This window comes from Pristis pectinata, chromosome 5 (genome assembly GCF_009764475.1).
Source record: "Pristis pectinata isolate sPriPec2 chromosome 5, sPriPec2.1.pri, whole genome shotgun sequence".
NCBI classification, from domain to species: Eukaryota; Metazoa; Chordata; class Chondrichthyes; order Rhinopristiformes; family Pristidae; genus Pristis; species Pristis pectinata.
This window is the reverse complement of record NC_067409.1, coordinates 43,744,006-43,888,184: the sequence shown is the minus strand read 5'-3', so window position 1 is coordinate 43,888,184 and position 144,179 is coordinate 43,744,006. Positions and strand designations below refer to the sequence as shown.

The window sequence follows — 144,179 nt, the reverse complement described above, 5'->3', positions numbered from 1 at the left end:
TTCCCTCCCCCACTTGACTGCTGATGCTTATGGTCCACACCACCTAATTGATGCCCTTCTCTATTTTGAGGACTCTCCAGTGATGCCTCATACAAAGTTGGAATGGACAGAAGTGTCTGCAACAAGTAGGTTGTTAGGGATGAAATCAGGCATGCGTATCCCTCTTCTTGGTGTGTTTGTCACTTGTTGTCAATCCAGTCCTCCAGCTATGTCCTTCAGGACTCGCACAACTTGATCTGTGATGCTGCTACCAAGCCACTTCTGGCAAATTGAAATCCACAGTACATTCTCTGCCCCTGCTACCTTTAGTGCTTTTTCATCTTTTCAACATGCATTTATCAATTGTGGAGAACAGTAAGTAGTAATCAGCAGGGATTTTCATTACCCGTGTTTGACCTGATGTCATGACACCTCATGGAACCTGGTGTCAGTGATGAGAACTCTCAGGGACAATCCTGCTAAAGCTGCAACACAGGACCTATGTGTGCTGAGCAGCAAAAGCCGCATGAACTAGACGGAGATAAGTGAGCCAACAGCCAATGAATAGATCAAAGTTCTGTGCCATCAACTCTCCAGTGGGACAGAAGTACCTGAAGATTGTGATGGAAGCACCTTTTGATGTGGGTTGTAAGAATGATTCTGGGAGTCTACTATTCCCAGGCTGTTGTTTGGCTAGTCTTTGGAGCAGCTTTCCTATTTAGATACCAGTTCTGCAAGAGCGATAGGGTGGTGACAGACTTTGCTGCGTCCATATCCAGGGCTTTGGACAATATCAGGTGTGATAACCAGTTTTAATCTAATTACATTTTAACATAGTTGTTTTGAATGGCTTCCTAAGCCATTTTAGAGGGCAGTTAAGAGTCAACCAAATTACAATGGGTCTGAAGACACATGTAAGCAGTTAAGGGCATTAAATTTCCTTCTCTGAAGAGCATTAGTGAACAGATAGGTTTTTACAACAATCCAAAGCAATTTTATAAAGAAAGTTACAGATTACTTTAAGTTCCCTTGCTGCCATGGTGGGATGAAAAGTTAGTATCTTGGAATTATTAGCACCATAACCTGATCACTGTGCCACCATTCCCCATAAGGGAAAAACTTAAAAAAAACTAATTGAAGGTTTTCTACTGAGTGATTAAAGGGAAAAGAATGAAGAAAAGTCTGGCTAAGGCTAAAATGGTGTTTCCTATAATAAGCTTTTACTCCTCCATTTCCTGTGGGAACTATTAGTCGTTTCTTCCACATCAGCAATCAGCAGCCAATTACCACTTAAGGAATTTATCACTGTGTTTTCTAACAGTGTTAGCATTTGGGGAATTTGTATGGAAATCCATACTTATGTAGATTGAGTATGAAATAAATAGCTTCCTGTGGGTGAAAACAGAGAGAAATTAGTATTTTGTGCATTGGAATGGAAAACAGATGCTTGCTGATCAAGAACCAACAGGTGATGACAGGAGCTACATACAAGGCAGCTGTTTCCCAATTACTATTTTTGAGCTCCCTTGAAAGTGCGAGAAAAACACATCTTTTATTTTAAAGTCCTAATTTCAAATGGGGACAGCAGTCGTGCAGCTGGGCTGAGGCAGATGGTAAACCAGCCAACCATCAGCAACAGGAGGCTAACCCTAGGGACTTTTCGGGTTGTGGTGGGAGGGGGGTGGAGTGGGAGTGGGAGTGAGAGTGGGCCAATGTTTGGAATACCATAGCATGGAAAAGATGATCTAAAGTTTCCCCTCTTGGGGAGTAGGGTTGTTCCTCTGGAACTCACAAGATAGGTTAAAACATAGAAAAAAAACTGTACTTTATCATCTCTCCTGGTTTAGCCCTCTTTCTATGGAATAACCTGGCTAGGAAGCCACAATGGCTTCTTTGAGTTAATCTCTGGTTAAAAATAGCATTTGGTTCCTTATGACGTTATCAAAGCCCAATCTGCAAATTAAAGAAAGAAAGCTACTAGCATCAAAAGGTAACCATTTTGTCTGCTTACAATTAGAAACTACAGGAAAACAAAAAGAATTTAGTGGTTAGTCCCATAGATTATCTTAAATTCTTCCCTCATGCAGTTCTTGGCAAGCAAGCAGGAGTAACTTCACCCCATACATTTCTAGTAATGTGATTATTCTAAATATGGTTATGTATTGCACAATTAACAACATACATCAACTCTCATGTTTTCTGATTGCCATAATAAGGTTGGGTCCTTTTGGAACTGTGTCATCAAAACATTAAGGTCCTACGGCAAGAACTAAAATGTTTGTTTCAAATAGCTAAAGTAAATTCTGATGTGAATTCCCAGAAGATATGCCCTTTGCCCAAGGTCTCATTCAAAGTTAAAAATAGGATCATATCACTAAATACAATACCAACCTGCTTCTGTAGAATGAAAAATCTGCATCATGCCAACTGAAGTAGTCTCAGTTACATATCTTTGATTGCAACTATTGTTGCATCAGTTTCATGGCACAGTCCCTTTCAATATTTGTGTATTTGGCCTACGTGGTCTGAACCTGAAAACTAAACTGTTCATTAATTGGATTTCACACAACGTAGATTGAAAGCATTGTCATTAGACACCAAGATAAAGTATTAAACCTGCTTTGGAAGACTGCTAACATTGTGGAGCAGGAGGTGATGGCGTAATGGTATTATTTATCATTGGATTAATAATCTCGATACCCAGGGCAAAGTCCTGGGGACCTGGGTTTGAATCCCACCACAGCCGATGGTGATAAATCCGAATTCAAATTCTGGAATTCAGAAGTCTAATGATGACCGCAAATAGTCGATTGTTGTAAAGACTCATCTGGTTCACTAATGTCCTGCCGGGGAGAAAATCTGCTATTCTTACCTGGTTTAGCCTACACACGACTCCAGACCCACAGCAATGTGGTTGACTCTTAACTGCCCTCTGAAATGGCTTAGCAAGCTAATAAACTGCTAGAAAGCCGCAAAGAAACAAAACCAGATGGATCACCCAGAATCGACTAAGGCATGGGAAACAACAGTGGCAAGAACTATCCTGTCATGTAGAACTACATCGCTGTTCCTTCACCATCACTGTGTCAAAATCCTGGGACTGTCTCCCTACCAGCATTGTGGGCATTCCAATCTATCAAGGACTGCAGCAGTTCAAGAAGGCAGCTCACCAGCACCTTCTCAAGGACAATTAGGGATGGGTAATTAAATGCCAGCTTAGCCTGTCCCTTGAATCAATATAAAAAAGAAAAAGAAAATAAAATATTAAAATAGCTCAAACAACAAGCCATTTCTTAAACTCGGGGGGGGGTTCTGCAGAGGGGAAATTACAGTGCTTTCATAATTCTTTGGATTTTAAAAGTGCTACGTCATCCCACACATCAGGGTGGGAGGAAGCACAATGTTGGCTTAAGCTGTTATGATGACAGGATCAGCTCATTAAAATCAGAAAAGTTAGTGGAAATGTGGGTCTGTTGGGATTTACTATAAAGAACTGGAGATTTTAGAGAAAAAATATTTTTGTTTTAAAAATAATGGACTCAGATTTGCTTTTAAAAGGAATCTGTATATTGAAGTGTTAGAGTTACTGCTAAGCCAGAGAAGAAGCATGTTTGCACAGATTTTGACATTCTCAGTGAGTAGTTGGGCAGCAGCTGCATATACAGTACAGTTGCACGAATCAACGGTTGGCAAACTTCCCTGGTCTCCCAATCAATCCATCACATGTTCCAGAATTAAATAAACTAATCAATTACAAACAATGCTTAGTTCCATTGTAAAGTACATCTTATTTCCAATGTACCCAAGCAGATATTGGTGGCGAAACATTCCTAGCACACCTCCTTTCTCTCTCTTTGAAATCTACATTTGATGATCTGAAGTTGTAGGGAATACTGTGTTCTAGTTGCCACACTATATGATTACACTGAAGAGGGTGCAGTGGAGATGCACCAGATGTTGCCTGGGATGGAGAATTTCTAATATGAGGAGAGACCAGATAGGCTAAGTTCGTTTTCTTATCTTTTGCAGTGTCCTTTTATGAGGCAACTTTCCGAATGCCCTCTAAATATCCACATAAACCAGGTTCCCCTTTATCTATCCTTCTTGTCACATCTTCAAAGAACTCTCATAAATTTGTCAGTTATGATTTCCCTTTCGTAAAACCGTGTTAGGATTGCTGGATTATATTTTGATTTTCTAAACGTCTTGCCACTACTTCCTCAATAATTCAGCATAGCATTTCCTCAGTTACAGATGTCAGACTTTCTTCCTTATTCTACTTTCTGCCTCCCTTCTTTTTTGAATAGGGGTGGTGCATTTGTGGTTTTGCAATTTGCTTGAAGCTATCTAGAATATCAGGGATTTTGGATGGTCACAGCCAATGCATCCACTATTTCAGCAGTCACTTCTTTTGCCACTCCAGTATTGGTAAATTGGTTTATTATTGTCACATGTACTAAAGTACAGTGAAAAACTTTGTTTTGCATGCCATCCAGACAAATAATTTCATCACATCAGTGCACTGAAGTAGTACAACGGAAAACAATAACAGAACGCAGAATGAAGTGTTACAATTACAGAGAAAGTGCAGTGCAGGCAGACAATAATGTATAAGGCCATGACAAGGAAGATTGTGAGGTCAAAAGTCTGTCTTATCATACTAGAGGATCGTACAATAGTTTTATGACAGTGGGATAGAAGCTGTCCTTGAGCCTGGTCGTACTTGCTTTCAGGCTTTTGTATCTTCTGCCTGATGGGAGGAGGGAAAAGAGAGAATATCCGGGATGGGTGGGGTTTTTGATTATGTTGGCTGCTTTACCAAGGCAGCGAGAAGTGTAGACAGTGTCCAGAACCAAGGGAGTAGTCAGCCTTTAACCTCAATAGTTTTTACTAGTACCCTTTCTCTGATGATTATGATTGTTTTAAGTTTCTCCTTCCCTTTGGCCCCCAGATTTTTATTATTATTAAGATGATTTTAGAGTTCTCTATCATGAAGACAGATACAAACTATTTGTTCAAAGTCTCTGCCATTTCCATATATCATTTTAGTAACTCCCCATTCCCATCCTGTCATGGATCTCAGCTGATCTCTTCCTTTTTTAGAGTACCCACTGTAGAAGCTAACCAAGTTTTCTTCCAGCTCTTCATGTCCTACTTTGAGAAGGGCAAGCGCACCACCAGGTAAAAATAAAAGCATCTTTCATTGCTTGTGCTGTATTTACACTCAGCATCCAAAATTCAATCCCCTTTGCATCACAGAACCAAATGTACAGCTGTTACTTTATTGCCTACTTTGCAGAAGTGACCAAGGAGGGTAACCTTAAGCTGCTCTAGGCTCAGGAGGATCTGTTTTGGGCTTCACCTTCACACATAACATTTTCTACCTGCAGCTGCCAGTGATCACCATAAAATATTTCTGCCACTAGCTGTGAAGTTTGGGCATCTTTTCAGCTTCAGAATTTTAATGGGAGAGAGGGGACCAAGACTGAGCGCCATAATATGAAGAGTTTAGTTTTCCTTGGTTAATAAATCATACTTAACTTCTATTAAAGTATAAATACATAGTGCAAATTCATGTGAGAATCCCTATTTGCAGATGCTCAAATTAAATAAAGATGTATTGGAATCTGTGGGTGCCTTATTCCTGGTTAATTTTCTCTTATAATCTTCATAATACATGGGAGCATGGGGCAAGGGGAAATTTCATCAATACTATTTGTTCACTTTGAAATAAAAGCAGAAAATATTATGAATATTCAGCAGGGCAGGCATTTTCAGTAGAAAGAAAAATAGAGTTATAATAGCCAGATTTTCCTCTGGGAGTGACAGTGAAATTATTCTCATTAGTCTGTAAAACTAAAAGCAATTTTGGGATTGGCACTTTAATGTAGAGTTGTTGTCAGTGATTCAGCCTTTCTATTTGCACTTTCTGCAACAGAATCAAAGGAAAATACAAATTAATCTTATACTTTATTGAATGAGGTTGAAGGGAACTTTTTAAGTCACTAAGCCATTATAACAACAGAAAGTTACAGCAAGTGACAATTGATATTTTGCACTGACAGTTTATACACATTCATCTTCTTTACTGTTCTTGAGATCAAAGAGACTCACTTCCACTCCTGGTTCTGCAGCTACTGAGATAACTGATGAGGCCAGTGTGGGAACCAGAGATGGGGCAGGAGGTGCCTGGCAGTGCAGGTGGGTGGGTAGTTTGTGAGGTGCTGTGTTCCCTCTGCTGATTTTGCTGGGTCTCTGTGTGCTCCTGATGCCATCCTGAATTCTCCTTCTCCCCATCAAGCAGTCATTAGCCAGGGATTCCCGAAAATGGGTGGCTATGTGGCAATTTTACAAGGAGGTTTTTTAGCCTATCCTTGAACCTTTTGCTTTGTCTCTTGTTAATCTCTTTTTGCAACAGAGATCAAAATAACATGTCTGTTTTGGGCATGTGAACAACATGACCCATCCAGATGAGCTGACTGTGTGTTGTGGACTCAGCATTGGGGATGTTGACCTTGGAGAGGAAGTTGATGTTGGTTTCAAGTAGATTTGGAGGATTCTGTAGAGAAAATGTTGGTGATACCTTATGGTGCCTTTTGCAAGTAGCTTAGGTCACAGAAGCATTTGGAGAGCAGGGTTCACTGCTGCCCAGTAGGCCTCAAGTAATGTGCCAGGTTGGAAGTCTTTATCCTCAAGCATTCTTCACCTTAATTATCTAAAGGCTGTGCTGGCACCTTGAAGATGGTGGTGAATTTCATCATCAATGTCTGCCTTCATTGAGAGGTGGCTCCCGAGATAAGGGAAATGGTTCGCTTTCAGGCTCTTGCCATGATCCTTTATTGTTGGAGGGTGATACAAAGGAGAGCTTGGTAGAGCACCTTGGTTCTGGAGTATGGGTGTCATGCAATGAAGAATTTCCCATCGGTACTGTAGATTAACTGTACTTCATTCAGACAGAGAAATTAGGAGCAGGAATGTAGGAAGGATGTTATTAAGCTGAAGAGGGTGCATAAAAGATTCACAAGGATGTTGCCTGGACTGGGTTTGAATTATAAAGAGAGATGGGAGAGGCTGGGACTATATTCCCTGGAGTGAAGGAGGCTAAAGGATGACCTTATAGAGGTTCATAAAATCACGAGGGGCATAGATAGGGTAGATAGTCAGTCTTCATACTAAGGAGGTCTAAAACTAAAGGGCATAGGTTTAAGGTGAGAGGGGAAAGGTTTAAAGGGGATCTGAGGAACGTTTTTCAGAAAGATGGTGTGGATATGGAATGAGCTGCCAAAGGAAGTGGTACAAACAGGAACAATTACAACATTTAAAAGACATTTGGACAGGTACATGGATGGGAAAGGTTTAGAGGCATTTGGGTCAAACGCAAGCAAATGGGACTAGCTTAGATAGCCATCTTGGGCAGCATGGATGAATTGGGCCGAAGGGCCTGTTTCCATGCTATATAACTCTATGACTCTATGAATAGGCCATTTCGCCTTTTAAACATGCTCTGCCAGTCAATACAAACATGGCTAATCATCAGTCTCAATATCATATTCCTGTTTTCTCCCCACACCTCTTGATGAATTTTGCATCTAAAAATGTACCTATCTCCTTCTTAAATATATTCAGCGATTTGGCTTCTCCAATCTGTGGCAGAGAATTCTGAGTGAAGACATTTCTCCTCATCTCACTCCTGTATTGAGACCTCACATTCAAAACATCCCAGCCAATGGGAACAACTTCCCGGCAACCAATCTGTCTGGTCCTGCCAGAATCTTGTCAGCTTCAATTAAATTCCCTCTTATTCTTCTAAACCCTAATGAGCAACCTGATCTCTCTTCATAAGGCAGTGCCACCATACCAGTCTGGTGAGCCTTCAATGCCTTCCCTCCAAGCTTGTGGGAGGTGAGGTGTAGCACTGCAGCAAGAAAGATTGAAAGAAGTATCAGGAGAATGACACCAGCTTGCTTGATACCACTTGTCACTGAGATTGGCTTGGAGACGTTGGCTTTGAGAGGAAGCTGACATTAGTTTGCATATCCTCCCAAAAGATTTGGAGAATTTTGTTGGTATTGGTTTATTATTGTCACTTGTACCGAGGTACAGTGAAAAGCTTGTCTTACAAACCTATCGTACAGGTCAATTCATTACACGGAGCAGTTACATTGAGTTAGTACAGAGTGCATTGATGTAGTACAGGTAAAAACAATAACAGTACAGAGTAAAGTGTCACAGCTACAGGGAAAGTGCAGTATAATAAGGTGCAAGGTCATAACAAGGTAGATCGTGAGGTCATAGTCCACCTTATTGTATAAAGGAACCATTCAATAGTCTTATCACAGTGGGGTAGAAGCTGTCCTTAAGTCTGGTGGTACGTGCCCTCAGGCTCCTGTATATTCTACCCGATGGAAGAGCAGAGAAGAGAGAAGAGAGAATGTCCCGGGTGGGTGGGGTCTTTGATTATGCTGGCTGCTACACCAAGACAACGAGAGGTAAAGACAGAGTCCAAGGAGGGGAGGCTGGTGTCCATGATGCGCTGGGCTGTGTCCACAACTCTCTGCAGCTTCTTGCCGTCTTGGGCAGAGCAGTTGCTGTAGCAAGCCATGATACATCCAGATAGGATGCTTTCTATGGTGCATCGGTAAAAGTTGGTGAGAGTCAAAGGGGGCAAACCAAATTTCTTTAGCTTCCTGAGGAAGTAGAGGCACTGGTGAGCTTTCTTGGCTGTGGCGTCTACGTGATTTGACCAGGACAGGCTGTTGGTGATGTTCACTCCCAGAAACTTGAAGCTCTCAGCCCTCTCGACCTCAGCACCATTGATGTAGACAGTTGCGTGTACACCGCCCCCTTTCCTGAAGTCAATGACCAGCTCTTTAGTTTTGTTGACATTGAGGGAAAGGTTGTTGCCATGACACCATTCCACTAAGCTCTCTATCTCCTTCCTGTACTCTGACTCATCGCTGTTTGAGATACGGCCTACAATGGTGGTATCATATACAATCTTGTAGATGGAGTTAGAGCAGAATCTGGCCGCACTGTCGTGAGTGTATCTTTCCAGTGCCTTGTAGGAAGTGCAAGTCAGAGAAACATATTGGAAGGCAAGTATTCCATAACAACTGTAACAAATTAAACTGGGACATGTTTCTCTTCATGGTTGCTTTTAATCCTTCACATACGGGAAAGAATTAAGAAGATGAATGACACAGTACAGTTTGGACAAACAGCTTTACTTTTGTCATTGCAGTGAATAGACAATAGAAGCTGTGCATATTACAAATTCCGCTTAAGCAACCAAGCACTGCCAAACTCAGTAACTCCTCAAAAGTTGTTCACAAATTTGAAGTTTAAAAATAAATCAAAAATAAGTGATAAACAGCAAAAGAAAGCAACAGACTGAAACGGATATTGGAAAGGGGAAAATCTTCACCACAGAGATTATTAGATATTTGTGGGGAACTTTCTGTGATGGCAGTAGCAAGTGCTGTTGCTTCACCACTGATCATAAAAGATGATGACTAAGAAAATTAGACATGCATCAGGTTTTAAACAAACGTCAAAGCAGATGAAGGAGTGGCTGAACGATGCTTAGATGCATAAGAGAGAGAAGGCAATTGGGGGTGGTAGGAGGGTGAGGTAAAGTCAAATGAGGGCTGTAAATTGCACAATCAAAAGATCAGGTAGAGTCATGGAGTCATACGGCACCGAGATGCATCATAGGATATGTGGGAATGGGCCAGAGAATTAAAAACATTTTTTGTAGATACTGGATCAAACCAAGTGGAAACAAAGGTGAAAAAGATAACAAAAATTCAGGTAGATATTCAGGTGGAGAGAAGAACTTTTATCAAGGCAAGTGTTCCTGCTATGGAAGTGGCACTGAATTAATGCTTCTCTGACACTGGATAGGAAAGTCATGTTTTCAGAATTTAAATATGTTAATGTCTTATTGCCAAGATTTGCTAATGCCCAGAATATATAAAAAAAGATATCTCAAGGCTGATGAGAAGTTGGTTCCACTCTTCTGCATTTGCTGTAAAAATACTAAGATCCATACCACCCACAGTTTACACATTCTGGTGTCTCATAAAGGGATGTAGCCACCATCATTCACTTATATGAATACAATATAAACTTTATTTCCCACCATGTGTGGAACACATCTAGCACAATGCAGGCTCATGTTCATATTCCTGTGAACTAAAACCACAGATTCAATCCCGTTCAATCTGTCTTGGTTTTGTTCAACGTGGAATCTTTTCAACTTCAGTCATAATGAAATATGCATTATTGAAAAGGGATTAAAGCAAAGCTGTGGTCAACTAGTCTTAGTCAAACGTTTCTTTTCCCTGATCTCGAACACAGCTGCTTTCTCTGGATTCTGTGCAAAATTCACAAAATTAATGTGCTGAACTTAATGAGAAGAATGTTGAAATATCTTTAACACCACACTTTGCAGTGAAAGTATTTGCATACAGGAGGAAGGATTACTCCAATTATACAGGGCCTTGGTAATTAATGTGTGTAGTTTTGGTCACTTTATCGAAGGAAGAATGTTCTGTGATGGAAGGAGTGCAGTGAAGGTTCATCAAACTGATTCTCAGGATGGCAAGACTGAGTTAATTAGGCTTATATTAGCTAAAGTTTAGAAGAATAAGAGGGGACCTCAATAAAACTTATAAAATCCCGATGGTTTGAGATAGACTAGATGCAGGAAAGATGTTCCTGATTGTGGGGAAATCCAGAACCAGGAATCACACCCTTAGGAATATGGGGTAGGTCTGAGGTGATGAGAAATTTCTTCACCCAGTGGGAGGTGAACCTATAGAATTCTCAGCAACAGAATGCGGTTGAGGCCAAATCATTAAATATATTCAAGAAGATGTAGGATATAACTCTAAAAGCTAAAGAGATCAAAGGATATAGGGAGAAAGCTGGAACAGGGTACTGAATTTGGATTATCAAAGAGTGGAATGGCCTACTCTTACTATTAACTTCTAGGTTTCTATGTTTCAATTGTGCATTTCAACTGAAAACGATGGATATTAGGAACATGTAAGTAATAAATATATTGATGCAGTACATTATCAACATGATTGTTTTGGGCAAAAGCAACAATTACAATTAACATAATTTCTTTTACTATCTTTTTTTTTCCAAAGTTGGGAACCAGCTTGAAGAAATTAGTGAGCTTTGCAGTGTGGAGTAGCTAAGTCAGAATTTATGATGTTATTTTATTTCCATAGCACTCCTGGTAATTTTGCAATATATCTGGCTAGCTTTTACAGTTAATGCCAACTGTTGTCTAGGTGTTCACAGCTTTTACGAATATGGGGCAGTATTTTCCTAGACATAGTATTTGACTTTTATTCCATCCATAGAAATAGGTTCCATTTTAATTTAATACAGTTCTTATTGAATACTTAAATAATGACTGAACTCGAATCACTGAAACCCACCAGGGCCCCAGTTCTCATGCTTCCTTGAAGCTTACTTGTTTCATTGGAAAAAAATATTATAATTCCTGTGTGGCATCTTTAAAAAAAAAGTGAATTAAAATTGTATTGGGGTATTATTAGGTGTAGCATCCAGAAAATCTGCCAAGTCTGGTGCCACCAATTCCTGAGCATGCCAGATTATCAGAGTTTTATTGTACCAGTCAGTTATAAACACACAGTCAGCTACATTTTTGATCTGTATACTTATTTCAAATGGCAGAATCTAGAATTTAGCAGGACTGAAAATATATGGCATAAAATTTCCAATCAACCTAATGTCAGTTATCTAAAAGGGAAAATCTATTAATTTAGTTCTCCTATTCTCTTACTAGATGCTTTAAAAGTTTCATTAAAATCTATTTCCTTTTATAATAATGATCATGGAATCTGTTCTTATTGTTGTTTCTGGGAGATACTTGCTTTTTAGAAAATGTTTTTCTTAATAACATTTCTTTATGAACTATTTTATTTTTTTAATGATGATCCCAAATTCTTATTCTCTTTTTGTCAACTCACCATCCATTGGAAAATATCTCCTGCCTGACATAATTTTGAATACCACAGTTTGGCTGCCTTTTTGTCTTCTTTGTTCTGTCTGAATACTCAAAAAGAGTCAGACATATCTTCTGTGATTAATAAAAAAAACACTGGCTAAGGATATTACATAGATCATGACAAAGGCATTAAAGTTACAGAATTCACTGAAATATAAGTAAATGCACTTGTTAAGTATGAGCTTTTTATTTATTTGAAATGTCTCTGGCAATGTTCTCCAACAGAAGCCTGTCTGTTTCTGATAAGTCTGGAGCTAAGTTCATGGGGCTGTTGGGAGGAGTGGGTGGGGAGTGAGCAGGCAGGATTTAAGAGAAGCCCAGCCACTAAAGTTGTCAAGGATTCATTCTGCTGTGGGTGGGCAGTTAGTTAGATTGCTGGTCGTTGTATTGGGTAACAGGATACTAAGCGCTCCAGCAAGGAATTAACTGTAATAGCTAGCTAGACAGATCGTCAGAATTACCAGAGTGCTATGGTAATAAAATAACTTGGTCAATTGATTCCAAAATGATGGAATATTTAAACATTTGAGAGGAATGGAGGTGATAATGGAGATACCAGCTTTTTAGAATTGACCAGAATTCAGCAGAATAGAAGCCGGCTCTTATTTTGACCTGTGAAACTCCTCTTGTATCAACCAAGAGAAGGGAACACAACCAAAATGTCACAATCAGTCTGTTCTCCTTAAAGATTATTGTTGAACTTTCTGTGTGGATTAAAGGGTTTTGTTTTTATTTTGAATCTCAATCATTTGCAGTTTTTTAAATTTTTATTTTATTCCTTTAATATGTTCAAAAGTGTTGAAATAAGTTAATTATTGCAAGGTCTGTACACAGGCAAACTTCTATTTACTGGAATAAATCCAAGCACAATGGCCCAGAATTTCCTCAAGGCATGTTAAATGATTACTGCATGGTGCACCCATGACTGGTCAGGCAACGACCTACCACTTAGAAATTCAATAGCACCAGAGGATAACCAAATATTAATTAATCAAATTATTCCTACTTTACAGCAGAATTGCTCTGATAATTACAAGGATTGAGAAGAACTAATTAAAGAGGATAAGAACATAATAAAACTCAGCACAAAAGAAACACAATGGTGAACAGGCTAAATATGAGAGGATGGTTCAGTAATCCAAATGTTGACAATTATGAAGAACATAAGAATATTACTTAGAAGAACTGCAGGGAAAGTTGGAAGATTTTATTTTTCAGTTATTAGGACAAAGATAATTTACCAGAAGTGACTTTTGAAGTAGAAATTAATGTTACCTGAAAAGGATTCCCTTCTCTACTTAGAGTTCCTCCTTCAGGGATTGCATTTTAAATGTTTGTGCAAATATTGCCAAAGATTTTCAACCTCACCCACCCAGTAAGGTGTAGTTCAGCTTAAGTGAACAATGCTCTGGTGAGACCAAGGACACTGGCAAGAAAATAGAACATAGAACAGTACAGCACAGGAACACTTGCAAGAGGCACAGGGATAAGAGGAGCTAGGTCTTCAAAAATAACTGCAGTTAATTACATCTTAATGTCATATGGTTACGTCACCAGACTTCAATGCTGACCACCTCTCTTTGTCATACTGTTGTCAATAATTAAAATATTCTAACCTAACCAAAGATCTCTGAGATAATTCAGAACTTAACTCTGCAAAATGAACTCAAATTTTGATAAGGGAAGGTACTCTAAAACAGAAGCTATAGTGATGCCATGCTGCCATCAGAAATGCAGCCAAGTGTAACATCTGCCCACAGATTTGTTCCCATTTTGCTTCCATCCTAAATCCTGGGAACAGAGTAATTTATGTATCAGTGCTTAGCAGATTCACAACATGCAGTCCACCTCACAAATCTCCTGGAACATCAGTGCAGCACCCTCCCTCTCTGAAGAACTTGGGTATGTTTTTAAGGGATGATGAAGTGACAACATAATAAAATTTGTCAACAGAAGGTATTTTGACTCAGAATACCAACACAATGTACAACCAACTCTCTCATAAAGTTTATCTAATTCCTTTAATCTCATAAAAGACATTTTTAGCACAGATGCTGACTAAATCACAGGGATAATAATTCATCCCCAGTTCTCAACTAGCTGGTAAAACTCCCAATACAGTTGCAAAGCTTTTGCATCATAGAAATCATCATGTCTCAAGAAAAGTTTGATAATTTCAGTCTATACCTACTGCAAATCCATCAACCCCTTTCAGAACTAATCAGCTGCCAGTTCCTTTTTGATAAGATTACGTGACACATATCAGCTGCTTTTTATGCCATGTTGCATCAGATGTGAAAGGAATATATCTTTTTTGAAAGGTAACAGTTCCACTAAGACAGCACTCTCTGGAATGTACCTCATATTATGAAACTGTTTATTTAAAGTAACAATTATTGACTGATTTATGGGAAAAGCAATTCTTCTGATCACCAATTTTAATTATGACAGTAGAATATCATGAAAGCGATCTTGCATGATACTAAAAATCATACTTCTCTTAATGTCTTCTAACCAAGCTAAGATAAAAATATAAAAGCAGTTCTTTCTACATTGCAATTTAACAGACAATGTCATCTAATGCACAAATATCACTTTGAGAAGGCATTTTTCTAGGAAGTGGTAACAATTTGCAAATTCAATTCTCTTTCCACAGCTACATTGAAGCTTTTTAAATTATCAATATGTGTTCTTTCTAACATTAAAAATCAGTTTGCGTGGATATACACAGGGAAATCTTGAAAGGTGAAAATTCTGAGGGGAATTATTATAATTGTTATGCTATTTCAAAACATCAGAATAATTAGATTTTAAAAAAATGATTATTTAAACCTCTGTGATCATTCTTCATAGCTTTTCATTTAATTCAGAAAAAAAAGCAGTGAATGTTCATGCTGATATCGTCAAAGGTATCCCCATCCCCGATCCAAGGAGAATGTAGAAAGTATGTGAATATACAAAGGAAGGATAGCAAAAGACCATCAGGTTCATTAGAATGTTCCATCCAGACAAAGAGCAACTATGTACACCACTGACTCATCTTTCTAACCACATAGTTTCCATTGCAGGCACTCTGAATACCAAGGGATTAGAAGTTCTTAAGTGTGAAAAAATGTGTCAGTTTGTGCACAGCCCCTTTACAGAAAGATTCTTTCACATACAAGGTCCCAGACATAGGTAGCAGGTCATGCTGTCAGAGAAGTCTGGGCAAGTAACTGCGGTACATTTTGTAGATGGTACACATTGCTGATAATCTGCGACAGCGGTGGAGGGAATGAATGCTTACAGGATTAATGAGATGCCAGTCAAAAAGGCTGCTTTCTTCTGGATTGTGTTAAGCTCCTTCTAAGTTGTTGATACTGCACTCATCCAGACCGGTGCAGAGTATTCCATTACTCTCCTGATTTGTGCCTTGTAGATGATGAAATGATCTTGGGGTGACAGGACATGAGTCACTTGTGACAGGATACTCAACTTCTCATTATGGTTTCCTTGCCCATGTTTGAGCTGATGTCATGGACTCTGGAGTCAATGTTGATGATTCCAAAGGGCTACTCCATACTACTGTAATAACTGATAGCCAACAACTGTCTTTTGATTATATGATTTCGACCAAAGCAAAATTTCTGTCCAGTGATTGCACAGGAGACATCACCTCAGCAGAGCTGATCACAATCCAGTGAAGGATGTGCAGCAGAACTGGTTTATGCACATAGGAAGTGACTGCCCTCATACTTCTGGTGATGAGAAAGCTGCAGAAGATCTTTATCACATGCTTTATTTCAGTCAGCTTCTCAAATAACTAAATCTGTTTACAAAGATGGTATTTATCTTTTGTATAGTTTTAGTGAAATCCTAAGTATAATTCTTTACAACAATTTCCCAATACTCGTGTCAGACTAACAGGTCCATAAAACCTGGTGGCTGATTCCTTCTGCTTTGTGTTAATTGGTTATAAGAACTCAGTGAAAGCTGATTGTCGGTAATGAGGTCAATGCTAAGAGCCATGTTTGAATCCATTTTGAACTGAATGGAAAAGCATTGCTTGCCCATGAAGGCCTTTCTGAAATGAGTTTGAGTGGCAATTGAATTCCTAATGGGTCCAACACAAACTTATTCATAATTATATGGTAATTGTTCCTAAATTGCCAGATTCAGTCTGATGAGTCAGATGAAGCAGACATGGGAAATGAGGAGAACTATATGATTATGATAATTGGAATTCTTCTAAGAATGAGGCTGAGCCACATTGGCTTAGGTCTTACATTTTTCACCATCGAGACAACACTCGCAGCTGACCTCAAGAGCTGCCCACAGGGATGCAGCAGCTCTAGATTGTCGATTTCCCCTATTCTAATGTGAATTTGAATCTGGCACCATCTATAGGGGATCCACATATTTAGTGACTGATCAGATTGAAGAATTTTCACAGTCATCAGAATCTGGATTATAATTGACCTTTTAACAATATTTTTTATAAAAACAAATAAAGATGGGAAAATACTCATGGAATTAAGATGGAAGCTAAAATATCTTACACCTTAAAAATGAAAGTTAATTTTCATTATTTTAACATTCGTAGAATATTCAGAAGGAATCCCACTCTGCATTTATAAAACTATTTTTCCAGAAAGATTCAGCAGAAATTATGATTTAATATAGATTGATAGAAATAATAGAATCATACACCATGGAAACAGGCCATACAGCCCAACTTGTCCCTGCTGAGCAGTGGGCACCCTTCTGCAGTAATCCCGTCTCCCAGCCCTTGGTCCATAGCCTTCCATGCCTAGGCAATTCAAGTGCTCATCGAGACACTTCTTAAATGCTGTCAGTGACCCAGCTTCAACCATTCTCTCATGCAGTGCATTTCTGGTACTTACCACTCTCTGGGTGAAGTAAGACCCTCCTTATATCCCTTCTAAACCTCTTCCCCCTTACCCTAAATCTATGTCTTCCAGTTTTATATCCATAAAAAATCATTTATGCCTCATTCAATAAGGCTTCTATAATTTGTAACATCAAGGATAGAATACAAAAAGTTGATGCTTTTGTCAAATCACCAGAACATATCTCCAAAGGTTTTATATTTTAAATCCCTCTTACATCCTGGCCATCCCCTCCATGGATTGGCCAGGATGTAATTGCTCTTGAGAAGGTCATGGTGAGCCACGTCTTTGAAAGTCTGGATTGCTTGTGGTGAAGGTTTGGCCACAATGTTGCTGGGTAGCAAGTCATGATGATTTAGTACAAACGAATGGCTCATCAGGCCAGTTCAGAGGTCAGTTAAGAGTTAAACAAAATGCTGTGTATCTGCAGTCACATGGAGGTCATAACAAATTAGGATGGTAAAATTTCCTTGCCTAATGGACATTAGCAAAATTAATGTTTTTTTATATATCTATCCTGTAGCTTCCTGGTAACAATTACTGATTCTAACTTTTTCTTCCAAATGTATTTAATAAACTTAAATGTTTCAAATTGCATGGTGGGATTTGAACTCACATCCCCAGATCTTTAATTCAGATTACAGTGTTTCTGTTTGCATAACAGAACCAGTCACAAAGCGGTTAGTTATAAATGACAGAAAGTATGGGATTTCCATGTTTAATTGTACATATATGGACACACAAGAGATTGCTGTCAATTTATGCAGCAATGCTGAAGAATGCAGACACATTCATCATCACAATGGCAAATTGCCATTAGCTGGAGGAAGTGTCCAACACATTGTAACTGATAACCTCATTTAATGCTACCACAGGATTGTACGGTGAGGAAGTGGGGGAAAAGAAACAGCACTGGTCTCTCCAGTGGAAATCGTTGTATCATAGAATAATAGAAAATGTATTACAAAGTAGGTCACTCAGCATACTACATCGGTGATTGTCAAAAAAGAGCTATCCAGCTTAGTCCATTCTTCTTCGACTTGGTCTGTAACCCTACAGATCACGGTGCTTAAAGTCCAAGTCATTTTTAAATGTGTTGAGGATGTCTGCCTCTACTGGCCTTTCAGGCAGGATATCCAGACCCCTATCACCGACTGGGTGATTTTTTTTCCTCATCTGCCCTCTAATTCTACCACCAGTTACTTTAACTCTACGACCCCAGATATTGACTCTCTGTTAAGGGAAACAGATTACTTTATCTAGCCCCTTCCCCCTTCATTTACAATTGCCTTCAGCCTCCACTGTTCCAAAGAAAACAACTAGTTTATCCAATCTTCCCACACAACTTCCTTCAAAATTCCAGTCCTGGCAATATCCTTGTAAATCTCCTCTGCACTCGCAATCACATCTTTCCTGTAACAACTGTGTGTAATACTTACATTGTTTTCCAACTAGTCTCATATACTATTCTGACATGATCTCCTTACTCTTATATTCCATTCTCAGCTAATAAGAGTAAGCTTGCTGTATGTCCTTTTAATCTCCATATTGACCTCCCACCTTTAAGGATCTGTGGATGTTCATTCCAAGATTCCTTTGTTCTTCCACACCACCCAATATCCTGCCATTAATCAAATCCCTTGCCTGTGGCACCTCCCCAAATACATTACCTCAGCCTCTTCTGGAGTAAGTTCCAGGGCAGACTACAACCAGCCCACTCATATCTTTTGATTCTGAAGGATCAAGGCCTGAAACATTCATACTGTCTCTCTTTCCAGGTGCTGCCTGACCTGCTGAGTACTTCCAGCACTTTCTGTGTTTATTTCAAATTTTTGATTTTTTACCAAAACCTTCCTGCAGTCCAAAGCTTTTCTCCTTGCTGTCAAATCATTCATATATTGCAAAAAGCAAGGGATCTGAGCCCTACCTAACTCCACAGCCTTCCAGTCACAAAAATACCTCACTGCTACTGAGCCAATGTTTGATCGAGTTTGCCTCTCTGCCATGTATCCCATGGGCCTTTACTTTATTGACCAGTCTGTCACATGGAACCTTGTCAAAATCTTTATTAAAATCCTTTTAAACTGCCTCAAATATGCTGCCATCATTGACCCTCCTTGCTACCTCTTCAAAGAACTTAATTGTTAGTCAGGCAAGACTTCCCTTTAGCAAATTCATGCCGATTGTCTCTGATTAATCTGTGCCTTTCTAAATAAAGGTTTATATTGACGCTTAGAATGGATTCCAATAATTTGCCCACCACTAAGGCTAAACTTGCTAGCCTGAACTTAATTGGTTTATCCCTTTCTTCTTTTTTAAATAACAGTACAGCAGCAGCAGTCCTCTGCTCCTCTGGCACCACTTCTGCAATAACTGTAGTCAGAGCTTCTTATCACCATCTAGGATACATTTCATCTGGGTCTGGTGATTTATCCAATTTCAAAGATTATAATCTCCTTAATTCTTCATCTTTTACTGATGTTTATCTCATCCAATATTCCACATTCATCCTCCTTAATCACACCATTGGCATCACCCCTCCATTTTACAAAGTATTCATTAAGAACCCAACCCAAATCATCCACCTCCACACATGGGTTACTTTTTTGGTCCTGAATAACCCCTACCATTTCTTTAATTATCATATTGCTCTTTATGTACTTAAAAAACATATTTGGATTTTCATTGATTTTACTTGTCAATATTTCTTCAGACCTTCACTTTGCTTTCTTAATTTTACTTTTAATTTCACTCCTACATTTTCTATACTTTCTCAGACTTTTTTCAGTATTAAGCTCTTGGTGTCTGATACAAGCTTCCCTTTTTTGCTTATCCTCTATACAGTTTGTTATCTGCAGGACTCTAGAATTAGCAGACCTGTCCTTTTACTTTGTGGGAATATGTTTACCCTGAAGCCTTTGAACCTCCTTTTTAAATGCTCCAAGAGTGACTTACCTCAAACAGCTATTTCCATTCCACTGTTGTTTAATCACTTCTCAGTCCAGTAGAATTACCCTTACTAAAATTTACAGCCCTTATTTCTATTTTATCCTTGTACTTTTCCATAACTATCTTACATCTAACAGAATTATGATCACTGTCACAAAAAAATGCTCTCCCACTGATACTTCTTCCAACTGTCCAGCTTCATTCCTTAAAACTAAATCCAGGATTGTCATCACCACCACTCTCCACCACCCCCAACAACCTCCCCCCCTCCACCCCCACTCCACCCTCTTGTTGGATTTGCTACATACTGTCTAAAAAATTTCTCCTGACAGCAATTTAGGAATTCTACGTCTATATCTCTTGTAAATATGAGGGTAATCCAGATGCCTGGACTAACATCTAGAAAACCACTAATGGTCCACTAATGCTCTCCAGGGAAGGAAATTGCCATCTTTACCTTGTCTGGCCTATATATTAGTCCAAACCCATCCTGTGTGGCTTACTCTTAAATGTCCTCTGAAATGCCTCAGCAAGCCACTCAGTTGTACCATTACTGCTTCGTTCAAACAGAGAAAATATAAGCCTTGGCAGACTACCTGGTATCAACCTAGGCACTAAATGTACTGGCAGCAAAGTCACTCCCAGACCAGCTGATCTGGTAAAGTCCTCCTCACAAGCATCTGAGGACTGGTGTCTAAATTTCGAGAGTTATCCCAGACTAGTCGAGTAACAGCCTGACAGTCATACTCACAGAATCATACCTTGCAGACAATGTGCCAGATTCTTCCATCACTGTCCATGGATCTGTCCTGTCCCACCAGCAAGACAGACATGCCGGAGGTGGCGGCAGAGCAGTGTACAGACAGAAGGGAGTAAACCTTCAAGTCCTTGGCAATGAATCTAGGAGCAATGAAGTCCCATCGCATCAGGTCAAATATAGGCAAGGAAATCTCCTGACAGCCACCTACTACCTGTTTAGCAACTCTTCCATGCTGAGCAATGGCTATTAGAAGCACTGAAAGTAACAAGGGCACAGAATGTATTCTGGGTGGGAAACTTCAATGTCCATCAACAAGAGTGGCTCAGTAGCACCAGACCCAACTGAGCCATCTGTGTTCTGAAGGACACAGCTGCCAGAGTGGGCCTGCGGCTGGCAGTGAGTAAACCAACAGAAACGAAAAACCTACATGACATCGATCTCACCAATCCCTAAGTGCCAAATGCATGCATCCATGATAGCACTGGTGGAAGTAACCAGCGCATAGTCCTTACAGAGATCCAAGTGCCATTTTCACGCTGAGGACACCCTCCTCCATCAGGTTTTGGCACTATGTAAGGACTAAATGGGATATATTAAGATCAGATCTGCCAGTTCAAAAGTGGACACTAGCAGATGCTGTGCACCATCAGCAAAAGCAGAAATATACCTCACCACAATGTGTTACATATGTCCCAGCATATCCCTCCCTCTACCATTACAATGTAGCTAGAGGACCAACCCTGGTTCAATGAGGAATGGGGAAGAGCATGCTGGGTTGCAATACAGGACTACTCACATGTGAAGCAATAAAATAACATGCAATAGACAGGGCTAAATGATCCCACAAACAATAGATCAGATTGTGGCTCTGCAATTCTGTAATCCTACCACATCCAGTCACGAATGGCAATGGACAATTAAACAACTACAGGAGGAGGAAGCTACAAGAAATCTCCATCTTCAATGATAGCAGGGCCCTGCAGGTGAGGGCTAGAGGCAAAGCTATAGCATTCATAACCATGCTCCACCTTAGCTTCCTCCTGAGACCCCACCATCACAGAAGCCAGTCTCCAGCCAATTTGATTCATTCCATGTGATATATAAAAATTCAGCTGAAAGCACTGGATATAGCAAAGGCAATGGAACCAGGCAACACCCCAGCTATAATGCTGAAGACCTGCACTCCAGAATTCGTTGCATTCCTCATCAAACTGTTCCAGTAGAGTTACAACTCTGCCTAACATATTGAAAATTGCTCAGATATGTCCTCTTCACAAAAAGGAGAACTATCCAACAAATTACTGCTCTATCAGTTTACTCTCAATGCAATGGAAGGTTTTATCAGCAGGGCCATCAAGTGGCACTCACTCACCAATAATCTGCTCACTGATGCACCACGTGGCTCCAGACCTTATCACAGCTTGGTCCAAGTACACATCAAAGAGCTGAATTCCAGAGGTGAGGTGAAAGTGAGAGCCCTTGAGATCAAGGTGACATTTGAACAAGTGTGGCATCAAGGAGCCCTGGTAAATTGAAGTCAATGGGCATCAACAGGAAAAAAAAGTTGGTTGGAGACATAACTTACACAAAGGAAGATGGTAATACATGTTGACACCTCAAAACCTTTCCGCTATTTACAAGGCACAAGTTAGGACCATAATGGAATATACTCCTCTTGCTTCGATGAGTGTGTCTCCAACAACTCACAAGAAGCTCAGCACCATCAGGGATAAATTAGCCCTAATCAACCACCACTTATTCCCTGTACCACAGGTACACAGTGGCTATAGTGTTTACCAAATATTACTACGGTTATGTGCCCACGTTACTCCAACAGCACCACCCAAACCCGTGACCTTTATCACCAAGGAGGACGAGGGCAGCTGGTGCACGTGAACACAGCAGGTTCATCTTCAAGTCACATGCAACGCTGATTTGGAAATATTTTACCAACCCTTCTTCATCATTGTGTTTAAATCCTGGAACACCCCCACAACAGCACTGCAGAAATACCTTTACCAGAAGCACTGCAGCAGTTCAAGAAGGCAGCTCACCACCACCTTCCCAAGGACAATTAGGGAGGAGCAACAAATGCTGCCCATGAGAGTGATGCCTAGATTCTGAAAAATAAATAAAATGACCGTCCCCTGATTCTGCCTCAGTGCTTTTGCATTGTCAGAAATATGCCTACAAATGTGCTACTCTGTCTCCCTTGGACCGTTTGCGGGTCTATGCTACATTCCCACAAGGTGATTGCTCCCCCCCCCCCACTTTCGTTCTTTAGTTCAATCCATACATCCTGGTCGGCAGGCACGAATTGGACCGAAGGGCCTGCTTCCGTGCTGTTTGACTCAATGACTCCATGCAGTTTCATTTGACAATCATAAGAATGGATTCAAAGAGGAGTGGAGTAAGCTTTGTTCTGGACCTAACTTGTACTACACCCAGCCTGTGAATACTTGCACTGACGAAATACGGTGGAAAAAATGTTCCATCCCTGAACTCCGAGATCTTAGCTGAGGCATCTCTCGTCAGCATATCGAGTCATTGCAGCGATCAAATAAAACGTGGTTAGTCAACGCTGATCATAACCGCCCAGGCATTCCGCACATCACCGCTTTAGATGACAACGAATGCAGCATGATTTAAACTGAGCCACTTATTGTCACGAATAGACTACATCTTTAAATAAAACTTGCCGATGTTTCACTTTCAACGTGCCAATCGTTATCGTTAAGATACTGCACAAGCCCCTAGTCCAGCAGGTGACGCCCGGGCGCTAGGACCCGGTGTGCTGCCTTGTCGGAGGGCAGGGACGGCGGGAGTCCGAGCATCTGCTGCTCCGATCAGCGAGGACATGAGGAGCCGCGCTGACATGGGCTGCGGGCGGGTGATGGGTGACGCCCGGGCGCTAGGACCCGGCATGCTGCCTTGTCGGAGGGCGGGGACGGCGGGAGTCCGTGCATCTGCTGCTCCGATCAGCGAGGACATGAGCCGCGCTGACACGGGCTGCGGGCGGGAGGGGTGTGACGCCCGGGCGTTAGGACCCAGCGTGCTGCCTTGTTGGAGGGTGGTGGGAGTCCATGCATCTGCTGCTCCGATCAGCGAGGACATGAGGAGCCGCGCTGACACGGGCTGCGGGCGGGAGGGGGGTGACGCCCGGGCGCGAGCCCTGCTCTGCCTGGCAACGGGCGCGTCCGCGAGAGCCCCCGCCGCCGATGGGTCGCGCGCACCTGTGCCGCCCCCGGGCCCGGGCAGAGCGAGCGGGGCAGCCCAGGATGAGGTGATGTCCCCGGGGAGATGCGGCTGGTGGAGGCGAGCGGGCTGGCAACCACCTCGCCACCTGTGCTGCAAGCGGCGGGGTTGCCGCCCGGTCCTCGCCCTGCTCTGGCTGCCGCCGGCCTTGCTGCTGCTGTTCGCCGCGGTGTTGCACGACCCGCCGCCTGGACACCCCCGCCAGGAGGGCACGGCGGCGGTGGCGGCGGCCGAGCGGGCGGTGGAGGGCAGCCGGCCGCCGGCTCGGGCACTGCCTCCCCCGGAGCCTTTCGCCGAGGACCAGTTGATAGTGGCGGCGGAGGGTCCGGCGAGCTCCCGCACCGGGGAGAGGAGGAGTGGGAGGAGGAAGAGGGTGTACCGGCTGGTGAGGGCAGGTAAACGGGGGCGGTGGGGGGCGGCCGCCTCGCTGCCCGAACAACACGCAGGGACGGTCCCGACACTCGAGCGGCACCTGAGAGGCTTCGACGAGGTTGTCAGCGAGCGGATCTCCCTGCACCGGAGACCACCTGAGGTACGCGACCCTTTGTAAGTACAGGAGCGCCGAAGCTGCTTCTCTTTCCACTCGAATACCCCGCTGCCGTCCCCCGGCTGGTGGGTGCAGATGTGCCCTCAGTAGTGTGCCCGATTGGAGGGACCTAACCAGCTCACACCAAGGTGGAGCGGGCACCTTGTGTGTCAACCCCATGCTTGAGCAACTCTAGAAATAAGCCGCAGTCAGAATTGTGAAACCCTTCCCAATCAGTGGGAGCGCGGTTGCATTTTATTGCTACCAGATTAATCCATCTTTTGCATTCGGCATTAAAAGGAAATAGGTAAAAATATTTTGCATTTAAATTTAGTACGTTTACTGTGTGATGGCTTAATTTTGCCCGCAATCCTTGCAAAGCAGGGGTTACTTTTCTCCAGCCAGAGAACTTTTTTCCTGCAATGTCGAGGGTGCAATATTTTTGGGAGACTGAGATGTTGATTTCAGCAGAAACGGAGCTGGGAAAAACTTTTAGTAGTGCTGCAAAATCCAGATTTTACAGTGCGGCGGGTGGGGGTTGGGGGTGCGGAATCTCAATTCCTGAACGGTGGAGGAGTCGTTACCATGCAACCAAGCCATGTAGACAGGAATGAAATAAAACGGAAATGCTGGAAATATTCAGCACGTCAGGCAGCAACAGTGGAAAGAGAAATAATTTTTTTCAGATCGAAGATCCGTTATCGGAACGGATCAGTCCCGAAACTCGAACGACAAGGAGAGTCATTCTCGATGGAGAAGAAAAATCCTCCCTGGCAGAAGAGCCCCTTGGTGGAACTCTCCCCTGCATCACTAAACTAAAGAACACAACCAATGTCGGGAGTTCGTTCGTTTGGTGTTGCAGCAGGAGGCTCCCATCCCCAATACATGATCTCTTATAAGAGAACAGCGTTAGTTGAAAATTGGAAGAGAAAATAGAAACTGAATTTTAAAAAATAACACAGTGAAACATCTTCAGGCTCTTTGTCAAGGTTACACGTGTGCATTTCATCGTGGAACAATATTTACATTTCAATACTGTTTTTAAAGGTTTCGGTATCAGTATTAACATTTTTAATGAATATAACAATAAAACTGACACCTTTTGATTGAAAAATTCGTTCATTTGGAATTTGCGTAAATATAGCTGGAAAGAACAAATTGATGGCTGCGGGGAAAGTTGATTAAAAGTGTATTTACTCATGACACAACTAATGTTGGCTATGAACTATATATTTTATTTCATTGCTTGTGTTGACAAACCACACAATGCTGTAAATGCATTTGGAATTATCCTCAATGTGCAACACATTCAAATTAATCATGCCACAAATAAAAGCATATTTGGCATTCCTGATTGTTTCATAAATAAATACTATTATACAATCGTTCTTGTTCTTCATTTCATTTTCTGTTCTGGTTCTGATCCAAAATTTAAATGGAATTGTATTATTTGTGTGAATTTTATTCTTGAGATAATCAGATCCCTGTTAATCCATAACATCATTGGGCAGCTTTACTCTCAGCTCTATGTTCAACCAGTCAATTTTCATAGGGTAATATCAACCGAAGACTAATTGAAATAATACAAAATGAAGAATGAGGGATTCATCTTTCAAGGAATACTAACATTTTCGGAGACATTAAGGAATGATTTATATAATGTGCTAAGATAGAATGCCAGTTTGAACCTGTCATTGTAGGATTCCTTGCACAACACATATTGTCAACTTTGAATTCTAATAATTATAAGGGATAGCTAGTCTGTGGGGAATTATTCTTATTCTAAATGTATTTCATTTTGCCTTAGAAGCACTGGTGCCATTCAAAATGAGAACTATTACCAGCTGGCTAATGCAGATTTCCCATTCTATTACATGGTTTCCTTAGGTGGAGCAGTTCCTCAATGGTTCTCAGGCCAGTCTGAAATTGAGATCTTCCTTGCATTTTCTCTTTGGGACTGCTCTTGGACAAATGGGAGCCCTCTTCAATGGCTTTGTCACCAAAGTGGGTTATTGGAGGAATGTCAAGAACCACCTTGCTGCTAATAAAAAACAATAGTTTAATAATAAATATTTCTCTTCAGTAATAAGCTCTTTTCTCCTGTATGCTGAAGGAGCAGTTTGAATAAAGAAAATACTCATTCAAATGTTCCTCTCTCTAACCCATGAACATTGTGGCACTATTAAATAGCACTAGACATGCAGTCATCTTTCAAACTGGTATAACAAGATTGAGCAGCTAGAGTTGATGATTTTGTTTTACAAGATCTTCAGGTTACTTAGTCATAGAATCTGTCATGAATCTATATGATTTGAGTAGCTCACAAAATAAAACCAAATAATGCAAACCATAACTGAAAGGAAATAAAATATTCTAGAGCAGTTGTGCCCTCAGTTATCTCTTCCTCACTTTTTGGTCCAGTCTGTATATCGTTTTCTGCAATGTGAGTGCAGCCTCACAAAATTTGGTAACAATATGGTTAATGCCCCAACAGAATAATGCAGAACTGTACCCGTTGTCACTATTTTCCAGGAACCCAAATTAATGAAATACAATTTGCAGACTGTAAATCACGTTAGATGAGTTTTCCATATTTTATCAGAAGGATAAAGTGCTCACTACTGAGCTGCTCCTGTTTCTCTGTGCAGCAATATTTTAAAGATCTGCAATTGATGTAATTGCAATGAAAACTCTATGTTATACATGGAAATTAAAACTATGTCATTAATTTCATCAGTTCTTAGTCATCTAAAATGTTCTCAAAGAGAATATTTTTTATGAAATGGTACTGTAGAAATGGTGAAAGCTGTACAGTAACAGCTGTTGTATTATTTGGCTTGCACCTGAGCTTTAAACTTACTCGGTCTGTCAACTCCAAGCACAATCATAAGACAATTAATTAAAAATGGAATGATGCAAAGTAAGTTAATTATGGTAAAGGATGAGTACTTTGGCTTACAAAAATAGACACTTTAATTTACAGTTCGGCTTTGCTATGGACTGTTGCCCATCCAGCTAGATTTAACTGTTCTAAAACAAATACAACAGAGAACAGAAGATCCATGTTCAGCTATTAATCACATATGGTTACAATATGAATACCCAGTCAATGAGTTGTGCTGTGTTGGTGTGTGGTAATTGGACAGAGCTGAGTCTTTCATTACTTTGCATGTAGATGCCTGCAGCAGGAATACAGTCAGAACCTGCCAAGTGCCAGCATCATAATTTGCTTCCACAATGAAGCCTGGTCCACTCTTCTAAGAACAGTGAACAGTGTTATGGACACAGCCCCAAAGAAATTTCTGAAGGAGATCATCTTAGTGGACGACCTCAGTAACCAAGGTAATTCTTTAGAAGGAAAGCGCAATAGATAGCAAAATACATGGTGTTTGTGTCAGAGAAAGAGAGAAGGAAAAATGCAATTACCTTGTAATACTGAGCAGGGGCATAGGCACTAAATTTAAAACTGTGTCCTGTCCAAATGGTCCAGTGGCTCCCTGGTGAGCATTAACACCATTTTCTGGGGGGGGGGGGGGGGTGGTGCTGGAGCAGGGCCATTTTTTCCACCCTTCTCATACCTAAACATTTTTAACTTTTATTACTGAAGTGATTAGTCTGGTATAAACATTTCACAGACTCACACAATGGTCACAGCATAGAAAGGCATGGAAAGAGGCCATTTGGCCCAAGTCCATATCAGCTTTATGTGAGAGCAATCCAGCTAATCCCACTCTTCTGCCTTTCCCTGCTCTGCAGATTTTTCCCTCTAAGATACTTACTAATGCTGGACTTTTTAAAAAAAATAAATCACTGCCAATTTACATGGTCTTTAAAAAACTGAAACCATGATCCAAGTCACAAAACTGCAAGGACATAGTACGTAAATACAAATAATTTATGTTAATTCGAGAACTCCTTAAACTCCTAAAACTCTTTATATTTTAACATATACTTTAATGACAAAATAGAATACATTTTCTCCACCCTTTCATTTCTCTTCTACTTCGCTCACATTCTCAATTCTGTCATGAAAGGGGGAAAATTTTGCTTTATTGTGACTGGAACCACTCTTTGTTATTCAGCATTTCACTGACTTTTTATGACAAAGTAGGTGGAATCAGTCACAGGATATCTGTATGCAATTTAAGAGACCTTGGTTGTTCATGTCTGTCTGATTTTTGAGACTATTTTATAAACTGAAATTATTATCTCAGATTTTACTGCTCTGCAAAGTAATAATTCAAAAGTTCAACAAAGTACAAGTACACATAATGGAGGAATGTGGGTATCAGCACAGTTTTAGCACAATCTATAGCTTTTCTCCACTCATTCAGATTTATAGAGAACGGGGTAAATTCAAAAATCCTGCTTTTAAATATCTGTCTTATTTTGATACTTAAAATCCCTCAAATACCTATTTCCATGAATTCTTCCATATCTTTTGTTTAATGACAAGTATTTAATAACTTTTTAATGTGTTCTTTTGCTTAGGTGTTCAATCATTCTAGCACAATGCTTGGTCACCTTCTTAAAAAATGTGGTGGAGTCACCATGACCTTGTGCTGATTTGAGCCTAAGCATTTGATCTCAAATAACTGTGTTATCACCATGGACAGATATGCTTAAGCAGCGCCTGCCAATCTTTGACAGGATCCTAAGAGTTCTTTTACCTTGGAGATTGTGCAAATCTAACAACAATCTTCACCGCCCCACCCTTTCCCATAATCCATCCCCCATAGGGTGAAACAATTATAATTCAGACTGCCCATTAAAGCAGAGTCTGGGCTACCAGTGCATATGGGCATTTAAGATCTTATGGTGCTATTCAAAGTAGAGCAGTTCTCTTGGCCAACATTTTCTCCTAATCAATACCGCCAAAATATAGATTGGTAATTTCTCTGGTAAGGCAGAGAAGGTGATGAGGGGAACAATTAATCTTTAGGTATATGGTTTTTCATTAGAATTGGTTTCTCTGATTCCCTCTCCACAGATGCTACTTGGCATTATTAGTTTTTATTTTAGATTTCCAGCACCCACAGTATTTTGTTTTTGGTCATTTGTTTAAGATACCGTTGGCATAGAATACCTGTTTTATTTGCATACCTAGCTGCAGTAACTGCACTCACGCATTTAGGTATGTTGAGAGTGCTATGGGACATCTCAACATTTCAAAGTAATGTTTATTGTTGTCAGATGTCAATTGGGAAACAAAAGGAAAAATAAAATAAATGTGTAACAAAACAGTGAATTCTTGATCAGTAAATTTTATGTTGTATCTCATTTGCAAATTACTCTGTAGATGAAATACAAATACATTTTTGTCAAAATAAATATAGTAATGCTGTGAATTGTCCTGTGATATGGAATCCTGTTACCACTTAATTTAGTAATATTTTCACATTTTATATTACTTATAATACAAGTCTTTTACAAATATGCATTCTATTTTTGCATTAATATTCTTTCTTCTGAGTGTCACAACTGTATTACAGAACCACAAATCTGTACAAAGTGCTATTATAGCAGTATGCTTGGGACTCTGGTAACCAAACTGTGCCATGTGTTGTTCTGTCTTTGGAAAACTACACTTCTTGAAGGCAATATTTTTGTTTTGTTTCCCCTTAACACTCTTTTAGATTGCTTTGGTTGACAGAATGAGTCTTTACAGCCTAGAATTCTGCCAACTGACAGGAGACAGGGAGGAACAGTTTAATGACAGAACCCAGCCAAACCTCTAGCCGCAGTTGTTCTTCCATATTGTCAAAAGCTACCCAATTCCTAGAATAGGTCAGGCAGAACTCGTAACAAAACAGATTGTACATAATCTGTGGGAGAAATAAGTTTTGGGGAATGTTGATTGAGTCTTCAATTATTCATTTGGGTAGCTGATCAGGAATAAATTACTCCCATCACAACGGAGGTATAAATTATTCTATATTTAACACTTTGGGGAGAATGAAGAGATGTGGAGTTTTATCAATAACTGAGTAGAACTGTGATTCATTTCTCCTATGCACAGGGCATCTGAAGGCAGCTTTGAGTGAATATATTTCCAGGCTGGATGGTGTCAAGTTGATTCGCAGCAATAAAAGATTGGGAGTGATCGGAGGTCGTATGCTTGGCGCAGCACGGGCAACAGGGGATGTCTTGATTTTCATGGACTCTCATTGCGAGTGTCACAACGGCTGGCTTGAACCACTCTTGGATAGGATAGCTTTCGACAGGTATGGTTGGTGAACTCTCATTTTTAATGTCTGATCAAAGCTGACAAATAAGGCTGGAAATAATGTTTCTTTAATAAGATGTGAAAAATATCCAAAATAAGTAGGGGCTGGATTATCCTGTTCAGTCTGTAGTTTCTTATTACACATTAGTGTGCAATTAATATTGATTAGTATGTCACCAACCATCAGTTTCCAAATTTAAACATAGTTTAGCTGGTGCTGCAATGCCGGTGCTACAATTGGTCTCATTGTCCTGACTTAAGAAGAGGAAAACAATTAAATTGCATTTCCACTCCTCACTACTGTCCCATATGGCTGGCACATATTTGCTTGTCACTTGAGACAAAATTGTACCCGTCTGAGATACCCCAAGGAGTAATTTTTCTTCTCAGTTCCTGTTCCAAAGTTATGGGTAATCCACTCTGCCAATTCTCTACATGAGTGCCAAAGGTGAAAATGAGCCCCATTGCCTGCTAATCTTGCTTACAGAGAATGGTCATTTGGGAATTAGCACAGATCCACTAATACTTTTGCAAAATGTTCTTCACATAAGTCATCGTACATTCGTCAGATGAGGGGTGTGGAAAAGAATTGAGATGAACTTCTTGTGTTACATCAGAAATAGTAATTTGGGGGCAAAAAAATCTGCTTCTCTGCTCCTGAAGCTTTCTGTGAGAGCACATATTGGGAAATTGCCAATTTCAAACATGTGATTTTTCCATCCATTACAATTAATGGATAGGAAATACTGAACTGGAAGTGCACAGTTTTACAATATGTCTTCCTGTCATGCACATGAAAAGCAGAAACTGAACGATTTCTTTGTTGTATTAGGTGCATTATATCTTGCACATAATAGCTTGTAGAAGTTGTTCTCCAAATACACTTATCCCAACACATCTTACAAGCTACAAGCGCATCACACAAGGTCAATTAGCATAAGACAGGATCTAAGGACCATCTGCAATGAGAGTGAAAGGACACTTGGAACTTTTTTTCATTAACTCAATGCTCTGCTGACTCTGCAATCAATACTTCTGGCTAAACCCATGTTTCATAAGCCCATAGTCCAGGGAATTATAGACCAGTGAGCCTTACATCTGTGGTGGGCAAGCTGTTGGAAAGGATTCTTAGAGATAGGATCTATGGGCATTTAAAGAATCATGGTCTGATCAGGGACAGCTGGCATGGCTTTGGGAAGGGCAGATCATGTCTCACAAGCCTGATAGTATTCTTTGAGGAGGTGACCAGACAGATTGATGAGAGTAGTGCAGTAGATGTGGTCTACATGGATTTTAGTAAGGCATTTGACAAGGTTCCACATGGTAGGCTTCTTCAGAAGGTCAGAGGGCATGGGATCCAGGGAAGCTTGGCCATGTGGATTCAGAATTGGCTTGCCTGTAGAAAGCAGAGGGTTGTGGTGGAGGGAGTGCATTCAGATTGGAGGGCTGTGAATAGCGGTGTCCCACAAGATTGGTTCTGGGACTTTTTGTGATTTTTATGAATGACTTGGATGAGGGGGTATAAGGGTGGGTGGGCAAGTTTGCAGACGACACAAAGGTTGGTGGTATTGTGGATAGTGTAGAGGATTGTCAAAGATTGCAAAGGGATATTGATAGGATGCAGAGCTGGGCTGAGAAGTGGCAGATGGAGTTCAATCCAGAGAAGTGTGAGGTGGTACACTTTGGAAGGACAAACTCGAAGGCAGAGTACAAAGTTAATGGCAGGATTCTTGGTAGTGTGGAGGAGCAGAGGGATCTGGGGGTCCTTATCCACAGATCCCTGAAAGTTGCCTCACAGGTGGATAGAGTAGTTAAGAAAGCTTATGGGATGTTAGCTTTCATAAGTCATGGGATCGAATTTAAGAGCCGCGAGGTAATGATGCAGCTCTACAAAACTCTAGTTAGACCACACTTTGAGTACTGTGTCCAGTTCTGGTCGCCTCATTATAGGAAGGATGTGGAAGCGTTGGAAAGGGTGCAGAGGAGATTTACCAGGATGCTGCCTGGATTGGAGAGTATGGATTTTGAAGAGAGACTAAAGGAGTTTAGGGCTTTACTCATTGGAGAGAAGGAGGATGAGGGGAGACATGATAGAGGTATACAAAATATTAAGAGGAATAGATAGAGTAGACAGCCAATGTCTCTTTCCCAGGGCACCAATGCTCAATATAAGAGGGCATGGCTTTAAAGTAATGGGTGGGAAGTTCAAGGGTGATATCAGAGTAAGGTTTTTTAGCCAGAGAGTGGTTGGGGCATAGAATGCGCTGCCTGGGGCAGTGGTGGAGGCAGGTACATTGGTCAAATTCAAGAGATTACTAGATGGCATATGGAGGAATTTAAAATAGAGGGATATGTGGGAGGAAGGGGTTAGATAGTCTTAGGTGAGATTTAAAAGTCGGCACAACATTGTGGGCCAAAGGGCCTATATTGTGCTGAACTGTTGTATGTTCTATGTTCAGGTTAATGTAAATACTGAGTCCACATTGATATTTTTCATCTAAGTAAATGTGAACTAGTTTGACAGTGTCTCACATGTGCATTGATATTTTTAGATGTCATCAATTGTGAAATAATAGCTTCTCGTTGAAATTGTACCATGCATTAAATATATTTGTCTGATACACGTACACTGTCCTCAGTGTTCTGGTTCCTTCAAGGCTTCCATTTTTAAACGATTCTAATAATTGACAATTGGAATGTCACCAAACACTGGACAGTCCTAGGCTGTGCATCCGTCAGATGTATAATATCAGGTTTCTCAAACAATAGTGAAAACCACTTCTAGAGATGACTAACCCTAAAGAATAAAAGTAATAACCACTCTCCTTTGGACATTATTCCATAAAATAGTTAGAAGCTTTAAGAAGGGCATTATTATTACCTTGTTTGGTTTTTAGGACAAAATGGCAAGGCTGTAGGTGCACTTCTTTTCCCAAATGGTAAGTTGCAGTATTCAATTAATATAGTTCTGTGAAATTTAATTGTATGTGTGACATTGCACTTAGAACTGATCCAGTTAATGTGCATGTGATGAAAGATATGTTTGTACTTTCTGACCCTGGGAGTTCCATTATTTTAAATCATAATGATTTGAAACTGGACCTGATCCTCCCTCTGGGTTTTACAGTGAAGACCATCCTGAATCAATTCTTGCACTGGGGGATCTCTTGGACTCCAGCCACAAGAGATCCCTTTTGGCTGTTTTTATTAATGAGTATGATATCCATTACCCAAACAAAACTAATGAGAAATTATGGGGATTTTACCACATGCAATAAGGTTTTAAAAAAACACCCACCACTAATGATCTTCATTGTTCAGTGTTATGCAACCCCTTTTGGGCCACATTTGGTGGTAAATTTTGCTGCAGCAGCATTTGTTGGCTCACCATTAAGTCACATTTGCAGGCGCCATTCAGTTTATAGGTTGACAAAATTTGGCTGAGTTTTAGATTTCTGTATGACCATACTCCTCCCAAGCCCCAGAGATATTCTTTGGTGCATGTCCTGTAGACTGAAGAAGGGGTCTGTTTGGCCTGCATAAATACAGAGGTATGTGGCATCCAGATCAAACTGATATCATTAGATTCTGTTTAAAGGGATTTGTACCTTTATACCTCAATTTCCCAAAGCAATCTCCAAAGTCTAATTCTGGATTCACTCTTCCCCTGCCTGATTTGGTAGGAATTCCAGATTTGCTGACAGTTTTTGTGGACAATATGTTTGGTTCACTTGATTCCTCTGCTTTATTACAGCATTTTAAGGATCTACATAGAAGGTACAACATTTTTTTAATAAACTGTACTTCTTAATCACACTATCACCGTTCTTTCAAGACTACTTAAAACATTTCCATCTGACAAATGGCAGGAGCATGTCCAGCACAAGATGATGAAAGTATAACTTTAACCCTCTTAAGGCAAAATTCTAAGTCACTGAAATTTGGCTTTTGGATCCAATTTGAAATAGAAAGAAAATCATACATTTCTAATCCAATCGGAATTTTTGGCCTGATTTTCAAAGAAAGTTCAGCTGTATACAACTATAAGCCTGCACTGACGTTTTTGAAGGTTTAATAGCATTTGGAGACATTTTCCAGAATTGGAAAGCAGCTAATGTAACTTAGTTATTCAAAGTGGGATCTGGAAACCTGCAATCTTTTGTGTTAACATCTGTTGTTGGGGAAATCTTTGAAACCATCTTGAAGTCTGACTGCTGGGCATTTGGAAAAGATGAATTAGTTAAAGGCACTAAGTATGGGAATGAGAAAGGGAAATAGCCCTAGAATTCTATTGACATCACACATGAAATGGGAACTGAAGCGTCTGTTATGATAGGTGATGTCAGAAATGTGGCACTTGCTACTCTGGTAAAAGCTCCAGAATGAAACTCCAGGATCAGTATCTGAAATAGATCTTAGAGCCCTAATGTAGGCAGTTTTACCAAGGGAAAGTGTTGGTGTAAAAGAGAACAAGTGTACTCTAGCACTGAAAGTTACAGCTTTAAAATCTAATCAGAAAGCCATGAAGGACAGAGGACTATTCTGGCAGTTACCAAGTGAGATTCACTGAATCCTGCTGATGCCCGATTTCTGGATTTCCATATACTTAAATCCTGCTGATGACATCCAGTCTAATAGTAGGAAAAATGACCGTTCTACTTGTGGCTGTATATTCCAGTTTTAAGCTTCCATCAGATGACACACACACCCACAATTGTGTACAGTGCTGGTTACTGCATCTTGCATGAAAGATGTGTTTGCACTGGGAAGGGTATAGAAGAGATTTAATAGGATGTTGCCATTCTATGAAGATTTTAATTATGGGGAAACATTGACTAAGCTAGGGTTGTTTTTGATGGAACAGAGGGAAAGCTTAACTGAGCTAATTGGTAGGTCAAGAGAGAGCAGCACCTATCTATCTTAGCAGAGAGAATGGATTTAAAGTAATGATGGAAGAATTTGAGAGGAAGTGAGCTTTGTTTTTCATTGAGATGATAATCAGGGTCTGGAACTCATGGAAGCTGTATACTGCCAAGTTACAGATTCAGTGCTAGAAGGTGGGATTAGGCTAAATAACTCTGCTTTGTCTCGCATGGGCACAAGGGTCAAATGGCCTCTGTATTTATAAACTTTTTATGATTCTGTAACTTGCGACCTGTTTACCCTTCACGGTGCAGTTACTGAACTGTTCCCCTAACCCCTTTTCCTGTTCTTTAGGTACAAATGGATCGTTTCTTTAAGCTTTTCCAAAGAAAAATCTTACTGTTTCTGACAATTACTACCCATCTAACAATTATCATCAGAGAGAAAAGAAGCAAAGTGATGGGTAAAAACTACGAAATGCAGAGCTATTGCAGGGAACTGAAACCACAATGTTGGAAGTGCTCAGAAGATTAGTCAGTGTCTCATGGAAGAGAAGAAACTGATATTACAGACCTTATAGCAGAATTGGCCAGTTCTAATACAAACAGACAAAGTGAGTTACAGAACAATTTTGAATTCAAATTGAGCCTTAAATGCAGAAACATGCCCAGGCATAAGATGAGTTTCTCAAAAGCTTGCCTTGAGCCTCATTAAAACAGTGCAGGAGACCACAGGCTCATTGGAACAGTACAAAAGGCCCATAGTTTCTGTCTGTCTACTACCATTTATGATTTCTAACAATTCAATCATATCATCTCTTAATTTTCTATATAATTAAGTTTCCTTAATAAACATTCATTGAATTAGCCCACTCATCTGAAGCAAATAAATGAACATATCTAAGTCTTTGGTGATATCAGACAGTAAAATGAAGTAGTTCATCACAGAGGTTTGGATTTAAAATAAAGATGAACTGTCATTTAAGTATTACTTGTTATTAAAGTTAGCTAAAATATTTTATCTTTGGTCTGACCAGGTACTATTTGAGATTGAAAGTCATTCCAAGTTGAAAACCATTAAAAGGGCATGATAATTCCACTATTAGGTATTTTTTCCTTGTAACTGTCTGCATATGGAATAATTGATTTATTGTCTGGCAATATGGTTAATTCAAAAAGAGCATTTAGCTCTAAGTCCACCTTCTCTGTGATAGTTACGTAAGGATCAGTATAAAAGCTTTAATTTTTGGTACTGAATTTCAGGCAAACTTTGTGGGGAAAAGCCTGTTTTGCTTGTCTGTGTTGCAACAAGTAAACTTTGGCGCTGAACTTACTCATTGGCAATGAATGTAAGGGATAATTTTGAATCTGAGTTATTGATGAAAAGCTATTGGAATATTATGGACAGTATACGTTAGAGATATGCCTTCCTAATGAGGCATGGTGTTGACTGTAGATTTGTAGAATTATTGTTTTAAAGTTCACCTGAAGCATTTTTCTGACTTAATTTTGTAAAAAAGTTAACTATTTGGAATAAATAAATAGTTTAACCATTTTAAAACAAACGGGTTAACATTTCCCCACGAGTACTGTCAGGGATGAAATTGCAGATGAATGTAATTAAGCACCTGATGTCGATCCATATGAACTTTCTCTCAGCATGCTTTCAAAACACTGCCTTTTAAAGCCACATATTTGTGCTGAATGTAAAATCATACACACTTAAGTTAATAAAAAAAGGCTTAGAATTACATTCCTACTGTGCCAGTATTATTTTTCCATTTCCTCTCACCAGCTATACTTCTACTTTTGTGAGTAAGCATGTCAATTCTTGTGTCAGTTTTATGCCTGAAAAATTGGGTTGACTTGATCCAAACTCATTTCATACGGGACTCATACAAGGAGAGTAGACTTTTATTCAGTCCAGACAGCAAAACAAAAGTCCAAGCATGTTTCTCTGCTTATGTATGTTACTTTACTGAGATTGACATAGCCAGAACAAATTCAACTGGAATTATTTAGACGTGTTTAGTCACAAGGGGTAGGTTAGGAGGGGTGTGGGGCGAGGGGAGGAGGTGGAGTATAGGTTTGTTTACTTACCAATTTTCATCACAGCTTTATGTATCTAGGCCCAGTACAAAGTGTTATTTTTGTATTTGCCATTAAGCAGAATCAAGAAATAAAATAATTATTAGACTTCAGTCAAGAAAAGAAGCACCTAAACTTGTTTTGGAGTTTGTCAATGATAGTAACTAGTTCAGGAATCCTTTTCTGGTGTAAGTGCTTAATTCTTCAGGTTGCTTCCCACTGGGTTTGACCACAAGATACAAGTTTAGAAAATTATTTCCTCCTAGGCACTCCCTATGACATTAATGTTGCCCAAGGTACCACTAACAGCATTTGTATTTCTCTTACCCACAGCTATTGTACTGCTCTTGACTGTGATTATGTGAGTGATATGTGAAAATTGATGTAAAAGCACTCACATACCCACAGTTCTCACACAAGTGCTCCTTCTTACCCTAATGCAGATTTAAATGAAGGAGTGACCTCTTCAGTAGAGCAAATGGATTAGATCTTACAAGTTATCGCTGGCATTTAGTCATGTAAAAAAGATTAGGTAAGATCAGGTCTTCTTCATATGCAACACCAAAAGCAGAAGACATAGAGCCCAGCATTATTGAGACTCTCCAGCATTCATACTGGGGAATTGCCTCTGAGATTCTGTGCCAGAAGAGACTTGGCACACAATGCAAGACCTGATTGATTTCAATAAAGACTGTTGCTAAGTGGGTAGGAGACAAAGGGAAGGTACTTCTTTTTTAATCGTTTTGGTTTACTATTTTAAATAAAAGTGTCTTGGGTGTTTTTGGTTAACTGTTTTATGTTTTTATAAACATTAAATTTCTCTAAATTTATTGAATCACACACTTAAGGTTCTATTGTTTTTGTCTGAATGAAGAGACATTTTAAGCTATTATGTTGCCCTCACAATTTTTGGGGGGTGAAATTTTGTCATGTGTCAAAACCTTCAGAGGTATTTTGGGGGCAGGACTTCAGAGGAGGCCTGCCACTGCCCAAACCATTGCCACTGGGGTCCAGGATATTTCAGGCCACTGACATTCACCCTCCACATTTGGACCAGGTAATTGCCAGGGTTAAGGATATCAATGAGCAGCAGCAGTACATTCTGTAGGGGGAGGATAAACAACCAGAAATTGTGGTCCATATTGGTACTAATGGCGAAAGTATAAATAAAGATGTAGTTCTTTAGAAATCAAGAAGAATCAGAACCTCAAAGGTGGTAATCTCTGTATAACTCGCTATGTTATGCATCAATGAGTGTAGAGATGGGGCAGCGCAGTTAAGTGTGTGACTGAAGAGATGGTGCAAAAGGGTGGGCTTTAGATTCTTGGGGTACTGGGACCAATTTTGGAAGTGGTGGGACCAATGCAGACCAGTTGGATTTCACCACAACAGAGCAAGGACTAATGTGTTCGTTGGATGGTTTATTAGTGCTATGAAGTTTAAGCTAATTTGGTAGGAGGCACAGGAAAGGTAAGGTTGAAGAGGGAAAAACAAAGATGCAAAAAGGATGGGGAAAGATGAATAATACCGGAACAAGGAATAGAATCTATTAGATTGGACCAAACTGAAAAGGTCTGAAAAACATTATAATGCATTCATGTAAGCTAAGGAGAAGTATCTGAAGCGCTTTCAGGAGAACATCAGTATGTTTCTGACCCAAAGGAAAGGGTGGCTTTGCTGAACCTGGTTCTGGAAAATGAGCTATGCTAAGTGGAGTAAGTATCAGTGGAACGTAAAGGAAACGACAATCACAATATCATGTAGTTTTGAATACCCATGGAAAAGATATTCTGTGGTTCATTCCAAGGAAAAATAATCAAATGATCAAGGGTCAGTTTCAATGGGATGAGAACAGGTTTAGCTGAGTTAAATTAGAGTCAAAGCTTGCTGGGCAAAAATGTAATTGAACCATGGCGACATTTAAGATGGACATGTTTCAGCTACTGTCCAAGTACGTTTCCAAGAGAGGAGAGTAGAGAAGTTAGTACCAAAGCTCTCTGAATGGCCAAAATGATAAAAAAAAACAAAGAGCAGAATAAAAGAACATAAGACAGATGCCAGGTTGTTAATGCAAGGGAGAATCAGTGTGATTACTGAAAATTCACAGAGGAAGTAGAAAAGGAAACAGAACAGGCAAAGACAGAGATGAGAAAAACCACAGCAAACAATAAAGGTTAGAGTAGCACAAACTAACCTCACCTTCACATAATCATTAAGCATGTCATGTACTTGTATGCTTATAAAGTGAGAGTGTTTAATACGAACCCCACTATTCTGCCAAAGTGATCACATTTTATTCCCTGTGCATCCCAGATCACACCATTAGATTAGATGTGAAGTAACTGAGGGAGAATTAATTTGTTAGACAATCATTGCTTTAGTTTCCAAAGCTTCAATAATGTTTATAAAATGGAAAGTTGACAAACCTACCACTTTAAAAGGTTTTTTTTATTGTAGTGTGTGGCCTGAGGAATGTTGTGAGTTGGATGAGATTATCGGTGGTCTGATTAGTAAGTTTGCAGGTGACACAAAAATTGGTGGAATCATATCTTGTGAAGAAGTTGTCTAAGGACACAGGGGGACATATATCAGCTGGAAATTTGGGTGGAGCAGTGGCAGATGGAATTTAATCCAGACAAGTGTGAGGTAATGCATTTTGGGAAGTCAAATTCTGGTAGGACATGTGCAGTAAATAGCAGAGGCCTTTGGAGCATTGATGTACAGAGAAACCTTGGTAGCAATAGAGGATGTTGCCTGGAATAGAGGTCTGTAGTTATAAGGTGGGATTGGATCGGCTGGGTTTATTCTCACTGGAATGTCGGAGGCTGAGGGTTGACCTAATAGAGGTTTATAAAATTATGAGGGGCATAGATGCGATAGATAATCAGAATCTTTTTCCCTGGGAAAAGGAGTCTAGAACTAGAAGGCAGAGGTTTAAGGTGAGGGGAGAAATTTAAAGGAGACCTGAGTTTTTCACACGGGGTGGTGGTTATCTGGAACGTGCTGCCAGAGGAGGTGGTGGAGTCAGATACAGTTACAATGTTTAAAAGGCATTTGGACAGGTATTTGGATAAGAAAGGCATAGAGGGTAGGGTAGGGTAAAGGAGCCATGGTCAAGAGGAAGAAGGAAGCGTACTTGAGCTTTAGGAAGCAAAAATCAGGCAGGGCTCTTGAAAATTATAAGGCAGCCAGGAAGGAGCTTAAGAAGGAACTTAGGAGAGCTAGAAGGGAACATGAGAAGGCCTTAGCGAGTAAAACTAAGGAAAACCCCAAGATGTTCAATACGTATGTGAGGAACAGGAGGATGACTAGAGTGAGGGTGGGACTGCTCAGAGATAAAGGGGGAAACGTGCCTGGAGGCGGAGGAGGTAGGGGAGGTCTTTAGTGAACACTTTGCTTCAGTGTTCACTAGGGAGAGAGACTTTGATGAATGTGAGGTCAGCGTAGAACAGGCTAATGTGCTGGAGCATGTTAAGGTTAAGGAAGAGGTAGTGTTGGAGCTTCTGAAAAACATTAGGATAGATAAGTCCCCGGGACCGGACAGGATATACCCCAGGTTACTACAAGAGGCAAGGGAAGAGATTGCTGGGGCGTTGATGATGATATTTGCATCCTCCCTGGCCACAGGAGTGGTACCAGAGGATTGGAGGATGGCTGATGTTGTTCCCTTGTTCAAGAAAGGTAATTGGGATAATCCTGGGAATTATAGACCAGTGAACCTTACGTCAGTGGTGGGCAAGCTATTGGAGAGGGTTCTTAGGGACAGGATTTACGAGCATTTGGAGAAGCATTGTCTTATTAGGGATAGTCAGCATGGCTTTGTGAGGAGCAGGTCGTGCCTCACAAGCCTAATTGAGTTTTTCGAGGAAATAACAAAACAAATAGGTGAAGGTCGAGCAATAGATGTGGTGTATATGGACTTCAGTAAAGCGTTTGACAAGGTTCCTCATGTAGGCTCATCCAGAAAGTCATGAGGCATGGGATCCATGGAGACTTGGCTGCATGGATTCAGAATTAGCTTGCCCACAGAAGGCAGAGGGTGGTAGTAGATGGAGAATATTCTGCATGGAGGTCAGTGACTAGTGGTGTTTCGCAGGGATCTGCTCTCAGACCCCCACTCTTTGTGATTTTTATAAATGACTTGAATGAGGAAGTGGTGGGATGGGATAGTAAGTTTGTGAATGACACGGAGGTTGGAGGGGTTGTGGATAGTGTAGAAAGTTGTCGTAGGTTACAACAGGATATAGACAGGATGCAGATGGAGTTCAATCCAGAAAAGTGTGAAGTGATACACTGTGGAAGAACGAACATGAAGGCAGAGTACAAGGTTAATGGCAGGATTCTGAGCAGTGTGCAGGAACAGAGGGATCTTGGGGTCCAAGTCCATAGATCCCTCGAAGTTGCCGCGCAAGTTGATATGGTGGTTGGTGTGCTGGCCTTCATTAGTCAGGGGATTGATTTCAAGAGCCGCGAGGTAATGTTGCAGCTCTATAAGACTCTGGTTAGACCACACTTAGAGTCTTGTGTTCAGTTCTGGTCACCTCATTATAGGAAGGATGTGGAAGCTTTAGAGAGGGTACAGAGGAGATTTACCAGGATGCTGCCTGGATTAGAGAACATGTCTTGTGAGGAAAGGTTGAGCGAGCTAGGGCTTTTCTCTTTGGAGTGATGCAAAATGAGAGGCGACTTGATGGAGCTGTATAAGATTATGAGGGGCATAGATAGAGTGGACAGCCAGCACCTTTTCCCCAGGGCCGTAATAGCAAATACCAGAGGACGTCTGTTTAAGGTCAGACGAGGAATGTTCAGGGGAGATGTCAGAGGTAGGTTTTTTACACAGACATGGAAGTAAGAAAGATGGAGGGTTATGGACTGTGCAGGAGGGAAGGGTTGGATTGATTGTGGAGGAGGTGTTCATATAGATTGGCACAACATCGTGGGCCAAAGGGCCTGTACTGTGCTGTACTATTCATGCTCTATGTTCTACAGAGGGATATGGGCCTGATATAGGCAAATGGGATTATAGAGAGGCATAGACAAGGTGGCCGAAAGGACCCATTTCTGTGCTGTAGGTTTCTTTGATTCTGTGAGGTAATTGAAGGGGTAATGACGATGGTTTGTCCATTGTTGGAATGCCTTTTCACAAGGAATGTTTCCTCATTCTATGATATCATGGAACTGACCAAAGGATTGATGTTGAATTTCTTTGCGTTTTCTTTGCTTCATTTAGTTGAATTTGACATGCTCAAGCTTTGTTGTTCCATCACGAAGCATCTTTTGTCACTTTATTTTCTTTCACAAGCATCATTCTTCCAATTGAGATGGCTTGATTTTTAGACATTCACTGTCTTTTCAATTAATCACTCTGAGAATATGTACCAAGTCTCAGCTCACTGATGTAACTTTTTTGGGTAGCATCAATCTTCTAAAATTGGCAACTCAACCTATTCTCATTCCAACTATTAAAAAGCAAAATAGTACAGATATTGAAGATCTGAATTAAACCAGAAAATGTGAAAATTCTCAGCAGGTCAAGCAGCATCTTTGGAGAGGAAAACATAGTCATCAACCTGGAATGTTAACTCTATTTCTTCTTCCATAGATGTAAACGACCTTCTGCATATTTTCAGTACATTTTTCCAGTTTTATTTCTCATTCCATCCATCTCCCTAATTTTTCTGCTACCATTGTCAAGCTAACTGGTGTATGTTGTTCTTCACTTCTCAAGAATAGTTATGATGTTGGTATCCAGCCACTCCTCTGGCACTGTAAACTTCAACGTGATTATTTTTATTTGTCATGAGCTGTCAACATCCCTGAAGGTCTGCATTTATTGCCCACCATTAATTGCCTGAATTGAGGACTCAGTTAAAAATCAACACATTATCTACAAAAGGTCTGGAATCACATACAGCTCAGACCGAGTAAAGATGACGGATTTCCTTCCATGGAGATAATAATGAACTGGTTGGGTTTTTATATCAATCTGGTTGTTTCATGAGCCCCATTACTGACACCGACTCTTCAATTCCAGAATTATACCATCACTTGCTTTCAAAATTATCAGCTTACTGTGGTGGGACTCAATCTCATACAGTATCTCTGAATTAATGATTCAGTCCTCTGGGTGCTGCTGTACCATGTTATTTATAACATTGGCTCTCCTATCATTTTCCAGTGTTATTGTAAAGTGTGTGGATGTCATCCATCTGGAGTGGGAGTCTTACTGTTTCTGAGTTTGGTTGGTGTATTTAATTTTTCTTGGCTTACTTTAAATGTCATAAATTTAAATATTTTAAATATAATTTTTCTGCTCATGATGTCAACTCCTCTATGATGGGGAGAACAAATACAGATTCAGTAACCACCTTGTGGAACACTTTCATTCAGTTTACAACATGACACCAAGTTTCACAGAACATAGACAACATAGAAAACCTACAGCACAATTCAGGCCCTTCAGCCCACAAAGCTGTGCTGAACATGTCCCTACCTTAGAAATTACTAGGCTTATGCATAGCCCTCTATTTTTCTCAGCTCCATGTATCTATCCAAAAGTCTCTTAAAAGACCCTGTCGTATCTGCTTCCACCACCGTTGCTGGCAGCCCATTCCACGCACTCACCACTCTCTGAGTAAAAACCTTACCCCTAACATCTCCTCTGTACCTACTCCCCAGCACCTTAAACCTATGTCCTCTTGTGGCAACCATTTCAGCCCTGGGGAAAAGCTTCTGACTATCTATCCAATCAATGCCTCTCATCATCTTATATACCTCTATCAGGTCCCCCGTCATCCTCCATCACTCCAAGGAGAAAAGGCAGAGTTCCCTCAACCTGCTTTCATCGGGCATGCTCTGCATTCCAGGCAGCATCTTTATAAATCTCCTCTATGGCTTCCACATCCTTCCTGTAGCAAGGTGACCAGAACTGAGCACAGTACTCCAAGTGGGGTCTGACCAGGGTCCTATAAAGCTGCAACAATACCTCTCGGCTCCTGAATTCAATTCCACGATTGATGAAGGACAATACACCATATGCCTTCTTAACTACAGAGTCAACCTGTGCAGCTGCTTTGAGCGTCCTATGGACTCGGACCCCAAGATCCCTCTGATCCTCCAAACTGCCAAGAGTCCTACCATTAATACTATACTCTGCCATCATATTTGACCTACCAAAATGAACCACTTCACATTTATCTGGGTTGAACTGCATCTGCCACTTCTCAGCCCAGCTTTGCATCCTATCTATGTCCTGCTGTAACCTGTGACAGCCCTCTATACTATCCACAACACCTCCAACCTTTGTGTCATCCACAAATTTACTAACCCATCCCTCCACTTCCTCATCCAGGTTGTTTATAAAAATCACAAAGAGTAAGGGTCCCAGAACAGATCCCTGAGGTACACCACTGGTCACTGACCTCCATGCAGAATACGACCCTTCAACAACCACTCTTTGCCTTCTGTGGGCCAGCCAGTTCAGGATCCACATTGCAATGTCTCCTTGGATCCTATGCCTCCTTACTTTCTCAATGAGCCTTGCATGGGGTACCTTATCAAATGCCTTGCTGAAATTCATATCACACTTACTTAAATTCTCTGCCTCATTCCCACTCCGACCTCTTGTCTTTGACCTCCTATACTGCTCCACTGATGCTCAGTATATTCCTGAGGAACACCACCATGGGCTAGAAATTTAACACAACTCCAAAAAAATTGATACTGCACTGTTAATAATCAGGCAATTTTGTGCTCACTTCTGAGAGTTTCAGCGCCCACTGGGAAATTTAACTCACATTTCAGTGGGACTTCTGTTCACCCTGGCACTTTGCTTTCTGTTATAAAACTCCCTCAGACAACATCAACATGGCATAGCATGCAAAACTCATTTTTTCTGAAAAACATCTGCTCTTGTTCTCTTGCAGATCCACCTTTACTATCCCCATTTTGCATGAAACCCTGCTTTTTAAAGGACTAACACTCAACCTGCACAAATTTTTCCTTGTTGAGGTCTAGGACCTCCTATCAGCTCAAATAGAACCTTGCGTGTGGCTGGAATGCTTTGCCCACGAAGGCAGGGTCATGGTCACTCAGCTTCCTGCCTCAGAATTATCTGAGGCTGCTGAAGTTGTCAATCTCTGCTCACCACTGCGTTATGGAGATCACCAAAACCCCACATTCCATTTTTTCCTTCAGCACATAGGATCAGGCAGAGTGAATGAGGGCATTTCGCTGATATAATCTTCTTGGGTGGTATCCGGCATTCCAGTTAAATTGCCAGCCTAACTTTCATTCCATTAATCCAAAAGCAAACTACTGCAAATGCTGGAAATCTGAAATAAACCAGAAGTTGTTGAAAATACTCCAGATGGTCAGGAAGCAGCTTTGGAGAGAGAAAAAGAGTCATCAACCTGAAATGTTAATTCAGTTTCTCTCACCATGCTGCAGGTATTCAGACACTACTTTCATATCCTCATGGAAACCTCTGCAGCAACATCTGGAGGCATTATCTAAATTGGGAGAGTTGTCCACAGGCTAATCAAGTAACAGCTTAATACAGTTGTATTCAAATAATCATACCTTACAGCCAATACACCAGACTCCTCCAACAGGAGACCCACCAGAGATGATGGTACAGGTGGAAGGGGATAGCCCAGGGAGGCCACATCATTGACTTTAAATCAAATGAAATCTTGCAGCTTCAGGTCAAACATGGGCAAGCAAACCCTTCTCCTGATTACCACATACCATACTCACTCAGTTCTCCTCCAGGTTCAAAATCACCTGAATGAAGCACTGAAAATATCAAAGGTGCAGAATGTACTCTGGATTTGAGACTTTATTGATAGCGCACTCACCTTTGAGTTAGGAGAGGATCAAAGTCACACGCCATTGATTTGATTACAAAATATAGGCTGACACTCCAGTGCAGTACTGACTTAATGCCATGTTGTGGGATACGTTTGGGATGCTAAACTGAGGCCATGTCTGCTGCCTAGGGTAAAGTAAAAGATAATCTGCTGTAGTTTTTCAAAGTGCAGCAGAGCTATTCTCACAATCCTGGTTAATATGTATCCTTCGATTACTACCCAAGTTTAGATTGGCCTGAAGTTTGTGCAAAAAAGCTGGTAGTTCCACATGCTTCTATGTTACTGTGAGAAAATTTGGGATCCCTGTGCAGTCATGTACACATGGGCAAATCCTGGACTTCTGCACAGTTGATTGTCCCTGTAATTACACCAGGAAATCTACCCACAGAACATTTATCAGATTAAACCTGATGCCTTCACTCATTTCAATGGAGAGGAATGGCTGTGAGAAGGAGGTAAGCTTCATTTATTTTACATTTTTTTTGGGAATTTAAATGTATTTAATTGCTTTAAAATGTTTTTAATTTTTACATTTAATTAATTTTGAAATAGTTTCAAAACCTTATCTTTTACCAGCCACTTAACAGTTTCAGCAGCTGTTTCAGGTTGGCAGGACCAATAGTTCTTGCGAGGGATCTCTGACCCCAGAGAACCCTCTCCCACCTCCCTCTGATCATTGTAGCATTCAGTATCTGCTCTCCTTCACAATTAGAAGAGTGTTACCTGCAATGTGGTATGTGCCTTTAAGAAATTGTACCTGCTAAGCTACGATGTGATAATTTTGAGAACTTGCAACACAGGAACTCACCAATAAGGATCACTACACTGAAATAAGCAATGTTAGTTCCAGCATGGTGTTACTCAGGGAAACCTCTGCAACAGTAATCTGTGAATCTTGCTGTTGAAGTGTTGGTCTTCATGTGACTAAAAGAACTTGGAACTTGGATCTCACTTATATAAATAAAATATAGCTTGATTCTTCGTTTGTTGCAAGAGAATTTCATAATGAAATTGGATTGACCTTCAAACATAAATTAGCCATGTTCTGATGATTGCTGCAGGCATTTTACGAATAGCATGTTTATTCCAGAAGATGTTTTCTACTTGGCTGGTGAAATCCTTTCTAAGTTGTCATGGATACCTTAAGAAACAGAAACAATGTGGATTGGATTCCAGTGCAGGCATAAGTCTGAATGTGCCCTTTTACGGTGGGGAGGCTAGACATTGTCCCACAATAACATTCTTTGTAAACATTAACTTAATTCAACTGCTTCAGTTATTTATGTCACAGCTGGGCAGCAGTATCTATAGGAACTGAGGTTGCAAAAAAATGCTGATTTCTTCAGCTGGAATAAATATAAAAACTATTAATGTTGATTTATATTTTCATATCAGATACTTGGGTGAAAAATCAAATACTCTTGTGATACATCATTGATGCTTGCTTCTCTCAATGAATCTTGCTTTCAACCAAATGGTTAATGGAATTTGCAGTCAGTGTAATTAATTTCCCTTTGTCTGATGCAAATATTTGTCTATGGCAATGCTGTCTCGGTATATTTGGTGCATCAAGGCCTTTACAGTTATATTTGATTTCTCAGTATTATTCTATTCACTGTAGCCTTAATTAAGCTGTTGTTTAAAACTGATGAGTGTACCACCATGAATAAGATAATGGACATTTGTATTTGTGGTAAGATAAGATAAAATGTCTTTATTAGTCACACGTACATCGAAACACACAGTGAAATACATCTTTGTGTAGTGTGTTCTGGGGACAGCCCGCAAGTATCGCCACACTTCCGGCACCAACATAGCATGCCCACAACTTCCTAACTTGTACGTCAATGGAATGTGGGAGGAAACCGGAGCACCCAGAGGAAACCTATGCAGACACGGGGAGAACGTCCAAACTCCTTACAGACAGCAGCGGGAATTGAACTTGGGTCGCTGGTGCTGTAATGGTGTTATGCTAACCACTACACTACCGTGAACTCTCCACTCTTATATTTCCAGAATAGGAGAGAATGTGTCTTAAAGGGGAACCAGCAGATGATGTTCCCTTGCAGCTGCTGATATTCGTGGTGCGATTTGGTATATATTGCTATATGCAGAATAGCACTGTATGCATCCTGATCTGCTGCTGAGTGTGTACCACAAAAAAAAATTCACTGCAGTTACTGCTCCACGCTCTTCTGTCTTATTTAGCAGTATCGCAAGCTTAGTTGATAGAGGGGGACCTGGAAATGTAGTGTGTTGGCATTTCCAGAGGGCATTTAGTAATTTGTCACATAAAAGGCACAAGAGCTCATGGTACTGGGGAAAATGTGTTTACATGAATCAAGGACTAGTTATCACATAGAAGACAGAGAATTTAAATAAATGGTCCTTTTCACACAGGACGGATGTAACTAGTTTCATACCGCAGCAATCAGTTCTTGGCCCTCAATTATTTACTATGTTAATGATGGAGGAGAGGAGCAGGGTGTAAAGTATCCAGCTTTGCTAATGACACAGAAGTAGGTGGGAAGACATGTTATGATGAGGATATCTGGACTCTGCAATGGAATTTAGATAGAGTGGGTTAGTGGGCAAAAACTTGGTAAATGGAGTTTAGTTTAGGAAAGTGTGGGGTCATATTCTGCTTTAGGAGGAGTCAAAAGACAGATTATTATCTAAATGGAGACTGCAAATGAGTGGATTTCAGAGGGATGCAGGTGTCCTTGTGGAGTACACCAGATTGTAACAAGATTCTACCATCAATACCCTCCCTTTCCCTCCCCTTGCAGCATTTCTAAGGGATTGCTCCTTTCATGACTTCCTCATCCACTCTTCTATCTCAGCTTACCACTCCTGATCATATGGCACTTTCCTGTGCAACCGCAGGAGGTGCATTACCTCGTCCCTTCACCTCTTTCCACCATCCAAGGAACTAAACCATCTTTTCAGGTAAGCTAGTGGTTCACTTGCACTTCTTCCAATTTGGTGTACTGTATTCAGTGTTCACAATGTGGCCTCCCGTACAGTGGAGAAACCAAAAGCAGATTGGGTGATCATTTTGCAGAGCATCTGCAATCAGTCCACAAGAGTGACCCCAAGCTTTCAGTTGCCTGCCACTTTAATTCCCCACCCCACTCCCACTCTGACTTTCTGTCTGTGGCCTCCTGCACTGTTACAATGAGGTCCAATGTAAGCTCGAGGAACATCACATGGGACTAGCTTAGATAGGCACCTTGGTTGGCAGGGAAGAGTTGATTCCATGCTGTATATCTATAACACCTCATCTTCTGGCTGGGCATGTTGCAGCCATAGAGCTCAATTTTGAATTCTCCATCTTCAGATAACTTGCTCTTTCTTTCTGTTTGTCTCGGGGCTGGCCATTTTTGCCTGCCATTCCTCTTTTCCTTTCTTCTTTCATTTGTATATTCTGGCTTGCTGGAATATACATTGGCAACACGTTACACAGACAAGGGAGTTTAACTGCTCATTTAGTGGTTACATTATTTCACTCTATTACAGACATGCTCTTTGTTCCACCCGTTGCCTCACCCCCACCTTTTCTGCTTCCCAAACTAATTTGTTTTCTCTTTTCTCTTTGACCTGAAACCTTAACTCTTTACACCGATGCTGCTTGACCTGCTGAGTTTTTCTAGCATTTTCTGTTATTATTTTAGATACCTTGAAGCAGGTCAATTGACTCCATTTCCTTCAACTCTTCAGAATAGCACAGGTTAAATGGATAACAAAGGATAGAAATTGAACTCGTTCTTGGGATTGTTTCCAGTAATTCCCCTGGATTGTGTCATTGTGTTGCTTGATTAATTTAGTAGTGGGGCAGTAAAGGTTCCCATTATCCCTGTTTGATTGGAGATGTTTCCATTTTTTTTAGCAATTGCTTTTCTGATCCTAAGATACTTCCAAACACTGAAGGACACAAGAAAATAGGAGCAGGAGTAGGCCTTCAAGCCTTTTAAACCTGTCCCTCCGTTTAATATGATTATGGCTGATCTATACTGGCCTCAACTCATACTCTGTGCCATTTCTCCCTACCTCTCTGTCCTTGATCTATCAAATATTTATTCGTCTCCACTTTAAGTACTTCTAATGATTCAGCTTCAACCACCTGCTGTGGCAGAGAATTCCAGAGATTCATCACCCTCTGCGAGACTTTCAGTTATAAATGACCAGCACCTAATTTTACAGTTATGCCACCTTATTTCAAGACTCTCCCAGGTGAAAACATCCCAGCATCTACCCTGTGAAGCCCCCTATGTTTGAATAAGTTCACTTCATTCTTCTAAACTCAGCTATACATATATTTAAACTGCAGTTTAGGGTTTATTGGAGTAATATGTTGATATCTTGCTATGCACCTCTAAAGAAGACATTCTCACATGGGTTTTTAGTTAGATCACCAATTGAATACTGATTAATTACTAATTACTGGAAATATTCAGAAAATTTTCAGTTGTTAATGCTTTGTACTGAAGTGAAATACAGTGCTGGTAAAGTTAGGGAAGGACAATATGATCAGTTCTTAATAAATGATTCCCAATGAAGAGAAGATGGAGGTGGTTTCATGACATTTTTTTCTTCCATTGCAGGACTCGTGTTGTTTCTCCTGTAATAGATGTTATTGACTGGAAGACGTTCCAGTACTATCACTCAATTGATCCACAGCGAGGAGTTTTCAACTGGAAGCTGGACTTTCATTGGGAACCAATACCAGAGTATGAACTGAAGTGGAGGAAGTCTCCCATCAGCCCTATACAGTAGGTGATAAGAAGAGAGACCATTTAACTTTGATAATATTTAAAATACATATGGTAAAAAATTATATAGGAAGATGTACTTTTCCCAATACAACTAAAAATCAGAAGAGTCAAATGCAAAAAATATACCGTGACATAAACTGAAAATTAGGGGGCAATAAATATCCTCGTACTTTACATAATGCTGCATATGGAGTATCCCGAAAGGCATTGTTTCATTTGCCACTGACCCAAACAGCCGTGGAAGGTCCAAGGACCTTTTAAGTTGCAAGAGTAGCATTAACACTTCACAGGCAGCAAGAATAATTGACAAGAAGTGGGAGCAGAATCCCAACTAAGTGCACCACTCTATGAAGCACCTTGAAGCCAGCAACAGCACTGCAGTGTGATCACAGATGAAGTCACATCCATTGCTTATTGGAGTAATTTATTTATATCTTGTCGCAGTCATCAATGTAATAGAAAACAAGTTGAGAAAGTGACCCAAGTAGGATTGAAACACAGACTTTCCTACATATCCCAACAAAAAGACAAGTTCAGCTTAGGCTCATGTGAGTTCCTTCCCTTACTGGAGAAAGTGAGTGGAGTTGAAGGAGAATTTTTCAATGAATGTGTTGGTGGAGAACTGGGTAGGTCTCTGTTCAAAGAACAAGCAGAGGGCTCTCAGATCCTCCTAATGTGGGATGGAGGCATAGAGGGAATGTACATCCATGATGAAGATGAATGGATTATGAACAGGAAATTGGAAACTGTTGAAGTGGCTGAGGATACCAGGGGTATCACAGATATAAGTGGAAAGGAACTGGACGAGGGGAGGGAGGGTGGAGTCATGGTAGGAAGAAATAAGTTCAGTGGCACATGAGCAGGCTGAAAAAATAGGTTGGCTTGGAGATTCCTGCTTGTGGATCTTGAGCAGGAGGTAGAAGCAGACTGTGCAAGGATGAGCACTACAAGGTTGGAAGGAAGATCTCGTAAGGAAATGAGATCCATAACTGCGTGGGAGACAATGGCTTGATGTTCAGAGGGAGGTATTGAGGATGTGACTGAGAGCTGACATCTGGCCTCAGTGAGACAGTCAAATCACAGCAGCACCACCCTTATTGGCAGGTTTGATGGTGATGTCAGGGTTGGTTCTTTGAGTGGATTGCTGCAAGTTCAGAAGAGGGTAGGTTACAGTGAGTGAAGGGAATGGAAAAAGCAAGGCAGCGAAAGTCCTTACAGCAGTTAGCAATGTGCAGATCAAGAGAAGGAATGAGGTCAGACAGAGGGGTCCAGGTGGATTGGGAATTCTGGAGACAGAGGAAAGGGAGGCCACTACTGAAGATACTTGTTTGGAATCAGAGAGGGAAGATTAGAAGGGATGATGAAAAAACAACATAGTGTGGAACTGAAGGTGGGGGGGGGGGAAGAGAGTGGGGAAGAGATGGAGTCAGAGGAAAGAGAAGGGAGAGAAAGGTAAGGAACAGTATTGGAATCCAAGAGCTATTGAATTTTGCAATTCTTGATATCTGAAAGCAAGGAAAATATATAGAAGTCAAACCTATAAATATATGATAATGAAAAAGCTACTCAATGGTCTGCAGCTCTTCTGTTTAGGCTGAAATAGCAAGGAGAATAAGTGAGCAAACAGCAGAAAATTGCCAAAATTGGAAATCTGAAATAAAAACATAAAGTGCCAGCGATATTCAGGCAACATCGGGGTTGAGACAAAGTGAGATAACATTTCAGGTTGATAGGTCTTCATCAGAAAAAATCACAATATATTGATCCTATTGGCCAATGAGAGGTGACCGACTTGAACCTTTAACTTTGTTTCCCTCTCCCCAGATGCTGCCTGACTTGCCAGGTTATCTGTTTCTATGGGTGAGGCTACCCGCATGGGAGGAGGGGGTGGGTGTGGTTTGCGTCAACGTTCCAGGTCAGGACCCTTCTTCAGGACTGAAGATAGGAAAAGGAGAAGCCCAATATATAGAGGGGGAGAAACAGAGTAGTGATAGGTGGACAAAAGAGAGGATGTAGGGTGGGCACAAGGTGGTGATAGGTAGATGCAGGTGAGAGATATTGATAGACAGATGCGGAGGAGGAGGGGAGAGTAGGGGATGAATCAAAGTATTGAGCTAGGCAGCATGGGGGGAGGGGAGGAGAGGAAAAGGAGAGAGAGAAAAAATGACGAGGAGAAAAAAGAGAGATAGACTCAGAAAGGGAAGAAAAGAAGAGGCGGGGGGGGGGGGGTGGTGGGGGGAGGTTGGTTTACTTAAAGTGGGAGAATTCGATGTTCATCCCATTAAGCTGTAAGGTCCCAAGACAGAAAATGAGGTGTTGTTCCTCCAGTTTGCGTTTGGACTTCTCCTGGCAGTGGAGGAGGCCGAGGACTGACATATCAGTGATGGAGTGGGAGAGGGGATTGAAGTGACTGGCAACAGGGAGATGCAGATCTAGGATATGGACGAAACGTAGGTGTTCTATGAGATGGTCACCTCCTCTGCATCTGGTCTCGCCAGTATAGAGGAGGCCACACTTGGAGCACCAAATGTAGTAGATGATATTAGCGGAGGTCGAGGTAAATCTCTGCTTCACCTGAAAGGACTGTTTGGGTCCCTGGATGGCACCACTTCCGCCATCTCCAACAGGACCCCACCACTAAGTATATCTTCCCCTTCCCACCCCTTTCAGCCTTTCGTAGAGACCGCTCTCTCCGCAACTCTCTGGTTCAGTTCTCCTTCCCCACCCATACCACTCTCACCCCGGGGACTTCCCACTGCCACCCTCCTCCTCCTCTTCTCCCCCCCTCCCTATCCCTTTTAAAACACTAAAATCTGGGCATATTCAGTACCCATTCCTGCCCTGGTGACAGCGAAGCCACAATATCATAGTTCCATGTATTTATCCAAGCTCTCAGTTCATCACCCTTATTCCTGATACTTCTTGCATTTAAGTAAATGCACTTTAGCCCATCCACCCTACTACTTTTATACCCTATACTCTGCTTCTCCTTCCTCAAAGCCTCTCTATATGTTAGATCTGACTTTACTCCATGCACTTCTTCCACTGACCTATCCCTCCAGTTCCCATCCCCCTTGCAAACTAGTTTAAACCCTCCTGAACCACGCTAGCAAACCTACCTGCAAAGATATTGGTCCCCCTTGAGTTCAGGTGTAACCCATCCATTCTGTACAGGGCCTACCTTCCCCAGAAGAGATCCCAGTGATCCAAAAATCTAAAACCTTGCCCCCTGCACTAACTCCTCAGCCATGCATTCATCTGCTATTTCCTCCTATTCTTACCTTCACTATCACGTGGCACTGGCAGCAATCCTGAGATTGCTACCCTTAAGGTCCTGTTCTTCAGCCTTCTGCCTAGCTCCCTAAACTCACTTTTCAGGACCTCATCCCCCTTTCTACCTATGTCGTTGGTATCAACATGTACCACGACTTCTAGCTGCTTTCCCTCCCACTCAAGAATGCTGTGGACCTGATCAGAGACATCCTGGACCCTGGCACCTGGGAGGCAACATACCATCTGGGATTCTCACTCACGTCCACAGAACCTCCTGTCTGTTCCCCTGACTATCGAGTCCCCTATCACTGTTGCCCTCCTCTTCTCTTCCCTTCCCTTCTGAGCAGTCCCAGTGCCAGAAACCTGGCTTCTGTTGCTTGATCCCTGTAGGTCATCCCCCTCCACAACATCCAAAGCGGAATACCTGTTACTGAGGGGAACAGCCTCTGGGGTCCTCTGCACTGTCTGCCTTCTCCCTTTCTCTTTCTCTCCCCTGACAGTCACCCATCTGTCTGCCTCCTGGACCCTAGAAGTACCTGCTCTAAGTGGGGTGACTGCCTCCCGATGCACAGCATTTACATATCTCTCTCCCTCCCTGATGCTTTGCAGTGTTTGAAGCTGTGACTCCAGCTCATCAATTCTGAGCTGAAGTTCCTCCAGCCTCAAGCACTTACTGCAGATGTGGTCACCGTGCACCCCAGCAGGGTCCACTAGCTCCCACATCATGCAGCTGCAGCACATTGCCTTGCCCTCCATTTGAACTATGTTTCTTCCTACCTGGCTGTAGTCTGGTTTAATGCTGAAAATGAATGAATGATGGTTAAAATTGGCAAAAATGATGTTGTGAATCGATAATATTCCCCTAAAAATTCTAGAGAGTACTATCTAATTCCTCAAAGTCGAGTTTGTCATATGCACAAGTACATGTATGGTGCAGTGCAAAACTTACCTGCAGCAGCATCACAGCCACATAGCATCTTATCAGCAGCATTCACAAGAAAAACATAAATTAAACACAATTTTTACAAGAAATAACACAATTAGAAAAAAAAATAAAGTTCATTTCAGTGCAAAGTGATCAAAGTGGTCATAGTGTTGCTAAGCTCCAGTGATTAGGGTTGTGCCAGTTGGTTCAAGAACTGAATGGTTGAAGGGAAGTAGCTGTTCTTGAACCTGTTGGTGTGGGACTTCAGGCTTCTGTACCTCCTGCCCGATGGTAGCTGCGAGAAGATGGCATGGTGGGGATCTTTGATGATGGATGTTGTCTTCTTGAGGCAGCGCCTCCTGTAGATACTACCAATGGTGGGGAGGGATGTGCTGGTGATGTATTGGGCTGAGTCCACTATTCTCTGCAGTTTCTTACATTCCTGTGCATTCGAATTGCCGTACCAGACCATGATACAACCAGTCACGACACTTGCAACAGTACATCTGCAGAAGTTTGTTAGAGTGGTGACAAGCCGAACCACCTTAATCTCCTAAGAAAGTAAAGATGTTGGCGTGCTTTCCTTGTGATTGCATCTACGTCGACGGCCCAGGAGAGGTCATCCGATATGTAAACAACCAGGAATTTAAAGTTGCTGACTCTCTCCACCACCGCTCCCCCAATATAGACTGGCACATGTTCACTCTCCTTCCCCTCCTGAAGTCAACAATCAGCTCTTTAGCTTTACTAACATTGAGTGAGAGGTTGTTGCTGTGGCACCACTCAACCAGGTGTCCTTTCTCACTCCGGTAAGCTGACTCATCACTACCTGTGATTCATCAGTGGTGGTCTAACAGTGGTGTCGCTGGAATTTGTATATGACATTTGAGCTGTGCTGAGCCACATAGTCATGTGTGTATAGAGAGTAGAGCAGGGGGCTAAGCATGCAGCCTTGAGGTGCACCCGTGTTGATGGTCAGTGAGGAGGAGATGTTGTTACCAATCCTCACTAATTGAGGTCTGCCGATGAGGAAGTTGAGTATCCAGTTGCAGAGGGAGGTACAGAGGCCCAGGTCTTGAAGCTTGATGATAAGTTTGGATGAGATGATTGTGTTGAATGCCGAGCTATAGTCAATGAACAGCAGCCTGACATACAAGTTCCTGTTGTCCAGATGGTCCAGAGCAGAGTGAAGAGCCAGAGAAATCACATCCTTGGCTTATTTCCATGTGATTACTTTCTATAATTGCTCTTGTTTCAGGAGTCCAGCAATATCTGGAGGTGTGCTGGGGATCAATCGACATTACTTCCAAAATATTGGTGCATATGATCCTGGAATGCTGATGTGGGGAATCGAAAATGTGGAACTCTCTCTTAGGGTAAGGATCTTAGCAATCTGTTAGACCCTCAAAACTGATGCATTGACCTTTCAGCAGACTGATCTGCATACAAACTTTTCTTACAGGAGTAGCTACCAGATTAACTTTTGATTTATGGAGACTCCAGGGAAGTCACCTTGCATCTTCGAGCCACTTTGTACTGAATTATGGGCAACTTTTGTACAACAAGTTCAAGCCTATTTAAAAGAAATAGTCCCAAGGAATTGGACCGATTAGCTTTACTTTTTTTAGGTGCAAATTGCACATGAATACAATTTAACCTGGGTTAGATCGCACCAGTGATCATGTCTGGGTGAAATGGCATCCTTTGGGGAACTAGACTGGGCGCGTCAATGTGCTATTCATGTTAGCATACCTGACCTGATGTTATTCCAGCATCGAATATACTCTTAATAACATCACTTCCTTTGGGAGAGCTTCCTTTTCAGGTGGTCTCCCTAAATGTTGCACATGAAGGACTTTGAGTGATCTCTTTATTCATTGCACTTTTGGAGAGTTGATCACTGTGGGGCACATGGAGGATGCAGAATGTCAACGGTGGGGTGAGATTGAGTTTCACGTTCGGGAGGATAGGCTTTGTGGGGGGGGGGTACACAGACTTTTTTCACTGTACCTCGGTACATGTGACAATAATATACCAATCTACCAATTTAAGCTTATATGTTTAAGTGTCAAAATGAAAATACTGTATTTACGTTGGTCTGGAGCCAAGCCTGATAGATGTCAGTAAGGTCATGATTTTCTTGCAGGATTCCTCCATAGTTCACAGATTCTCACTCCTGGTCAACACCATCCCAATCATCCCTACCAGTCTTTGTTAATGGTTGTCCTGCCAGGTCTCTCACTGCACTACAACTGCCCCACCACTATCCTCTGGTACACAGGAATCTCTCTCTCTCTCTCTCTCTCTCTCTCTCTCTCTATCTATCTATCTCTCTATCCCTCTCTCCCTCTCTCTCTCTCTCCCCCCCCCCCATAAAGTATTTCTTCCATGGCATCTATAACATGTGTTACTGCTGTCTATCTGCCATGTGAAGTGTGCCTTTATGAGCAAACGCCCTTGTGTCATTGGTATACACCAACACGAGGTGCCATTTTAGAACATGTTTTTGGATGTAAACCACCCTAATGCCTTCTTAACCAATGTCACAATTGTTTGCAGGAGATCTGATTGGACATTATCACTATAAACGGTACATGATTGACACACCAAAAAAGGGTGAAATTCAGTTTCTATGTTTTCTTTTAGAAGTCCAACTATAAATCTGATGGGCTCAATATAAAGTTGTAAGTTAGCAATAAAATCTGGCATTTATAAATCCTTATATAAATCCCTGTGGGCAGGAATAAATTCTTCCTGTAGTTTGCCATTATAGATTGAATGTAGTGAAACTTTATGTCCAGTGGGTTGATGTAGTCTCCACATTGAAGGATTCATACAGTCACTTACATGTCTAACTAAGTGGTCAAAACACCATTAAATATTCTTATTCATATTTCTAGCAGCACATACATGGAAATTCTTTAGTGTTGCTAGTGACAGCATCCTTAGTTTTAAAAAAAAACAGGTCAGGTGGCATCTGTACAAAGAGAAACAGAATTCACATTTCAGATCAAAGACTCCTCATTGGAACTGGGAAAGAGAAAAAAAACAAGTTAGTTTGAAGCAGCAGATAAGATTTAGGAGGGATGGATAGGACAAAGGAAATATCACTGATAGGGTGAAGCCAGGATTGCCATGGCAATAAATTGTAGAGGTCTTGTGGTTGATGGAGTAGTGGGGGCAATTATAGAAAGAAAACTTGAACAAAATCTATGGAATGAGGGCAGTTAGAGAGTGAGAATAGAAACAAAGGAGTAAAAATGTTACAAACTGCAGCATTCTACAGCATGCCCAGAAAGTCTTGCTGTGCTAATGGATGAAGAAAAACTGAGCCTATATCACAGATGAATAACTTGCAGCAGAAATGGCCCATTCTGATACAGAGAAAGTGATTTTCTGAAGTTGCAGGATTTGCTATGGAGTCCAGAAGGTTGCAACATGCCCAGATGGAGGATGAAGTGCCCTTCCTTGAGCTTTAAATAGATCTCATTATAACAGTGCAGGGGCTATAATGGGAGAGGGATGGAGAATTAAAGTGGCAGGCAACATGAAGCTGTGTCGTCCCTGTGGACTGAACACAGGTGCTCCTTAAAGTGGTTACCCAACCTGTGTTTTGTGTTTGAAGTGTAGAGGAGACTACATTGTAAACACTCAGTGCAGCACACTCGATTGGAAGAGGTGCAGTTTTGACAGGATGACACTGTGGCAATAAAACCTGATATCCAAATGGAGAAAACTAGCAAAAATTGCTTCAAAACAGCACACATGGTCCAAAAGCCAACAGTTGCTTTGATTATGAGATTATTACACGTGAAATGGGAATGATTATACACAGACTCTGTAACAATCTGTAGATATATGTACATTCCCTCACTTCCATTGGAGTAAATAAAACATTATCAAATGCGAGTTTGAAGGAGAACATCTAAATATGATTGCATTAGGTTTCTTGGTCTTCCCTGGGGTAGGAGGAGAACAGCAGCATTGCCACTTATGATTGCCTTGCCTCTGGACTGAATTTCAAGGGACATCTTGTTGTACAGAAGGTTGTTAAGATTTAGAATTCTATATCTGAAATGGAGGATGGAATCTGATTCTGTATGCACCCTGAAAAGATAACTAAAATGTGATTGAAAAAGAGAGATTTGCTGAGTTAATAGAATTCCATAGGTCTGACTTCTGGACCATAAGGTTTTGTGATTTTACTGTGCCTCAATCAACCATCCACAATCACTGACTGAGAAAGTCATTAATTATACATTGCAAAGTGACCTACCAAAGGATTTTTACTATTTTCTCCAAATGATTAGCCCAGAACTCTGGATTATTCAGCTCTGTGCCACTATATCCAGCATTAATTTGATTTCAATGGAATTGAATACCGGGTTTGCAGAATAATGGATAACAAGTTCAATTTCATTATTTCTCAAACGTCACTCATCTTTTGTTCCCACTTTCTCATATATTTCAGGCATTCTGTTGGATGAAATGTTCTTACAAGAATTTCCACTTACAATACACAGGGGCTTGTGTTGTTTCCATTAGTAACAAAAGACAGCAAGACATAAGTAACAATCCTGAGTTTTTGTCCCCATTGATTTCTTGCCAGTAGTACTGATCTTAGCCACAAAATTCTGAAAATTGAGGCTCTACAAATTGAAAATGATTGCAAATTATATCCATGTTTTAACTGTGTACACAAAAATAAGAGAAAATATTGTGGGTTGTGTTAGACGTTTAAAAATTAAACATGCTGATTTTACCAACTGGTGGAATTAATTTAATTTTGCAATATTTTCTAAGCCTTCTTTCCAGGCTTTGTTCCTATCCAATTCTTTCTTCAAGCCTCTTGGGCTAGGGAAATCAACTTCAGCTCACTTTATCAAAATTGATGAAATCTTTGTTGTCAAACACAACTACATATATTCAGTTACAGTGCCACATTCATTCAACTCACAGCTGGAAGTCACGAGAGCTAAGTAAACACCTGAAAATAATGAGTCACTGTTGTGTTCCCTCTCTATGTATTGCATTGATTTCCAGGGAGTTCTCTGCTGAAACTGACAATCACAGTATTTTACATGTGAATCTCGATCAAACCAGATGTTGTGATTCCAATGATTGCATAAAATATTTTGTGTCACTTAATCCCTGTTTGTGATCTTCCATTATAAAATTATTTCCCACTTCCCATGGTTGTATTATGAATATAATGACAAGGTTATAGGCCAAATCAAGCTGGCTATGTTTGATGGTTCCAAAGGAAACTATCAGCATTTAGCTGCTCCAAGGTAAGCAGGTCCCAAATCTGCATGAAGGCATTCAATGTACGTGCAATCTTTGCCTTGACCAATAATGGCAAGAGCATGGAAATCATGCCAAAACAGTATAAGCCACTAGTCAGGCCTTAGCTGGAGTATCATGTACCACACTCGTCACCACACTACAGGAAGGATATGATCACACTGGAAAGGGTGCAGGGCAGATTTATGAGGATGTTACCAGGGCTGGAGAATTATTTTTATGAAGAGAGACTGATGAGGGAGTACTGTTTTTCTTGGAAGAGAGATTATGGGGATATTGAATTGAGGTGTACAAGATTATCTGAGGCCTAGACAGGGTGAAGAGTAATGACCTTTTTCCCTTGGGTCAATAACAAGGAACATTGATCATGGTGATTGGTAGAAGAGACAGAGGGGTACTTGAGGAAAATTATCTAAAAATGGTGAGAATTTGAAAGGGTATTAGAAGCTTAAACTCTCATCAAATTTAAAAACTTCCTGAGTGAGCACATGAATCACAGTAGCCTGTAAAGCTGCAGACAGAGAGCTGGGAAGCAGTGTTAATCCAAATAGCTTTTCTTTGGTCATCAGGGATATTGGGGGTGGAGGTGAGAGAGGGAGAGGGTTGCTTGGCCTTCTCCTGTTTGTGAGCTTGTGTGATTCATTGCAACTCATATCACTCCTGTATCTAACTTCAATTAGCTTACATGGAAGTAAAATCAGAAAAGCTATAAAACAGGCTTCAGATTCAGTGTCATATGTTTTACTTTATTGGGTAAACTCAATAGTTTGATTTACAGTTTAATAGAGAATTTTAACATTTTGATTGATTGTAATAGGATGAATAAAGTAAGATTATTTCCTCGAGAGGAAAATCAGGAATATGAGAACATCAATTTAAAACTGTCACGAAGAGAATGTGGAGAGAGGTGAGAAGAATTATTTTAATTCTGAAATATGTGATACATTGCCACAGAGTATATTTAAGAGACCAACAAAAATGGAAGAATGTTTAATGTAGGGAAATCTTTAAGCTTTGAAGAGACCGTGAAGCAGTTGGATTAGTTTTCAATTATTCGAAAGAAAGAGCTGACGCGGCCATTTCTCTACTGTAAATGTTCATGATTGAGCATAAGACCCAAAACTTATGTTGAGGAAGTAAAATTTAAGGACTTAACCTGATACATCAAATCAAATGTAAGTGCACGGAAATAATTAGAATATTTTTAATAAGAGAAAATATGGGATATAATTATTAATGTGATACATAAATTATCTACATAGCCTGAATTAAGATATAAATTGCCTCATGTTTCATATCTTTCTATTTATTACTCTGTATTCAGTGATGTCTACTTCATAGATTTATGCTGTTAAACTTGAAATTGTTGCAATAATTTCATTAAAAACTTTTTTTCTGCTGCTCCTTTCTCCCAGACTAGAGAATGTAGGTTTAACTTACTCAGTAGCCACTGTCTTTGTTGTCCTTCCCTTTCCATTCTTTTCCTTGCTCTCTTTTCTCCATAAGGGAACATGGCCAAAGGGACTGGAGCAGCCTCCAGAAAAAATAAGCAAGTTACTTGATCAAAGAGCCTGTCACAGACAAGCCTAAATGTGTGTTTACAGCATGACCATACACCATTTTTCACCAGAAGTTTGTAGGTCATATCCATATTGATATCTTTCCTGCCATTTTCCTAAAAATACTGGTACTTATTCCAACAGTCTAACTATGAATGTTAACTTGTCATTCACAAGTAATTGACCTATAGGTCTGGCAATGAATTTACCCATAACCCTAAGGGGATACTGTAGTGCAACATGCCAATACAGTGTGCTACCCGGCCTAACATATTGTGATGATGTCAGAAAAATAACACTGGCAAGTTAGAATGATTCACTGAACTAATATGCACTTATGAAGAGCTGATAGGAGGTGAATCCAGGCTCAGATGGACATATATTGAAAAAGTTGTAATTGAATTGACGATTTAGTTCGGCATAAATTTTTGAAATTTATGCTGGAATCTCTATTTAATGAGTTTTATTATCACAGTAAAATATTTACCAAACATGGCAGATGTGTTACTGGTGCATTTGAGCCTGCCTCTGGTCTGATGATTCATTTATGAGCAGAAGTTGATTGAAGTGAGCCAGGTTTAATTTTAATGCTTGAAAAGCCAAAACCTTCATATCTGGAAGTCTGAAGTAAAAACTGAAATTGGTGGAGTTATTTGGCAGATTAGGTGGCATCTGTGGAGAGAGGAACAGAGTTAGCATTTCAAGTCAATGACCTTCAAGCAGTACCAGCATTGTATTATTGTTAAGATATTTGCTGTGGTAGGTGGCTGAGTGCAGAGTTTAATATCATATGAGATTGTGTCATGTATATCTGGAAGATAATTAATTTTATTGAAGGTACTCTCCTTGCTACTTAAGTGAACAATTTAATAAAGTAGCAAATGTACTTTTTTGACAATGGATCTGTTCATTTGAAAGTGGCTCCCTGAAAGTGGCTACACAGGTTGATAGGGGTAGCAAAAAAGGCATATGGAATGCTTGCCTTTGTTAGACGAGGAACTGAGTCTGCATGGGTTTCCTCCAAGTGCTCCGGTTTCCTCCCACATTCCAAAGGCGAACAGGTTAGGAAGTTGTGGGCATGTTATGTTGGCGCCGGAAGCGTGGCGACACTTGTGGGCTGCCCCCAGAACACTCTACGCAAAAGATGTATTTCACTGTGTGTTTCAATGTACTTGTGACTAATAAAGATATCTCATCTCATCTGGAGAATTGCATTCCATTCTGGCCGCCCCATTACAGGAAGGATGTGGAGGCTTTGGAGAGGCTGCAGAAGAGTTTTACCAGGATGCTGCCTGGATTAGAGGGCATGTGCTATAAGGAGAGGTTGGACAAACTTGAGTTGTTTTCTCTGGAGCGGCAGAGCCTGAGGGGAGATCTGATAGAGGTTCATAAGATTATGAGAGACATAGATAGAATAAGACAGCCAGTATCTTTTTCCCCAGGGTTGAAGTATCAAAAAGCCAGAGGGCATGCATTTAAGGTGAGAGGGGGTAAGTTCAAAGGAGATATCCAGGGCAAGTTTTTTACACAGAGAGTGGTGGGTGCCTGGAATGCGCTTTCAGGGGTGGAGGCAAATACAATAGAGGCATTCAACAGGCTCTTAAATAGGCACATGAATGTGCAAGAAATGGAGGGATATGGACATTGTGTAGGCAGAAGAGATTAGCAGTTGGGCATTTGATTACTAATTTAATTTGTTCGGCACAAATCTTGGGCAGAAGGGCCTGTTCCTGTGCTGTACTGTTCTATGTTCTATTTCTGTTATTGGAATACTCTCAGCTATAAATACTTGACAAGGAAATGTTTGTGTTTTCTTTGTGATGTACATTCTCATCCTTTTGATTACTTTCCTTAACATGAATGGAGCCAGGATACTGGTTTATCTTAAATCATTGTTACATAAAAGAAAAAGCAAAAACAATATCTTTTCAAATAACCCGTCCTGGGAATTGGGAAATTATCTCTTTTTTGTCCCATACAGCCGATGCATTACAGCATGAATTTGTTTGAAAATTATAGGATGGATGTTCCATGACCTGATTGAATACACACTGGTAAAATGTGAGCTCATAGTCATTGGATAAAATTGCTTTGGTAAACTTTTTAGTTAGATTATTTACATGTTAGGGAACAGAAACTGAGTATACATACATAAAAGTAGACACTTTTTCTTAGGTATAGATATATACACAGAAAGTAGTTACTTGAAGTCCAGGATTTTGCTTAAACAAATTAAGTACATCCTGGCAATAAAACACTGTCCATATTTCATCCTTATCACAATGATTCCACCAACACTTTCATGATGGCACCTTGGCAATAACAGGTGCTCTGTTTAGAAAAGGGAAGACACAGATTTACTGATAGACTACTTTAAAATTTGATAGGTTTTGGTACGTAAGTATGGAAGAAGTTAATCAACTTCAGAGATTCAAACCTAGGGGCCTAAATATCATTTAGTAACTTAGTAGTCCAGTCAGGAATTCAGGAGTTATTTCTTTACTCAAGAGTGGAGAATTTAGAACGTGGAGTGATTGATGTGAATAGCATTGATGGGGATGCCAAATAAGTGCATGAAAAATAATAACTTATGAAATGAAGTAAGGAAGAATAGGGTTCATGTGGAGCATAAAGGCAAGCATAGGTTTATTGAGTCAAGTGGTGTTGTGGTTGCATAATTAGCTTGTTGGTTCCAATTTTCATATCAACTGATTTATCCAAACATTTAATAATGTCTCAATTCATTTTGATCACTTTTTCTACCCTCTGTATCATGAAAAAGTGAAGCATGAGCATCTCATTAATCTCTTACCTGTGGTTGAAATTCAGTTATAACGTCTTGTTATTGCTTTCTGAGTCTCAGTGGAAAGTAACATGTGTCAGAGGGTAAAATGGGATACTAATTTGTTGTCACCCATTTTGTGCTACCACAAAAATAAGATGTAATGGGTGATGTGTCACAGGGATCAATGCTGGGGTCTCAGCATTTTACAACTTATAAAAATAACTTGGATGAAATCACTGAACGTATTTAAGGAAGGATGTAAATGTATTGGAAGCTGTACAGAGAAGGTTTACTGGACCAATAACTGGACTAGCAGATAGGTTGTCCTACGAGGAAAGATTGGACAGTCTAGGCTTGTATCTACTGGAGTTAAAAGTGTAATAGTGCATTAAAATGTAAGATTCTGAGAGATTTTGACACAGGGAAGATGTGGAGAAAATGTTTTCTGTTGTAGGGAATCTTGAAATAAGGGGTCACTATTTAAAAATAAGGGTCATCCATAAAAGATAGAGATAAAGGCAGAATTTTTCAACCTCAAAGGGTAATGGAAGCAGAACATGTGAATATTTTTAAGGCAGAGATAGATAGATACATACATACATACATAGAAACTTACTTGGTAACCAATGTGGGGGTGGGGGTTGATGGATGGTAGGGGAACCGGACGAGTGGTTTTTGCAGATAGTCAAGAATGCCAAGTTGGGGTTGCAATCAGATCACCCACAATTTTATTAAGTGGCAGTGCAGGCTTCATCAAGGTGCCTACTCCTAGTCCTGATTTAAATATTTGTAAACTACACCCAATGTGTGAAATTGAAGAAATTGAAGTGGTGACATTGGAGCGTAGCACAGTGGCAGAGAAGTACTGCTGTGTTAGTTGGATGAGGTATGCAATAACTTGTGAAGAATAAAGCTTTGTTCTCTTTGCATAATGTAAAGCTCACTTGCTCAGTGAGTGTCAGAACCCAGAGCTATTTGGCACCCAGGGCTAGTGAGCTCAGCTTTCACGCACAAGATACAAAGCCAAATGATATAAAGCACAATGGCCTAGAAAATCATTCCTGTTCAGTAGCACTAAACGCAGTCATGTATGTGTGTTATACTCTGAAATGAATTTTATAGGCAAGTAACAATGTACCAACATGATTACATAGCCCATGTAGTCCTATCAACTAGGGATGCATTTCTAAACGGATGTGTTTCTTAGATATCTTCCAGTAAAGATTTTTTACTCTCCATTAGGTTAATCCCAGTATTTTGCTGAACACTGAAAGAAATTTTGTTATTTTTCTTTTGATCAGAAAATCTGATCACACTGAACAATACATTGCTTATGGAATATATGCTGCACAAGTGCATCAGGGGTCTGTTTATTTATAGTACTTGGAAATAATAAGAGGATTATTTGCAGCAAAATGTCTGAAACTTCAAACAAAAATATGAAAATTCATTGTGATGCAATAATATGTTTATTTTGAATGGTGTTTCTTCTTCCAGGTCTGGCTCTGTGGTGGTTCAGTGGAGGTCCTGCCCTGTTCCAGGGTTGGCCATGTATACCAGAAACATGCCCATGGCTCTCTACTTGATGAGGAGACTGTAGTGAAAAACAAGATTCGTGTTGCTGAGGTTTGGCTGGATTCTTTCAAGGAGATCTTCTACAAGAGGGACTCGGCTGCATATTTACTTAGTAAGGTCAGAATAATCCTTACATTGGTCAGTTAGAAACAACACTCATATTTCGAGGCAGCAGCTCTGACAGGCTCTTTGGATTTTCTCAAATAAAAAGATTCAATTAAAAAGTTTTATTTTAGCCAATATGCATAACTATTTTAATGGATAATAACAAAATTCAACACTAAACCTGTGGGTTTCCAGTACAGGACAATTGACATTATTCTGGAAATGTTTTTAACATAAAAGTCTGATGAAGTTCAAGCAGTCATGCTCCTTTATTTCCAGCTGCATGCTGCTCCCAACACCATCTAAAACAGAGCATCGCTTTCCACATTTTTTGACAACAACTAGCTCTACATCATCACCACCCCCTTAAGCCAAATACTCTCTCAATTATCAAAGTGATATATAGCGCTGGATGAGCAGAAATTTCCTCCAGCTAGATATTAGGAAAAGCAAAGATATTGTCTTTGTTCCTCAGTCACGAACCCCAGCCATCTACTTCGTATTGGTCTCAAGTTGAACCACATAGTTTGCAATTCTAAGGTTCTGCTTTACCCTAAAGGGAACTTTAGATCATATATCCAGCCTATTATAAGACCCCTTATTTCAGTAAAGTCACCAGATTCCGCTCTGCCTCAGTTTATACCTACACCCTTGCCTTTATCACCTTGACTTGGCTTGTCCCGACACAAAGTAGGTCAGCCTCCCTTGTTCTATCTTTCTTGAAGTCATCAAAACTCTTGCCATTCATTTTGACACCAATTTCATTTGGCCTTAATCTCTATTCTTGCTGATTTACATTGACTCCTTGTTAAGAATACTTCAATTTTTAGAATTATTACCCCTGCTTTTATATCTCTCCAAGGCCTCACCCTTCCTTATCTCTGTAATCTTCTCCAGACAGAGGTTGGTTGCAATCTGGAATGCACTGCCTGAGAAGGTTGTGGAGGCAGGTACTCTCACAACCATTGTTATTATTCTAGTAAGTATTTAATATAGAATTCTCCTTTTTCCTATTTTAGAGGATGCATTAGCCTTCTGTATTTTTAAATACTGTGCCTTCAGTCACCTTATCTAAGCATTTTTGACATCCTTAAACCCCTCCACCTTACTACCTTCCTCTCCTCTACAAGGCTATCCTTAAAGCTCACCTCTTTAGCTAAGTTTTTTTTTCCACTCAGGGAATGGTTAGGATGTGGAATTCACTATCTGTAAGTTTGGTGGAATCAATGAGTGGCTTTGAACAGGAATTGAATAGGTACTTGAGAGAGAAGTTGATACTGACAGAATCTCTCTGTACTGAGCCAGCACACATTTCATTGGCCAAATGGCCTCCTTCTGTGCCATATGATTTTATAATATTTAATTATTTGAGTTGGCACCAATTCTTTGACTGTAAAGAAGATCATGTAAGATTTGTATAGTTACCTTGGGCTGAATGATCATAATCTTTGCTGGTACTTTTTATATAGTTTTTTCTGCATAAACAGTTTAGGTCTGGATTACAGGGAGATTTTGTGAGGAACATTAGATGGGTGCCATTGGATAGTATATGAGAAACAGAAGAACTGAATAGATTGCTTATATTCATATTTACCTGCTTTGAAATGTATCTGTTTGGATTTTATGCCCATCTGGTCCAGATCTCTATGATAGACATAACTTAATTAGTCAAGAAGCTCACAATAGTTTTTGCAGTAGTCTTAAGCTTCCTATAAGCTAAAAACTTTGAAAGATCATGACTTATTTATAAACTGAATATAATGCATAAACAATGAATGAATACGTTTTATCTTTGCAATGTTATTGAATTACTGATGAAACAGTATTTTTTGAACAAAAGTGAAAGCAAACTAAAGTAAAGCAATATAGTGAAAAATTAAAACATCGTCATCCTAATAACACTAATATGGAAAAGTGTTTTTCTTTTATTCAGTTGGGCATTATTTATATGATAAGGCAGCACTAGGCACCCATGAGGAAAGTGTAGGAATGAGAAAATGTCCATGAATATGTGGTCAGAATACAACTCAAACTTCATAGGAACATGTCAGCAGTTTGGCCATTAACTATCAGCAAGTTTCAGATTCCGACAGGTACGTGGAAGGCCCAGAGACGTAATCAGAATCAGGTTTATTATCACTGACATGTGTCATGAAATTTGTTGTTTTGCGGCAGCAGTACAGTGCAAGACATAAAAATTACTATAATTCACATAAATAAATAAATAAATAATACAGAAAAGGAATAACGAGGTAGTGTTCATGGACTGTTCAGATATGCAAGACAAGTTTTTTACTGCACAGCGGTACAGGTGACAATAATAAACCAATTCCAATTCCAATGGACCATTCAGAAATATGATGGTGGAGGGGAAGAAGTTGTTCCTAAAACATTGAGTTTGGGTCTTCATGTTCCTATACCTCCTCCCTGATGGTAGTAACGTGAAGAAGGCATGAGGTCTTTAATGATGGATGCCGCCTTCTTGAGGCACCACCTCTTGAAGATGTCCTCGATGGTGGACAGGGTTGTGCCCGTGATGGAGCTGGCTGAGTCTACAACCCTCTGCAGCCTCATTTGATCATGCACATTGGAGCCTCGATACTAGGCGTTGATGCAACCAGTCAGAATGATCTCCATCATACATCTTTAGAGATTTGCAAGAGTCTTTGGTGACATACCAACTCTCCTCAAACTCCTAATGAAGTAGAGCCGCTGGTGTGCCTTCTTCGTTGGGCCCAAGATAGATCCTCTGAGATGTTGACGCCCAGGAACTTGAAGCTGCTCACCCTTTCCACTGCTGACCCCTCAATGAATACTGGTGTGTGTTCTCCTGACCTCCCCTTTCTGAAGTCCACAATCAATTCCTTGGTCTTGCTGACATTGAATGCGAGGTTGTTGTTGCAACACCACTCAACCAGCTGATCTATCTCACTCCTGTATGTCTCCTCATAGCCATTGTCAGCTGTTCACTGGTGATTTTGTGGCTGTATTCCAGTGCTGGATTCATTTAAATCAATGTGAAAGTGGAAACTTTGGCATCAACCTATGCACCCACTCCGAATTCACCATGAAAATCTGTTATAGGTTGGATTGGGTGCAGGGACAGTTTCACATTGATTAAAACAAAGGGGAACCACTATGAGGTACTAAGGTTTTAGTTCATTTAAAAATTTCAGAACATTGTGAGTTCATTTAAGTATTTTTACTTTTTATTTGTAATTTAAGCATTTGATAGAATTTAAAAATTTTTTGGTTATTCTCAGTTCCAAGCACTCATAATATTTTGACTGCTTTGACAATCAGCTAAACCAGAAGATGTGGCTTAACCAAATATCAAAGATTTTTTCCGGTATTTTTGTAGACAGGGCTTGTTTTACCTCTCCACCACCCCCCATTCTCTCAATGCCATCTGTCGCCATCATGGCTTTTCCATGAGGGATGAAGTTGGCTGCCATCTGCAAGTTTCTGCTGGGGGATTTATGTAAAGTAAATCCACTCTTTTAGTTAGAGGGATAGGTGACTTGCTACTGGTCACAGGTTCTGGGCTAGAGAAACAGAGTTTAACCTTACCCAAAAGTACAAGCTATAATTAGGTGCACGATTTATCAAAGTTTACAATTTTAAACTAAAATGAGTTTCAACACAAATGATTGGTGTTTGACTCAAAAGATTGATCTTTGTTTCTGTTTTAGGCTTTAAATTACAGAGCTTTGATTATAGACTGAACAAATGACTGAATTAATTTTGCTTATATTTTCTATTATATTACAATATTTTTCACAGCTCTTTGCAATTTAATTTTCTTATATGGACCAGCAATTCTACATTGGGAGTGATAAGCTGGAATCACGTTCAAATTAGAGTTCATGGAATTTTCTGAAAAGGGTCCCAATATCCACTGGCATACCTATTCTGTTGGTCACTTTAGCAAGTTGGACAGTCTGGTCACTCAGCAGCAGTACCCTTGAGTTCAGTGTTGTGCAGTGCTCAGGAATCTGACTCCTAAGCCTGCTACAGAGCATCCAAACTTCCATAACCAGGACTTCCATCTGAGTTCCCTCTGAACCCACGGAGACCTCCTTTCTTCCATCCAAGAATGATAATTGCTATTATTGGGTTATTAGATAGCCAACAAGTGCGATTTGAGCATTTTGGATATCTGGAAGACAATAAATAATCTTTAGAGAAGGCATGATGAGCATAAAATGTGAGAGTCAGTTGTGAATAGCTGGAGATGCAGAGCTTTGGGAGCACCTGCATATCAAAATCAATCATTGCTGTTAACTGCAAAGCAGCATAACCATAAAGATCTTGTAATCTCTACAGCATGGATTTCACCTTAAATAAAAACAGAAATGCTGGAAGTAGCATCTGTGGAGGGAGAAGCAGAAGTAACATATCAGATCAATGACCTATAATTGCAATGGATTCTACCTTTCCTGACACCAGACATCAGCTCTATGGACCTTTGACATACAGGAACAATGAAGTCATCAAGCAAGCTGTTACGGACTCAGTGAAAGTCCCTTTAAGATAGAGAGTGTGTGTGTATGTGTGTGTGGGGCGTGCTTACGTCAATAGAAGATAAAGGACGTAATGACGTTGTTGAAGAGGTTAGAAGAAGGAGAGAGAGAGAGAGAAGGGAGAGAGACACCAGCCTGCTTGTTTTCTCTATCGATGGATGAGAAACAATAACTGTGTCTGCCACTGAAATCCATGTATGGAAAAGTTGGAAGTAATCCGGTGGAGTTCACTTTGTTGCTGACCTGTAGAAGGAAACAGGTATTTGTGTGTGGACGACCATGGTTCAGATGCTTTTCGGGGTGAGGAAGTCACTACCGAGTAAACACTGGAGTGTCGTTTGGGGTCCATCGTGGAACATTTGGATTTCGTATGTACTCTCTCTATGTTTTTCTACATCTACATCTTATCTTCAGACAACGGTGGTTGTTGAAGAAGCCCTTGCTCATGTTTCACCTTATGGCTTGCGGAACTGAACTTTAAGAACCATTCCGGAACTGGGAGTTTTGGACTTTGTCACACACACACACGACGAGTTTAGTTTTGGGGTTAACGTTCAAGGTTTAACATTTTTGAATTCTAACATACTAACATTTTTACTTTTATTTTACGTATTATCATAAGTAGTGATTAATAAAATAGTTTTTAAACACTGAATCATGCACAGTGTGTTTCTTTTGTTGCTGGTTTGTGACAAAACTGAGTGGTCAGAATTCTTACAGGCGGCAACCCAGGAAATAAAATGCAGAATTTTTAACTAACATTTTAAACATGGCAAAAAGTGCAAAATAAAGATTTAAACACACACAAGAGAGTCTAACAAATCATAAACTTAGCATTTTTACCATTTTAAGCAATTATAGGATGAATGACAATTAGTTTTTGGAGCCAGGGAGCTTGTTTAGCAATACTTATAGCTTAGCATGTATTTAAAACTCACTTGCTCTTCAAGCAAGAAAGTGCAATACAGAGAATTTTATTTTAACAAGAATACTACCTGAAGTTCACTGATTTCTGCAGGGTGTACTAGAGAAGCTGCAAAGGAGCATGCCTTGTGGAAGAACACCGAGTCACTGACAGCAGCTTTCGTATTCCCTCATTCAAATGTCTTTGTATAAACCTCAGAAGTTGCTGCCAAATTTCCTCCTTTATAAAAATGGGTGCAGAAAGCCATGCTATTATCACTTAGAGGCTGGCTAATTTTATTTCTTTGTAACCACACTGCACAATGATTATGGAAAATAAACAAATGGAGTAACTCTGGGTTTTCCATTTCATTCCAAAGGAAGCAATTTTGCCATAATTTGTTTAATACGGCACAAAAATAGCTTTATAATTCTTCATGAAGTAAATGATAGGTTGTTTATTATTTAATTAATAGTATTACTGTCAGTTCTTTGCTCAGAAGATGTAAGAGTACACGGGGAACTTGTTCAGGTCAGTGCTTACTCTTTCCTGTAAATGCCATTTATTGGCAGGATTTGTGCACTGACTCCTGTGTGATCACAACTGTTAATTACATTATTGGGATTTGAAAATAATTTGCCCTATTTCCACACAGATATGAATTAGGTTTTCCATGCTTAAGGCATTGCTCTTGGAATTACAGTGAAATTAACAAAGAAGATACAAAGTTTGTCTCCCTGGATATCTTTTACCCTCTGCAATGAGCAGGACGTAAATTGCAATGCCAGTAGCCTATATACGTTGGTGGATAAAAACAACAATCTGCACAGCATTTTACATATTCATCATTTTTCTTTTGGACATTTTTCAAAACTTTGGAGAACTGAAGTATGGTCTCCAAACCAATACATTTTTCATCTGACTGAAACCTGCTTAGTGCAAATTTCAAAACATTTTCTGCATACCAGCATTGTCTTTCTGACCCTAAATAATCTGCCCCAATAATTGCATACATGGGATTTCAAAAAAATTTAGCATTGCAGATTTTTTTCTTTGCCTTGTAGAGTCATACAGCAAAGAATGATGCCCTTGGGCCCACCAAGCCCATGCTAACCATTAAGCACCCGTTTAGAAAGCACCCAAGGTCAAGATCGAACCCCAGAGGTCACAGAAGCTGTGACACAGCAACCCTACTGGCTGTGGCATCCCAAAATCTGCTGCAAATCAGCCTTCAACTATAGTTTGAAAGGATGCACCATGAAAACAATGTTTAGAAAAGCTTCCTTTCGCAACAAGATTCAATGATGTAGAAAAGAAATGAGTGCTCCAATTGCCTCTTGATCATGCATTACAGCACAATTTTATCCTTGCTTTGTTATGGTTTTAAATATACAAAATAAGCCTGTGGGAGACTTCTTCATAAAGTCAAGGTCTATGAGAAATTTCAGTTTAATATTATCCAATTAACCTGTTTGAACGTAATATTTTCAAGATAGAAAGACACCACCATCCATATAATTTGACTTCTACCTTCCTAGTAGACACATAATGCAACAGCAGAGTTGTGAACAATCAACAATGAACGTCCTAGTAATGGAAAACTTGGTAAACCGTAGGTCCTAAGACATCTGTTGCTCCCCAGCTTGCACCTTTAACATAAGACATGTCACAAGTTACTCGGGTACTTTCAATCACTTGTACTAATATGCCAAAATATTATTTCCTGAAGACTTCAAAAACATTGTTAGATATGTTTCTTGAATTAAGAATGGAACGAAAGTTGGAATGGTATAGCTGCCAGTCAGTAAATAAAAGCAAGGAAGAATTCATGTTTCATTTAAAGCAATTTAGCTAAATTCAGATATGTGTTTTTCACCATCATGCTTTTCATTCTTGTTTCGGTAGGCTGAGGTGCCAGACTGTAAGGAACGACTGCAGCTGCGGAAGAGACTAAGCTGTAAGAATTTTCATTGGTTTTTAACTAACATCTACCCAGAACTCTATGTGCCTGAGGACAAGCCAGGATATTCTGGGGAGGCAAGACAAAGGTTTTTGGTATTTTATCTAACTTTACGTTTGCTACTCTGACTATTAAAATAAATTAGAAATAGGAAAGCTTTCTACATGATTAAGTTTCCTTTAGGTATATATCCTAGCCATATTTTTTAAATGAAGGCAGAAAATGCTGGAACATTCAGGAGTTTAGGCAGCTTCTGTGGAAAGAGAAACAGAATTAATGATGACACAAGAGATTCTGCAAATGCTGGAATTTGGAGCAGCACACAAAATGCTGGAGGAACTCAGCAGGTCAGGCAGCATCTATGGAGGGAAGTAAATAGTCGATGTTTCAGGTTGAGACCCTTCATCAGGATTGGAAAGGAAGCCCTCATCCTTTCCATCCTGCAAAGGATTGCAGGACCGCAAACAATGAGGGAAGTTAGAAAGAGCAAGAAACGGGCATGCTAAAGCTGTGAAATGCAGATCACAGCTGTTGCTGAAATTTGGAAGTCATTCCCACTGTCACTCCCAGACATCCCACTCCCACTCTAACCCATATGTTTATGGCTCTACATTCTTCCAATGCATCCCAAAGGGAAAATTAGGTAGGGAAAAGGACTGCTCTGATAACCCTGCATGGAATTGAGAGGCTGAAATGGCTTCCTATCTCACAAGGAAATATGGACGTGAGCTGGAGGAGCAGCACTTTATCTACTGTCAAGGCATATTGTTGTCCCTCAGGACCTGATATTGAATTCAACAATTTCAGATAACATGCTTTTCCTGTTTGTGTCAGAACTGACCAATTCTTCTGTAAGGTTTTCCAACTGTAATATTAACTGAGTTTTTCCCTTTCCACAGTCTCTGCCGATCTGCTGGGTAGTTCACACATTCTCCATTTGGTTTCAGATGTCTGCAGCAGCTTGAAGCTGCATTTCACATCTTTAATATGCCCCTTGATTGTCTATTTGTCCTCATTAATCTATCAACTACACAGTTTCATCAACAATTGTCACAACAGCATCGTGACTTCACTCTACCAGAGTTATTCCATTTGTCTATTCATCACTCCCCATCCTTTTTGCAGCTTAAGACTCATATTTTCTCACTTTTCCAGTTCTTATGAAGGGTCTTCAACCTGTTTCTCTTTCCACAGATGCTGCCCGACCTCGAAGTTTTTCCTGCATTTCGGTTTTAATTTCAAATTTCCAGTATGTTTTTTTTTGATTTTCACTAATTTTCATTCACCTCCCAGTTCTAAACAGATAGAAAGAATATTTTTGCATACATCAGGGTTTGTAATAGTCACAGTACAAACAAAACACTATAAATTGTAGAAGTTTGAAATAACATGCTGCATATAAACAAAATTATCAACTTGTTATAAGCTTCATTGAGCCTTACTCTTTGAAGCATCTTGAATGTCACACTCGATACAAGAAATTGGATGGCATTTTAAATTTAATGAGGAGCTATCTGATTAGAAAAAAGATACTTAAGGAATATTGAATCATTTTCTGTAAATTGTCTCGAAATCTGAGTTGTCCTTTTTCAAAGAGAGGATGCAAAGCATTGAGCAATAAAATGAATAATGATTATAAATGTCATTTAATGCATTTTCTTCTTACTTGCAGCTGTACAATATTGGTACAGGTTTTTGTGCAGATTATGAAACTAAATGGGGTACCAGTGGATACCCCATCATCCTTGCGCCATGCAGTGGCAATGGGAATCAGGTAATATTTTCAGTACATGATGTTCTAAGATAATTTCACTGCTAAATATCCGGTGAACTTAATATTGTGTGTGTGAACAGATATCAATTGTGTTCCTGTTGTGGATTAATTATTGGCATGAATCCTTGACAGAAATGTGAACTATGGAATTGCTGACATTTACCTTCGTAATTGAGTGGGATCTCAGAACTCCTTTGTGAAGGCAGAAGTCCTGAAATTCAGTGCAGCTAATTGCTCTCATGTTTATTACATTGAATATTTGAAATCACACCTTGTGCTCCCATCTCCTGCTTTTAGGGTCTACCCAATTTAGACTCCTGTGGGTTCAGAGGTGCTAGGTTGTTACCGCTTCAAAAAGATGTATTTAATAGAAAAGAAATTGACTATTTAGCCTTTGGCCTGTTCCTCCATTCAATAAGATCATAGTTGATTTCCAGTTCAGCTCCGTACACCTATCTTTGCTCCATGTTTTCTAATTCATTTGATTAACAAAAAGCTTTTACTATCAGATTTAAAACTAACAGTTGTGTAACTGCACTGTGTAATGAATTGACCTGTACGATCGGTTTGTAAGACAAGCTTTTCACTGTACCTCGGTACAAGTGACAATAATAAACCAATACCTAGTAATTTCTAGGGTAGGGACATGTTCAGCACAGCTTTGTGGGCCAAAGGGCCTGAATTGTGCTGTAATTGTTCTATGTTCTACCAATACTATTTGAAGAAAGCTCCAAATTTCCACCACCCTTTGAATAAAATGTTTCCTAATTTTACTCTTGAAAGGCCTGGCTCTAATTTTTAAACTATGCCCTCTTGTCCTATTACTTCCCAGTGGTGGAAATACTTTCTCTCTATCCAGCCCATCATTTCTCAATATCTTAAAAACTTTGACAAAATCACCCTCTTAGCCTTAGCAATGGTTTCCATGTTCTATTCTTCAATTAATAAAGTCAAGAACTTTAAGTTGGGTGAACATGTAAATTGATTTTATTAGATCCCTTGCAAATTGTAGGCTGTCTGTTTTTAAAATTGGACAACAGTGAGTTACAGTTAATTTAGAGAAAACAAATATTCAATATGCTTAATTAATCAATCACCTTAACAGCAACCTTCATTAGGTTGCTCTATCATAGGTTATTTCCAGTCTTAATGAATTACTATACAACAGTTATATTACACATTTATCCTTATATTTTTATATACAGCACTTTGAATATAACAGTGTAAGAGAAATCCGGTTTGGTGCCATTGTGGAACTTTGCATTGATGTCAGAGATGAACAGGTCATATTACAGAATTGTACCAGAAAAAACAGGATGGAATCACAGCAGCAATGGAATGTGCAGAAGGTTTGTCAGTCTCCAATAAATTACTTGACACACATACACAACTACTTAGACAGTCTATAAGTTGGCTCCTCTGAATTAAATGTACTTAATTCAAATCATGAATTCAAAGAAATGTGAGAAAGCTCTTTGTCGAGCTGTCCAGCCTATGTTGATTGTCAGCAAGGAGGAGATCTTATTGCTGATCCGCACTGACTGTGGTCTCCCTATAAGGAAGTGGAGGATCCAGCTGCAGAGGGAGGTAAGAAGGCCAAGGTTTTGAAGCTTGTTGATTAGTACTGAGGGGATGATGGTGTTGAACACTGAGCTGTAATTGATAAACAGCAGCCTGATGTATGTTTTGCTATTACCTAAGTGCTCCAAAGCCAAGTGGAGAGCTAGTATGATTGCATCCACTGTAGACCTGTTGTGGCGGTAGGCAAATTGCAGTGAGTCCAGGTTCTTGCTCGGGCAGGAGTTAATTCTAGCCATGACCAACCTCTCAAAGCACTTCATCACAGTAGAGTGCTACTGGGTGATAGTCATTGAGGCAGCTCACTCTGTTCTTCTTGGGCATCGTTATGATTGATGCCCTTTAGAAGCAGGTAGGAACCTCTGACTGCAGCAGTGAGAGTTGAAGATGTCCTTGAACACTCCAGCCAGTTGGTTATTATTTATTTATATTTGTAACTTATAGTAATTTTTAAGTCTTGCACTGTACTGCTGCCACAAAACAACAAATTTCACAACAGTTGTCAGTGATAATAAACCTGATTCTGATTCCCTTTTTTATCTGGTTTCCTTAAACTCTACTGTTAACCTTTCTGCCACTGAAAACAGTTTCTGCTTCAAAATCATTCATAATTTTGAGTTTCTTTGGTACTTAATCTTCTGATGCTCCAGAGAGCAGTATTCTAGATTCTTTCCTCTTGATGCACAACAATTTCTTATCCTTGGTACCATTCTAGTAAATCTCTTCTGCATCCTCTCAGAGACCTTGGTATACTTCCAAAATGCTTGCACGTTGAATTGTATCCAACTGTGGTCCAACCATTATTTTATAGAGGTCTGGCGACAGCATCCTTGCTTTAGTACTCTATTCCCTGATTAATAGAGCCAAAGATACCATACGATTCTTTTAATTATCTTACCAATCTGCCCTTCCATCTTCAAAGATATTTTTATGTCCATCAGCAAGTCTGTCTGTCCTCACATTATTTTCTATCATTTACTCCATACACAACCTCGCCACTACCACTACTTGTATAACTCCACGTACACAATATCCAGTGTCTTATCCTCCCTAACCATCTCCATTATATGTTTTGGCTATAAGTTTAATTCTACTTCTGCATTTAAAATACAAGAGTATGCTAAGTCATAATTTGTTATAAACTACAAGTTGAACTTGGAGACCTAAGCACGATGTTAAATTTGGAGTGTTCACAGTTCTATAAAATAATGTATTGATGAAGATATCTTGATGGGATCATTAAACACACAAATGAACATAGAACATTGCAGCACAGGACAGGCCCTTCAACTCACGATGTTGTGCTGAACCAATTAAACCATTGACTCCTAATTAACCTAATCCCTCTTCCCCACACACTGACCATATCCCTCCCTCCTCTGCATATTCATATGCCTGTCTTTAGAGCCTCTTAAATGCTCCTACGCTATCTGCCTCTTCCACCTCCCCTGGTAACCCATTCCAGGCGCCTACCACCCTCTGCATAAAAAAACCTGCTTCTCACTTCATCGTTATACTTACCCCCTCTAACCTTAAAAGCATGTCCTCTGGTGTTTGACATCTCTACCCTGAGGAAAAGATTCTGATTGTCCACCCTATCTATGCCTCTCATAATTTTAAAAACCTCTGTCATGTCTCCCGTTAGCCTCCGACATTCTAGGGAGAACAGCCCAAGTTTGTCCAACCTTTCCTTATAGCTCATACCCTCTAATCCAGGCAGCATCCTGGTAAACCTCTTCTGCATCCTTTCCACAGTATCGACATCCTTCCTACAATAGGGCGACCAGAACTGCACACAATACTCCAAGTGTGGTCTGACTGAAGTCTTATATAGCTGCAGCATGACTTCCTTACTCTTATACTCAACAACCCTACCAATGAAGGCAAGCAATCCATACACCTTCTTTACCACCTTATCCACTTGCGTAGCCACTTTCAGTGAACTATGGGCCCAAGATCCCTCTGTACCTCAATGCTTTTAAGGGGCCTACCATTAACTGTATACTTTTTCCTTTCATTTGACCTCCCAAAGTGCAACACCTCACACTTGCCCAGATTAAACTCCATCTGTTACTTCTCCGCTCATATCTGCAACTGATCTATATCCCACTGTAAGCTTTGACAATCTTCTATGCGATCCACGATGCTACCAATCTTTGTGTCGTCTGCAAAGTTACTTACCCACCCTACCACACTTTCATCCAAATCATTCATATATATACTGTTTGACAAACAACAGAGGTCCCAGTACAAATCCCTGTGGAACACCACTAGTCACAGACCTCCAGCTAGAATAAGACCCATCCAACACTACCCTCTGTTTTCTATGGGCAAGCCAATTTTGGATTAATCAGCCAAGTCACCATGGACCCCATGCATCCTAATTTTCTGGATGAGCCTACCATGCGGGACCTTGTTGAATGTCTTACTAAAATTCATGTATACAACATCTAGTGCTCTACCTTCGTCAATCATCTTTGTCACCTCCTTGAAAAACTCAATCAGATTAGTCAGACGTGACTTGCCCTGCACAAAGCCATGCTGACTCTCCCTAATTAGACCATGCTTCTCCAAATGCTCATAAATCCTATCCCTAAGAATCTTCTCCATTAGGATGAATTCTAACATTTTTTACAAGCAAAGTCTCTTTGTGTTGTGCTTTTACTAATATGATGTTTTAATGGAGCTGTTACATTTTAATGTCAGTACATTTCAAAACGTAATTCTTATCCTCACGTGTTTTTGGTGCTGAAACACCTGGAAGAGAAGTCAGATATTATGGAAGAGCATGGGGTTTACACACTTGTAATGTTAGTTATTATTTTTTGTGATATCAGCAGAAAAAACAGTGGAACCCAGGTAAAATGCCCATTTACATCGATCCTCCAAAGTTTCTACCCATCTTCCAACGAAGTTGTGGCAGGAGATCAGGGGAATCAACTGGTTACTTTTCAATTTATTTTTTCCCCTTTATCTGTCCCCTCCCAAATGTCTTCACTTACAATGTAATAAATAAAATACTGAAATTACATTAAAAATGGGCTTCAAGGCATTTCCTCAAACATCACAATCAAAGTCTTTTTGCCCACTTCATTATGTATCTTTCCTTCCCTGTCCATTTGGAGGATGTAAAACCCTTAACAGATCAAATATTCCCAAGTCTTGGCATGCTAATAGATTCATTAGTTAGAGCCACAGGCTATATTTTTCACGTGCTGCCAGATTTAGGATGAAAATCAGACAGCTGAAAGTGTGAATTGGGTGCCCCTGCCCCTTCCCCCACCACCCCCCCAATCAGCTAGAATTCTAGTTTTCAGTACTAGGATAATGACCACTTCCCACATTGAACTAGATTGTGCTGGATCCAGCCACTGCCCTAACTCGCTGCCTACCCATTCTGACCCATCAGGTGCAAGGGATTGGCTGAGCTGATCTGCCATACCCAAGTGTCCTCCTGCCAAATCGGAGCAGGCTGCAAGCGGCAACTAGGTTTCAGATCCTGAGGCTCCGCCCTCCTAAAACTGTTTAAAATAGGGGGTCACCGATTCAAGACATGAGTGAAGCAAAAAAAAAATTGATGGGAACAGAGCAGGACAGATCCACCTCTAGCTCATTAGTGATTTGCCTGTTTCAATGTGCAAGCAAGGGAGTCTGAGCTGACTGCCAGTTAGCAAGCTGGTGTAATTCAGCTTATTATATTGCCTCTTCTCTATATAGGTTGGATACTTAGAGCTGTTCAGATACCTGATCATTAAACTGATGTTGTTAGGACGGGTCTGCTTAGGATTGATAAGTTTAACTCTAGTTTGTTTCAGACTGGTATGTTTCAGTGGTGAGTTTATGACTAGTAAATCTATTGCAGGTGGGCCTGAAATTCTGTGAAGTTTTTCACATGCCACATTGTAACTCTGGCAGGTGGCCAGGAAACCCCAGGTAAATGACATAAACAATAGTTTAACAGTCATTTTAAGTAGTTTTCCTGCAAAAGACAAGGAAAAATACTGTATAATTTCAAGATTGATTATACCCAGCATTGGCCTGCTTAGGATTAGTCTATTAGGGTAGTTTTTGAAACTGGAATATTTGATTTTTTAATATGGTAACAATATCTTGGGTTTATGTTTGTAGTGGAAGTATTTATGCAAATGAATGTATTTTTGTGCAAATATATCAGAAGAAAGAAAGCGGAGGGCAGAAAGTTCCAAAACTCTTTACCATTGGCAGGAGCTCATAGAAAGCAGGCAGTCTAACAGAAAATCATGAGTACTTTGTCCATGATTTTCTGTGCATACCCGTAAATGGGCAGAATCCTGTGAACAATACATCCATAATTTTCCAGTGAGGTACCCTCTGCATTTGGGGCCATGTCCAATGTTTTCTATTAAAGCAATCTGGCTAAAATTAAGAAAATAATTCAAAAGAGAAAAAGCCCAGCAAAATAAATCATTATTTTTTATTTGCTCCTTTGAAGTATACCTCCTGGGAGGGTTGTGAGAGAAAAAAAAATCAGCTAATTAAATTAAACTAAGTAACAGTGATGAATAGAAGCGGTTTAATTTCTGTTGAGAATTATGGGGAGAAAAATGAGTGTAATTTTGACTCAGATTTGCAACTTTCCTACTAGTTATATACCAGGATCATGTGCTTCCTGTGCAACAGGGATCTAAGTGGATATTCTGATCTTGCTTTGCAGAGTGGAGAAATTATCCATGTCTTTTCTGGGAAGTGCATTGAGGGAATAAGGAATGCTACAAGCCAAGACTTGTTTCTGAGACCATGCAACAAGAATGCCACTCAACAGTTGTGGCGATTCGAGCAACTGTCAGTCATAAATGAGAGATGAGCAATCACCCCTGACACCTACTGTGTGATGGCTGCAGTTCATATCCCCCAGTCTGGTCAGGAGCAGTCAAGCATTTCAAGATGTGCAAATCTCAGACTACTGACCACAAAGTGTGCCTTGTACGTTTTTTGTACTGAAGGAAATCCTCACAATAGAAGGGGAGCAAACTTTAAATATTTCTAACAGAGCTGGAAAAGATGATCAAAAATGGTTATGTGGCATAATTGACCCCTCTAAACTCCACTTGTAACTGCGATCACTACAGCAGAAACTAAACTATTAAATATAAAAAGCAGAATCCATTGACAAACATATTGTGCATTTGCATTTTTTATGTTTCCATTTTGTTGGACAGCACTGTGTACTTTAATGACTAAATAAGAAAAAATAAATTTGAACAGCATTCTAGTCAAGTTGTTCCATTTTTCCCATTGTGTTGAACTCTGCCTGTTTTCAAACTAAAATAAGAAAGCAAACACTGAAAAATAGTCAGTGGCTCAAGCTATTAAATCAATTGGAACATCAAAGCCTGGGAATATCTGATGTTTTAAGGTTTTTCCATTGTAGTCTAGGTAAAAATACTATCTGGTCAGTGAAGCTTATGAGTGTAACTTATAAATTTAGTGTACAAACTTGGTATCAAGTACCAACAACATGGAGGGAAAAGGATGTCAGAAGGAATTTGATATGTTATTTGAATGGGTAGTTAATAAATGGAACAGTGAAACAGAAACCGAACAGAGCTAGCTTGCATCTGTGAACTGAGCAAATAATTCCCATGCTGAAATGGGCAAATACAAAGCTGGATTAGAATTCAGCCCGATTTAAATGATCATTTAATATTTTTAAATTGTTTATTATTTTTGTCAGTAAGTTATGAAATCAGAATATGAACAGAAGTATATGCTTTTGGAGATGGGGGATAATTTAACCATAAGCCATTAGGAAGTGTATCATAATGGTATGACCATTCAGCCTTTTGAAGTTAAATGATCAGCTCTTATCAACAGGGCACTATTTAAAGATGACATAAAACCTGGAGGCAAAGTGAACTGATAGTAAGACTTCCGGGAGATACTGTAGAGACACTGTACAAATGGACAGGTGTCTGTTGCAAAATGCTGGTTTATTACAATTCTGATCCAATCAATATGTTTGAGAAAATTGTTTTAATAAACAATTAGTAACAAGGAGAAAACTTTACCCTATTAAAGTAAACACAACTGTCATAGTTCATAACTTGCAGAGATCCCTGGCAAATGTATGAATCATCAATAGTCCTTAATACCACTCGTGACCATGGTTCAAAAAGGAAGTCTCTCAATTGATCCAAGAAACAAATATTTCTCAAGCAAAACAGTATTCTCATGTTCCTTTGTTTGTTCTGGACTCCTGGCAAAAGCAAATGTACAAATGGAGACACAAGAAAGACTGCAGATGCTGAAAATCTGGAGCAACACAAAAAAAATGCAGGAGGAACTCAGCAGGTCAGGCAGCATCTATGGAGGGAAATGAACAGGTTGTCTTGGGCAGAGACCTTTCATCAGGACTGTCTTATGAGGGGTCTCATCCCAAAATGTCAACTGTTCATTTCCCTCCATAGATACTGCCTGAACTGCTGAGTTCCTCCAGCATTTTTTGTTCTGTGTTGCTGTAAATGTACAAGTATCTTCTCTGCTTATAACTCTTGGTACTGTTCACAGTCCCAGTCCAAAGGTGAAGTCCTTGCCATCAGTAGAAAATCTCCTTTTATACATATGATCAAACAACTTCCTTCTTGTCATATGACAAGTCCTTCTGGTCACATGACAAATCAGGTTTAATTATAAGCTGTTTGACACACTAACCATTACGCAAGTTGTTATTTGTCTATTATTAGTTTCGTAATCATTGCTTTCTGTCTGATAACCAATTCTTATTCCATGTCAGTATATTACTTCCAAATCCATGTGCTGTAACCTTGTTAATAGACCTTGTGTGGGAACTTACCAAATTCCTTCCACAATCCAAATAAAGCACATCCACTGGTTCCCCCTTATCTAGTTTATTAGTTACATTCTCAAAAAATTCCAGTTGTTTAGTAAAACATGTTTTTTCTTTCATCAATCCACATTGGCATTATTCAATCCTATTATTCTTTTATAGATTCCAGCATTTTCCATACCACTGATGTTAAGCTAACTGGTCTGTAGTTTTGTTTTCTTTCTCTCTCCTTAAATAGTGGAGTCACATTTGCTACTCTCCAAACCACAGGAAGAATTACAGAATCTATAAACCTTTGGAAGATCATAACCAGAGCAGTTACTAAAGCCACCTCTTTCAAAACTCTGCAATGTAAATCATCAGATCCTTGGGATTTATGAGCTTTCAAGCACACCAATATTTTTTGACCAATAATTAATTATTTCAGTTCCTCAATATTACTAGACCCTTAATTCTCCTAATATACCTTTGATTTTGTGTATCTTTTTACATGAAGATGCAAAGTAACAATTTAATTCCTCTGACATTTCCTATTTCCCATTATAAATTTTCCTCCATAGATGCTGCCTGAACTGCTGAGTTCCTCCATAAATTCTCCTCCCTCAGTCTTTAAATAGTTCCTAATTGCCCTTGCTTTGTCCCCCTTTTTTAGGGACCAATAAATATTCTTGCAGTCTGCTTCTATGTTTCTTATCAACATGCTCTCATATTCTGCTTGCCATTAATTATCAATTTCTTGGTCTTCCTTTGCTGAGTTCTAAAATGCTTCCAATCATCAGGCCTACTACTATTTCTGGCAATTGATTGGCCTCTTCCTTGGATTTAACCCAATTTCTTGTCAGCCACAGATATATCACTTTTCCCTTAGAGTTTCTCATATGTATTATTTCTTTAATGTTTACCATTACCTGGCAATCATCAAAGACCCCCACCATCCCGACCATGCCATCTTTTTGCAGCTACTATTGGATAGGAGGTACAGAAGCCTGAAGTCCCCCACCACCAGTTTCAAGAACAGCTACTTCCCTTCAACTACTTGGTTCTTGAACCAACTGGCAAAACCCTAATCACTACAGTTTAGCAACACTATGACACTTTGATCACTTTGCACTAAAATGGACTTTGGTTTTTTTTGTTCTAATTGTGTTCTTTCTTGTAAAAATTGTGTATAGTTTATTTTTTTTTTCTTGTGAATGCTACTTATGATACTATGTGCCTGTGATGCTGCTGCAAGTAAGTTTTTCATTGCACCTAACCATACATGTACTTGTGCATATGACAATAAACTCGACTTCAACTTTGACCACCATCATATTGTTCAATGTATTCTCTCAATCAACCATAGTCAACTCCATTCTTGTCAGTGTATTTAGATTTGAGACCCTAGTTTTGCATTGAACTATATCACTTTAAAACTCATTGTTAATTTCAATCTTATTATGGTAATTCTTCCCCAAAGGTCCCTTGACAATAATAATATCAATTAATCCTTCCTCATTGCTCAAAACTAGATCAAATAGTCTTTTTCCCCCAGTTTCTACAAAAGGTTAAAATAGATGAAAACTACTCTCATTAGTGGAAGGGTGAAGAACTAGGGGAGATAGAATGAAGGCAATTGGCAAAATAACCAAAAACTAACATGAAGAAGAACTTTCTATGCTGCAAGTGCCTAGGGTCTGGAATGCACTATCAAGGACTGTAGTGGAGACAAGTTGAATTGTGCCATTCAAAAGGAAGCTGGATAAGTATCTGAAGGGAAAGAATTTACAGGGCTGTGGGGAGGGGAGTGGGGAAGTGGGAGTAGCTGGATTGTGTTTATAAGCAGCTAGTGTGAACGTAATAGACTGACTGAATGGCCTCCTTCCATGCTGTAACCATCTTGTGATTATTGAATTGCTGTGGTTTACATGCTGAAGGTACACCCAAATTGGTGTTAGATCATGAATTTACCCCATCACATATTTCCAAGTGAAGATGATGTGTGATTTGGAAAGGAATATATTAGTGGTGGTGTTCTTACAGGATTGTTGCTCTCACCTACCAGATGGGAGAGGTCAATGGTGTAGGAAATGCTAAATGAAAAAGTCAAAATCTTAGCAAGTTGCTACTTATTGACACTACACACTATATATACACTACCGAATGTAATTAAGATTAGTAATGACAATCAAGTTGTGAAAATGTTTTTGTTTCCTGAAAACTAAAACCTTTGAGTTCTATTGATACTATATATCATTGTATTACTTTGTAAGAAATAGACTTAAAATACTTTGGCGGTTGAATCTCTTAAAGTTGTTAAGCATCTTTAACAGTTCTGATGAAGGGTCTTCAACCTGAAACATTAACTGTTTCTCTTCCCACAGATGCAGATTTTATTTTCATTTACTTGTTTAGTTCACTGCCACTTCTCTTCCAAGAATGCCTAACCTGAAAATACTCAAGATTTCCATCCATCTCTCCTGCCCTGTTCATCCTCAGTGGTTTGTTTCCCTTCTTGTCTTGAGTTATGCGATGACCAAAACTCACTTCCACAACCATGGTTTTGACAAAGGGTCTTTGATCCGAAACATTAACTCTCTCTTTCTTCCCACAGATGCAGCCTATTTCCAGTATTTTCAGTTTTTATTTTATTTCAGTATCTTTAGAATTTTGCTTGCATGCCTCTATACATGTTTATCCTGGCACAGTGCAGACATCAGGGAATATATGTGTTGAGGGAAAAGAAATGGACCATTTCCTGTTTCACTTGAAGCCTCCCCCCCCCCCCCCCCCCCCCCATCAAATCCCTAGATATTTGGATGAGCATTTCCTAGGCATTGAGTCACTATGATAGTGTACTTGGATATACATCAGTTAACACTCAGAAAATCAAATTCATGAACAGGAGAAGAAACAGGCACTGAGATTTGGAGTTTCAAGCTTCTGTAAAACATTGCTGAGGGTAAGAGAATTATTATCTACATGATGAGGTCATATATAAGCAGTGACAGGATAGAAACATAGATATTCTCGAACATTTTTAAACATTAAAATTAGTCCTGATGTAGGATTTTGACCTAAATATCAGCAATTCCTTTGTCCCTACAGATTCTGCTTGACCCTTGTTGTTGCTCCAAGTTCCAGTATCTGCAGCCCCTTGTCTCTCCATTAAGCATTATCAGTTTACTTCATTTCTTGAATTATTAAATAATTAGACGAAACCAGATAAAGTTAGACTGGAACAACAATTTAGTGTTTATAAACTGGCAGCAGCTAAAGCGCTTTATAAATCTATTTCTTTATTACTTGTTGCAATTGAATTAGCTATAAAGGAAATTCAACTTAATATAACTGAACCATCAAATGAAGATCAAGTCATAGTCCTTACAGTATTTTCACTTTAGAAAGCTGGATGTAGGGAACTGGTCAGTTCTAGAATTTCTTTGTTATAATTAAACTTCTCTTAACATCTTTGTTTTGGCACAATGTGGTTAACCTTTTTCCCCAATTAAAGATTTCAAATTTTCCATCAAAAGGATCTCACTGCAGTTTTGGCTCATCAGCTGGAGTAAAACAATTGTATTAGACACCTATGATCATGTAATTGCACGTAAATTGCATCCACTCATCAAAACACTCTGTCCTCATCAAAACTACACTCAGATAAAAATAACAGGCGCTTTAAACATATGGAATCCAGAAATATAAAATGCAATCTACAGGAGGCAATTGGCTTTTCAATTTAAGATCTGTCATGATGCTCAAAGTAAGATGTTACAGAGAGACATACATGAATCAGAGACTAGACAGAAGTGAACCATGAGGAACACCAGAGAGCCAGCAAAATCTGTGAGTGATTATTCATTGAAAAAGAGAGTTGCTGGGGGTGGGGGCATGATGATGGTTGTAGGAGAGAGCCAAGGTGGTTACAGGATAGATATCTCAGGACAAGTGTTGTGACCACAATTTATAATCCAGTTTGAAATCACTAGTGTTTACCAGTTCTATTAAAAGCGGTCAAATATTTAGACGAGACTACTGTAGAATGGGTGATGCCAGTGGAGAAGGCAATATTTTGTCCAATGTATTTTATAATTTACAATGATACATGAGATTGACTTGACTTATATAAAGTAGTAATGAATGATGTTGTAATAACTAAAGATAAAACCGAGTATTAAAACTCTTGCAGAATCATTGCAGAGAGCATTCAGCACTGGCAACCACAAGGTCGTAACAATACAAGTTAGAGGTCATGATCGAACTGTACAGTACTTTGGTCAGATCACACCCCAAATACTACCTAGTCTAATTGACAAAAAAATAAGAGAATACAGAGCTGAGAAAATTCACAAGGCAACAATTTGGAAGGCTGAATTATTAACAAGGAATGGAAGAGCCCAGGCACCTGGTTGTTAATTGTACAGAGATATATAGGTTATGCTTGGTGGGCCAAAGGGCTTCCGTGCTGTTCGCCTCCATGACTAATATTTCTTTAACGTGCAGAAGAACCCGGGGTTTTAAAACAGTAAAATACTATTTAACGATTGATATCAGGAAATTCTTCTTCACAGAAAGCGTGAATAAAATGTGGAACAAATGTTCTGTTAGAGTAATCCAGACAAATACCTTCATTTACAAAACAATGGGGTGAATTAAAATGCCCCCAAGTGGCCTTCCTCATCTGCAGTTATTTTATGAGATTAAGGAAAGAGAGCACAAGAGAAGGCCATTTATATTTTAAATAAGTCTATTCTCTTTTAAAACTGCATTCCTATTCACAGAGCAGGCAGTTGGCCTACTGCATATTGTGTTGAAAGTGACTCATAAATTCAAATTATGAGATGGGAAAGGGTAATTAAAAGCAGACAGTTTCCATTTGCTGATCGGAATAGAACAAGCAGTCAGAGACAAAGGTTAAATCAAAGGAATTTGGAACAAAGGCTGAATTAACTAATTTATATTGAGTTCACTTTCAGAGATAATGGGGCAGATAACACATTAATATTCAAGATTAGATTGGCTACAGAAAAGGGTTAAAGAATTATGAGAATAGGGTGTATCAGAACAGTTTGTGTGGAAGGTAAACAGCAACATAGATCATAGACCAATTTGCTGGTTTCTGAGTTGCAATATTTACAGGAACCAGAAGGTTTTATAATTGAGGGTAGTCATCATTCTGGTGCCTAGGTTTTCTCTTGGGTCTTCTAAAAGTTTCAATGATTCATACTCCATCTTAAATTTAGCAAGTGTTCTATTGAAGCTTTATAAAAACGTAATGAAGAAATTGCTCAGGGTGGTCTGGGACACCTCATTACACAAGTTGTAATGAAAAAGCACCATCCCAAGAGCACTATCAAACAAAAATTGACTGCAAGAAAGATGACAAGATAGTGAGTGAAATGAAAATAAGTTTGTTCAGAGGCAAGTTTTAAGGAGCAACTTAAAAGGAGAAAAGAGAGGTAGAGCCAGAGAGGCTCAAGTCTAAAGGCACCTGTTAAATTTGTGGATATTGAAGAAATCAAAACTGGGGGTCAGGGGAGTGGGGGGAAGAAGAGGCAGGAGGGGATTATGAAGTTATGGAGTGCTTTGAAAACCAATAACCAGTAGATGCAGTTGGTGGAGTGGAAGAGTCAGTCATTCACCCTATTAGAGTTTACAATATCACTGTGCATGTTGCAATATCCTGCTACAATAGGTTTTGACCCAAGTTTGAGTCTCCTTTGAGGAATTCTTCTTGCCACACATCTTCATCCCACTGAAATTTTGGCACCACAATTTAAAGAATCCATCCTTTGGGCAACCTGGATGGCATGATAGCTAAAAATAGTGGATTTAAACATCTGATCTGCAGTGTTCATGTAACACAGTGACATCATAAAAGCCCCAGTCCCATCCACTCTACTTCAAAATGGTCCAAGCCACAAGATTACTATTCCAGATTCAAACAAGGTAAAGGCACAATATTGGCCTTGTTCAGTGGTGAGTACTGACTGTGGGCCCCACTCAGCAAAATCTGGATCAAATCATTCTTTAAAACTAATTTTAAGCATAGAGTGACATCTAGTGACTACAAATATAATGGCAATACACAGAAATAAGCACAGTGCAGTAATTTTTCTTTAAAAAATACACAGGCAAACGATGTTGGTTCTATCACAGACAATTCAGACTACAGACAGCAACTGAAATTTACTTAGAATATTTTGAGTTTTGGCTTTAGTTTAGGACACCTCAGTCAGTGTCTATGCTTTTGAGCCATCTAAGAATTTTGTATATTTCAATGAGGTTACTACTCAATTCTAGGGGATGGAGGCCTAGCCCACTCAGCGTCTCTCCGTATGACAGGCCCACCATTCCAAGAACAAGTCTGGTGAATATTTGCCACACTCCTTCTACAGCAAGTATATATTTATTGATAAGAACAAAATTGTACACAACACTCCAAGCATGGTTTCCCCAAAGCCCTATATAATTTTAGTAAAAGCCAGGTGTAAGCAAACCAATTGGTTTACAATAATCCAATAGCTTCCTGTCTCTTTTACATCTATCAGCTTTTAAATTTTAGAGCTTTATTAAACCAAATTTAAATTCTCAGGCTACTATTTCTTGATTACTACTCCAGTAAAATAAGCTATCATATTTCTTGATATTTAGAGACAATGTATGAAAAATTTCAATCAACATTGTCATGGGTGCAAAAGTTGCAGCCAGCACTGAATCAGTGACACACGCTACTGACTGGAAGAAGTTCCCCGCAGAGATCTAGAGGAGAAATGTCTCCTTTTCCAATACCTCCTGTTGCCAGTTTAACAGGATCCCTGGCACATTATTCGTATGTTATTGTCACCTGGCGCATTATTGGTATGTTATTGTCACTTGAACTGAGGTACAGTGAAAAACTTGTCTTGCTTACCGATCGTACAGGTCAATTCATTACACAGTGAGTTACATTGAGTTAGTATAGAGTGCATTGAGGTAGTACGGGTAAAAACATTAACAGTACAGAGTAAAGTGACACAGTTACAGAGGAAGTGCAGTGCAGGTAGACAATAAAGTGCAAGGTTACAACAAGGTAGATTGTGAAGTCAAGAGTCCATCTCATCACAGTGGGATAGAAGCTGTCCTTGAGCCTGGTGGTATGTGCCCTCAGGCTCCTGTGTCTTCTGCCTGATGGGAGAGGAGAGAAGAGAGAGTGACCTGGGTGGGTGGGGTCTTTGATTTATCCTGGCTACTTCACCAAGGCAGCAAGAGGTTAGGGTTAGGGATGGGGTTAAGCTGTGATGCATCCAGATAAGATGCTTTCTATGGTGCATTGATAAAAGTTGGTATGTGTCAAAGGTGACATGCCAAATTTCCTTAGCCTCCTGAGGAAGTAGGGGCGCTGGTGAACTTTCTTGGCCGTGGCATCTACATGATTGGACCAGGACAAGCTATTGGTATTCACTCCCAGGAACTTGAAGCTCTCAACCCTCTTGATCTCAGCACCACTGATGTAGACGGGTGCACGTACACTGCTCCCTTTCCTGAAGTCAATGACCAGCTCTTTTGTTTTGTTGACATTGAGAGAAAGGTTGTTGTCATTGACACCATGTCACTAAGCTCTCTATCTCCTTCCTGTCCCCCATCTCATCATTATTTGAGATACAGCCTACTATGGTGGTATCATCTGCAAACTTGTAGACTTATATATTAACTACAATATATATTTACCAATTGCATAAAATAATTCTCAGAGCAAACTTGGAATTAACTTTAATTGTTTTTTTTAAAATGTGTTAAATTAAGATTGCAACAGGCACATACATTTAGAGTAGGAGGCAATAAGAACCTTCCCAAAGTAAAATGTTATGTTACCTTATTTATAAATATTTGTAAAAATATATTAGTTTGTTGTGCAATACATAGTTTAGTACATCATTTAGACACCTAACACATGCTCATAAGAAGAAGATATAATGGTATTTTACAGCAGGATTGATTCCTAAATTCATGTCAGTTCTAGTGATTTCTACTCATTTGCAAAGGTGATTGTAAATAGCAGTCGGTGGGATTTTCACACTAAAAAATACCAGCCAAACAAACATCAAATTTCTTTATTAACACTGGCTAGGAGTTTCACTGTCAATGCTCACACTTTCTCATGACATAGGATGCCAACTGGCTGTCAATTCTATGCCGGCTCTCAAAACAATCCCATTCCTCCATTATTTCTAGTAGAAATGTTATAGATATCTTTATTAGTCATACGTACATTGAAACACACAGTGAAGTACATCTTTTGCGTAGAGTGTTCTGGGGGCAGCCCGCAAGTGTCGCCACACTTCTGGCGCCAACATAGAATGCCCACAACTTCCCAACCCGTACATCTTTGTAACGTGGGAGGAAACCTACAGACACAGGGAGAACGTACAACCACCTCACAGACAGTGGCCGGAATTGAACCCGGGTCACTGGCGCTGTAGTAGCATTACACTAACCGCTACACCACCGTGTCTGTACTTTCTCACACATGTCCATCAACTCCCATGTTTCTCCTGCCATCTACCTATCCTAGGTACTGTAAAACTCTGATAACCTGCTACTATACTGTTTAGAAATCCCAATTGTTCAGCATCTGCACTCTCTGGACTCAGCCACTTCCATTGCCCGCATTACTGGAAACTCACCCGCTTCCATTTCTCACACTCCTGGAAACTCACAGGGGCCTTGCTCCCTCTGAACTTACCAGGCTCACTGGAAAATGTATTCTATGGTGTGATATCTAAAAATGTGAATTAAAGTGTTGGGATTTTATAGACATAATAAAGTCAAAGTCAAGTTTATTGTCATATGCACATGTACACAGGTGCAATGAAAAACTTACTTGCAGCAGCAGCATCACAGGCGCATAGCATCATACGAGTAGCATTTACTAGAAAAGCATAAATTATACACAATTTTTTTACAAGAAACAACACAATTAGAACAAAAAAAAAGTCCATTTCAGTGCAGTGATCAAAGTGGTCATGGTGTTGTTAAACTATAGTGATTAGGGTTGTGCCAGTTGGTTCAAGAATCGAATGGTTGAAGGGAAGTAGCTTTTCTTAAACCTGGTGGTGTGGGACTTAAGGCTTCTGTGCCTTCTGCCCGACAGTAGCTGTGAGAAACTGGCATGGCTGGGATGGTGGGTATCTTTGATGATGGATGTTGCCTTCTTGAGGCAGCACCTCCTGTAGATACTACTGACGATGGGGAGGAATGTGCCAGTGATGTTCTGGGCTGAGTCCACTACTCTCTGCAGCTTCTTATATTCCTGTACATACGAATTACTGTACCAGACCATGAAGCAACCAGTCAGGATACTTTCAACAGTACATCTGTAGAAGTTTGTTAGAGTGTTCGGTGACAAGCCATTCTTTAGAAAATAAATGTCCAATAGTCTGGAATATTTACCTTTCTGGCACCAAAGTCATAAACCTACTGGATTAAGAGCTTTACTATAATAATTTACGTTAGCCAATTAACCCAACAACCAGAACACACAAGGGAAATCAACAATGATCACAGTGCAAACCTGCAAACTTAATACAAGCAGCATCGAAGAGCAAAATGGAACCCAGGTCACTGGAACTATGAGACAGCTACACTACCTGCAGCACTGTGTTATTATGTAGTTATAATAAAGAACTACAGGTCCCAGTAGGCAATGCAAGGAGTCACATGGGGTAACAGGAAGTGGCTGTAAAAAAAAAGGGGAAAGCAAGCCAGCCTGTTGTTAGTTAATAAAATGTTCAGATGTTAAACCCACGCGAAATTTGTCTCTTGATAAAGAACAAACATAACAAGCACTACTAGGCTACCCACAAATTTGTGATTTTTTTTACAATTTGAATTAGCATCATGGTCAGCACAGACGTCGTGGGCCAAAGGTCCTGTTCCTTTGTTGTACAGATTTCTGCTAATACCTACCTAATGCAATAAAAGCAGGATACGTTGTAAATACTCAGCAGTTCACTTTCTGTAGAGAAAGAGTTAACATTTCAGGCGTTTCATCAGAACCCTTCTCCCAGGGTCGAGCTTTCCTTGAGTTTATTCAAGGTTTGTTGCATTGCCAAGTTCGGGAGATTTCTGAAGTCTACGACACGGGAGGAAGCCAAGTCCTCACCAGCCGAAAGTTGAGCCATTGAAATTCCTCCCTCATCCCAGCTCTGGATCCGCAGCGTTATAGGTGACAGCATTTCAAATGCTACCTTTAAAAATGCGGCGAGCGTTTTATCGATTCGCCCTCACTGAGCTCCTCGGGATCTACCTCTGCGGTGCGACTGTACGGAGTTCAGCGAAGAAGACGGTCACAGTGGCCCGAAGGTGCCCTCGGCCTCCATGTTGCGGGAAACGAAAGTCACGTGACGAGGCCGGGCTCGCACATTGTGACGCGCTTCCCCGCCTCACGGCGGTTGCTCTCTCTCCGATTTAAAGTGGCCGGGGGCCGAGTGCTGGCTGGGAGTAGCCGCCAGTCACCGGTGGCGACTGGCAACACGGGCAGCGTAGATGGCGGCTGCACTTCGGCCCTTGTTTCGGGTGGCTAGTATTGGACCGGCTGCCCGTTCCTCCTTCCTTCTCCAGCAGCAGTTGTTATCCGGGGTCGGCATTCAGTGTCACTGTAAGGTTATGAGGTGAGTGGACGCGGGGTTTGTCGATTGTTTGAAACTCCCACCGGCGCTTAAACGTGTCTCTCATGGAGATGCACCAATCTGACTCCATAGGGTTCAGTTGTATCTCTAGTACAACTGGAGTGTTGCAAGTGTGAAACGGAAGGGTTTTACTTTGCCCAGTGCTATAGTTTAAGAACCTAAAACTGGTATCAAGGAGCCTCTTTCGGCCCTCGAGCTGGTTTACACAACATGTGCATTTTCGGTCGCAGTCACATTGACAGTAGTTGAGGAGGGTAAATTTCATTGTTGAAGTTGAACCAGAAAATGATCTGGTGTAAAGGAGAACAGGTTACATTGCGGCAGAAAATAATCTGGTTTTGATTCACGTTCTCTGTCAGGTGAAGTGCTGAACTGTATGTAATCCATGTCATAATTTGCATTTAAGACAACTTATTTAACAGTGCTGTTGCTCAGTTGGTAGAAGTAAACAAAAAAAATTGCAGATGCTGGCAATCTCAGTTGATAGAACTCTTGTTTCTGAGTGAGAAGGTTGTGGGTTCAAGTTCCTTTCTGGAGACCTAAGCACAAAAATCTTGGCATGGAGGGAGGATTGCATTGTCAGGGATGTTATCTTTCAGAGGAAACTGAACTGATCTCAAGTGGAATGCAACCCTTGAAGCTAGATTGTTTGACGAATGAGGATGGGAACCTGAGAGGAAGGTCAAGAGGGAAAGCACTAAACTGGAAGTGGAAGTTGGAAATGTAATAAGCGCAATAAATAGGCAAGTAAAGCAAAAGCAGGCAACAAATGGGATCAGAGTATGGGAAAATGTTAAGTGACTAAGTTTAAAGACGTTATATCTAAATGCACACTTCATCAAGATGGATGAATTAATGGAAGTGGGTATGCTCCAATTGCTATGACAGCTGGATGAACAAACTGTGAACTAATTATTTGAGTGTATTCAACATTTGGGAAGGACAGGCAAAAAGGGAAAGGAGGTGAGGTAGCACCATTAATAAAAGATAATGTCAGTACAGTAGTTTAAGATCTTGGCTCAGAAGATTGTGGTATAGAATAAGAATTGGTTTGTGTGGAACAAAGAAGGAGCAAGGAGCAGAAAACATGGTACAACTATAAGTTGTTTATAGGCCTCTGAATAGTAGTAATGATGTAAGATGCGGTGTATATAAGGAAATTAGAGTTGCATGTAACAAGGATAAACAGGAATCATGGAGGATTTAAATCAAATTAGTACTAACAATGTAAAAGTGGTGAATCTCTGGAATTGTAGAGACTCTCATTATAAGTATTTGAAAGTGGAGGTAGATACATTTTTGAAAGATCAGGGGATTGAGGGCTATGGGGGTCTGGCACAGAGGAGGAGTTGAGACCTGGGGTAAGATTGGCCATGACCACATTGAAATGATGGGAACCTTTTTCCTGCTCCTATTTTCTTGTGGGAATTCCTGGAATATATGAGATGGATTTATAGATCGGTATACTGAGGAATCAGTATACTGTACAGCACAGGAACACACCCTTCAGCCCATGATGTTGTGCTGAACTGATTAAGCTAATGACACCTAATCCTTTCTGTCTGCACATGGTCCATACCCCTCCATTCTCTGCATATTCATGTGCCTATCTGAGAGACTCTTAAATGCCTCTGTCATTATCTGCTTCCACTACCAACCTTGGCAGTGTATTCCAGGCACCCACTGCTCTCTTTTTTTTAAAAAAATTAAAACTGTCCCACACATCTCCTTTTGAACTTCAGCCTCTCACCTTAAGTGTATGCCCTCTAGTATTAGGTATTTCAACCCTGGGAAAAAGATACCAGCTGTCTATCTATGCATCTCATAATTTTTATAAACTTCTATCGGGTCTCCCCTCAGCCTCCACCTCACCAGAGAAAACAACCCCAGTTTGTCCAACCTGTCCTTGTAGCACTTGCCCTCTAATCCAGGTAGCGTCCTGGTAAACCTCTTGTGCACTCTCTCCAAAGCCTCCACATCCTTCTTCTAATGGGGTGACCAGAATTGAATGCAATACTCCAGATGCAGCCTAACCAGAGTTTTATAAAGCTGTAACATAGTTCCTGACTCTTGAACGCAATGCCTTGATTATTAAAGGCAAGGATGCCATATGTCTTCTTTACTACCCTATCGACTTAAGTGGCAATTTTTGGGGAGCTGTGGACTTGGACCCCAAGATCCCTCTGTACATCATCATTGTTAAGGGCCCTGCCATTAAGTGTGTACTTTCCCTCTTTGTTTGATCGTCCAAAGTGCAACACTTTGCACTTGCCCAAATTAAACTCCATCTGCCATTTCTCCACCCATATCTACAACTGATCTTTATCCCACTGTGTCCTTGGGCAACCTTCTACACTATCCACAATGCCACCAATCTTTGTCATCAGCAAACTTACTAACTCGCCCATCCATGTTTTCATCAATATATACAATAGGGAACAGGCAATGTTAGAACCAGGGCTGTGGAGTGAATTAATTATCCTGTTGTAAAGGGGGCCCTTGAAATATATGTTGTTCAGTTTGAAACTAGGGTTTTCAATATAAACAATGAAATTCTGAAGATGTGAAGGGCTGGTTGGCTGGGGTAGATTGGGAAACTAGGATTGGATGTGTCTTTGAATTTGGCAGAGGATGACCAAACAATTGATTAAGGGATAATAGAATATTGGAGTAAATAAGAGGGAAACACAAAATAGACTGTAAATATTTCTATAGTTATGTAAACAAGAAAAGACTAGGAGAGCAAAAGTAGTTCCCTAACAGAAGGATACAGGAACATTTATAAAGAGGATTGTTGGAAGTGCAGACATTTGAAATACCAAGGCCTTGTCACAGTACTTAAAATATTCCATTATGTAAGGAATAATACTTGGAATATTTTCATCCTGCAAGAGGTGTAGGATCCTAGCTTGCATCTTCCCCTTGATCAAGAGCAACAACAGATAATACTGCCGCCTCACAGCTCAGCTCCAGTGACCTAGTTTGATCTTGGCCTCTGTTACCATGTGCATGGAGTTTGCACATTCTCCTTGTGACCATGTGGGAAACCAGATGCTCTGGTTTCCTCCCACTTTCCAAAGGCATCTATTGTCTACTGTAAATTACCCTTGGTGCAGGTAAGAGAAACAGGGTGGAGTTGACTGACAGAGAATGTGTTACAGGGAATTGAGTGAGGAATTACGATTGGTGTGATTGTTCTGAGAGCTGGCTTGGGCTTGATAGGCTGAATGGCTTCTTTCTGTGTCCAAGAAAATCAATATTTTTTTTATGTTGTGCAGACTGGAATTCATAAATGGACATGTGATACTTCATTTGGGTAGAGCCTTGGTTATGTTCCATCTGGCGTATTGTATTAACCTTTGTGCCCTGGAGGTGGTTGGGCACAGAATAACTTCCTGTTTTTTGGAGAATGATGGCATAATCTTTAAAATTATAAGTAGACCATCAGGAAGCTTTTTTTTTCCGCATATACTAGTCAGATCCAGAAAATGCTCCTCAAGAAAGTGTAAATGCTTTATCAAGTAAATTTTTTGAGACTGTTAGATAAAGGTTTCAAAAGATATAAAGTTAAGGTGCATACAGATTTAGCTAAATGGTGGACGTTTGGCAGGATCTAATTTAACTCCTGTTGATGTTCCTATTCAAGCTAATATTTTCTTATTTAACAAATATTTGTTAGCACCAAAACAATTAAAAAATGTAGAAAGTTAAGAGTTCTGGATTCTGTTTCATGTTCTTACTTTGCTTAAGTACAAAACTGTATTTCAATCTGAAAATGCAGCTGCAGCTTGCAAACTAAGGGAAATCAAAGATTTTATGACAAACTCAAATCTGTACATAAAAAAATTTTACATTTTATGTTTGACCAGTGTATAAAGGTTTTCTACAAAACTACTTTTTTGTACTTATTTGTGGCTCTGCTGTTCTATTTAGGAGTACCATAATACTTTTTAAAAAAAAAACACATTTTTTTAGCACTTTGTCACTACTCCCGAAGTCATTTTCAATCAGTTGGTGCTGTTCCTCCAGTCAGAGGTTAGAGCTAGGTTACATGTGATGATATTGAGTGTACTGTCCAAGAGCTCTAAACTTAAGTCAAGACTTAAAGTCCTATCTGGAATGAGTATCTATGAGTATCCTCATTATGGGGAGATTGCATTGTATCAACCTACACTTCAAAGATGAATTTACTTCACTACTTTAGTCTCTATGGAAAGGTCTAGCTGTCAATAATCGTTATTTCAAGCAGTGGGTCCCTCCTCCCAACCAAGGAGAAGATGCTTCCAGCTAATGAAGCAGTTCAAACGCAGTTTATTTTAGTTTAAGTGAGATACGTTTAATTCTAATAAGTAATTCTTAACAACGACTTGTAACTTACAAAGAATTTCCAAACACAAGTACAATTCTTACGAGCTAAATATGATATCAACAAGTTGTACATGAATAAGTTGTCCGTCGCAAAAACCAAAGGCTGAGGAATGAATTCTAGGTCTTTCTGTAACCCCTTCCCTCTGTCATTTCCCCCTACCCTGATTGCTTTCTAACATTTATACTGTTTTTTTTTTCACTTAGTTGACATCATTGGAATGTGATGATTTTTCAACCACATTTTTAGGCCAGGTGACTGGAGTATTTAAGTAAATATGGATGCCATTGTTCTCTTGTTTATGTTAAGAGATTGCACAGGGAATATTGGTTAGAAGTTTAACTTAGCAAACAACAAATATCTTGAGCCTTGGACAATTTTTGCTGTTTCTGCAAAAGGGATTTTAGCTTAATGAACAACCACTTCTTGACCTTTGGAGAGGTCATGCTGCTGTGCTAAAAAGCTGAGGTTAGCAATAAACCTTTTTGGGGCCTGGAAAGTGCATATCCATCTCACATAGACATTAAAAATGACAAGATCACATTTTGGTTCTGCTATTTGGTTACTTTACTCTTTTAGTATCATGAGTTTATTGCATCCACTTGAGTAACCAACTACTGCCTCAGCTTATACTCATCAAAAGACCATATCTCTCCCCCCGCCCCCCCCCCCCCCCAATCCCCTCCCCGTCATTCTCTCCTCTCCCCTCTCCTGTCGGGCAGAAGATACAAAAGCTTGAGAGCACATACCACCAGCCTCAAGGGCGACAGCTATCCCACTGTTATCAGACACTTGAACAGACCTCTCATACACTAAAAGATGACTCTTGATCTCTCAATCTACCACATCGTGCCTTTGCAGTGCACTTTCTCTGTAACTGTAGTACTATATTCTGTTTTTCTTTGTACTCACCTCGATGAACTTATAAGTGGCATGATCTATCTGAATGGCACGCAAACAAAAGATTTTCACTGTATCTTGGTACATGTAACAATAATAAACCAATGCCAATATCTCGAAAAAAAAATGGAGCCTTCTGTCGGTACCACACCAGAATTTCAGCCATGATTATATACATACAGTAATGGCTTAATTGCAAGGTTTTAATCATTAGACTCAAGATGAATATATAAAAAAAATCTGTTAATATACACTAATTTGCACTGAACAGTATTGCATTTACCTTTGGCAGGAATGTATCATCAAGAAGGAAAACAGATCATCTGGAAAGAACAATCAACAACTTCCGTCAAGAGGTCAGTATAGCCTGCATATTGTAGGAAAGGGGAAGACCTTGTTTATCATAAGGATATGTTGAATGTGAGTTTCAAACTTTTGATTTAGTGTTATGTTTCACAAGGAGTTTGTTCTTGAGGTATTGAAACAAATTCTATTACTTGACATTGTTACAGAGCACACAGTTGAATGATAACTTGTGCATTTAAGTAGTTTAGAAAAATGCATTTCTGTAAGATAACAAAAAAGCACTAATTGCTAAAGATACTATATTGATAATATGCCAAACAATTTTACAGCTAATGTAGTATTGACTGAGACAAACATTGGTCAGGGCACTTTGAATTAGTGCTATAAGGTCTTTTGCATCCACCTGAAAGCAGATAGTCTTAGTTTGATGTTGTATTTTGAAAGGTTGTACTCTGTCAGTACTGCAGTGGAGTATCAGCTTGGAGTTTTGTGCTCTAACTTCTCAGTGGGTGTTCAACCTACAATCATCTGATTCTGTTAATAATGAATAACATCCTATTTTCAGAGCATTCATATATAGAACATATTTCTAGTCTTAATAACAAATTCACACACACACAAGCATGATATGCAATGGCTCTACCAAAACATAGCAGAAAATCTGGATTGATAGTCTCTTAAAGTTAACTATTCAGCTTCCTCATTGCCTTTGGGTAAAAACAACTGTTCTTCCTACACAAAAGCATGTAAAGAGAAAGTACTGGTTTGGGATTCTGATCTGTGCTGAGTTAGCTTCACTGTCAGGCTGTCAATAGGATTGTCACAAATTGCCATAGCACCTTTTGAGCTAGCTAACCAAACAATACTATTCCTGATACTATTCAATAGCTTCTTTTAAAGTGCATTTGTTTGCATGTCTGTTGAGATTTATTGTTGGACTCCCCTCGCTTTCCTCATTCTTGGTTGTTGAAAATCATATTAGCATATAAATAATGACCAGTGCTGAGGCAGCGGTATGGTCGACCTTGTGTCCTAATTGACTGCTACACTTATGAACAACAGAACAACTTGCATTTATGTAGTGGTTTTTGAAAAGAAGCATGAAGCAGAATGCTTCAAATAGATGTTAAGAAACGAGAGCCAAAGAAAGGAAAGATTAGCATGGTGGTAAATAATTTTTAAGAAAAACTGCAGTTGCTGAAAATATTGAAATAAAAACAGAAACTCGTAGCCATATTCGGGTCAGGCAGCATCTGTGGAAAGAGAAGGGTCTTGGACCTGAAATGTTAACTCTGTTGCTCTTTCCAGAGATGCATTTTGTCTGCTGAATGTTTTCAAGATTGGCATGGTTATGGGCCTTGAAAGACTAAAGGCACAGCCATCAATGATTGAATAAAGAGAAGAGGAACTTCAGGAGATTAGAGGAATGAAGAGCTGGGGGATTGTGGTGTTTGACCCGATTAAAGATTGGACACGGAAAGACTCCTGAGATTTTAACTACAGTAATAAAACTTTGGGACCAGGTCAAGTGACAGGATACTGGTAAATGTTTCAGTGACTTGGTTTACATGGAAATGGGAGGCTGGCTTTAGAAAGCATTGGAGCAGGAAGCTTGAATTTGAGATGTAGAAGATGAATTAAGCTAAGGACAAGGATGTAAATGCCTTAGAAGCAGTTCAAAGAAGGTTTACATGACACATACCAGGAATGGGCAAGTTGTCTTAGAAAGAAAGATTGGACAAACTGGGCTTGCATCCTTGAGAGTTTAGAAAAAAGGGGGGGATTTGATTGAAAAATGCAAGATCTTGATGGGTCTTACAGGTGAATGTGAAAAGGCCGTTTCTTCTTGATGTAGAATCCAGAACTAGGAGTCCCTGCTTAAAATTAAGGGGTCATCTATTTAATAAAGATGTGGTGAACATTTCTCTCCAAGGGTCATCAATTTTTGTTGTCCTTTTGTTTGGACTTCTCTTCCTAGGTAGATGGATTCTTGATAAGCAAAGTGGTGAAAGTTTACCAGGCGTACACAGGGATGTGGAGTTGATCTTGTTGAATGGTGGAGCAGGCATGAGGGGCCAGGTGGCCTATACTTGTTTCCATTTCATTTTCTTGTATATCATTCACTGGAGGTTGCCCAGATGTTTAGTCCACGCTTGGTTTTGCCGATGTAGAGGAGGCCGCATCGTGAGCACCAAATGCAGTAGACAAAGTTGGAGGAAGTGCATGTGAATCTTTGCCTAACCTGGAAGACTTGTTTAGGTCCTTGGATGGTGGTGATGGAGTAGGTGTAGGAACAAGTGTTGCATCTCCCACAGTTGCAGGGGAATGTGCTTGGGAAGGGTGGGTAGGGATGAATTAACCAGGGAGTCATGGAGAGAGTGGTCCCTGCGGAAAGGGGTGGGGAGGGGAAGATGTGACTGGTGGTGGGATCCTGTTGCAGCTGACAGAAATGATGAAGAATGATGTGCTGGTGGCTGGCAGGGTGAAAGCTGAGGGGCAAGGGAAAATTATGCCTGTTCTATCTGGGGGGAGGGGTGGTAAGAGCAGAAATCTGGGAAATAGAGGAAATGCAAGTGGGGGCTCCATCAGCCACAGTAGAGGGGAAGCCATGTTTCCTGCAAATGGAAGACATTTCAGAAGTCCTGGAATGAAAAGCTTCATCTTTAGAAAAGATGCGACAGAGACGGAGAAACTGAGAGAATGAGATGTCGTCCTTACAAGAGACTGGGTGGGAGGGAGGAGGTGTTGTCAGGTGGAATCAATTATCCCTCTGCTGTTCAATCCATGGAGTTCCTCCAGCAGTTTGTTCTTTGCTCTGAATGAAATTAATGATTTGCCCAAAAATGCCACTCAAAGACAAGTGTAGGTTATATGGGAACAATGTAAAGGATTACAACAATGTTTAATGTGAAGGAATACTTCTATTGTATAGACTGATTTATAACTGTGAAATGGAATACAATTCTCCACTTATAAATATGGTCAACAATTCTGAACTGAATGAGATGATTTCTTGTGTTGCTGCAAGAATAGAAATGATTTAAAGTGACTTGCATTTCACTATGAGCAAATATTGAATATTCATTGGAAATGTTAAATCTTTTTGGATGGGTGAGAAGTTTCTAAACTGGAATAATTTCAGTATGGCATACGTCACATTTTTAAAAAAAAACTCTCAATATAGAATCTACAAAGTATGAAGAAAGGAGAAAAACTGTCTAGTTTATGTACATAAACAAATGGGCCTGCTAAGTGAAACAAAGAGGAATTACTTTTCCTAATGCAATAATCTTTCTTTAATTTAGATGATTGCTGAAGCAAAAGTCTGTGGGATAGTTTATGAATCTGAAACAGTTAAGAGACTACGCCTTGTCGTGATGAACAAAGATTTTGCCTTCAAAGCAGGACAGTGGTAAATATTGAAGAGCGTTTGTTTTAATTTGTAATTCTCAAATGGAGCATTCGAAGTACTTATTTTGAGTATTGTTATCCCCTAGTACACAGTGTATCAGGCCTATCTCTGTGTATTTGTATGAGAGATCTAGGTACTGACAAGTAATTCAAATAGGAATTTATATATTTGGGGTTTAAAAGAAAAATTACCCAACATCTTGTTAGCCTGAACAATAAGCCTCAATCCACTGTCATGATAACATTTTGGCAAACCTTGTAGTAGACAAGTCAAAATGACAGTTGGAATTTATCATTGTAATGCTTCTGAACTTAACTAGTCCCTGATTGAACAAAGGTTTTAAAAAAAAACTAGAAGCTGTAAATCTGAAATAAAAAAAAACAGAAAATGCTGGAAACACTCAGCAGATCAGGCAGCATCAGTGGAAAATGAAATCGTTGACTTCTTAGGCTGAAGATTGTTAGATCTGGGAATGAGGAAAAACAAGTTAGCTTTAAGTTGTAGAGAAAGTGTGGGAGGGATGACTAGGACCATCTGTGAAGGGGGAAGGCCAGGGTTGCTGTGAGGAAAAGTTGTAGAGGTCCTCTAGTCAAATGGGATAATGGGGACAATTAGAAGGTGACTATACAAAATATATTGTGCTATAAATAGTTGGGCTGTGGTAAGTACCCAGAAGGTTGGGCTGTACTGGTGGAATGAGGAAACACTGAGCAAGTATCACCGATGGATAACTTGCAGCAAAAATGGCCAATTCTGATATAGACAGAGAAAGTTAGTTACATGAAGTTGGAGAATTCAATATTGAATCTGGAAGGCTGCAACTAATGAAACAAAATGTGAGGTGATATTCCTGAAGCATAAGTTAGGCCTCATTAAAATGTGTCACAGATATGTCAATCAGAATGGGAGTTGGGTGCAGAATTAAAGTAGCGGATGACTGCTTAATAGAGCACCTGCATTCAGTCCACAGGAGTGACTTAAGCTTCTTGTGGCTTCCCACTTTAATTCTCCATTCCAGTTCCACTCTGCCCTGTCTTTCAATGGTCTCCTGTGCTGTTATAACAAAGGCCAGAGCAAGCTTGAGGAATACAGGCACCACCTACTTCCATGCTCAATATCAAATTCCCCCACTTCAGGTAACTTGTCTTTTGTGTCTATATCAGAACTGGCCATGGCTTCTGAACTGATGAAGTACCTGTGGTGTCTGCTTCATGGGTCCAAAATCAAATGTGAGCAGTAAAGTAACTCTCAGGAACATTTGCCAGTTTAGCAGTAATGTCAATGGAAAAAGCCAATTTTGTGAAGGGGAAAAAAAAACTCGACAAGAAATAAGCCAAACTGAAGAAAATTGAAGCCACTTTCAGCTTCCATAAATCCCTTTGAAAACTCTGCTTGGTTGCTACCTCTGGCTAAACCCAGGGTTGCATGATCATTCACCGCTGCAGTCTACTGCACCCTACAGCTCTCAGCATCCAGTCTGTGAAGTTATGTTCTTTCACCTCCACTACTTCTACCACTTTTCACCCCTTTCCCCTGGTTGTCCCCCTTTACTGTTGAAATCTTAGTGTATACCTTTCTTAATCTTCTTACTAGTTTATCCATTTTAACTTGAACCACAATTCATCCAGAATATTGTAGCCATGTTTTATGCTTGTTGTGAGGTCCATAATCCCAGTTTTGCAATTTTTGTCTAGTTGAACCAATTCATGTATTTAAGATTCTTTTCCTCCTAAATTCCTCTGTAGTCTTGTTCTTCAACTCCTCCCCAGCAGCACCACAATTACCCCTTCTTTCACCTCTTCTCAAACCTATTTTCCACGATCTTCTTCAGGTATTTTCCCAGTGTATCGCTTCCATTACCAAAGTTTTTTTTTTGCTGCTCTCTTAATTCATAGATGTCTGCTCCACAAATGCCAAGACCCCACCTTGTAGAAATTGTTGCTTCAGTATCTGTTGTGTCAATTCAAACTCCATTTCAAAGATCCTTGTATTTGGCTATGCTTTGCTCTTGCTTAATCACTTCCCTTTCTTCCCCTTGCTAAAGGTTACTTTATAAATTGTTTTGTGTGCCTTTATTGAGCTGTGCTGCATAGCAAGATTATTAAATAAATTTTATTTTCAGTGGTTTTGTAGCAATTCAGTTACAACATCTAAAGTCACGATTTAACCATCAAGTTAGGTCTGAACTGTTTGCAAACATGACCAACATAGAAAGTGAGCAAATATTAACCAATAGTTTCAAAAAGACTGCCTGCCCCTAATGTGATAGTAATGCAGGATAAAGGATATACTGGGCCATGAAGTTATGGATTGTGGTACTGTGCATTTTTTTTGCAGCTTCTGTGGTCCACTATGCCCAGCTTTGACATGTACTAAGTCTATTCCATTTATCATAATTGTAGTGCCTCTCAAAACTTGGAAAGTGTCCTACTTATGAAGAAAGGACTTGGTCTTTAAGAGCCATGCTGTGGTTACTTCCACCAATGGTATGGATACACATACATGTCACAGGTAGTTTTAGTGAGGACAAGGTTTATCATTTGTTTTTTTGACTATGGTATGAAAGTACTTAAAGCTGTGCGTAAACACAAAAAAGAAAGTACTTAAACCCTCTAATCAGTTTTCTTTCTGCTCATTCCATTTTCTTTTTAAGGGTGGGTGAAGGCAGTGTTATGGAAGTAGAAGAAATACAGGTAGTAAGTCTAGGTGAATAAGCAGTATAATTGTAAACTGTTAGGTTTGGCTTTAGTTGCCAATGGGAAAAATAGTCTGTAGGGTCAAAGGCAATGATATTGGTTTCTCCAGTATTCCACACCCTATCACCACATCTGTTGAAATCTAAAGCTCTTCCTTTCTTGCCTCTAGACTTCTTTATTCCAATATTCTTCAAGCCATATCTCATCTTTCATCCCAATTTACTTGAGCTCATCAAAAGCCAAAATTTGCATTGTCCCAGTCCAGCATGGCCTCAATTTTAAAATGTTCATCCTGTTCAAACATTTGCTCTTCCTCTTAGGCTAGAAAAGATTAAAAATACCACAACTTGGAGACATCACTGTGTATTACTTTGATTATAGCCTGTTGTGTATCCCAGATTCTAATGGGTCCACTTTTGGCAGCTGCACTTTCAGCTGCTTAGATCCAAAGGTTTGGAATTCCCTCCCTGAGCTTCTACAGCTCCTTTTTAAATCACTCATTAAATTCAGTAGTTGGTCTCCTGATAAGCTTTTTCCTTAATAATGCCTCTGTACAATACCTTGGTTTTAGACATGCAGTGTAAGTGCATGTGTGTTAGGTTGTTTTTTATTATAAAGTTTCTTCATTAGTTTCCTCGCACACCAGCTCGCTAATCAATCTCAAATGCTAAAACTGCAGTATCGGTACTGTACTCTCCAAAATACGAGGGTAAATAATTATGATTTTCATATGGGTAGCATAAGGGGATGGGTTGCATTAGTACCTCCATCAAAAGCATCCACTGCTGCCTCTCAAGATTTCAAAGGTCAAAGAACTATTAGTTTCAGAAACATTCTACCATATGTAAAACCTTCTTAATCAAATGTTTTAATCTCTTTGTTTTTAATACAAGCTTTTCGTTTTGTGGTGTGTCCTTTTGATTTAAGAGTACTTATTTTTCATTTGAAGGGTAGACTTTTTTATCCCTGGCATATCTAAAGTTGGTGGTTTTTCCATCTGTTCAAGTCCTGGGCTATTGGAGAGGGAGAGTGTGGTGGAGTTGGCAGTAAAATACAGTAAACATCCTCCTGCCCACTGGATTCATACACAGGTAACTATATAAATTTCTTAATTTTCATAGTTTCAGGAGAAATAATCCATTGGTGGATTAAAACTTATTCTGTGAGTACCATATCAGAGCTGTAATTGTACTTCATTTAAGCATTTTTGTTTCGGAAAAAATATTGATTGTCTATCTATTAAGTGATGGGGATTGTTTGAAATGTTTGGATTTTTATTTAAAGACTGTTTACTGTTTTCACTGATTAATGTTGCTACTGATTTAATGTTGCTTATTTACTTTTAATATATTGTTACTGACTGATTTACAAGATGTAGGTTTGGCTAACATTTATAATTATTCTTGAAAATCTGGTATGCCACTCTTACCAGCTGCTGCAGCCCATATGATGCCAATTATGGAGGATATTTTACCTTCAGTGGTGTTGTTGGACCTGCACTCGTCCAGACAAAAAGATTAATCCATCAATGGTGACTCCTAGGATGTTGATATTGGTGGATTCAACTGATACAATCACTGAATCTCAAGGCGATATTGTTAGACTTTCTTGTTGAAAATAGTGATTGCTTGCTCTTGTGTGCCACAAGTTTGCTTATCACTAATCTAACAATAAATGCAGTAAGCAGACAATATTCAGACATGAATTGCTTCATTATCTGAGAAATAGGAAGTGTAAGTATGCTCAACTGTTAATATCTCTATTTCTGACCATCTGCTGGAGGGAACCAGTTCATGATGTTGTGCCTAGGACCATATCTTGAGGAACTTGTGCAGTTCTATCTTGGACTGAATTGACTGGTCTTCAACAATCATGACTCTGTTCCTTTAGTGCCAGTAATGAAACCAGTCCATGGAGACTTTTCTGCTGATCCTCATTTACCTCAACTAGGGCTTCTTAATGCACACTTCATCATATGTGGCCTTGATGTCTATGATGATAACTGTCACTTCTCCTCTGGAATTTAACTGCGTTCTCCACACTTTGACTAGGATGCACTGAGGACTTGAGTTTAATCTTCCTGGCATATCAAATAAAACATCAGTGAGCAGATTAGTGAGTTCTGTTTTCCATTACTTTGACAATAATTTTGAGCAGGCTGATGGAGTAATTGGTCAGAATGCATTCCTATTTTTCCTGGGCAAGTCATCACTCATCTTTGGAGCATCTGGACAGTAAAGACACCTACATTAGACTATTGTTTATTGACTACAGTTCTGCCTTCAATACTATAATTCCAAGCAAACTCATTACCGAACTCCAAGGCCTGGGACTCAACACCTCCCTCTGCAACAAGATCTTTGACTTTGACCAACAGACCGTAATCAGTGAGGATAAGCAGCAACACCTCCAGCACGGTTATTCTCAACACTGGTGCTCCACAAGACTGTGTCCTCAGCCCTCTACTCTACTCCCTGTATACTCAGGACTGTATGGCCTGATTCTGCTCTAACTCAATCTACAGGTTTGCAGATGATACCACCATAGTAGGCCGTATCTCAAATAACTATGTCAGAGTACAGGAAGGAGATAGAGCTCAGTGACATGGTGTCATGACAACAACCTTTCCCTCAATGGGTCAGCAAAACAAAAGAGCTGGTCATTGACTTCAGGAAAGGGGGCAGTGTACATGCACCTGTCTACGTCAATGGTGCTGAGGTCGAGAGGAATGAGAGCCAAGGAGTGAACATCACCAATAGCCTGTTCTGGTCCAACCACATAGAATCCACGGCCAAGAAAGCTCACCAGCGCCTCTACTTCCTCAGGAGGCTAAAGAAATTTGGCATGTCCCCTTTGACTCTCACCAACTTTTATCGATTACACCATAGAAAGCATCCTATCTGGATGCATCAAGGCTTGGTATGTCAACTGCTCTGCCTGGGACTGCAAGAAACTGCAGAGAGCTGTAGACAGCCCAGCACATCTCGGTCAGCCTCCCCTCCATGGACTCTGTCTATACCTCTCACTGCCTTGGTGAAGCAGCCAGCATAATCAAAGACCCCACCCACCCAGGTCATTCTCTGTTCTTCCCCTTTCCCATCAGACAGAAGAAACAGGAGCTTGAGGGCACATACCACCAGGGTCAAGGACAGCTTCTATCCCACTGTGATAAGACTATTGAAAAGTTCCCTTGTATGATGAGATGGACTCTTGACCTCACAATCTACCTTGTTATGACCTTGCACCTTCTTATGTACCTGCAATGCACTTCGCTGTAGCTGTGACACTTTACTCTGTATTCTGTTATAGTTTTTACTTGTACTACCTCAATGCACTGTGTAATGAATTGATCTATAAGAACGGTATGCAAGACAAGTTTTTCACTGTACTTCGGTACGAGTGACAGTAATATACCAATACCAGAGCAACATCCAATATTGTTGACTGGAGGCTTGACTACAAGTATGGCTATTTTTAGAGCACTACCGCTTGCGTGACTTGTATTTTTGGTTCCCAGTACACCCAATCATTCTATGTCATCTGGAGTGAATTAAGTTAGCTGACTTGTGATAGTGAATCAAGTTCTGATGAAAGATCATCAACTTGAAACTTTTAACTCTTGCAAACACAAGGGACTGCATATGCTGTCATCTGGATGCTTTGACCATCTCTCTGCCTTTATAAATGCTGCCTAACCCACTGAGTTCCTCTGACAGCTTGTTCTTTGCACCTTTAACTCTTGTGCTCTCCACAAATGCTGCCCGACCTGTTGAGTATTTCCAGCATTTTCTATTTTTGAGAAGTTTGTCATCGCTGTTTACTAATTCAGGACTCTCTATTACTAGTCTATTACCACACTTTCTAGTATGCAGTAGAAGAATAGTCAAATTGTGTGAAATGATGAGGGAGAATCTGCTTTTATATAGCAGCTGTTCACATACTTGAAGTGCAAAAAGTTCTCTATTTTACAATAAATTAGAAGAGTGTTTGTAATATTATTTGCTGTGCTAATTATTTTTATATTTTTAACTAAATATTTGTTAACTAAGCTTTCTCCTATTTGGTTATTAATGCTGGACAACAGTTGGTTATTGAGATTTTTCCATTAATAACTCAGTACTACAGGGTCTGTTTCTTATTTAAAATTAGTTATAACGTACATTTAAACTGGTTGACAAAGTGCATATTTTCTACCTTTTTTCTTTGATTTCAGAACTTACAGTCTATGTCAGTGTGACCTCCAGGTTCTGATGTATATACATCTCATTGCAGAGACACAAAGAACTGCAGGTGTTGGAAATCTGGAACAACACACACAAAATGCTGGAGGAACTCAGCAGGTCAGACTGCATCTATTGGAGGGAAATGAACAGTCAATGCTTCTGGCCAAGTCCCTTCATCAGGACTGGAAAGAAGAGGGCAGAAGCCAGAATAAAAGGGGTGAGGGGAAGGAGCACGGGCTGGTGGGTGATAGCTGAACACAAGTGAGGGGGGGAAGGTAGGTAGATGGAGGGGGGAGTTAGTGGGAATGATGTGAGAAGGTGGGAAGTGATAGGTAGAAGAGGCAAAGGGCTGACGAGATGGAATCTGATAGGAGAGGACAGTAGACCATGGAATAAGGGAAGGTGGGGAACCAGAGGGAGGGAGGAAGGTGGGGGTGATTGAGAGGGTGGGGGAGGGGTAAAGGGGCCAGAGGGATAAGGAAAAACCAAAGGGGGAGGGGGGACGAAAGGGAGAGAGTGGTTACCAAAAGTTAGAGAAATTGATGTTGATGCTGTTGGGTTGCAGATTACCAAGACAGAATAGGAGGTATTGTTCCTCTAATCTGCATTTAGCCTCAATGTGGCAGCAGAGAAGGCTGTGGACAGACATGTCAGTGTGGGAATGGGAAGTGGAATTAAAATGGCTGGCCATGGGAGATCCTGCTGTTCTGGCGGATGGAGCAGAGGTGCTCAAAGAAGTGATTTTCTTTATTCCCCCCCAGTCATCTGCATTGGGCACAACCGATGTAGAGGAGGCTGCACCGGAAGCACCGGATGCAATAAATGATGGCATGTGAATCACTTCTCCACTTCTCACATTCCCACTTTGCTCCTTCCCCAGCAAACCCCCCCCCCCCACCCCCCCCACCAATCTGTATTCACCTATCACCTGCCAGCTCGTGCTCCTCCCCACCCCACCCCCTTCCTTTTATTCTGGCTTCTGCCCTCTTTATTTCCAGTCCTGATGAAGGGTCTCATCCCAAAACGTCAACTGTTCATTTCCCTCCAATAGATGCTACCTGATCTGCTGAAATGTCTCCAGCATTTTGTGTTGCATATTATTACCACTAGCTGGTGCTATACCACCACTTCACTGCCAGAATGCAGAAGTTAGCGAGACGCGAAAAAAATAAGGATTTACTTTTAATTGTTTTCTGTTTGTGAAATAATCCAGTTGAATTAAAAAAATATATCTTTCAGAATAATTAATGACATATTTCCTTGATGGCACTACTGGATGGAAGTGATTCATTTTTCCTTATAATTGTGGTCAAAAGTGCTACGTGCAATTTTAAATCTTTGGAACTTGCACATGCCTCTGTGCCCAATCCAGATCTGAGCTTCAGTGGCTATTTTACCCATCAGAATTTTTTCTTTATTCTATGCGGATATCACTTAGTTCCCCACCTTCTTCCATACCCCACTGCAATAAATTGCAATGAACATAGGATGAAAGTTCAATTTTGGTACTGAATTCTTAGAGGAATACTGATTTATGTTGCCTTTTTCTATATCCTATAACTTTTAGGAATTGGAACTTTAATAAAATTCTTTAATGGGTAACATAGTGCATAATGTAAATTGGTGTTGTACATTTAATTTTCATCTTTTAAATTAAGATTTTAAGACTTGAAATTTCATCAAAATATTATGAAGTTACTCTGATTACAGAGTTTCTTCTGTTAATAGCTGAGTTTATAAATTGGGAAGACTCTGAGTTTAATTTCTAGACTGGTGCTCAGCTACTGAACCTTGGTTATTATGGTGAAAGAATGCTGCATTTAGTCTTGGAGCCCCAGGGGTCATGAAGTCAAACTGAACCCCTGTCACCATCCAACAAGCCATGGATCTGGGTGAACAGAGCGTGGCTTGAACTTAGCAGTGACACCCTCAAATCTAATTACCTGCTGGTGCTCACCATCCAGAGTTGTGCATGAATATTTGCCATAGGAAGAGTAGTATAGAGCTCCTATGGAAGTATATCTTAACACAGTGAATGGTTTGATTGGGAATGGCAGGGTCTAAGGGAGCAATTGGTGGTTATGGTTGGTGGAGGTGAGGGAGAAATTGATGATGATGGCTATTGTTGGGATCTGCAATTTCCCTTCCAGTTCAAAAGTTAGTTCAGACGTTTGCGTGTAAATGAAGACGAGTTTAGCTTATCTATCCTATCATTCCATGGAACAGTACAATCGACCCACACTGTGGTCTTTTACATAAGTGTAGGAGCTTTTGTATCCACCACCTCACCCTGATGTTGGCTCTGGTTACCACTAAGAAAAACTAATAATTTTAATGTTACTTAAACTGCTGATGTATATAATTTTTTTAAAGCTTTAATTCAAAACTTTGGTTTGAGAAACACATCTTAATGCTTGTGTAAATTTCCATTTATTTTGTACCCAGAATAAAAAAAAATCCTTCTGTGAATTAAGCTATGAAAATATAGTACTTGTATTTATTTTGTATAGTTCCTTCCTTGTTACCATTTGACTTCTAAGTCAATTAGGAAGTGAAACAATTGTTATTACAGATGAGCACTGATTAGTTGGATTTCTGCTACAAAGCTAAGGAAATTCTATTGAAAAAGTGAAGTAGAGAACTGAAAGTATTGCCCCTTTTTAAATAAAAACAAAACTAACAAACTTGACTCCCTTGCCTTTTTATGGCAACGGAGTTGTAGAATCACCAGCAGCAGAAATTGAATGTACATTCTGGGTAGTTCTAATTTTGGATTGAAAGGTTGAACAGGCAATTCCACTGCAAACTGTGTCCAAAATTGCACAGAAATTCTGCACAATTATTTATAAATCACCAAATGTAAACCTGCCATGAAGTAGTGCACTTGGACAAAACTTAAAAGTACAATGTTTTAAAAACAAAATGTTCAAGATTGTCTACCAGACAACCTGGACCCATTGCAATTCGCCTATTGCCGAAACAGGTCTACAGCGGATGCCATCTCCCTGGCCCTTCACTCAACTCTGGAGCATCTGGACAGTAAAGACACTTACGTTAGACTATTGTTTATTGACTACAGCTCTGCCTTCAATACAATAATACCAAGCAAGCTTGTCACCAAACTCCGAGACCTAGGACTCAACATCTCCCTCTGTAACTGGATCCTTGACTTTCTAACAAACAGACCACAATCAGTGAGGATAGGCAGCAGTTCCTCCGGCACGATTATTCTCAACACTGGTGTACCTCAAGGCTGTGTCCTCAGCCCTCTACTCTACTCCCTATACACTCATGACTGTGTGGCCAGATTCTGCTCTAACTCCATCTACAAGTTAGCAGATGATACCACCGTTGTAGGCCGATCTCAAACAGTGATGAGTCAGAGTACAGGAAGGAGATAGAGAGCTTAGTGGAATGGTGTCATGACAACAACCTTTCCCTCAATGTCAACAAAACTAAAGAGCTGGTCATTGACTTCAGGAAAGGGGGCAGTGTACATACACCTGTCTACATCAAAGGTGCTGAGGTCGAGAGGGTTGACAGCTTCAAGTTCCTGGGAGTGAACATCACCCACAACCTGTCCTGGACAAACCATGTGGATGCCATGGCCAAGAAAGCTCACCAGCCCCTCTACTTACTCAGGAGGCTAAAGAAATTTGGTTTGTCCCCTTTGACTCTCACCAACTTTTACCGATGCACCATAGAAAGCATCCTATCTGGATGTATCACGGCTTGGCACGGCAACTGCTCTGCCCAAGACTGCAAGAAGCTGCAGAGAGTTGTGGACACAGCCCAGCACATTACGGACACCAGTCTCTCTTCCTTGGACTCTGTCTTAACCTCTTGTTGTCTTGGTGTAGCAGCCAGCATAATCAAAGACCCCACCCACCCAGGACATTCTCTCTCCTCTTCCATCAGGTAGAATATACAGGGCACGTACCACCAGACTTAAGGACAGCTTCTATCCCACAGTGATAAGACTATTGAACGGTTCCCTTATACAATGAGATGGACTATGATCTCATGATCTACCTTGTCGTGACCTTGCACCTTATTGCACTGCACTTTCTCTGTAGCTGTGACACTTTACTCTGTACTGTTATTGTTTTTTTTGTTTACCTGTACTACATCAATGCACTCAATACTAACAATGTAACTGCACTGTGTAATGAATTGACCTGTAAGATCGGTTTGTAAGAAAAGTTTTTCACTGTACCTCGGTACAAGTGACAATAATAAACCAATACCAATACCAGATTGTCCTTTGTATGTTTGTTTTTGCTGAGTTTGATTAATACCATTGAAAATGGGTTATCCAAAATCATTTGAAATAATAATCTTTGTTTACAAATTACAGATTTTTTTTGGTTTATTAAAGAAAACTTTTCTTGTTGAATTGGGGTACAGTAATTGGTTCCTAAGTAAATCTTATAAAACCTTTTGAATGTATACCTATTAATGACATTGTAACTCAAGTTTTAGTTAAAGACTCCTACTCTTGCAAATGAATGAAAATTACAAAAATACCAGTAGTAATTTGTTTTGTGGACAGGGTGAGCTTCTGCTGTAATGTCTTTGAGTTTCCAGAAAATATTAGGAAAAACTGGAGTTGTACTGCAATTTACACTGAAAATTTTGCAAGCTACAGGAAATACCAGGCTACAACCTTTAACATTGGCCTCATGATCAATGTTAAGAAAGTAGCAATTAAGAGGCAAGCCTTGTATTCTGTCTTCAGTATTTATTGATGGTGTAGCTAACCTTTTGTGACTCAATTGCTTCTTTGGGAATTAACTGACTGATTTAGGAAGAATAAGTATATATAAAGACTGTATTCACATGAATGCATTTGGAGTAAGCATGGAGCTGTTTTGAAGAGCAAGCTGATGGCTGAAAGGTGAGGTTGCCAATCAAGCCAGTCCTGCTTCAGGGGGTTCCATTTTACTTTATTGCCCCTTCCTCCCTTCCACGCTTTATTTTTAAACATTAAAGGAAAAAAAATGTTTTAATATCTAAGCTCACCACCTAACTTTACCATATTTTCTGTCCAACACCAGAAGAGGGGGTGGGAGGGAATACCCTCTTTACCCCCACTCCCCCACTGCCTCTCCCAGATTGAAAATCTAGAGCCTGCAATGGTGCATGCTTCCAGTCAGAAAGTTCATAGTAGGACCTAATTGTGGAAAATGAGCAAATGCACTTTCTTGAATGCTGTTGAATCTCAATTTATGATAAACCTGAATCTCCATCAGGCTGATTAGTCATCCAGAGATGTGTAGAGAGACCCAAAATCATGAAGACCACAAACGAGAGAAGGGAAGAAAATGCATTCCTAAACATGGCCATATTTAAATGTGAACAGGCAAATTGCAACTGTTGTTTGTTGAACTGACCTTGTTTGTATGAATTGAGTAGCTTCTGTTTTTGAAGTGTAGCAAAGTTGATATGACTAATGAATGTGGTAAGAAGCTATCTGAAATGTATTCTGGTAGTTTTCAAGTGGCCAGCAATGCTAGGGCAAATGTTACTGTACTACTTATTAGTTAGAAAAGTAATAAACTGACTTTAAAATTGACACATCAATGAAATTTATTACACATACAGAGACTTCCACAAGCAAAACTTCACTTGTTTTTTTGTTTGCATCATAAGAACAAAATCAACATGCTACAATTTTTTTTCCTAAAGGTACTCATTTCTTCAAAGCATGATGACACTTAGTGAAATGTGTTCAAATCCTGGAATTGCAAACAAATTTGGCAATGTTTTTTTAAAAAAATGTATTAATTCATTTTACTATTGAATTAGATGTAATGTACAGTGATTTATTTTAGCTTCAAGGCAAAATTACATAGAAATGTATTGATAACATTTTGATAACATTGCCTACTCAAAGTTGTTGAGTTTAATTTCTCACTAAATTTGCAGTATTAAGATGTACCTTTTTAAAAGACAACAGATATTCAGGAGGTATTTTGGTTTCTCAATAGAGCTCTACCACAAGTGGCAGCTTTTTTTAAAAAAAAACAACTGTTTTCTTGACAAAACATTTTATTTCTTTCTTAGTGCAACATTGGCTCAGAAGTAACTCTCCGTGTAGGAGGTGATTTCTTCTTTGACCCTCGGCCTTCTGATTCTCCAGTGGATCTACTATTGGTTGCAGGTGGCGTGGGCATTAATCCTTTGTATTCTATACTCTTGCACATTGCTGATCTCCATAGACTCCAAGAAACAAAGCATTGTAATTACAAACCAGGATCAGTACAGCTGTACTTCAGTGCTAAGAACACGGAAGAACTTCTTTTCAAGGTTAGAAAATCCTATTAATCTTTTTTACATTTTCATAATTGTAGTGTGAATTTGGCAGCTGGTGTAGCACGTGGATTGATGGGTACTGTGGCTCTTTAAACTAATTTATAGACAATAGAATAGACTTTATTTACGATTTTTAATGAAGTTTAGCAGTATATTAGATCTGTGGCTTAATTAAATTTCCCTGGCTATGAATTAGAAGCGTAATGTTGCCAGTGGAATTTCAACATTTCCTTTAGTATTTCGCTCTCTGAACTATTCACATAAAGGCAATGATGCCATCTGGCCCAATTCCTTTGGCCATTAATAATCTGTAATTGCTTGTTTGTGGCATTTTCTGGTTCTTCAATTTTTGTTTTGCTGCTGTCTTAATCAACAAGTTACTACCATGTCCACATGCCTTTTGCAAACATTTAATATTTCAGTTAAAATACATGTGGAAATTTGAAATTAACCCTCAGATGCTCATGGAATTTGGGTACAACATTAGACCACACTTCCTGTGACCCACCTTTCTCCAACAGCACAAGATTAAGAATGTAACAGAAAAATGGTATTAAGTTATTGCTACTTTTAGTTTCTTTGAAATTTTGTATTTAGTCAAACCAAAAACCTGTTCCGAAGCACCTCAATCAAATATATTGAAATAGATTAAGGCTCCTACAGTACTGTAAAAGCATGCCTTTGGTTTCCAATGACTTATCATCTTTGTAAAATAATTAAATTGTTTCATTAAAGTCAAACCTAACTAGAAAAAAATTGAGATGTTTGACGATGAGGAAGAAGCAGAGAGGTTTAGGAAGAGAGTTTTAAGTGTGCAGACAAAATGACAATGTTAAGCTGCATGTGGATGAGCACAACAATGGGAGGAAACTGGAGCTGAGGCCAAAGTCGAATCAACCACAGTCTTACTGAATTGTGGAGCAGGCCAAAGGGGTCCTAAAGCCTACTTCTCTAATTGTTTGTTCTATTAAAGATTTAAAAAAAACATTCATATACCAAAGGAGAAGTTGTCAATGGAGTTTAGCAAGATCAGGCCAAATAAATTTAATTTTATATTTGATGTGCAGATTGGAATACTGGATCATTTGACATTCATCAATCAGGAGGTCATTATGAAAAGTTAAATGATATTTAATGGGACAACTATCAGTAGCAGTATTTGAGAAGCAACAAAGGGTTAAAATTTTAGAATAGATAGGCATTTTTAATTGATCATGTGATGTGAGGCTCACTTGAAGAATGAACAGCACATGGGGCTGTGCGTTGTTTGTGCTGAAGTGTGCATTCAAAGAGTGGTTGGGAAGTTTAGGGTGGGCTTGGGGTGAAACTTGAAGCTTTACAAAAGTGAACGTACAGTTAATGCAGGTGATAACATAGGTGATGTTGGAACAAATAAGACTAGAACAGGACAAGGAACATTGCAGTAGCAGCGGAGGTGACTGGTATGACTGTCAAAAGAATCAAGAGAGCAAGGGGAATAATGAACAGCACATTCTTGATATGCATTTATTTTACCCATCTGATTGTAACCTCAGTTTTGCATTTCCATTCCCTACCCCTACCCCTAGTAAACTTTCACCTCCATGCTTACCTCTGCCTTTAAAAATATTCAAAGACTGTTTCCATCAGCTTTTGAGAATAAGGGTTCTAAAGGTACAAGACCCTCTGCAAGAAAACATTTTGCCTCATCACTGTCTTAACCTAGTTCTAGGTTCTCCCAGAGAAGGAAACGTCTTCTCCAATTTCACCTTGTCAAGATCCATCAAAATATTGTATGTTTCAGTCGTCACCTAAACTCAAGCAGATGCAAGCCTAGTCTGCCCAGCGTTTCCTCAGCAGACAACTTGCCCATTCCTGATATCAGTCTAGTAAATAGCTCTGAATGCTCTGAAACACTTCCCATGCACTTGCATCCTTGCATAAGCAAGGAACTGGTACTTCACACAGTGCTGCAGATATGGTCTGCAAATGCCATACATAACTGAAGTACAATATCCCTAATTTAGTATTAAATCCCCAGCTGTTATTTTTCTTACCAAAAATGACAATTTTACATTTCCCACATTATAGTTCATTTGCCAGATCTCTGCACAACTCACTTAACGAGGCTACAAAGGAATATTGATAGGTTGCATTCTTTCATACCTATCTTTGTGTCATCAGCAGCTTTAGCAACCATACCTCTTTAGTGCTGCATCCAAGTTATTATAAATAATAACACATCACTTGTTTCACATTATAAACCAGAAAAATACCCATTTTATGCCGACTGTTTCTTGCTAGCCAATCTTCTATTCACTCCAGTGATATTTCCTGTGCTATGAACTTTATTTTCTGAATTAACCTGATTCAGCACATTATTGAATATTTTCTTTAAATCTTACTATGTCCACTGGTTCCCCTTTTATCCCCAGCACAGCATTTCTTCAAAGAACTCCAACAACACTATTTCCCTTTCACAAAGCAATGTTATTTATTTATTACCACAGTGGAGCAGGCCATTTCGTCTATACCAGCTTCCAGCAGGTATAGACCATTTTCCCTGTAGCCATATAACTTATTCTTATTCACATGCCCATCAAGTCCCCTTTTGATTCTTCTGTGCCGTTAACCTACACAAAGGGACAACTTGCAGTAGTCATATAACAGACCGGGACATTGGAGGAAAACAGAGCACCCAGCAGAAACCCATGCAGTCACAAGGAGAAGGGGCAAACTCCTGCGTATTACCAGATGTCGGGATCAAGCCCAAATCCCTGAAGCTATGAAGCAGCAGTAGTAATCGCTGCCACCATGCTCCTCTAGACATTGCCTGATTATTAAATTAAAAAAAAAAAAATTTTTGTATTAAATTTTATTTACAGTGTGGTAACAGGCCCTTCCGGCCCAACGAGTCTGCACCGCCCATTTTAAACCCATATTAACCTACCCGTATGTCTTTGGAACATGGGAGGAAACCAGAGCACCTGGAGGAAACCCACACAGACGTGGGATAATGTACAAACTCCTTACAGACAGTGACTGGAATCGAACCCCGAGCGCTGGCGTTGTAATAGTGTCGCGCTAACCGCTATGCTACCGTGCTGCCCCCATCTTGAATTTTTTTTTAAAGTGCCCTAATTTATAACATTTTCCCTATAACAGATGTTTGGGTAACTGAATGTCTGCCTTTTTGAATAAAGGGAATATATTTGTTTTACTCCAATCTAATGGAATCTTCTCCACATTTATGAAATTTGTTGTGGAGATTAATGTTCAAGAATGAGAACGTATCTGAAATTCACAAATCTGCCATTTATTTTAATTTCCTTAACCAGCCATCTTTGTAACTTATAACTACAATAATTTGAGAATCTTTCATTATGGAATTAGGTTGACCCTGGTCAAACTCAATTCACCTAGCACTGGTCTGTGGCTGCTGCTTTTGAATCTGACCTGGGATGTGCTCTTGGTCTTCCAATTTTTGAATTGAGTATTATTCTTGTGTAAAATTTAATCTTTATCTGTAAGGATTTAAAATGCTGAATATTTTTTCTTAAAATTGCACTTAGGCAGGGAAGAATTCTGCAGCTTTTGCACCTTCGCGTGTAAACAACCATATGTTTTGTGATAAATACAGTTTCTGTGATCTGTTAATGTGTGATGTATTAACTTGTAAATTTACACAGCTTTATTCCCATTCTAAGTGCATGTTCCTAATAGCAACACCCCTTGACATAAAAAGAAAACTTTTTAATTTACAACTTGTTACAAAATCAGTGGGTGTTTTGAAGTAGACATTTGAATTTAAATTCACTTGCAAATCTGAAACAGAACATAGAACAATACAGCACAGGAACAGGCCCTTAAACCAAAGATGTTTGTGCCAAGCATAATTCCAAATTAAACTAATCCCTTCTGTTTGCACGTGATCCTTATCCCTCCATTCCTTGCAATATTTATGTGCCTATCTAAAAGCCTCTTGAATGGCATTATCCTATCTGCTTCCACTATTACACCTGGCAGCATGTTCTAGCCACCTATCACTGTGTAAAAGGGGGGAAAAAAAAAATCTTGCCCTGCACGCCACCTTTAAACTTTCCTTCTCTCACCTTAAAACTATACCCTCTAGTATTCAGGTTTTATACCCCAGAAAACAGATTCTGGCTGTCTACGCTCTCTATGCCTCTCATAGTTTTATCAACTTCTATGAGCTCTCCCATCAACCACCAACACTCCAGAGAAAACAATCCAAGTTTGTCCAACCACTCCTTTATAACTAATACCCTCCAATTCAGGCAACATCCTGCTAAACCTCTTCTGAACTTTCTCCAAAACCTCCACATGCTTCCTGTAATGGAGCAACCAGAAATGCACGCAATATTCCAAGTGTAGCCGAACCAAAGTTTTATACAACTGCAACGTGACTTCTCAACTCTTACTCTATGCCCAAGCGATGAATGCAAGCATGCCATACTCTCTCTTTACCAATAGTAAGTGTTAACAATGTTGAATTGGCTAGCAAGACATTTGTACTCAAAAATGTTTAATAAGATCAGAGATATGAACTCATTCTTTTAAAGTTAATCTCCTCCATTCCTCAGGGCCACCCTTTTATTGCTTCTCCATGAAGATGTACCTGTCAAAATCTACCCTTGGGGATGCTCCTAGGGAAAAAAATTTCTTGATTAAATGTATTAAACCATCAGAAGAATGTTCTTAAATCTTCTTTTACATTGAAGACTCAAAGTGACCTTGTGAAAACGCATTGACTTGAACATGCAGCTTGATAATGCTGTATGTTCATTGCTAATAATCTTTTAATTTGGGTATTAGCAATTGGAAAGCATTTTGCTGTCTTTGCCTTCATGCTTCTTGATGCCATTTTGTTCCTTTGGAGAAAAGGAGTCATCAGATCATAGTTAAGTACAGAAAAATTGTCAACACTGTCCCCTGAGATACCTAAATTACCACTGGTATCCAGAATGTTGACAAGATCGCATTCTTTAGCTGGAAAAAAGGGGTGTGGGCTACTTTCTTTACTGATCTTTTTACAGCCATGTGATTTGTTAGGTCACATTATAGTTGCCTCTGAAGTGTTGTCAGGAAACATGGGTAAGGATGACCTTGCTTAAGGATGTTGGTAAAGCAGTTGGGTTTCATAGTCGTCCCATAAACTAACAAATTTACTGCATTAATTTGCACCAGTTATCTTAATTAGGAGTTGAATATACAGCCTCTAGGTTGCTGGTCATGATTACTAAACTGCTATAAATCTAATTCAATTGGTTCTCCAAGATTTTAAGTTCCCATATTTGCTTCACTGATTTTATAAGGTTCTCTTGGATAGGTGAAGTGACCCGGAAGGGAGGGGTTTCCTCCCTCCACTTTTCACTAGTGTCCCATCCACTAGCTTTTCTGGGCACATTTCTCATTCCTCCAGTGAAGTTAGTTTTTTTTTTAATTATTTATGCAATTAACACAGTGTACCAATCTGTTTTCTAGAGAAACATCATAAACCTAGCAAAGGAGTTTTCTGGAAAAATTAGCTGTCATTTTCATGTGACACAGCAAAGTTCTGAAGAAATACCTGAAGAACTCCTGCCTTACGTAACTGGTAAGCTTTAGAAATGTTTTGGTTTTGTTAAATTCAGTTTGTAGTAGGTTTAGCACTGTTGCTAAGTTTTAATTCCGATCAAGAAACAATAACTCTGTACCCAAGAAGATAACCTCCATCTTCAAATAGAAATGAAAACTTGATGAATAGTTCAAAACTTGTATTTAAAAAAAGGAAAAAATGGAATTTGCAGAAACATGATTAGATGAGAATTAACACACAAAGGTACTGGAGGAACTCTGCAAGTCAGGCAGCATCTATGGAGAGAAATAAACATTTTGGTTGAGACCCTTCAGGACTGGAAAAGAAAGAGGGCAGAAGCGAGAAAAAGAAGGAAGGGGGAGGAGCACAGGCTGGCAGGCGAGAGGGGGAAGGTAGGTGGGTGGGGGAGGGGGAGATGTAAGAAGCCGAGAGATGATAGGTAAAAGAGGCAAATGGCTGAAGGAGGAGGAATCCAGGAGAGGGTAGTGGACTATGGAATAAAGGGAAGGGGGGGGGAATAGATGGACAGGTCATGAGGATGGGGGAAAGAGAAGGGGTGAGGGGACCACAGGAATGAGAGAAGAGGGGTGGAGAGGAGGGAGGGAAACCATTCCTTTTTCCCTTCCACCACTGTCAATACTGCCCTCAATCCTCCTATTTCCTGCATGTCTGCCCTCACCACCCCCCTCCAACAAAACAAGGACAGGGTTCCCTCATTTACCATCCCACAAGCCTCCACATCCAACACATCATTCTCCACAACTTCCACGACCTCCAACACTGGATCCCACTACCAGGCACATCTTCCCCTCTTTTTTTTCTTTTCACGCCCCCCCCCCCCCCCCCCCCCCCCCAACTCTCTCCGCGACTCCCTTATCCACTCGCCTCTCTCCACTGATGATCCTCCCTGCATATCCCTTCATCTGCACTCAGTGCTACACCTGTCCCTACACCTCCCTCACCACCATTCAGGGCCCTAGACGGTCCTTCCAGGTGAGGCAGCACTTCACCTGTGAATCTGAAGGTGTCATTTATTGCATCCGATGCTCCCGGTGCAGCCTCCTCTACATCAGTGAGACCTGATGCAGATTGGGTGACCACTTCGTCGAGAACTTTCACTCCGTCTGCCACGAAAGCAAGGATCTCCCGGTGGCCACCCACTTCAATCCCACATCCCACTCCCGTACTGACAATGTCTATCCATGGCCTCTACAGCCACGTTGAGGCCAGACACAGGTTGGAGGAACAACACCTCATGTTCCACCTTGGTAGTCTCCAACCTGACGGCCACAACATCGACTTCTCTAACTTCCAGTAACACCTCCCCTCTTTTTTGTTCCCCCCCTTTTTTCCCTCATTCCTGTGGCCCCCTCACCCCTTCTCTTTCGCCTTCCCCGTCCATCTATTCCCCACCTCCATTCCATGGTCCACTGTCCTCTCCTGGATTCCTCCTCCTTCAGCTATTTGTCTCTTCTACCCATCACCTCTCGGCTTCTTACATCTCCCTCCCCAACGCACCCACCTACCTTCCCCGTCTCACCTGGACTCACCTATCACCTGCCAGCCTGTGCTCCTCCCCCTCCCCCGACCACCTTATTTTGGCTTCTGCCCTCTTCCTTTCCAATCCTGATGAAGGGTCTTGACCCAAAATGTCAACTGTTTATTTCCCTCCATAGCTGCTGCCTGACCTGCTGAGTTCCTCCAGCATTTTGTATGTGTTGCTCCAGATTCCAGCATCTGCAGAATCTCTTTTGTCTCCTGGATAAGAATTAATATTTCAGGTTGACATTAAATCAAGGCTCCTTAATTTTATGAACAAAAACTTTTTTTTATTGCAATTGTCACAAATTCGTACAAAGTGTGTATCATTTGTGGTTCATTGCATAGCTCCCATTCAGATACTTTGAGTGCTGTTGAATTATACATATGTGGAATCTTGTTCTATGTCAATGTTTTGCTTGTTTTTTCATTATAAAGTTAAAGCCTCATGACCTTACACCGATGTATGAAAAACAACCTGATTCTTTGACGTATTACCTTAAGTTTGTGGTGAGGTGGCGGAGAAAAGATAGATCAGTACGCCAGATGATTAGCAAAAAGAGTAGGTGGATATAGATGTCCAGATATAAACTTCACCAAAAGCTAAGATTTAGTAATTGAGAAACTAATGCAGTATTAGCCATGGCTCAAGGAAATTGAAATTCAAAAATGGGGAACTAATAATTATTGAGACTTCACTCAGTGTTTTATTCCTGGAGTGGGTTTAGTGCAAGTTCACCATAATGATACCAGATCTAAAAGGTTAAGTTGTAGAGTACAGTTATGTAAACTTGGCTGCATTTCTTTGAGTTTGGAAGTTTGAGGGATAACCTAATTGAGGTCTTTAAAAATGAAGATGCTCGATTGAGCTTGTGCAAATGGTTTCTTGTGGCTGAATCTAGACCAAATGGGCCTAATCTTAAAGTTGGAGCCATTTGGGAACTTTCTCTACATGGAGGTCAATGGAAATCTTTAAGCTCATTTTCTGGAAAGGCTATGGATGATGGTTCAATTGAACTTTTCAAGATTGATACTGCTAGATTTTTGTTTTGCTTGGATAAACTATTGAGGATAGAAAAAAGGTGTGTGTGTGTGTGAATTATTTCTGCAATCAAAGCACACAAGCCCTTCTGTACTTTTTTGTAAAAAGGCAAATAAATGTTTAAATTTATTTTCCACAAAAGCAAAAAAATTTATATCACACCTTTTGCAGCATCAGAATTTTCCAAAGCATTTTAGAACTAAGTGACCACTTTTTGAAGTAGGGTAGTGTAGGAAATATAACAGCAAATTTGTGAGCAGAAAATTCCCATAAACTGCAATTTGATATTGGCCAGGTAATTTGCTATCTTTAGCGTTATTGATTGAGAAGTAAATATTGGCCATGCTAACAGTGATATCTCCAAATAGCTCCATGGGATCTTTTACATCCTTCTGAAAGAGCAGACTGTTCAGTAGAAACATGTCTGCTTATGGCAATTGTCACTGTATGTTTCATGCCTCAGTTATAATTGCAGCAGTACTGAAGTGAAGGATGGAGACTCTAAATTAAAAATAATCTTGACTCCTCCCCCAATTCCCTAGCCAATAAAAAAAAATCCATTACAATGTGAACAGGAAAACCTGAAGCAAACTCACACTATATATAATAACAGTTAAAACCCACCCTCTAAAATAAAAATGAGTCCATTTTACATTAGACAATTGCATGGATGTAGTTTTGTGTTTGCAGGCAGAGTAGGAGACCATTCAACCCACTGGGGTTATGCCATTTCCCAAAAGAGCAATCCCATTAGTCCCATTCTTTTCTCCCCACCCCTGCTGAGTGTTTCAGTCATTTTGTTTTAGACTTTCAGCATCTGAAGTTTTTACTTTTAGTCTACAGCCAATTTGGTGGTTTGTTTTTTTTAAAGTTGCAAAATGCTAGCTGGAGACCTTCACGGCTCTCCTGTGGATAGCCTTCATTGTTATCTGAAATATGGTAAATTTTTCAGGATCTCAGCGACATTGAACAGAATAGCTAGAATTAACCAGTAAATTAGATGACGTTCTTTGTCAGGCATTCTGTTCCAAATTCTCATTACATTATTTTTTAATCTCCTTGCATTATTTGAAGTAGTACAGCAGATTAAATTTATCGATTTAAATTAGTGGGCTGGATTATGATTGATCTAGTGCATTCCTTCACAAGACAAGGGAGCAGAAGCAGGCCACTCTTTTAGCACAGTCACACTAATCTTTTTGCAGCCTCTGATCAAATTGAGCAGATCAAATTGAGACTACCTTTTGGTAGTCTCATCAAGCCGAATGAGTTACAGGCAATGACTAGACCTTGGGCAGCAGCATATCCTGAGGTCTTGCCCCTGGATCAGCCTGATAACCTTTTAGACTTTTTTAACTGTTTATAATTGCATTTGAGAAACAAGCATTTAAAACAGTTGAAAGAAATTAAAAATTACTTTTAAAAATTAAATTACTTACAATAACAAACCTGTTATTTAAAAAACAATAGGATTAAGTAAAATTTAAACAGTTACTTGCAATAACCTGCTCAATCAAGTATGGGAACCATTTTTGTGTATAAACATTAGAAGAAGGAATGGGCCACATGGCCCCTCAAGCTGATTCCACCACTTCATTAGATCATAGCTGTTCTGATTGTAACCTATACTCTGCATTACCACCTACTCCCTGTGACCTTTCATCGCCATGCTCTTGGATATCTGCCTATCTCTACCTTAGAAATATACAGATTCTGCCTCCACCATCCTTTGAGGAGGCGTTCCAAATACTCATGACCCCCGGGGGAAAAAAAAATCACCTGATCTCTTAAATGAAAGACCCTGTATTTTTAACTAAAGTACTTTATGACCCCTAGTTCTAGATTTTACTGCAAAAGGAGACCTCCTTTCCTCTCTGCATCTGTCCTCTTTATGATCTTGCTTTTCAATTAAAATGACTTTCACTCTTCTAAATTTTGAGGATACAAGCCTAGCCTGTTGATCCTTGCTAATGAATATCTCCTACTTCACAGCTTTCATTTTTCTGAAAAAAGACATGAATGTACACCATATTTGAACTGATAGCCACAAGTACAAACGTAACTTTTAGACCTGGCATTGGAGATGAGAAAACTTCAGCTAAATTAGCTAATGTTTTTATTTTGTTGAATTAGGTACAGTGCCAAGTAAAATGGGCTTTGTGCGTGGCTTAAGTTCTAAATTCTGATAGATACAGTTAATCAAATTACATGCAAGCTAAACTACGACACACAAAGAGCTTTGCCAATGAAGCAACTGAGAGTGGAATTGGCAAGGGGGGAGGGGGGGGGCGGGTATATCACGTGACCCACAAGATCACATCTGTCAATCAAGAAGCATCAGCTGACATTTGGGGGATTCTTTCAGAATACACAATTAGATATATTTACCATAGAACAGTACAGCACAATACAGGCCCTTTGGCCCACCATGTTGTGCCGACCTTTAAACCATGCCTAAGACTATCTAACCCCTTCCGCCCCCATATCCCCCTATTTTAAATTCCTCCATATGCTTATCTAACAATCTCTTGAATTTGACCAACGTACCTGCCTCCACCACCACCCCAGGCAGCGCATTCCAGGCACCAACCACTCCCTGGGTAAAAAAAATACCTCCCTCTGATATCTCCCTTGAACTTCCTACCCATTACTTTAAAGCCATGCCCTCTTGTATTGAGCATTGGTGCCCTGGGAAAGAGACACTGGCTGTCTACTCTATCTGTTCCTCTTAATATTTTGTATACCTCTATCATGTCTCCCCTCATCCTCCTCCTCTCCAAAGAGTAAAGCCCTAGCTCCCTTAGTCTCTCCTCATAATCCATACTCTCCAAACCAGGCAGCATCCTGGTAACTCTCCTCTGCACCCTTTCCAATGCTTCCACATCCTTCCTATAATGAGGCGACCAGAAATGGACACAGTACTCCAAGTGTAGTCTAACCAGAGTTCTGTAGAGCTGCATCATTACCTCGTGGCTCTTAAACTTGATCCCTCGACTTATGAAAGCTAACATGCCATAAGCTTTCTTAACTACCCTATCCACCTGTGAGGCAACTTCCAATGAAAAGAAAAATTACAATGGGAAGACCTAACAACTGGTTAATGCACGAAATTAAAGATAATATCAGAAGAAATATGAGCAAAAAAGGTGGTAGGTCAGAAGACCACTTTTTAAAAATTGTAATCTGAAGAATGATGGGGAAGGGAAAAATTAGCATCCAAGATAATATAAAAATGGATAGTAAGAGCTTCTATGGCTTTTTCTTAAATTAACAAAATGGACATTAGTAATTCTCCAGACACATTTTCTATAGAACTAATGGAAAATAAGGAGGTGGCAAATGAATTAAACAGGTAGTTGGTATCAGTCTTCACTGTAGAGGATAGAAGCAACATGCCAGAAATAGTTCTAAATCAGGAGCTGGAAGAAAGAATTGTAAGAAAATTATCATCACCAGAAAAGTGGTACTGAGCAAATTGTTGGTGCTGCAGGCTGACAAATCTCCACGTCCTGATGGACTTCATCCTATGGTCTTAAAAGAAGCGATACTGAAATAGATAGTGCACTGATTTTAATTTTTCAAAATTCCCCTGATTCAGTAAAGATTTAATTAGATTGGAAAATAGCAAATGAAATTCCTTTATTCAAAATGGGAGACTGAAAGTGGGAAACTAGGGGTCAGCTACAGATTCTGATGAAAGGTCTTTGACCTGAAACTTCAACTTTTTCTCTTTTCACAGTTGCTGTCTGAACTGTCATGTGGTTCTTGCACTTTATTTCAAATTTCCAGCATCTGCAGTATTTTTGATTTTCAAACTATAGACTAGTTAGCTTAAAGTCTAATATTTTCCCTACAACAGAAGCTATTACTGAAGACATTATAATAGTGAACTTAGAAAAATTTCAGGATAATCAAAAAAAGAGCCAACAAGGTTTTATGAAAAGGAGATGTATTGGAGTTCTTTAAAGAAATAACGTGCTGTAGATAAAAAAAAAAGTGCAATGGATGTTCTATGCCTTGATTTCCAGAAGTGGTTTGATTTGGTGACACATCAAAGATCAGATAACTTTAAAAGGCTGTGGTTGTGAAATATGCTCTTGACAAAGATGGGTAGGAAAGTAAATTGTGAAGAGGGCATAATGAAGCTAGAGAGGGATGTGATAAGTTGCATGACTTGCAAAGATCTGGCAAATGAATATCATGTGAATTTGTCCATTTGGCTGGAATTTTTTTTTAAAAAGCATATTATTTAAGTGGTGAGAGAATGCAGAGCTCTGAGATTCAGGGTATCCTTGTTCAAGATTCATGAAAAGCTAGTATTCGGGTACTGCAAGTAATTAGGAAAGCTAACAATATTACTTATTCTGAAGGAAAGTGAATACAAAATTAGGAGTTATGTAGGGTATTAGTGAGACTAGACCTGGAGTAATGTGTACACTTTTGGTCTTACTTGAGGAATTATACCGATGTTGCAAGCTGTTTAGAGAAGATTTCCCAAGCTGATACTAGAATTAGGCTAGTTGCCCTATGAAGAAAGGCTGGGCTCCTATTGGCAGGAGTTTAGAAGCAAGAACAGGGGCTGCTTTGAAATGTACAAGATCCTGAAGAGTCTTGAAAGGGTGGATGTAGACAGGATGCTTCCATTTGTGGGTGAAACTTTATGCAATGAAATTACTTTTTGATACACATTCAGCTGTGGGTATAAAATAGATTGTTTACAGGGACAGGTTTTCTGTTACTGAGCTAGATTAAGGATGCTGGTGGTGGTTCCCCTTGGAGCAAAGAACATAAAACAGTACAGCACAGTACGGGCCCTCCAGCCTACAATGTTGTGCCAAACCTATATAAACCAACTCCATGATTAATCTAACCCTTTCCTCCACAGCCCATAGCCCTCTGTTTTTCTTACATCCATGTGCCTATCTATGAGTCTTTTAAATGTCACTGTTATATCAGCCTTTACCACCACCCCTGGCAGTGTGTTCCAGGCACCCAAAACTCTGTATAACAAAAAAAAAACTTCCTCTGACATCTCCCCTAAACTTTCCTCCACTTGCCTTAAACGGATGTCCTCTGGTATTGACCATTGCTGCCCTGGGAAAAGGGTGCTGGCTGTTCACTCTATCTATGCCTCTCATAATCTCATACACCTCTATCAAATCGCCTCTCATCCTGCGTTGCTCCAAAGAGAAAAGCCCTAGGTTGCTCAGCCTTTCCTCATAAGACATGTTCTCTAATCCAGGCAGCATCCTGGTAAATTTGCTCTGCACCCTCTCTAAAGCTTCCACATCCTTTCTAAAAGGAGGCAACCAGAACTGAACACAATACTCTCCAGTTTATAGAGCTCATGGCTCTTGAACTCAAGTCCCCTGACTAATGAAGGTCAGCACACCATACGCCTTCTTAACCATCCTATCAACTTGTGGGGCAACTTTGAGGGATCTATGGACTTGGACCCCAAGATCCCTCTGTTCCTCCACACTGCTAAGAATCCTGCCGTTAACCTTGTACTCCGCCTTCAAGTTCAATCTTCCAAACTGTATCACTTCACACTTTTCTGGATTGAACTCCATCTGCCACTTCTCTACCCAACTCTGCATCCTGTCTATATCCCGTTGTAACCTACAGCAACCTTCTACACTATCAACAACACCTCTAACTTTCGTGTCATCTGCAAACTTACTAACCTACCCCTCCACTTCTCATCCAAGTCATTTATAAAAATCATGAAGATCACTTGAGGGAAGATTTGATAAAGTTATACAAAACCATAACTGGATTAGATGGGGGAAAATAAAATTGAGAAAAGATGATCAAATTTACAGTGATAGGCAAAAGGGCATTAGGTAACATGGAAGAATATTTTTAAGCATTGAGTAGTTGTGACCTGGAATGTGCTCCTAGAAGTGCAGTGAATGCTGATTCAATTATGAATTTCAAAAGGGAATTGGATAGATGCTTACAGGTAAGAAAAATTATTCAGGTGAATGGGGAATGAGTGAGGAAGTGACAGACTGGATTACTGTATAAAAAGGAGAAAAAGACATTTTGGGTTGAATGATTCTATGAAACCTTGATCATTACATTTTATTTTAAAAATCTGCTCGTACATTCTCTGGGATGCCTCTAAAATCTAGAGAGAATCTGATGGCATATCACCATTCCAGGTTAATATATGTATAGCAGCATGAAGTGAATTGTCTTGTCTTCAGAGTGTCATCAAACAGAGCATGGTGGGTGGGGGAGGGTGAGCCATTATTCCAGTCCCTTTGAACTATCCACTTCTAATAAATTTCTTGCTAACTTAATCAGAAATGGAATTCATACAGTTAAGAGGAGAAGGGAGGAGCTTGGTTGTGGCATGGAGAATGCTAAAGCGGAGGTAGGTGATCAGGAGATAGAGATCATTTTTTTTGATGTGAATCTTGGCTTGGTGGTAACACTTGTTTCTGGGTTTAAACCCAACTCCAGGATTTAAGCATATAATTGACACTTAGATTTTGCTGTGTTCCTGAGGGCATACTACAGTGCTACAAGCTGTTGTCTTGTTAAAGAAATGTTAAATTCCGTATGATGATGCATAGAATGTTATGACAATTTTCTGAAATGAGCTAGGAATTGTTCCTGATATACTGGCCAATAGTTATTTCAAACAACACCAAAATAACAGAATTTTTTTTTCCCCATCGTGTTTAGAACCAATAGAGTTTGCAAGTTGTCACATTTGCTATGTTTAAACAGAATATTTATTTTAAAGTATTTAATTGTGTGTGTCATACTTTCAGATATTCCATGTTTGTGGATCTTGCTGTGGGAATGTTTTTTCTATTGAGTTTTTATTTATAATTGCTGTACTAGTTATTCATCATTAATGACCATGGCCAAGATGAGTTCTTGTGTAGTTTTTCTTTATTATATAGAAAATCTGGTTGACTGTAATTATTATGTTCATTTTTATTTTAGTTGGAAGAATATCTGAAGATACTCTGGCACATGTGTCAAAGGATAACCTCTGCTATATTTGTGGTCCACCTCCAATGATAGAGTCTGTTTCTCAACAGCTGGAAAAGCTTGGTGTTCCTAAAGAGAATATAATTTTCGAGAAGTGGTGGTAGTGAGAATATAAAAAGGCAATTGATTTCATTCTGGTAATCTGGCAGCATATTATTACTTTGGTATTGCATATTATTCTCAGGTGGCCTGTGCTTGGGTTTTATTCCCAGCTAAAATTGCTGCTGAATGCAGAAATACTAGTTTGAGATGGATATCATTGGTTGTGATGTTATTCCAGTGGTGAATGTAGCCAAATGATATGTCATGTCATGAATTGCCATTATATTGTTTCTATGAAAATCCTGAAATCCTATAAAACTCAGTAAAAGTTTACAGTTTTCATACTTTTCAGAACTGTGGAAAAGTAATAATTGTTGTTATTTCTACATTGCTTTGATGAACTATTGGAAATTAAGCTGCCACCCCTATCTTCATATCATTGCAAATTATTTTCCTTTTCTGGACCAGCATCTAATACAGCAATCAAGGAGCTAGATCTCAGTCTAATCCCCAGATGCAGTAAAGCCATAAAAGTGCAAGATGGCTTCCAGGGCATTATATGATGTCATCATGTCATGAATAGTTCCAGGAAATCTTGGTATGGAATGTTTGTAATATTGAAGGACATGTGCTTAAAATTATTGGAAATTTTACAACACAAGGAGAGCCTATGCCTGAACCCTGTTCAAAAAGAGCTACCAAGACTATTTCCACCTTTCAATAAAATAATAGATATTTTCAACTTTGGTCATGGAACCAATATTTTCATAACTTTCCTTAATGAGTTCTACATGAGCAGTTCAGCTATGCTGATTGTATATGGTTTTATTCTGAGTGAATTAGATATATAAATTATTACTGGCTTTTAATGAAAGTAGTAACAGCTATATGTCTCATCAAATTGCACCCAACATAGTCAGTAGCTATGCCTGTGATTCATATTTTTTGAAACTTCCTTGGAATATGGTCATGTACAAATATCTTGTATATGTATTTGGATAGACTAATGTGGTCTATACCTTCACAATTATTGGACAAGAAACAGTACAAATTTAACAGTAATTTATCATGAACTACACATCCATTATATTTGTCATGGAATGTTATTTCCCTTGCAATTGGTTTGTAGAATAAAATATTGACATTTTCTGTGATCTTATAGAACTGATGTCAAAAGGGGTATCTTTTTGGCAAAAAGGAAATCACACCTTGTGTCTGCTGCAATAAATTATTTAGACTGATTTCTCCTGTGTTTTTTTGAAATTGCATTCCTCATTTATCTCACTCTATGCATAAGCAGCATGAAGCTAATCCAGGAGGGAAGATCCCATGAAGATTTTCTTTTAACATCAAATAAAACCACATGTTCTTTTCTGGGACACTTTAAGAGAATCTCAAAGACCTTAAGTTCTTTATATCCCAGGATCTGCATCAGTCATATCTATTATTATACAAAACTTTTAAGAATTCTTTTGCACACATTCTTTGTCTAGTTAATTTTACTTTTAGCTTTCTATTTATCTAAACATGGTAGTATTTTGAAGTTTTAATAACTTAACTATTCCTTTATTACCTTTCCCCTTGATTGCAAGTTGGAGTGTAATATTACCTGTTGAACACATTCCCTTCCAATGTAAATGGAAGCAGTGGTGTCATGAAGTGTATAAAGCTGCCTATTTAGGGACCTTCATAGAGGTACAGCACAGAAATGGGATCTTCAGGCCATCAGTCTGTACTGACCATCAACTACCCATTTACACCAAACCTACATAAATCCCAATATTTTTGTTCTCATATTTTACCACTTACCTACACATTAGAGGCAATTTACTGTGGCTAATTAACCTATCAACCTGCAGGTCTTTTGGATGTGGAAGGAAACTGGAGCACCCAGAGGAAACCCACATGATGGCAGGAAGAGTATGCAAACTCCACCCAGATGGCGAGGGCCTCCAGTACTGCCAGGCAGTGGGTTGACTAGCTGTGCCACTCTGCTGCCCAATCTGGGCATTACTATAAGGCTGGCATTTATTGCCCATTCTTAACTACCATTGAGAGGGTTGTGGTGAGCTGCTGCCTAGAAGCACTGCAGTCTTTTTGGTGATGGAGTCCCAGAGTTTGGACTCAACAACTATGAAGAACCACTCCACAATTTAAAAATTAAGAAACTGTCTAATAATGAGTACAGAAAAAACTCAGTTGTTACACAGGAAATTTTCTGCAAAGTATGCTGTTACATTGCATCCATTTATTATTGAAGCACAACTTAAATGAGATGCTGGAGAAAACATGGGTTGAGCCTCATTTATAATGGCTTACTTCCAAGCACTTCTGAGATTTGCCACCTTTTTTTACTTCATTCCCCCCACCACCCTAAATTTTGATGCAGTGCTCTTATACTAATCAAAATTTAGTTCATCATGTTGCTGTTGAAGTAATGAAATTGTCTATCCTGCAGCTGACGAACATATCTGCTACCAAGCTGTTACTGATAAGTTTTCCATTACAAAATATTGTTTTCAAAAATATGAAACTTTAAAATATGAAAGTTAATCCCTACCACAAACTTTACCTTTCTTCTTAATATGTTGCAGCCATACCAGAACACAAAAGGGAAACTGTAACTGGGAATTTATGATACCTTTTCACTCAGGTGATAAATCATCATTTGCAAATGAAAAAGGAAAATTTGGGTCTAATGCCAGTATTATGCTCTCCTGCCATACTGGTTTATTTAAATAAGCCTAATAGAACAAAGCAAATCTAATGATTAGTCTTGCATTGTAATTTATTGTACCCACTGGCATGTTTATCTAAAATTAAAGAATTAGGAATGTAAATCCTAGAGGTCTGATGTTCTCTATGTTGTTATGCAATATTAACCTTTTACTTATAGCTGTATGTCAAATATGCTTCAGACATTTTGGTGCAGTATTTTATATGCAGCAGGTTTCCCACCCAACTTTAAATACTTTTAGTTAGTGAACATAGTTGTACATCTCAACATACTTGTGCATAACTATAAGTAGACATCAATTTGCTTCACTGGTGTATCTTAATTGATGCTGTTGCAAGCATTTTGTATATGTTGATAATTAAAACATAACTCAAGGTATCAATGAATATATGCAGTGAATAAAGCTACATAGAGAAGAAAAATCACTGCCTAGAAATTGGCTCACAGCAACTATGTTATGTATTTGAATTTCAGTATTTTCATATGTATATGTGAAAATTAGGACAATCTGCATAAATCAAAATTCTCAAAATTTGATTCTGCAATTCTGGCTGCAGTGTATGTTTACAGTGGTTGATGCAAAATATCATTCATCATGCAACACTCATTTGTAGCTGAAAGCTTGTTGTACAGCATGTTTTGTCAGCTGTTCCTTCTGTATTAGACCAGTGCCCGAGGTTGAACAACCATTGCATCCTAAATTGATGGGAATGGCAGAAACAAAATCTCAGAAAGAGATCTCCATTGGGATTTAGTTTTAATGTGAAGCTCACTAACTTGTATTAATGTAAATATTTCTGAGCTAATTAATTAGTGTGGCAGTTAAAAATAACCAGATCTTTAGACAGGTTGCAAGGAGGTACTTTCGTCTGATGCACCAACTCAATTGGCTGAAAGGTCTGTAAGTAAAATATGAATTTTAGCAGATTAATTCAAGTTCTTCCTTTTAAGTAGTTTCTGTTAACTGTAACCAGCAGGACTGATACATATGCAAATGAAAGAGGCAAAAATACTAAATACTTACATTAATTCATTTCACAAAAACAACCAGAATTAGAACAACTCATGACACATAATTACTTCATGTTTGTAAATGGTTAGAAACCCCGTTTCCTTTTTCAAACTAATGAATGACAAGCAGAATAATCACTCAGATAATTGCCTTCACAGTACAGAATTCATTACTCAGTATCTTAAAGACTACTTGAGTAGTGATCTATCACTGGTCATTCAAGTTGGGCCAAAACCTATCCTGAACACTGGATGAAAACCAGGCTCCTACAATTGTGGGCTGGTACCAGCTTGAAAGATCACTAATGGAACACTACCAATTTCCATCCAGGATGGGTAATTTTAAAAAAAACACATTTCTGAGGGGTTGACAAGGACTTTCAGAAACTAGTGCCCAAATGCATGAAGGCATGTTCTTTGAGAGTCAGATTGTGCGTGGTTTTATGATCCCAAGTTTATGAAGGCCCATCTGAAATACTCAGTTTAGAAGCAACAAAGGATTTCAGTGCAGATGCAAGGAGGCATCATAGGTACCAGTGGACCCAGAAACTTGTGTCACATCAGAAAAATAAGCATTGTGTAGTTGAAAGTGATATAAGCCAGTTTTGTGCACATATCTGGAAGGAGTAACATTACTTGTTAATAGCAAGTTACCATTTTGGTGCAACGTTTCCTTGCTCAATGGCACTAATATTGTGGAAGCCTGCTCACCACAACATTGTCAACTGCATTGTCACTCACAGAAGAACCAGCTTTTACTAACCTGAGCTAAGTGAAATGTTATTTAAGGGCCAATCCCTATAAACCTGCATTCGTAGATTGTTGCATACTATGCTGCACATACAGATTGCTCACACTGAAGACTGACTCTTCATTGCAACCAAACAACCTTCCAATAACCATTTGCCAACATATAACACTTCTTAGAAGATGTGGGAGTACAAAAGGCATCTCCCAGCCTCAGGATCATTATAGTCTGCATCTGTTGAAATGTGCTGCATCACTCGGTTAGTTGATGATTGTTGATTTAAGGAGGTCATTGACACTTATTTCTCCAAAGCAACCAAAGGCCTGTTTTCTCTACTTTTTCTTCAGTTACAGGAGCAAGTAGAGAAAACAGGCCTTTGCCTCCATTGCAGGCTTACCTAAAGTGCAGGTGTTTATGTTCTTAGAAAGGGGTCTCTGAGTGTACCTCTGGAGGCTCTATCAGAATAGCAAGCAGCCTCATGTTTGAAGGGTCACCCAGTTCCTCAATGAAAAATTATATGCCTAGGTTTTAACTCATTGTCCTGCACATTATTTTTAGAAAGCAATCATAGCCCCCTTCAAGAGTATCTCTCCAGTGTATGCATGATCCACCAGCTTCTCGAATCTCCCTTCTCTCCAGAATCACTGCGCAGCTGTGCTGAAGTATGGAGTCATCTCCACGGGCTGGAAGAGTTCTGAGATTTTCTTTTGTACATAAACCTTTAAGGTCTGGCTGATGAACTTGCAGCTGTGTGACCAGTTCCTTCAACAGGGTAGCATCATACCAGTGAGCATGACAGACCTCAGCTGAAGTACTGGGTAGAGTTCTGGTCATCACACAATAGGAAAAATGTGATAGTGCTTGAGAGGGTGCAGAAGAGATTCACCAGGATGTTGCTTGGGATGGAGTGTTTTAGTTAGGAGGAGAGACTGGAGAGACTAGGTCTGTTGTCCCATGATTGGAGAAGGTTAAGAGGGGACATGATTGAGATATAAAATTATGAGGGGGTATAGATAGGGTAGCCTGCAGAGGTGAATAAAACTAGAGGACATGGATTTAGGGCAAGGGGGTAAGAGATTTAGAGGGGATCTGAGGGAGACCTTTTTCACCCAGAGAGTTGCAAGTACCTGGAATGCACTGCCTGAGAGAGTGGTGGAAGCAGAGTCACCGACAGCATTTAAAAAGTGACCAGACGAGCACTTGAATCACCTAGGCATAGAAGGCTGTAGGTCAAGTGCTGGAAGATGAGATTAATAGGGATGCATGCCCACTGGTCAGCTTGTTTCCATGCTGTATGATTCTATGACTCTTATGACATTGCTATTTTTCAACCAATAGCAATGTTTTAGGAATCTCAAGAGCTTTATAAAACAGAATTAGGGAACTTTGTAAGGGTGTTTCAGCATCGTCTTTGAAGTTGAACTAGACAACTTATGTGAAGGGTGGATATGAAGTTCAAATTTAGATCATATAAAATGTAGAGATTGTCACAGTGGCTAGGAAGATCAGGTATTTGATTTGATTTTTTTTTTAAAAAAAGAGGAAACATTGTACTACACTACTCAAACTGGCAAGCCAGAGGTAAATGAAGGAGTCCAAAGAGATAGGAGAGAGATACTTACAAATGCCATAGTTGTGCATGTGGCATTAACATATTTCTGCATTGTGTCAGTGCAGGATAAACATGTAAATGAGAAAGAGCCAAAGATATATCCATCTGGAATTCCAGAGGTAACAGACCAGGAATGGAAATAGGCCACTACAGGTAATTCTAACCAACTGGAAATAGAAGGTTTGGAGTGAAGGTGGTCCCAGTAAAAGAAAAATAGTAATGGAAGAGATTCAACAGTTTTGTGTGGTCCTTTTTCTACCTTTTCATTCTTAGTTATTTGCATGATTTTTAATTACCTCAGAATGAGATGATCACTTAAACCATCTAATAGTTTCCCATGGTATATTAAACAAATTGAAGTTATTCAAAATGCTAACTTTGTCTTTGTGATTTTTTCTACCTTTTGCAACAGTACTGAATGCTTGTACATAGAACATTACAGCATAGTACAGGCCTTTCAGCCCACAATGTTGTGCCGACATTTTATCCTGCTCTAAGATCTATCTAACCCTTCCCTCCCACATAGCCCTCTATTTTTCTAGCATTCATACGTCTATCTAAAAGTCTTTTAAATGTCCCTAATGTATCTGCCTCCACCACCTCTGCTGGCAGTGTGTTCCACACACCCACCACTCTTTAAAAAAAACTCACCTCTGACATCCTCCCAATACCTTCCTCCAATCACCTTAAATTTATGGCCCCTCATGTTAGCCATTTTCACCCTGGGAAAAAGTCTGACTGTCTACTCGATCTATGCCTCTTATCTTGTACACCTATCAAGTCACCTCTCATCCACCTTCACTTCAAAGAGAAAAGCCCTAGCTCGCTCAACCTATCCTCATAAGATATGATCCCCAATCCAGGCAGCATCCTGGTAAATCTCCTATGTACCTTCTCTAAAGCTTCCACATCCTTCCTATAACGAGGTAACCAGAACTGAACACAATACTCCAAGTGTGGTCTAACCAGAGTTTTATGGAGCTACAACGTTACCTCATGGCTCTTGAACTCAATACCCTAACAAATGAAGAACACCACCATACACCTTCTTAACAACCCTATCAACTTGCACAGCAACCCTGAGGGATCAATGGACATGGATCCCAAGATTCCTCTGTTCCTCCACACTGCTAAGCATCCTGCCATTAACCTTGTATTCTGCCTTCAAATTTGATCTTTCAAAGTGGATCACTTCACACTTCCCTGGGTTGAACTCCATCTGCCACTTCACCACCCAGCTCTGCATCCTATCAATGTCCTGTTGCAACCTATATACGCTCCATCTACTACCACCCTGTCTTCTATGTCCTGACTTTCTAGATGAGCCTTCCACGAGTCTCTCTCCCCCTGTGCAGCAGCCAGTACGCTCCAGATATAGTCTTGCAGTCATCAGATAACACCACAAACACTACTACACTACTGTCCAAGTGCCTTAAAGGGACATTCACCAAGTAGCAACCTGGCTCTTAACACTCCAAATGCCCATAAACCCTGTCTCTAAGAATCTTCTCCAGTAATTTGCTCACCACTGAAGAAAGACTCACTGGTCTCTAATTCCCAGGGTTATCTCTACTCCCTTTCTTAAACAAAGGAACAACATTTGCCACCTTCCAATCATCTGGAACTACTCCTGTGGCCAGCAAGGATGCAAAGATTATTGCATCCTGGTGATTTATCTATTCTAATGTTTTTCAATAGTTCCAGCACATCCTCTTTCCTCACATCAACATGCCCTAGCGTATCAGCTTGTTGTATGCCATCCTCACAGATGCCAAGGTCTCTCTCACTGGTGAATACTGAAGCAAAGTATTCATTAAGGATTTCCCCTGCCTCTTCTGACTCCAGACACGTTTCCTCTTATCCCTGATCAGTCCTACCCTCGCTCTAGTCATCCTCCTATTCTTCACATAGATGTAGAACACCTTGGTGTGTTCCTTAATCCTACTCGCGAAGGCCTTCTCATGCGCCCTTCGAGCTCTCCCAAATCCATTCATCAGCTCCCTCCTGGCTACCTTGTAACTTTCCAGAGCCCTGTCTGATCCTTGCTTTCTAAATCTCAGGTAAGCTGCTTTCTTCCTCTTGAAGAGATATACTACATCTCTTGAAAACCTTCATGGTTCCCTCACTCTACCATCCTTACCCTCTCAATGGGACAAACCTATCCAGAAGTACTCCCTAAACAACCTCCACATTTCCATTGTGCACTTCCCCAAGAACATCTGTTCCCAATTTACACTCCAATGTTCCTGCCTAATAGCATCATAATTCCCCCTTCCCAATTAAATACTTTCCCATATCGTCTGCTCCTATCTCTCTCCAAGGCTATTGTAAAGGTCAAGGAGTTATGGTCACTGTCTCCAAAATGCTCTCCAACCAATAGATCCAAAACCTGATCAGGCTCATTGCCTAGTACCAGGTCCAGAATGGCCTCTCCTCTAGTCAGCCCGTCCACATATTGTGTCAGGAATCTTTCCTGGGCAAACCTAAAACTCTGCCCCATCTATCCCTTTTACACTAAGGAGATGCCAATCAATATTAGGGAAGTTGAAACCACCCATGACAACAACCCTGTTATTTTCACACTTCTCCAAAATCTGCCTCCTGGTCTGCTCCTCAGTGTTTCTGCTGCTATTGCAGGGTCTGCAGAATACTCCCAATAGAGTGATCACTCCCTTCCTGTTTCTGACTTCAGCCCACACTGACTCAGTAGATGGTCCCTTCAGGACATCCTCCCTTTTTACAGCTGTGATACTGTCCCTGATTAGCAAAGCCACTCCCCCACCTCTTTTTGAAAGATCTAAACCCTGGAATATCCAGCAGCCATTCCTGCCCTTGCGACAGCCAAGTTTCCGTAACGGCCACAATGTCGTAGTTCCGCATACTTTTACATGCTATAAGTTCATCACTCTTGTTCCTGATACTTCTCGCACTTCAGCCCATCCAACTGACTGCAATTTTGCCCTATCCTTCCTCAGTCTTTCTACATGCTGCATTTACTTGTACACTAAATGCACCAACCTCTAACCTATCACTCAGGTTCTCATCCCCCGCCAAACTAGTTTCATCCTCCCCACCCCCCAACAGTTCTAGCAAACCTGCCCACATGAATATTGGTCCCCCTCCAGTTCAGATGTAACCCATCCCTTTTGTACAGGTCATACCTTCCCCAGAAGAGATCACAATGATCCACAAATCTGAAACCCTACCCCCTGCACCAACTCCTCAGCCTCACATTCATCTGCCAAATCAACCTATTCTTACCCTCACTGGCACATGACAGCAATCCAGAGATTACTACTTTTAAAGTCCTGCTTTTCAACTTCCTACCTAGCTCCCTATATTCCCTCTTCAGGACCTCATCTTTTTTCCTTCCTACATCATTGGTACCAATATGTACCACAAATTCTGCCTGTTCACCCTCCCTCTTCAGAATGCTGAGGACCTGATCAGAAACATCCCTGACCCCGGCACCCAGGAGGCAACATACTATCCACGAGTCTCTTTCACATCCACAGAATCTCCTGTCTGCCTCCCTAACCATTGAATCCCCTATCACTACCACTCTCCTCTTCTCCCCCCCCCCTTCCCTTCTGCGCCACACAACCAGGCTCAGTGCCAGAGACCTGATCCCTGCAGCTTTCCCATGGTAGGTCATCCCCCCCCCCAACAGTATCCAAAGCAGTATACCTGTTATTCAGGGGAAGGGCCACAGGGTACTCTGCACTATCTGCCTATTCTCCTTCCTTCTCCTGACAGAAACCCAGCTACCTGCCTCCTGCAGCTTAGGAGTGACTGTCTCCCTGTATCTCTTATCTATGTACTCCTCATTCTGCCATAGGAGCTGAAGGTCAGCCAGCTGCAGCTCCAGTTCCCTAACACAGTCTGTAAGGGGCTGCAGCTGGATGCACCTCATGCAGATGTAGCTATCAGGGAGGACTGGAGGTCTCTCAGAACTCCCACATCTCACAAGATGAGCACACCACTGACCCTGGAGCCATTCTAACTACTCTAGCCTGGCACTAAGGGAAAAAAAATCAAAGAAAGAAAGAAACAAACTTACCAGAGACCTACCTAAGCCACCACCTCCTCTCACCAAAGCATCAAGTATTCCACTCTAACCCTGGTCCACTCCCACAATGACTGCTCCATTAATACCCCACCTTCCTTTTGTGCATTGCTGTTAATTAGCCAATCAACTATTAACAATTTGCAAATGTGCCTCTTTTAGATTCTTGCAAGGTGAACTCACAAGCACACGCACAGAGACTGATCTCTTTTCAAAGCTCCCACTCCAAATCTCACACCAACTCCCGACTCTGAAAGGTGAATCATTATTTTTGGGTTGTACATCAATCATAGGGTTTAGCGCGACGCTATTACAGCACCAGCAATCGGGGTTCGGTTCCCGTTGCTGTCTGTAGGGAGTTTGTACGTTCTCCCGTGTCTGCGTGGGTTTCCTTCGGGTGCTCCGGTTTCCTCCCACATTGCAAAGACATACGGGTAGGTTAATTTGGGTTTTAAAATTGGCGGCGCAGACTCGTTGGGCTGGAAGGGCCTGTTACCACACTGTAAATAAAATTTAAAATTTAAAATTAACCTGTCCTTTTACAGATGTTGATGGACGTGGCTCTGTGTTTCCAACATGTTCTGTTTGGTGTTGTAGCTGGCTACGATCTGGTCTTAATTTGTTTCAAATGGTTAACCAGGTTGGTTGATATGTCCTCTTGGGAACAAAATAAATGTTCTGAAACTAAACTTAAAAAATAGTGTATTGCTTTTTGAGTTTCCTTCAGTTAATACTAAAGATGAAGGATTTAGCTAAGGTCTATTTTACCAAAGTAGCCTTGTTAATTGTGCACGGGGAAATAATTAACTACTGTCAGTTAAATCTCTGCTCACTTGAAATCAGAGAAACCCCTGTAACAGTGCAGTAATGGTAATCATTACAATGTGGAGAAACTAGAAGAACTGAAATGTTTTAGTAACAAGGGAAGTAAAGCAGCTTGTCTGGTGCCAACCTCATTTAGATTAATTGCAGATAGCATTGCTGTATCGTGCATCAGGTTCACAGCTATCGTGATGTTCATACAGTATCTGGGCCATTCAGCTAAAGGAGGGAGGATCAAAAGGTGCACTAACTAAACCCATCCTGAACACCCTTAATTGGTTTTATGTGCTAATTAGACTAAAAATTGGTGCAGCACTATAAAACTAGATAAAGTTTTTTGATGATTTAATGAGAATATCCAGCTAGTAGCTGACAAGGAAGATCATAGAATTATGCACAGAAGGAGGCCATTTGTCCCCATTGAGTCTGAGTCGTGTAATGGCTCTACATAAAGCAATCCCATCGATCCCAGCTCTTTCAATGTCACCTGCAAATTATTCCCTCTTGACTGCCTGTATGATTCCTTTTCAAAGGAAATGATTGATTTTCTTTTCACCACACTTGCAAGCAGTGAATTCCACACCATAACCATTTTTTTTCCCACATCCCTCTTGCAACTTATGCCCAAAATATTTGCACTATATCCCGGGTCTTCAAGCATCTGCTAGTAGGAACAGCTTCCCTCTATCCACCCTCTCTAAATTTGTCATGATCTAGTGCACCCCTATCAAATCTCCTCTCAATATTTCTCTAAGGAGAACAACTCCAGTTTCTCCAGCCTCTTC

At 39.9% G+C, this 144,179-nt stretch overlaps 2 protein-coding genes and 1 long non-coding RNA gene across 4 annotated transcripts; 2 read left to right on the top strand and 1 right to left on the bottom strand.

Moving 5' to 3' along the window:
• Positions 1–23,781: 23,781 nt before the first annotated feature.
• Positions 23,782–83,590, top strand: LOC127570459 (polypeptide N-acetylgalactosaminyltransferase 15-like). 2 transcript variants are annotated; one of them, XM_052016071.1, is made up of 11 exons: positions 23,782–24,424; positions 27,580–27,746; positions 30,424–30,628; positions 51,055–51,222; positions 56,682–56,799; positions 66,569–66,763; positions 74,084–74,233; positions 75,811–75,912; positions 77,118–77,261; positions 81,353–81,423; positions 82,184–83,590. In XM_052016071.1, the coding sequence occupies exons 1-11, from the start codon at positions 23,910–23,912 to the stop codon at positions 82,230–82,232; spliced, it is 1,884 nt and encodes a 627-aa protein (XP_051872031.1). In that variant the 5' UTR covers positions 23,782–23,909; the 3' UTR covers positions 82,233–83,590. The 2 variants fall into 2 exon arrangements, with proteins under 2 accessions (XP_051872031.1, XP_051872030.1); XM_052016070.1 differs by lacking the exon at positions 81,353–81,423.
• LOC127570462 (uncharacterized) lies at positions 61,453–94,370 on the bottom strand. The gene is made up of 4 exons (XR_007956365.1): positions 94,247–94,370; positions 70,659–70,910; positions 68,346–68,395; positions 61,453–62,958 (listed from the first exon to the last, which is right to left on the bottom strand). It is a non-coding gene; the product is annotated as an uncharacterized LOC127570462 (long non-coding RNA).
• A 326-nt stretch (positions 94,371–94,696) lies between these two features.
• Positions 94,697–133,639, top strand: oxnad1 (oxidoreductase NAD-binding domain containing 1). The gene is made up of 7 exons (XM_052016072.1): positions 94,697–94,950; positions 100,527–100,590; positions 103,846–103,952; positions 107,598–107,739; positions 116,938–117,180; positions 122,671–122,782; positions 132,309–133,639. Exons 1-7 carry the CDS (start codon positions 94,826–94,828, stop codon positions 132,458–132,460), a joined length of 945 nt encoding a protein of 314 aa, XP_051872032.1. The 5' UTR covers positions 94,697–94,825; the 3' UTR covers positions 132,461–133,639.
• Positions 133,640–144,179: the final 10,540 nt, after the last annotated feature.

What these genes read in the sequence shown, in the direction of transcription:
- LOC127570459 (XM_052016070.1), top strand. Translation starts at nt 23,910, where the DNA reads ATGTCCCCGGGGAGATGCGGCTGGTGGAGGCGAGCGGGCTGGCAACCA. An exon ending in ATGTGGAACTCTCTCTTAGG is followed by an intron (nt 56,800 to 66,568) that starts GTAAGGATCTTA and finishes TTCTTCTTCCAG; the next exon opens with GTCTGGCTCTGTGGTGGTTC. An exon ending in GCAGTGGCAATGGGAATCAG is followed by an intron (nt 75,913 to 77,117) that starts GTAATATTTTCA and finishes TTTTATATACAG; the next exon opens with CACTTTGAATATAACAGTGT.
- oxnad1 (XM_052016072.1), top strand. Translation starts at nt 94,826, where the DNA reads ATGGCGGCTGCACTTCGGCCCTTGTTTCGGGTGGCTAGTATTGGACCG. An exon ending in GCCTTCAAAGCAGGACAGTG is followed by an intron (nt 103,953 to 107,597) that starts GTAAATATTGAA and finishes TTTCATTTGAAG; the next exon opens with GGTAGACTTTTTTATCCCTG. An exon ending in ACTCCTGCCTTACGTAACTG is followed by an intron (nt 122,783 to 132,308) that starts GTAAGCTTTAGA and finishes TTTTTATTTTAG; the next exon opens with TTGGAAGAATATCTGAAGAT.